We start from the raw sequence: 144179 nt of genomic DNA, 5'->3' as shown, positions 1-144179 counted from the left end.
CTAGTAGTACTACTGATTTCTCTGAGAGTGAGGCAGATATATATTATTACTGTGTAAAACCTAGTAGTACTACTGATTTCTCTGAGAGTGAGGCAGATATATATTATTACTGTGTAAAACCTAGTAGTACTACTGATTTCTCTGAGAGTGAGGCAGATATATATTATTACTGTGTAAAACCTAGTAGTACTACTGATTTCTCTGAGAGTGAGGCAGATATATATTATTACTGTGTAAAACCTAGTAGTACTACTGATTTCTCTGAGAGTGAGGCAGATATATATTATTACTGTGTAAAACCTAGTAGTACTACTGATTTCTCTGAGAGTGAGGCAGATATATATTATTACTGTGTAAAACCTAGTAGTACTACTGATTTCTCTGAGAGTGAGGCAGATATATATTATTACTGTGTAAAACCTAGTAGTACTACTGATTTCTCTGAGAGTGAGGCAGATATATATTATTACTGTGTAAAACCTAGTAGTACTACTGATTCCTCTGAGAGTGAGGCAGATATATATTATTACTGTGTAAAACCTAGTAGTACTACTGATTTCTCTGAGAGTGAGGCAGATATATATTATTACTGTGTAAAACCTAGTAGTACTACTGATTTCTCTGAGAGTGAGGCAGATATATATTATTACTGTGTAAAACCTAGTAGTACTACTGATTTCTCTGAGAGTGGGGCAGATATATATTATTACTGTGTAAAACCTAGCAGTACTACTGATTTCTCTGAGAGTGAGGCAGATATATATTATTACTGTGTAAAACCTAGTAGTACTACTGATTTCTCTGAGAGTGAGGCAGATATATATTATTACTGTGTAAAACCTAGTAGTACTACTGATTTCTCTGAGAGTGAGGCAGATATATATTATTACTGTGTAAAACCTAGTAGTACTACTGATTTCTCTGAGAGTGAGGCAGATATATATTATTACTGTGTAAAACCTAGTAGTACTACTGATTTCTCTGAGAGTGAGGCAGATATATATTATTACTGTGTAAAACCTAGTAGTACTACTGATTTCTCTGAGAGTGAGGCAGATATATATTATTACTGTGTAAAACCTAGTAGTACTACTGATTTCTCTGAGAGTGAGGCAGATATATATTATTACTGTGTAAAACCTAGTAGTACTACTGATTTCTCTGAGAGTGAGGCAGATATATATTATTACTGTGTAAAACCTAGTAGTACTACTGATTTCTCTGAGAGTGAGGCAGATATATATTATTACTGTGTAAAACCTAGTAGTACTACTGATTCCTCTGAGAGTGAGGCAGATATATATTATTACTGTGTAAAACCTAGTAGTACTACTGATTCCTCTGAGAGTGAGGCAGATATATATTATTACTGTGTAAAACCTAGTAGTACTACTGATTTCTCTGAGAGTGAGGCAGATATATATTATTACTGTGTAAAACCTAGTAGTACTACTGATTCCCCTGAGAGGCAGATATATATTATTACTGTGTAAAACCTAGTAGTACTACTGATTTCTCTGAGAGTGAGGCAGATATATATTATTACTGTGTAAAACCTAGTAGTACTACTGATTTCTCTGAGAGTGAGGCAGATATATATTATTACTGTGTAAAACCTAGTAGTACTACTGATTTCTCTGAGAGTGGGGCAGATATATATTATTACTGTGTAAAACCTAGTAGTACTACTGATTTCTCTGAGAGTGAGGCAGATATATATTATTACTGTGTAAAACCTAGTAGTACTACTGATTTCTCTGAGAGTGAGGCAGATATATATTATTACTGTGTAAAACCTAGTAGTACTACTGATTCCTCTGAGAGTGAGGCAGATATATATTATTACTGTGTAAAACCTAGTAGTACTACTGATTTCTCTGAGAGTGAGGCAGATATATATTATTACTGTGTAAAACCTAGTAGTACTACTGATTTCTCTGAGAGTGAGGCAGATATATATTATTACTGTGTAAAACCTAGTAGTACTACTGATTTCTCTGAGAGTGAGGCAGATATATATTATTACTGTGTAAAACCTAGTAGTACTACTGATTTCTCTGAGAGTGAGGCAGATATATATTATTACTGTGTAAAACCTAGTAGTACTACTGATTTCTCTGAGAGGCAGATATATATTATTACTGTGTAAAACCTAGTAGTACTACTGATTTCTCTGAGAGGCAGATATATATTATTACTGTGTAAAACCTAGTAGTACTACTGATTCCTCTGAGGGGCAGATATATATTATTACTGTGTAAAACCTAGTAGTACTACTGATTTCTCTGAGAGTGGGGCAGATATATATTATTACTGTGTAAAACCTAGTAGTACTACTGATTTCTCTGAGAGTGAGGCAGATATATATTATTACTGTGTAAAACCTAGTAGTACTACTGATTTCTCTGAGAGTGAGGCAGATATATATTATTACTGTGTAAAACCTAGTAGTACTACTGATTTCTCTGAGAGTGAGGCAGATATATATTATTACTGTGTAAAACCTAGTAGTACTACTGATTTCTCTGAGAGTGAGGCAGATATATATTATTACTGTGTGAAACCTAGTAGTACTACTGATTCCTCTGAGAGTGAGGCAGATATATATTATTACTGTGTAAAACCTAGTAGTACTACTGATTTCTCTGAGAGTGAGGCAGATATATATTATTACTGTGTAAAACCTAGTAGTACTACTGATTTCTCTGAGAGGCAGATATATATTATTACTGTGTAAAACCTAGTAGTACTACTGATTTCTCTGAGAGGCAGATATATATTATTACTGTGTAAAACCTAGTAGTACTACTGATTTCTCTGAGAGGCAGATATATATTATTACTGTGTAAAACCTAGTAGTACTACTGATTCCTCTGAGGGGCAGATATATATTATTACTGTGTAAAACCTAGTAGTACTACTGATTTCTCTGAGAGTGGGGCAGATATATATTATTACTGTGTAAAACCTAGTAGTACTACTGATTTCTCTGAGAGTGAGGCAGATATATATTATTACTGTGTAAAACCTAGTAGTACTACTGATTTCTCTGAGAGTGAGGCAGATATATATTATTACTGTGTAAAACCTAGTAGTACTACTGATTTCTCTGAGAGTGAGGCAGATATATATTATTACTGTGTAAAACCTAGTAGTACTACTGATTTCTCTGAGAGTGAGGCAGATATATATTATTACTGTGTGAAACCTAGTAGTACTACTGATTCCTCTGAGAGTGAGGCAGATATATATTATTACTGTGTAAAACCTAGTAGTACTACTGATTCCTCTGAGAGTGAGGCAGATATATATTATTACTGTGTAAAACCTAGTAGTACTACTGATTTCTCTGAGAGTGAGGCAGATATATATTATTACTGTGTAAAACCTAGTAGTACTACTGATTTCTCTGAGAGTGAGGCAGATATATATTATTACTGTGTAAAACCTAGTAGTACTACTGATTTCTCTGAGAGTGAGGCAGATATATATTATTACTGTGTAAAACCTAGTAGTACTACTGATTCCTCTGAGAGTGAGGCAGATATATATTATTACTGTGTAAAACCTAGTAGTACTACTGATTTCTCTGAGAGTGAGGCAGATATATATTATTACTGTGTAAAACCTAGTAGTACTACTGATTTCTCTGAGAGTGAGGCAGATATATATTATTACTGTGTAAAACCTAGTAGTACTACTGATTTCTCTGAGAGTGAGGCAGATATATATTATTACTGTGTAAAACCTAGTAGTACTACTGATTTCTCTGAGAGTGAGGCAGATATATATTATTACTGTGTAAAACCTAGTAGTACTACTGATTTCTCTGAGAGTGAGGCAGATATATATTATTACTGTGTAAAACCTAGTAGTACTACTGATTTCTCTGAGAGTGAGGCAGATATATATTATTACTGTGTAAAACCTAGTAGTACTACTGATTTCTCTGAGAGTGAGGCAGATATATATTATTACTGTGTAAAACCTAGTAGTACTACTGATTTCTCTGAGAGTGAGGCAGATATATATTATTACTGTGTAAAACCTAGTAGTACTACTGATTTCTCTGAGAGTGAGGCAGATATATATTATTACTGTGTAAAACCTAGTAGTACTACTGATTTCTCTGAGAGTGAGGCAGATATATATTATTACTGTGTAAAACCTAGTAGTACTACTGATTTCTCTGAGAGTGAGGCAGATATATATTATTACTGTGTAAAACCTAGTAGTACTACTGATTTCTCTGAGAGTGAGGCAGATATATATTATTACTGTGTAAAACCTAGTAGTACTACTGATTTCTCTGAGAGTGAGGCAGATATATATTATTACTGTGTAAAACCTAGTAGTACTACTGATTTCTCTGAGAGTGAGGCAGATATATATTATTACTGTGTAAAACCTAGTAGTACTACTGATTTCTCTGAGAGTGAGGCAGATATATATTATTACTGTGTAAAACCTAGTAGTACTACTGATTTCTCTGAGAGTGAGGCAGATATATATTATTACTGTGTAAAACCTAGTAGTACTACTGATTTCTCTGAGAGTGAGGCAGATATATATTATTACTGTGTAAAACCTAGTAGTACTACTGATTTCTCTGAGAGTGAGGCAGATATATATTATTACTGTGTAAAACCTAGTAGTACTACTGATTTCTCTGAGAGTGAGGCAGATATATATTATTACTGTGTAAAACCTAGTAGTACTACTGATTTCTCTGAGAGTGAGGCAGATATATATTATTACTGTGTAAAACCTAGTAGTACTACTGATTTCTCTGAGAGTGAGGCAGATATATATTATTACTGTGTAAAACCTAGTAGTACTACTGATTCTCTGAGAGTGAGGCAGATATATATTATTACTGTGTAAAACCTAGTAGTACTACTGATTTCTCTGAGAGTGAGGCAGATATATATTATTACTGTGTAAAACCTAGTAGTACTACTGATTTCTCTGAGAGTGAGGCAGATATATATTATTACTGTGTAAAACCTAGTAGTACTACTGATTTCTCTGAGAGTGAGGCAGATATATATTATTACTGTGTAAAACCTAGTAGTACTACTGATTTCTCTGAGAGTGAGGCAGATATATATTATTACTGTGTAAAACCTAGTAGTACTACTGATTTCTCTGAGAGTGAGGCAGATATATATTATTACTGTGTAAAACCTAGTAGTACTACTGATTTCTCTGAGAGTGAGGCAGATATATATTATTACTGTGTAAAACCTAGTAGTACTACTGATTTCTCTGAGAGTGAGGCAGATATATATTATTACTGTGTAAAACCTAGTAGTACTACTGATTTCTCTGAGAGTGAGGCAGATATATATTATTACTGTGTAAAACCTAGTAGTACTACTGATTTCTCTGAGAGTGAGGCAGATATATATTATTACTGTGTAAAACCTAGTAGTACTACTGATTTCTCTGAGAGTGAGGCAGATATATATTATTACTGTGTAAAACCTAGTAGTACTACTGATTTCTCTGAGAGTGAGGCAGATATATATTATTACTGTGTAAAACCTAGTAGTACTACTGATTTCTCTGAGAGTGAGGCAGATATATATTATTACTGTGTAAAACCTAGTAGTACTACTGATTCCTCTGAGAGTGAGGCAGATATATATTATTACTGTGTAAAACCTAGTAGTACTACTGATTTCTCTGAGAGTGAGGCAGATATATATTATTACTGTGTAAAACCTAGTAGTACTACTGATTTCTCTGAGAGTGAGGCAGATATATATTATTACTGTGTAAAACCTAGTAGTACTACTGATTTCTCTGAGAGTGAGGCAGATATATATTATTACTGTGTAAAACCTAGTAGTACTACTGATTTCTCTGAGAGTGAGGCAGATATATATTATTACTGTGTAAAACCTAGCAGTACTACTGATTTCTCTGAGAGTGAGGCAGATATATATTATTACTGTGTAAAACCTAGCAGTACTACTGATTTCTCTGAGAGTGAGGCAGATATATATTATTACTGTGTAAAACCTAGTAGTACTACTGATTTCTCTGAGAGTGGGGCAGATATATATTATTACTGTGTAAAACCTAGCAGTACTACTGATTTCTCTGAGAGTGAGGCAGATATATATTATTACTGTGTAAAACCTAGTAGTACTACTGATTTCTCTGAGAGTGAGGCAGATATATATTATTACTGTGTAAAACCTAGTAGTACTACTGATTTCTCTGAGAGTGAGGCAGATATATATTATTACTGTGTAAAACCTAGTAGTACTACTGATTTCTCTGAGAGTGAGGCAGATATATATTATTACTGTGTAAAACCTAGTAGTACTACTGATTTCTCTGAGAGTGAGGCAGATATATATTATTACTGTGTAAAACCTAGTAGTACTACTGATTTCTCTGAGAGTGAGGCAGATATATATTATTACTGTGTAAAACCTAGTAGTACTACTGATTTCTCTGAGAGTGAGGCAGATATATATTATTACTGTGTAAAACCTAGTAGTACTACTGATTTCTCTGAGAGTGAGGCAGATATATATTATTACTGTGTAAAACCTAGCAGTACTACTGATTTCTCTGAGAGTGAGGCAGATATATATTATTACTGTGTAAAACCTAGTAGTACTACTGATTTCTCTGAGAGTGAGGCAGATATATATTATTACTGTGTAAAACCTAGTAGTACTACTGATTTCTCTGAGAGTGAGGCAGATATATATTATTACTGTGTAAAACCTAGTAGTACTACTGATTTCTCTGAGAGTGAGGCAGATATATATTATTACTGTGTAAAACCTAGTAGTACTACTGATTTCTCTGAGAGTGAGGCAGATATATATTATTACTGTGTAAAACCTAGTAGTACTACTGATTTCTCTGAGAGTGAGGCAGATATATATTATTACTGTGTAAAACCTAGTAGTACTACTGATTTCTCTGAGAGTGAGGCAGATATATATTATTACTGTGTAAAACCTAGTAGTACTACTGATTTCTCTGAGAGTGAGGCAGATATATACCATTTAGCAAAATAAAACGATTATTTGTGTCTGAAATGAAACAAGTTATTTAAAACTAAACACGTCTGTCATTGAACAACCGCGTGAGTGATTTAGATCGTGAAGAAACACACCAATCTCGTTCATAATTTCTATAAATAATAAAAGCTAATTTACCAACACTTCTGAAAATGGATAGAAGGCGTTTTGGAATGAAACTCGTCAATTACTACGTCACACATTGAGTGTTCAGATTTGTTATTTTTATAAACTGTCTTATTTTTATTCGTTTTTTATAATGAAAGGACATTCAATGTGGTGAACGTTTGCTTTAGACAAGGGCGGGACAGTAAGCTCCATCATAAAATACATTTATAGAATAACGTTTTGGAATAATATGTCTTCTTCGTTGTACTTTTCTCTCAATGTTTTCACATTCAGAATGAATGCTTGTGTCTACTTGCCCCCAAAAGGAATTATATGCAGTTTATTGTCTGTCACAAGGGAGACGTTCGTGTCTATATTGGAACCGCAGTGCTCACCGTTAACGACATGGTCCTCAGCTGTATTTAATGAGTGCTTCGTGCCGGTTAATGTTTGATCATGTTGCCCTTGGAAATACGTATGAATTTACGTTTTGGTACGCCCTGTCCATGGTGCTGAAACACAGAGGATGGATGATATCACGTGGACATACTGTAGGCCTGTTGCTTTCAGTATCTGGTAATCAACTTAATAACCCTGGCATTTTATAATTTACTTGATCTGTAAAAGAACTCTCACTTCCGTGCTGATACTATGGCTGCGTAATTGTGTAATTTCTATGGTTAATTGAGCACGATTAATTAACGTCATGAGGAGCCTTTCATTGCAAAAGAAAGTTCTGGACTGTGTGTTGGGGGGACCGGGGGACGACGACATTGCATTCACTCGGAAATGCTCCACACTCAAAGCCTTGCCTTGTGCTTTTTAACAGAAAGGAGAGAACTGACGTGCCCACCGGAGAGATGTTATAGAACATAGCACCCTGCAGGCTTTTACCACCCACGTACTTTCCATGTGAATCTGTCCATAAATGGTCATCCTACCTATTTGATATGAAGCTTTGTAGTTCTGTTGATGGAGAATGGCGCTTGCAACGCCAGGCTAGTTGTTTCGATACCTGGGACCACCCACATGTAACATTTATGCACGCATGAATGTAAGTCGCTCTGGATTCCATTTAAAGCGTCTGTTAAATGGAATTTATATATATATATATATATATATATATATATATATATATATATATATATATAGCCAATAGCTATAAAGAGTTAATTGTTTGATATCGATCACTTGTGTAAAATTGTCTTTGATGTTTTTTAACTTAGCAGAAGCCCAAAGCGAGATTCAACTAAGTGTAAAATGATAGGCTAACTAAAATATCACAACACAACTCATATTAATATGATAATATATTTTTTATTATTTCACAGTACACAAATAAAATCTACATTTACACAGTTGGCTCAACTGGTCCAGCCAGTAGCCTAAAGCAGAGTATAACTCTTGACATAGTGGTTATATATTGTAATACTACAATATGTGTATTGTACTGAGAAGTCCCTCAATTCATTGAATTTGACACTTCTCTATGGGTTTGCTCCGTTTAGTGGGGCTGGGGCCCATTACCAGCTGTAGGTCGCTGTTAAAGCTGGGGCGGCGGGCCAGTGGGTAAACCGCACCGCAAGGCGCGTTTGGAACCAACGCACGGCTCCGTCTGCCGCAACGGCTTCTGCTGGTGCTCAGCGCCTGGTAGGTACGTATGGAGATCTCGCGGTGCTGCGACGGACGCGTCTCGGTAGGGAGACCGCCTAGCTTGACAAGGGCTTGGAACATCTCTTCTAGACTGGTACTGTCTTTGGCTGATGTCTCGAAGAGCGCCGTGTCCTCCCCAAGAGCTCGGAACATCTCCGGACGACTGATGACCCTCTCCGCCTCTAAGTCCACTTTGTTGCCGCATATCACTATGGGAACCCGGGCATTCTCTTTGAGCTTCATCAGCTTGGTCTTGGCTGCTATTATCTCTTTGCGCAGTGTGTACACCTCTTTGAAGGAGTCTCTGTCATCCACACTGAACACCAGGAGAAATATGTCACCTGTTGTAGAGAAGAGTACAGATTTAGTGATTTAATTCAATGCAACAACTAATTAGATCTATAACCGGTCAAAAGCCTATACACTCATAACCTACACACCTGTCAGTATGGACAGCCTCCGTCTGGCGGGGAAGTCTCTCTCCTTCGCTGCGTCCAGGATATCAATCTGATAGGTTTCTCCTCGGATCTGGTACAACTTCCTGTGGAAGTCTTCTGCCGTGGGATCGTACTGTTCCTCGAACCCGCCGCGCAGGAACCGCCTGAGAATGTTCGTCTTGCCCACTCTGGGTGCGCCGAGTACTACAACGCGCCGGCAGTTACGGGGCTTGGTGAGGCGCATCTCCTCCAGTGGCGCGGTGCATGCAGTCTGATCCGGGAGGGTCAACGTCGCTAGCGGGTCGAAGGATCTTCTTTTGGGGAACATTTCCGAGGATGTAGGCTGAGTGGTCCCCGTGCTGGAAGACCGGACCACCCTCGTCTTCTTGTCCGTGTGTCTCCAGTGCTCAGTGACCGTTTTAAAGATCCCTTTACTCGCCTTGGTCATGCTCGAGACCTTTTTGTATCGCATGAGGATTGTAGGTGATTGACAGTTGACACCTGTGACTTTAACATTGGGAAGCTGGTTGGAAATCGTTTGTTCAACATTATCGTCCATGTTGAGCTGGATCTGTGGATGCCCGGCAGTTGCGCAAGAGCTGAACGTGTCGGCGGTGCCATCAACGGAAAGGTAGACTACTTTCTCTGCTGTGTTCACCTCCATGTTCCTTCCAGGCACGGGGATCATCCGGGGTGTCTGTTGTTACAGGTCTGTTACACCTGTTGCTTCACCATGTGATGCGTTGCAGTGGAGCGTTGCAGTGTGCGGAGAGGAGCGTCGGCGCGGGTATTTATAGAGTATGGCTGGGCAGATTGGTTTCTACGTCATTAGAGAGAATCATCACATCGCGTTAACACTCCGCTCCTTTTATGGTAGTTTCATAGAAATATCTGTAATCATGTGATATCAGTCAAGTGTAGGCTATAGCCTTCCAATTCACATGTCAGGGAAACACATAGCTAAGGAGGATGGAGCACAGCTAGAGAGGGAGCACAGCTAGAGATGGAGATGGAGCACAGCTAGAGAGGGAGCACAACTAGAGATGGAGATGGAGCACAGCTAGAGAGGGAGCACAGCTAGAGATGGAGATGGAGCACAGCTAGAGAGGGAGCACAGCTAGAGATGGAGATGGAGCACAGCTAGAGAGGGAGAACAGCTAGAGAGGGAGCACAGCTAGAGAGGGAGATGGAGCACAGCTAGAGAGGGAGAACAGCTAGAGATGGAGATGGAGCACAGCTAGAGATGGAGCACAGCTAGAGATGGAGCACAGCTAGAGATGGAGCACAGCTAGAGAGGGAGATGGAGTACAGCTAGAGATGGAGCACAGCTAGAGGTGGAGCACAGCTAGAGATGGAGCACAGCTAGAGATGGAGCACAGCTAGAGGTGGAGTACAGCTAGAGATGGAGCACAGCTAGAGGTGGAGCACAGCTAGAGATGGAGCACAGCTAGAGAGGGAGCACAGCTAGAGATGGAGCACAGCTAGAGATGGAGCACAGCTAGAGATGGAGAACAGCTAGAGATGGAGATGGAGCACAGCTAGAGATGGAGCACAGCTAGAGATGGAGCACAGCTAGAGAGGGAGCACAGCTAGAGATGGAGCACAGCTAGAGATGGAGCACAGCTAGAGATGGAGAACAGCTAGAGATGGAGATGGAGCACAGCTAGAGAGGGAGCACAGCTAGAGAGGGAGCACAGCTAGAGATGGAGCACAGCTAGAGATGGAGCACAGCTAGAGAGGGAGCACAGCTAGAGATGGAGATGGAGAACAGCTAGAGATGGAGATGGAGCACAGCTAGAGATGGAGATGGAGAACAGCTAGAGATGGAGATGAAGCACAGCTAGAGATGGAGCACAGCTAGAGAGGGAGCACAGCTAGAGATGGAGCACAGCTAGAGAGGGAGCACAGCTAGAGATGGAGCACAGCTAGAGAGGGAGAACAGCTAGAGATGGAGCACAGCTAGAGAGGGAGAACAGCTAGAGATGGAGCACAGCTAGAGAGGGAGAACAGCTAGAGAGGGAGATGGAGCACAGCTAGAGAGGGAGCACGGCTAGAGAGGGAGATGGAGCACAGCTAGAGAGGGAGCACAGCTAGAGATGGAGATGGAGCACAGCTAGAGAGGGAGCACAGCTAGAGAGGGAGTACAGCTAGAGAGGGAGCACAGCTAGAGATGGAGCACAGCTAGAGAGGGAGCACAGCTAGAGATGGAGATGGAGCACAGCTAGAGAGGGAGTACAGCTAGAGAGGGAGCACAGCTAGAGAGGGAGCACAGCTAGAGAGGGAGCACAGCTAGAGATGGAGATGGAGCACAGCTAGAGATGGAGATGGAGATGGAGGGCAGCTAGAGAAGGAGATGGAGCACAGCTAGAGATGGAGATGGAGCACAGCTAGAGAGGGAGCACAGCTAAAGATGGAGATGGAGCACAGCTAGAGATGGAGCACAGCTAGAGAGGGAGCACGGCTAGAGAGGGAGCACAGCTAGAGAGGGAGCACGGCTAGAGATGGAGCACGGCTAGAGATGGAGATGGAGCACAGCTAGAGAGGGAGCACGGCTAGAGATGGAGCATGGCTAGAGATGGAGATGGAGCACAGCTAGAGAGGGAGCACGGCTAGAGAGGGAGCACAGCTAGAGAGGGAGCATGGCTAGAGATGGAGCACGGCTAGAGAGGGAGCATGGCTAGAGATGGAGATGGAGCACAGCTAGAGAGGGAGCACGGCTAGAGATGGAGCACGGCTAGAGATGGAGCATGGCTAGAGATGGAGCACAGCTAGAGATGGAGCACAGCTAGAGAGGGAGCACAGCTAGAGATGGAGATGGAGCACAGCTAGAGAGGGAGTACAGCTAGAGAGGGAGCACAGCTAGAGAGGGAGCACAGCTAGAGAGGGAGCACAGCTAGAGAGGGAGAACAGCTAGAGATGGAGCACAGCTAGAGAGGGAGAACAGCTAGAGATGGAGCACAGCTAGAGAGGGAGAACAGCTAGAGAGGGAGATGGAGCACAGCTAGAGAGGGAGCACAGCTAGAGATGGAGATGGAGCACAGCTAGAGAGGGAGCACAGCTAGAGAGGGAGTACAGCTAGAGAGGGAGCACAGCTAGAGATGGAGCACAGCTAGAGATGGAGCACAGCTAGAGAGGGAGCACAGCTAGAGATGGAGATGGAGCACAGCTAGAGAGGGAGTACAGCTAGAGAGGGAGCACAGCTAGAGAGGGAGCACAGCTAGAGAGGGAGCACAGCTAGAGATGGAGATGGAGCACAGCTAGAGATGGAGATGGAGATGGAGGGCAGCTAGAGAAGGAGATGGAGCACAGCTAGAGATGGAGATGGAGCACAGCTAGAGAGGGAGCACAGCTAAAGATGGAGATGGAGCACAGCTAGAGATGGAGCACAGCTAGAGAGGGAGCACGGCTAGAGAGGGAGCACAGCTAGAGAGGGAGCACGGCTAGAGATGGAGCACGGCTAGAGATGGAGATGGAGCACAGCTAGAGAGGGAGCACGGCTAGAGATGGAGCATGGCTAGAGATGGAGATGGAGCACAGCTAGAGAGGGAGCACGGCTAGAGAGGGAGCACAGCTAGAGAGGGAGCATGGCTAGAGATGGAGCACGGCTAGAGAGGGAGCATGGCTAGAGATGGAGATGGAGCACAGCTAGAGAGGGAGCACGGCTAGAGATGGAGCACGGCTAGAGATGGAGCATGGCTAGAGATGTAGATGGAGCACAGCTAGAGAGGGAGCACAGCTAGAGAGGGAGAACAGCTAGAGATGGAGCACAGCTAGAGATGGAGCACAGCTAGAGATGGAGCACAGCTAGAGATGGAGCACAGCTAGATATGGAGCACGGCTAGAGAGGGAGAACAGCTAGAGAGGGAGCACAGCTAGAGAGGGAGAACAGCTAGATATGGAGCACGGCTAGAGAGGGAGAACAGCTAGAGAGGGAGATGGAGCACAGCTAGAGATGGAGCACAGCTAGAGAGGGAGAACAGCTAGAGATGGAGATGGAGCACAGCTAGAGAGGGAGCACAGCTAGAGATGGAGCACAGCTAGAGATGGAGCACAGCTAGATATGGAGCACAGCTAGAGAGGGAGAACAGCTAGATATGGAGCACGGCTAGAGATGGAGCACAGCTAGAGATGGAGTATAGTTAGGTTTTTTGGGGGGTATAATTAGGGGTATATGGGGTATAATTAGGGTATATGGGGTATATTTAGAGGTATATGGGGTGTAATTAGGGGTATATGTGGTATAATTAGGCGTTTATGGGGTATAGTTAGGGGTATATGAGGTATAATTAGGGGTATACGGTGTGTAATTAGGGGTATGTGGGGTGTAATTAGGGGTATATGGGGTGTAATTAGGGGTATATGGGGTATAATTAGGGGTATAGGGGGTATAGTTAGGGGTATATGGGGTGTAATTAGGGGTATATGGGGTATAATTAGGGGTATAGGGGGTATAGTTAGGGGTATGTGGGGTGTAATTAGGGGTATATGGGGTGTAATTAGGGATATATGTGGTGTAATTAGGGGTATATGGGGTATAATTAGGGGTATAGGGGGTATAATTAGGGGTATGTGGGGTGTAATTAGGGGTATATGGGGTGTAATTAGGGGTATATGGGGTATAATTAGGGGTATAGGGGGTATAGTTAGGGGTATGTGGGGTGTAATTAGGGGTATATGGGGTGTAATTAGGGATATATGTGGTGTAATTAGGGGTATATGGGGTATAGTTAGGGGTATATGGGGTATATTTAGAGGTATATGGGGTATATTTAGACATTAGATTTTGGCTATTTCTGGACATCCGATGAGACGTGGGCGATGGGACCCCCCTGGCCCTGTTCTCCCCTCTCTCTGTAATAATGTGCAGGCTCTCTACCCACATCATCCAGCTAGGTAGTCATCATGGGTCCTGGGGGCTCACGCGTAGGTGGGGAATGTTTCTGGAGAAAAGTGACAGATCATCATTCACCATGTGCACACAGGCATTGTGTTTCTCCTGTATGGTACACTGCAGTAACAGGCATAGTGTTTCCCCTGTATGGTACACTGCAGTAAACAGGCATTGTGTTTCTCCTGTATGGTACACTGCAGTAACAGGCATAGTGTTTCCCCTGTATGGTACACTGTAGTAACAGGCATTGTGTTTTCCCTGTATGGTACACTAGTATACTGCAGTAACAGGCATAGTGTTTCCCCTGTATGGTACACTGCAGTAACAGGCATTGTGTTTCTCCTGTATGGTACACTGCAGTAACAGGCATTGTGTTTCTCCTGTATGGTACACTGCAGTAACAGGCATTGTGTTTCTCCTGTATGGTACACTGCAGTAAACAGGCATTGTGTTTCTCCTGTATGGTACACTGCAGTAACAGGCATAGTGTTTCCCTGTATGGTACACTGCAGTAACAGGCATAGTGTTTCCCTGTATGGTACACTGCAGTAACAGGCATAGTAATGATTATCTGTGAAGTCCCAGGATCAGAGTCCCACCCAGCAGTAAAGGATCAGTGTCCCACCCAGCAGTAAAGGATCAGTGTCCCACCCAGCAGTAAAGGATCCGTGTCCCACCCAGCAGTAAAGGATCAGAGTCCCACCCAGCAGTAAAGGATCAGAGTCCCACCCAGCAGTAAAGGATCAGAGTCCCACCCAGCAGTAAAGGATCAGAGTCCCACCCAGCAGTAAAGGATCAGTGTCCCACCCAGCAGTAAAGGATCAGAGTCCCACCCAGCAGTAAAGGATCAGTGTCCCACCCAGCAGCAAAGGATCCGTGTCCCACCCAGCAGTAAAGGATCAGAGTCCCACCCAGCAGTAAAGGATCAGAGTCCCACCCAGCAGTAAAGGATCAGAGTCCCACCCAGCAGTAAAGGATCCGTGTCCCACCCAGCAGTAAAGGATCAGTGTCCCACCCAGCAGTAAAGGATCAGAGTCCCACCCAGCAGTAAAGGATCAGTGTCCCACCCAGCAGTAAAGGATCCGTGTCCCACCCAGCAGTAAAGGATCAGAGTCCCACCCAGCAGTAAAGGATCAGAGTCCCACCCAGCAGTAAAGGATCAGTGTCCAACCCAGCAGTAAAGGATCAGTGTCCCACCCAGCAGTAAAGGATCCGTGTCCCACCCAGCAGTAAAGGATCAGTGTCCCACCCAGCAGTAAAAGATCAGTGTCCCACCCAGCAGTAAAGGATCAGCGTCCCATGCAGCAGTAAAGGATCAGTGTCCCACCCAGCAGTAAAGGATCAGTGTCCCAAAAAGCAGTAAAGGATCAGTGTCCCACCCAGTAGCAAAGGATCAGTGTCCCACCTAGTAGTAAAGGATCAGTGTCCCACCCAGCAGTAAAGGATCAGTGTCCCACCCAGCAGTAAAGGATCAGAGTCCCACCCAGCAGTAAAGGATCAGTGTCCCACCCAGCAGTAAAGGATCAGTGTCCCACCCAGCAGTAAAGGATCAGTGTCCCACCCAGCAGTAAAGGATCAGTGTCCCAAGATGCAGTAAAGGATCAGTGTTTAATGCAGCAGTAAAGGATCAGTGTTTAATGCAGCATTAAAGGATCAGTGTTTAATGCAGCAGTAAATGATCAGTGTCCCATGCAGTAGTAAAGGATCAGTGTCCCATGCTGCAGTAAAGGATCAGTGTCCCAAGATGCAGTAAAGGATCAGTGTTTAATGCTGCAGCAAAGGATCAGTGTTTAATGCTGCAGTAAAGGATCAGTGTCCCAAGATGCAGTAAAGGATCAGTGTTTAATGCAGCAGTAAAGGATCAGTGTCCCATGCAGCAGTAAAGGATCAGTGTTTAATGCAGCATTAAAGGATCAGTGTTTAATGCTGCAGTAAAGGATCAGTGTCCCATGCTGCAGTAAAGGATCAGTGTTTAATGCAGCAGTAAATGATCAGTGTCAAATCAAATCAAATCAAATCAAATTTATTTATATAGCCCTTCGTACATCAGCTGATATCTCAAAGTGCTGTACAGAAACCCAGCCTAAAACCCCAAACAGCAAGCAATGCAGGTGTAGAAGCACGGTGGCTAGGAAAAACTCCCTAGAAAGGCCAATACCTAGGAAGAAACCTAGAGAGGAACCAGGCTATGTGGGGTGGCCAGTCCTCTTCTGGCTGTGCCGGGTGGAGATTATAACAGAACATGGCCAAGATGTTCAAATGTTCATGAATGACCAGCATGGTCGAATAATAATAAGGCAGAACAGTTGAAACTAGAGCAGCAGCACAGTCAGGTGGAAGTTGAAACTGGAGCAGCAGCATGGCCAGGTGGACTGGGGACAGCAAGGAGTCATCATGTCAGGTAGTCCTGGGGCATGGTCCTAGGGCTCAGGTCCTCCGAGAGAGAGAAAGAAAGAGAGAAGGAGAGAATTAGAGAACGCACACTTAGATTCACACAGGACACCGAATAGGACAGGAGAAGTACTCCAGATATAACAAACTGAACCCAGCCCCCCGACACATAAACTACTGCAGCATAAATACTGGAGGCTGAGACAGGAGGGGTCAGGAGACACTGTGGCCCCATCCGAGGACACCCCCGGACAGGGCCAAACAGGAAGCAGCATGTCCCATGCAGTAGTAAAGGATCAGTGTCCCAAGATGCAGTAAAGGATCAGTGTTTAATGCAGCAGTAAAGGATCAGTGTCCCATGCAGTAGTAAAGGATCAGTGTTTAATGCTGCAGTAAAGGATCAGTGTCCCACCCAGCAGTAAAGGATCAGTGTTTAATGCAGCAGTAAAGGATCAGTGTTTAATGCTGCAGTAAAGGATCAGTGTTTAATGCTGCAGTAAAGGATCAGTGTTTAATGCTGCAGTAAAGGATCAGTGTTTAATGCTGCAGTAAAGGAACAGTGTTTAATGCAGTAGTAAAGGATCAGTGTTTAATGCAGCAGTAAAGGATCAGTGTTTAATGCTGCAGTAAAGGATCAGTGTCCCATGCTGCAGTAAAGGATCAGTGTTTAATGCTGCAGTAAAGGATCAGTGTCCCATGCAGCAGTAAAGGATCAGTGTTTAATGCTGCAGTAAAGGATCAGTGTTTAATGCTGCAGTAAAGGATCAGTGTTTAATGCTGCAGTAAAGGATCAGTGTTTAATGCAGTAGTAAAGGATCAGTGTTTAATGCAGCAGTAAAGGATCAGTGTTTAATGCTGCAGTAAAGGATCAGTGTCCCACCCAGCAGTAAAGGATCAGTGTTTAATGCAGCAGTAAAGGATCCGTGTCCCACCCAGCAGTAAAGGATCAGAGTCCCACCCAGCAGTAAAGGATCAGAGCCCACCCAGCAGTAAAGGATCAGTGTCCCACCCAGCAGTAAAGGATCCGTGTCCCACCCAGCAGTAAAGGATCAGAGTCCCACCCAGCAGTAAAGGATCAGAGTCCCACCCAGCAGTAAAAGATCAGTGTCCAACCCAGCAGTAAAGGATCAGTGTCCCACCCAGCAGTAAAGGATCCGTGTCCCACCCAGCAGTAAAGGATCAGTGTCCCACCCAGCAGTAAAAGATCAGTGTCCCACCCAGCAGTAAAGGATCAGTGTCCCATGCAGCAGTAAAGGATCGGTGTCCCACCCAGCAGTAAAGGATCAGTGTCCCACCCAGCAGTAAAGGATCAGTGTCCCACCCAGTAGTAAAGGATCAGTGTCCCACCCAGTAGTAAAGGATCAGTGTCCCACCCAGCAGTAAAGGATCAGTGTCCCACCCAGCAGTAAAGGATCAGAGTCCCACCCAGCAGTAAAGGATCAGTGTCCCACCCAGCAGTAAAGGATCAGTGTCCAACCCAGCAGTAAAGGATCAGTGTCCCACCCAGCAGTAAAGGATCCGTGTCCCACCCAGCAGTAAAGGATCAGTGTCCCACCCAGCAGTAAAAGATCAGTGTCCCACCCAGCAGTAAAGGATCAGCGTCCCATGCAGCAGTAAAGGATCAGTGTCCCACCCAGCAGTAAAGGATCAGTGTCCCAAAAAGCAGTAAAGGATCAGTGTCCCACCCAGTAGCAAAGGATCAGTGTCCCACCTAGTAGTAAAGGATCAGTGTCCCACCCAGCAGTAAAGGATCAGTGTCCCACCCAGCAGTAAAGGATCAGAGTCCCACCCAGCAGTAAAGGATCAGTGTCCCACCCAGCAGTAAAGGATCAGTGTCCCACCCAGCAGTAAAGGATCAGTGTCCCACCCAGCAGTAAAGGATCAGTGTCCCAAGATGCAGTAAAGGATCAGTGTTTAATGCAGCAGTAAAGGATCAGTGTTTAATGCAGCATTAAAGGATCAGTGTTTAATGCAGCAGTAAATGATCAGTGTCCCATGCAGTAGTAAAGGATCAGTGTCCCATGCTGCAGTAAAGGATCAGTGTCCCAAGATGCAGTAAAGGATCAGTGTTTAATGCTGCAGCAAAGGATCAGTGTTTAATGCTGCAGTAAAGGATCAGTGTCCCAAGATGCAGTAAAGGATCAGTGTTTAATGCAGCAGTAAAGGATCAGTGTCCCATGCAGCAGTAAAGGATCAGTGTTTAATGCAGCATTAAAGGATCAGTGTTTAATGCTGCAGTAAAGGATCAGTGTCCCATGCTGCAGTAAAGGATCAGTGTTTAATGCAGCAGTAAATGATCAGTGTCAAATCAAATCAAATCAAATCAAATTTATTTATATAGCCCTTCGTACATCAGCTGATATCTCAAAGTGCTGTACAGAAACCCAGCCTAAAACCCCAAACAGCAAGCAATGCAGGTGTAGAAGCACGGTGGCTAGGAAAAACTCCCTAGAAAGGCCAATACCTAGGAAGAAACCTAGAGAGGAACCAGGCTATGTGGGGTGGCCAGTCCTCTTCTGGCTGTGCCGGGTGGAGATTATAACAGAACATGGCCAAGATGTTCAAATGTTCATGAATGACCAGCATGGTCGAATAATAATAAGGCAGAACAGTTGAAACTAGAGCAGCAGCACAGTCAGGTGGAAGTTGAAACTGGAGCAGCAGCATGGCCAGGTGGACTGGGGACAGCAAGGAGTCATCATGTCAGGTAGTCCTGGGGCATGGTCCTAGGGCTCAGGTCCTCCGAGAGAGAGAAAGAAAGAGAGAAGGAGAGAATTAGAGAACGCACACTTAGATTCACACAGGACACCGAATAGGACAGGAGAAGTACTCCAGATATAACAAACTGAACCCAGCCCCCCGACACATAAACTACTGCAGCATAAATACTGGAGGCTGAGACAGGAGGGGTCAGGAGACACTGTGGCCCCATCCGAGGACACCCCCGGACAGGGCCAAACAGGAAGCAGCATGTCCCATGCAGTAGTAAAGGATCAGTGTCCCAAGATGCAGTAAAGGATCAGTGTTTAATGCAGCAGTAAAGGATCAGTGTCCCATGCAGTAGTAAAGGATCAGTGTTTAATGCTGCAGTAAAGGATCAGTGTCCCACCCAGCAGTAAAGGATCAGTGTTTAATGCAGCAGTAAAGGATCAGTGTTTAATGCTGCAGTAAAGGATCAGTGTTTAATGCTGCAGTAAAGGATCAGTGTTTAATGCTGCAGTAAAGGATCAGTGTTTAATGCTGCAGTAAAGGAACAGTGTTTAATGCAGTAGTAAAGGATCAGTGTTTAATGCAGCAGTAAAGGATCAGTGTTTAATGCTGCAGTAAAGGATCAGTGTCCCATGCTGCAGTAAAGGATCAGTGTTTAATGCTGCAGTAAAGGATCAGTGTCCCATGCAGCAGTAAAGGATCAGTGTTTAATGCTGCAGTAAAGGATCAGTGTTTAATGCTGCAGTAAAGGATCAGTGTTTAATGCTGCAGTAAAGGATCAGTGTTTAATGCAGTAGTAAAGGATCAGTGTTTAATGCAGCAGTAAAGGATCAGTGTTTAATGCTGCAGTAAAGGATCAGTGTCCCACCCAGCAGTAAAGGATCAGTGTTTAATGCAGCAGTAAAGGATCCGTGTCCCACCCAGCAGTAAAGGATCAGAGTCCCACCCAGCAGTAAAGGATCAGAGCCCACCCAGCAGTAAAGGATCAGTGTCCCACCCAGCAGTAAAGGATCCGTGTCCCACCCAGCAGTAAAGGATCAGAGTCCCACCCAGCAGTAAAGGATCAGAGTCCCACCCAGCAGTAAAAGATCAGTGTCCAACCCAGCAGTAAAGGATCAGTGTCCCACCCAGCAGTAAAGGATCCGTGTCCCACCCAGCAGTAAAGGATCAGTGTCCCACCCAGCAGTAAAAGATCAGTGTCCCACCCAGCAGTAAAGGATCAGTGTCCCATGCAGCAGTAAAGGATCGGTGTCCCACCCAGCAGTAAAGGATCAGTGTCCCACCCAGCAGTAAAGGATCAGTGTCCCACCCAGTAGTAAAGGATCAGTGTCCCACCCAGTAGTAAAGGATCAGTGTCCCACCCAGCAGTAAAGGATCAGTGTCCCACCCAGCAGTAAAGGATCAGAGTCCCACCCAGCAGTAAAGGATCAGTGTCCCACCCAGCAGTAAAGGATCAGTGTACCACCCAGCAGTAAAGGATCAGTGTACCACCCAGCAGTAAAGGATCAGTGTCCCACCCAGCAGTAAAGGATCAGTGTTTAATGCAGCAGTAAAGGATCAGTGTCCCATGCAGCAGTAAAGGATCAGTGTTTAATGCTGCAGTAAAGGATCAGTGTCCCATGCTGCAGTAAAGGATCAGTGTTTAATGCAGCAGTAAATGATCAGTGTCCCATGCAGTAGTAAAGGATCAGTGTCCCAAGATGCAGTAAAGGATCAGTGTTTAATGCAGCAGTAAAGGATCAGTGTCCCATGCAGCAGTAAAGGATCAGTGTTTAATGCAGCATTAAAGGATCAGTGTTTAATGCTGCAGTAAAGGATCAGTGTCCCATGCTGCAGTAAAGGATCAGTGTTTAATGCAGCAGTAAATGATCAGTGTCCCATGCAGTAGTAAAGGATCAGTGTCCCAAGATGCAGTAAAGGATCAGTGTTTAATGCAGCAGTAAAGGATCAGTGTTTAATGCTGCAGTAAAGGATCAGTGCTTAATGCTGCAGTAAAGGATCAGTGTCCCACCCAGCAGTAAAGGATCAGTGTTTAATGCAGCAGTAAAGGATCAGTGTCCCATGCTGCAGTAAAGGATCAGTGTCCCACGAGGCAGTAAAGGATCAGTGTTTAATGCAGCAGTAAAGGATCAGTGTTTAATGCAGCAGTAAAGGATCAGTGTTTAATGCAGCAGTAAAGGATCAGTGTCCCATGCTGCAGTAAAGGATCAGTGTCCCATGCAGTAGTAAAGGATCAGTGTCCCATGCTGCAGTAAAAGATCAGTGCCCCATGCTGCAGTAAAAGATCAGTGTCCCATGCTGCAGTAAAGGATCAGTGTCCCATGCAGCAGTAAAGGATCAGTGTTTAATGCAGCAATAAAGGATCAGTGTCCCATGCAGCAGTAAAGGATCAGTGTTTAATGCTGCAGTAAAGGATCAGTGTCCCACCCAGCAGTAAAGGATCAGTGTTTAATGCAGCAGTAAAGGATCAGTGTCCCATGCTGCAGTAAAGGATCAGTGTCCCACGAGGCAGTAAAGGATCAGTGTTTAATGCAGCAGTAAAGGATCAGTGTTTAATGCAGCAGTAAAGGATCAGTGTTTAATGCTGCAGTAAAGGATCAGTGTCCCACCCAGCAGTAAAGGATCAGTGTTTAATGCTGCAGTAAAGGATCAGTGTCCCATGCAGCAGTAAAGGATCTGTGTTTAATGCAGCAGTAAAGGATCAGTGTCCCATGCAGTAGTAAAGGATCAGTGTCCCATGCTGCAGTAAAGGATCAGTGTCCCACGAGGCAGTAAAGGATCAGTGTTTAATGCAGCAGTAAAGGATCAGTGTTTAATGCAGCAGTAAAGGATCAGTGTTTAATGCAGCAGTAAAGGATCAGTGTTTAATGCAGCAGTAAAGGATCAGTGTTTAATGCTGCAGTAAAGGATCAGTGTTTAATGCAGCAGTAAAGGATCAGTGTCCCATGCAGCAGTAAAGGATCAGTGTTTAATGCAGCAGTAAAGGATCTGTGTTTAATGCAGCAGTAAAGGATCAGTGTCCCATGCTGCAGTAAAGGATCAGTGTCCCATGCAGTAGTAAAGGATCAGTGTCCCATGCTGCAGTAAAAGATCAGTGTCCCATGCTGCAGTAAAGGATCAGTGTCCCATGCAGCAGTAAAGGATCAGTGTCCCATGCAGTAGGAAAGGATCAGTGTTTAATGCTGCAGTAAAGGATCAGTGTCCCATGCAGAAGTACAACAACAACAGGTTGGTCTATTTGCTGTGGCTGGTTGTTATCAAACTTGCAGCTCAATAGTTCTAGTGCTTTCTGCCGTGTGACACATGATGTTTTTGAGCCTCATCTTGTTCAGTGTTCACTGTGAAAACGCATTTCACAGGCCACTTACATTATCCCTTCTGTGGAGAGACTTCGGGTAGCGTCCCAAATGCCAGCCTATTTCCTATATAGTGCTCTACTTTTGACCGGGGCCAATGGGGCTGGGAATAGGGTGTCATTTGTCACTTAACACCCTCACGGGCTGCTATGAATCTGATGCAGTCGCTCTTTAGAACCGAGGTGATAAACTGGATCATATTTGATTGTGTCATAATGGTTGCATTCCAAATGGCACCTCTATATGTTCTACTCCCAGTGCACTACTTCAGACCAGTGGTAGTGCACTGCGTAGGGAATAGGGTGCCATATTGGGATGCAGACACCATCACACTTTCAGAGAGGGAAGAAAGGGCACATCGTGTCCATACTTCATATTACATGATGGAGGTTCAGAACCCAGCCAGTGGGTTGTATTTCAATGATAGGCCTCTACACTGTTCAAGACAACACCGCCCAGCGATGAGTCATCCAACTAGTAATCGTAAAGGAAGAACATGATTTAGCAGACACCTACAATTACCTGAGGAAAAAACTGAAACACACAACAACAGATCTGTGCCTCAATTTGCTGTCTCTGTCATATCCATCAATATGTTCTTCTTTCTCACAAATGTTTTCTCTCTCTCTCTCTCTCTCTCTCTCTCTCTCTCTCTCTCTCTCTCTCTCTCTCTCTGTCTCATACACACTCCCCTGCAGAGCTCAGATCTCTCTCTCTCTCTCTCTCTCTCTCTCTCTCTCTCTCTCTCTCTCTCTCTCTCTCTCTCTCTCTCTCTCTCTCTCTCTCTCTCTCTCTCTCTCTCTCTCTGTCTACATCATTGTGTCAGTGGATCTAGTGGGAACACTTTGATTGTGACACCTGTTGTGCCTGTATGTCCAGAGGGGAACACTTTGATTGTGACACCTGTTGTGCCTGTATGTCCAAGGGGGAACACTTTGATTGTGACACCTGTTGTGCCTGTATGTCCAGAGGGGGAACACTTTGATTGTGACACCTGTTGTGCCTGTATGTCCAGGGGGGGAACACTTTGAACGTAACAGCTGCTGTGCCTGGTCATCTGTGGGAAAATCAACATGTGACAGAGAATGACGCATCATCATCATCACATGAAAAGGAGAGACACATGACACCACACATCACATTACATTTTGATCACATTACTTCTCCACATGGAAAGGAGCAACAGGCCTACAGGAACAGAACATCAGTAATGTTACATGTTGGGTCCTGAGTCTGTCCAGACTATGTTCCAGGTACTGTCTGATCCCAGAAGATGTCAAATTCTGCACCTAGATTAAAAGCAGAGAACATTCTGGGCCAGTGTGCTGCACCTAGGTTAAAAGCAGAGAACATTCTGGGCCAGGATGCACCTAGGTTAAAAGCAGAGAACATTCTGGGCCAGAATGCACCTAGGTTAAAAGCAGAGAACATTCTGGGCCAGTGTGCAGGCAGAGAACATTCTGGGACAGAATGCACCTAGGTTAAAAGCAGAGAACATTCTGGGCCAGGGTGCTGCACCTAGGTTAAAAACAGAGAGCATTCTGGGCCAGTGTGCTGCACCTAGGTTAAAAGCAGAGAACATTCTGGGCCAGGGTGCTGCACCTAGGTTAAAAACAGAGAGCATTCTGGGCCAGTGTGCTGCACCTAGGTTAAAAACAGAGAGCATTCTGGGCCAGGGTGCTGCACCTAGGTTAAAAACAGAGAGCATTCTGGGCCAGTGTGCTGCACCTAGGTTAAAAGCAGAGAACATTCTGGGCCAGTGTGCTGCACCTAGGTTAAAAGCAGAGAACATTCTGTGCCAGTGTGCTGCACCTAGGTTAAAAACAGAGAGCATTCTGGGCCAGGGTGCTGCACCTAGGTTAAAAACAGAGAACATTCTGGGCCAGAATGCACCTAGGTTAAAAGCAGAGAACATTCTGGGCCAGTGTGCTGCACCTAGGTTAAAAGCAGAGAACATTCTGGGCCAGGATGCACCTAGATTAAAAGCAGAGAACATTCTGGGCCAGTGTGCTGCACCTAGGTTAAAAACAGAGAACATTCTGGGCCAGTGTGCAGGCAGAGAACATTCTGAGCCAGAAGCACCTAGGTTAAAAGCAGAGAACATTCTGTGCCAGTGTGCTGCACCCTACTCTTGGAGAAGTCACACATTCAAACACTTTGACGTCAATGAAAAACCAACTGACCCTCTCTACTGAAATGTTTCTTTAATTTCAGAAATAGACTTTCTATCTGCAAAAAGCATAGTCTGTGGAGAGTCTGGGTCAACCAGCCCTGTAGAGGAGGATTGACTGTTGAAGGTTTTTGGATTACAGATCGTGAGGTACAGACAATGCCTTGCAGTTTCACATTAGGTGTGTAAACCATCTGTGTAAACCAGATATTGGAGTGGAGACAGAGTGACACACAATAACAGAACAGATGAAACAATATATCAAAACAACTACCCACTCCTCCAACCCTCTCTCCCTGTCCCCATGTCTCCCTTTCTCCATGTCTCCATCTCCCATGTCTCCCTGTCCCCATGTCTCCCTCTCTCCATGTATCCATCTCTCCATGTCTCCATGTCTCCCTGTCCCCATGTCTCCCTCTCTCCATGTCTCCATCTCTCCATGTCTCCCTGTCCCCATGTCTCCATGTCTCCCTTTCTCCATGTCTCCATGTCTCCCTCTCCCCATGTCTCCCTCTCTCCATGTCTCCATGTCTCCCTGTCCCCATGTCTCCATGTCTCCCTCTCCCCATGTCTCCCTCTCTCCATGTCTCCATCTCCCCATGTCTCCCTCTCTCCATGTCTCCCTCTCCCCATGTCTCCTCTCCCCATGTCTCCCTCTCCCCATGTCTCCCTCTCCCCATGTCTCCTCTCCTCATGTCTCCCTCTCTCCATGTCTCCCTCTCCCCATGTCTCCATGTCTCCCTTTCTCCATGTCTCCATGTCTCCCTCTCCCCATGTCTCCCTCTCTCCATGTCTCCATGTCTCCCTGTCCCCATGTCTCCATGTCTCCATGTCTCCCTGTCCCCATGTCTCCATGTCTCCCTCTCCCCATGTCTCCCTCTCTCCATGTCTCCATCTCCCCATGTCTCCCTCTCTCCATGTCTCCCTCTCCCCATGTCTCCTCTCCCCATGTCTCCCTCTCTCCATGTCTCCCTCTCCCCATGTCTCCTCTCCTCATGTCTCCCTCTCTCCATGTCTCCCTCTCCCCATGTCTCCTCCCCTCATGTCTCCCTCTCTCCATGTCTCCCTCTCTCCATGTCTCCATCTCCTCCAACCCTCTCTCCCTGTCTCCCTCTCTCCATGTCTCCCTCTCTCCATGTCTCCCTGTCTCCCCATGTCTCCTCTCCTCATGTCTCCCTCTCTCCATGTCTCCCACTCTCCATGTCTCCATCTCCTCCAACCCTCTCCCCATGTCTCCCTCTCTCCATGTCTCCCTCTCTCCATGTCTCCATCTCCTCCAACCCTCTCTCCATGTCTCCCTCTCTCCATGTCTCCATCTCCTCCAACCCTCTCTCCCTCTCTCCATGTCTCCCTCTCTCCATGTCTCCCTCTCTCCATGTCTCCATCTCCTCCAACCCTCTCTCCCTCTCCTCATGTCTCCCTCTCTCCATGTCTCCATCTCCTCCAACCCTCTCTCCATGTCTCCCTCTCTCCATGTCTCCCTCTCTCCATGTCTCCATCTCCTCCAACCCTCTCTCCCTGTCTCCCTCTCTCCATGTCTCCCTCTCTCCATGTCTCCCTCTCTCCATGTCTCCCTCTCTCCATGTCTCCATCTCCTCCAACCCTCTCTCCCTGTCTCCCTCTCTCCATGTCTCCCTGTCTCCATGTCTCCATGTCTCCATGTCTCCCTGTCTCCCTCTCTCCATGTCTCCCTCTCTCCATGTCTCCCTCTCTCCATGTTTCCCTCTCTCCATGTCTCCCTGTCTCCCTGTCTCCATCTCTCCATGTCTCCCTCTCCTCATGTCTCCCTGTCCCCATGTCTCCCTCTCTCCATGTCTCCCTGTCTCCCTGTCTCCCTCTCTCCATGTCTCCCTGTCTCCCTGTCTCCATCTCTCCATGTCTCCCTCTCCTCATGTCTCCCTCTCTCCATGTCTCCCTCTCTCCCTCTCTCCCTCTCTCCATGTCTCCCTTTCTCCATGTCTCCCTCTCTCCCTCTCTCCCTTTCTCCCTCTCTCCCTCTCTCCCTCTCTCCCTGTCTCCCTGTCTCCCTGTCTCCATGTCTCCATGTCTCCATGTCTCCATGTCTCCCTCTCTCCATGTCTCCCTCTCTCCATGTCTCCATGTCTCCCTCTCTCCATGTCTCCCTCTCTCCATGTCTCCATCTCTCCATGTCTCCCTCTCCTCATGTCTCCCTGTCCCCATGTCTCCCTCTCTCCATGTCTCCCTGTCTCCCTGTCTCCCTCTCTCCATGTCTCCCTGTCTCCATCTCTCCATGTCTCCCTCTTCTCATGTCTCCCTCTCTCCATGTCTCCCTCTCTCCCTCTCTCCATGTCTCCCTTTCTCCATCTCTCCCTCTCTCCCTCTCTCCCTCTCTCCCTTTCTCCCTCTCTCCCTCTCTCCCTCTCTCCCTCTCTCCCTTTCTCCATGTCTCCCTCTCTCCCTCTCTCCCTCTCTCCCTGTCTCCCTGTCTCCCTGTCTCCATGTCTCCATGTCTCCCTCTCCTCATGTCTCCATGTCTCCCTCTCCTCATGTCTCCATGTCTCCCTCTCTCCATGTCTCCCTCTCTCCATGTCTCCATGTCTCCATCTCCCCATGTCTCCCTCTCTCCATGTCTCCCTCTCTCCATGTCTCCCTCTCTCCATGTCTCCATGTCTCCCTCTCCTCATGTCTCCATGTCTCCCTCTCTCCATGTCTCCCTCTCTCCCTGTCTCCATGTCTCCATGTCTCCCTCTCCTCATGTCTCCATGTCTCCCTCTCTCCATGTCTCCCTCTCTCCATTTCTCCCTGTCTCCCTCTCTCCATGTCTCCCTCTCTCCATGTCTCCCTCTCTCCCTGTCTCCATGTCTCCCTCTCTCCATGTCTCCCTCTCTCCATGTCTCCCTCTCCTCATGTCTCCATGTCTCCCTCTCTCCATGTCTCCCTCTCTCCATGTCTCCATGTCTCCATCTCCCCATGTCTCCCTCTCTCCATGTCTCCATGTCTCCATGTCTCCCTCTCTCCATGTCTCCCTCTCTCCATGTCTCCCTCTCCCCATGTCTCCCTCTCCCCATGTCTCCTCTCCTCTCATGTCTCCATCTCTCCCTCTCCCCATGTCTCCATCTCCCCATGTCTCCATCTCCCCATGTCTCCCTCTCCCCATGTCTCCCTCTCCTCATGTCTCCATCTCCCCATGTCTCCCTCTCCCCATGTCTCCCTCTCCTCATGTCTCCCTCTCCTCATGTCTCCATGTCTCCTCTCCCCATGTCTCCATCTCTCCATCTCCCCATGTCTCCATCTCCCCATCTCCCCATGTCTCCATCTCTCCATGTCTCCCTCTCCTCATGTCTCCTCTCCTCATGTCTCCCTCTCCTCATGTCTCCATGTCTCCATCTCCCCATGTCTCCCTCTCCCCATGTCTCCATCTCCCCATCTCCCCATGTCTCCCTCTCCCCATATCTCCCCATATCTCCCCATATCTCCATCTTCCCATGTCTCCATCTCTCCATCTCCTCTCCTTTATTCTAATCAAGGCCACTGTTTTTAACGAGTACACAGCACATAAGAGTTATTTTCTCCACACAGCCACACTGGCTGCATCCGATATGGCACCCTATTCCCTATGTAGTGCACTACTTTTAGCCAAGGCCCATAGGACTCTGTTCAAAAGTAGTGGACCATATAGAGAATAGGGTACCATTTGGAACAGACAGACAGTTGTTTTCTCCACACGCAACAGAGTAATGTGACTCAGTGTGCTCCTGATGGAGGAAAGGGAAGGTAGATCCATGTTGCCATGGAAACAGCTCTCTTGTTGCTACGTCTCGGAACTCGAGGCTCCATTCTATCACCACTTCAACGTTCTGTCGCCTACTGAAAAGCCCAGAACCATTGTCCTTAAAGTGAAATCTGTAATAAACCGTTTTTAAAATGTCAAACACATGTTTGTTTTTATTTTAATGGTATGCTTGTGTATAAAATCCATTACTTTGAGGTATTTGCCACCCACACAGGCCTATGGAAACAGTATAAAATACATTCAGTAGATATTCTGTGACATTTCAAACGCATTGAGGCTCATAATCTATGGTGTAAAGAGAGGAATCAGACAGTAGGATAGTCTGGTCAAGAGATTTGATCCGTGTCCCAAATGGCAAAATATTCCCTATATAGTGTACTACTTTATACCAGAGCACTATGGGCCCTGATCAAAAGTAGTGCACTATGTAGAGAATATGGTGCCAGCCCTGGTCTAAAGTTGTGCACTATGTAGGGAATAGGGTGCCATTTGTGCAAGTTGACGTTTATTGTCATGAATCTTTCCCTGGAGGCAGAATTGAGCAATTTCCAGCAAGATAGTCCAGCTGCAAAGTCAAAATTAGCTTTATTGTACAAATTCATGAAAACAAAAATTACCTTTTTAGTCTTAATTTAAGGTTAGGGTCAGACATTAGGGTTAGCAGTGTGGTTAAGGTTACCGTTAAGGTTTGGGTCAAACATTGGGGTTAGCAGTTTGGTTAAGGTTAGGGTCAGACATTAGGGTTAGCAGTGTGGTTAAGGTTAGGGTCAGACATTAGGGTTAGCAGTGTGGTTAAGGTTAGGGTCAGACATTGGGGTTAAGGTTAGGGTCAGACATTGGGGTTAGTAGTGTGGTTAAGGTCAGGGTCAGACATTAGGGTTAGCAGTGTGGTTAAGGTTATCGTTAAGGTTTGGTCCAAAATCAGATGTGATGACTTTGTGGCTGTGCCAGCTAGTGAGCCCTCTGCAGAGCTGCCTCCAGAACAACATTCATGACAATAAATGCCAACCTGCATGACGTCGACTTTTTCTGTTTGTAGTCCTCACTTGATAAGACATTTTGATGAAACTACAGAAAAAAAAAACACAACCTCAGAAAAGAGCAGAGACACTGTTGAGGCAAAACCACATGAGGGCAGCAGAGATAAAGACATGGTCGATTTCACAATGACAAAACATCAAGAACACCTTCCATGACGTAGACTGACCAGGTGAATCCAGGTGAAAGCTGTGATCTCACTTGTTAAATCCACTTCAATCAGTGTAGATGAAGGGGAGGGTTAAAGAAGGATTTTTAAGCCTTGAGACAACCCTGACATGGATTGTGTATGTGTTGCCATTCAGAGGGTGAATGGGCAAGACAATGATTTATGTGCGTTTGAACAGGGTGTGATAGGTGTCATGAACTGCAACGCTGCTGGGTTTTTCACGCTCAACAGTTTTCTGTGTGTATCAAGAATGGTCCACCACCCAAAGTACATCCAGCCAACTTGACGACTGTGGGAAGCATTTGAGTCAACATGGGCCAGCATCCCTGTGGAACGCTTTCAACACCTTGTAGAGTCAACATGGGCCAGCATCCCTGTGGAACGCTTTCAACACCTTGTAGAGTCAACATGGGCCAGCATCCCTGTGGAACGCTTTCAACACCTTGTAGAGTCAACATGGGCCAGCATCCCTGTGGAACGCTTTCAACACCTTGAAGAGTCAACATGGGCCAGTATCCCTGTGGAACACTTTCAACACCTTGTAGAGTCAACATGGGCCAGCATCCCTGTGGAACACTTTCAACACCGTGTAGAGTCAACATGGGCCAGCATCCCTGTGGAACGCTTTCAACACCTTGTAGAGTCAACATGGGCCAGCATCCCTGTGGAACACTTTCAACACCTTGTAGACTCCATGTCCCAACGAATTGAGGCTGTTCCGAGGGTACGGGGGGTGGGGGGAGGTTTAGTATACTAATGTTTAGTATACTCAGTATAGTTGTTAGTGGACTAAGGGCTTTGTAGATAGACCATGATAGGTAGTTGTTAGTAGACTAAGGGCTTTGTAGACAGACCATGGTAGGTAGTTGTTAGTAGACTAAGGGCTTTGTAGACAGACCATGATATTTGTTAGTAGACTAAGGGCTTTGTAGACAGACCATGGTAGGTAGTTGTTAGTAGACTAAGGGCTTTGTAGACAGACCATGGTAGTTGTTAGTAGACTAAGGGCTTTAATTCTGACTCTCTCCTACCTTAGTTTCTCTCTCCCTCTCTGTCATGATTGTCCCAAAGAATCTGACTTCACAAGTTCCCATCATTCCCTTGTGATGTCACTAGCCTGCCGTCCTCCTCTTGTCCTCCCCCATCCCCTCTGCTGCTGTCCTCCTCTTGTCCTCCCCCGCCCCACCTCCTCTGCTGCTGTCCTCCTCTTGTCCTCCCCCACCTCCTCTGATGCTGTACTCCTCTTGTCCTCCCCTGCCCCGCCCCACCTCCTCTAGTGCTGTCCTCCTCTTGTCCTCCCCCATCCCCTCTGCTGCTGTCCTCCTCTTGTCCTCCCCCGCCCCACCTCCTCTGCTGCTGTCCTCCTCTTGTCCTCCCCCACCTCCTCTGATGCTGTACTCCTCTTGTCCTCCCCTGCCCCGCCCCACCTCCTCTAGTGCTGTCCTCCTCTTGTCCTCCCCTGCCCCGCCCCACCTCCTCTGCTGCTGTCCTCCTCTTGTGTGCCCCCCCCTCCACTCCATCTCCCGCCCCCATCTGCAGTGACATCAGCATGCCTCTCTTTCTCTGCAGTGACATCAACAGGCCTCTCTTTGTTTGGGCAGAAAGACTGCGCAGGAGTCTGTTTTCAGGAGGAATAAAGACTGGCTAGTGGCGGCGGCCTAACAGAGAGGGATGGAGGCCTAGAGAGAACAAATGAGGCAGGGGATACTGTGTCCTCAAAGAGCACCCTATTCTTATAAGGCTATGGTCTAAAGTAGTGCACTATATAGGGAATAGCGTGCCATTGACTGTTGGGTTCTGGTCTAAAGTAGTGCACTATATAGGGAATAGCGTGCCATTGACTGTTGGGCTCTGGTCTAAAGTAGTGCACTATATAGGGAATAGCGTGCCATTGACTGTTGGGTTCTGGTCTAAAGTAGTGCACTATATAGGCAATAGCGTGCCATTGACTGTTGGGCTCTGGTCTAAAGTACTGCACTATATAGGGAATAGGGTGCCATTTGGTACACTGTCTCTTTAAGTGGAATCTTTGTCACTTCAAGGCGGAGGGAGCAGGTATTTCCTGAATATCCTGATTCCTCTCCAACCATGGAGTCAGTCACAGGATCAGCAGATGTCCTCTGTCAACCTGTATAGGAATGCTCTTTCACTTTGATTTGATTGATTACAGTTGATTACAGGGTACAGGTTATTATAATTACGTGTGGGGTGTTGTTGTTGTTGTGTGTGTGTGTGGGGGGGGGGGTGTACAACAGTTGTAGACAGCCTTCAACTTAAATTTGTCTTCCGGATTTAACCCAACCCCTCTGACACACACACACACACACACATACACACACACACACACACACACACACACATACATACACACACACACACACACACACACACACACACACACACAGAAGAGAATGTGTCCTTATTTCCTCTGAGAGAGAAACTGATTCAGAGGAGAGGCTTGTACTGTATTATACATAAGGACATGACATCACACAACATCCCATTAGTGGAGACGAGTCAAGAGCAAGAGAGCGTAATGTGTGTGTGTGTGTGTGTGGGGGGGGGAAATAGAGTGCTTAGTGGAATCCCTTAGGATCTCCACTTTGTCTTAATATGACCCTGAGAGAATGTCATTACGGTAAGTGCTGTGAGTCATCATCATCATTACCACCTTCATCGTCATTCCTATAATCATCATCATCATCATCATCATCATCATCATCACCACCTTCATCATCATTCCTATAATCATCATCATCATCATCACCACCTTCATCGTCATTCCTATAGTCATCATCATCATCATCTCCACCTTCATCGTCATTCCTATAATCATCATCATCATCATCATCGTCATTCCTATAATCATCATCATCATCATCATCACCTTCATCGTCATTCCTATAATCATCATCATCATCATATCCACCTTCATCTTCATTCATATAGTCATCATCATCATCATTACCGTCTTCATCTTCATTCCTATAGTCATCATCATCATCACCACCTTCATCTTCATTCCTATAGTCATCATCATCACCACCTTCATCTTCATTCCTATAGTCCTACCTTCATTAGGAAAGGCACACACCTGTCATCGTCATTCCTATAATCATCATCATCATCATCACCACCTTCATCGTCATTCCTATAATCATCATCATCATCATCACCAACTTCATCGTCATTCCTATAGTCATCATCATCATCATCGCCACCTTCATCGTCATTCCTATAATCATCATCATCATCATCACCACCTTCATCTTCATTCCTATAGTCATCATCATCATCATCACCACCTTCATCTTCATTCCTATAGTCATCCTTGTCATCATCATCATCATCACCAGCTGCAGCATCTGCGGCAAATGCAATTAATTGGGCATGATTTGGAAAGGCACACACCTGTCTATATGTCCCACAGTTGACTGGGCATGATTTGGAAAGGCACACACCTGTCTATATGTCCCACAGTTGACTGGGCATGATTTGGAAAGGCACACACCTGTCTATATGTCCCACAGTTGACTGGGCATGATTTGGAAAGGCACACACCTGTCTATATGTCCCACAGTTGACTGGGCATGATTTGGAAAGGCACACACCTGTCTATATGTCCCACAGTTGACTGGGCATGATTTGGAAAGGCACACACCTGTCTATATGTCCCACAGTTGACTGGGCATTATTTGGAAAGGCACACACCTGTCTATATGTCCCACAGTTGACTGGGCATGATTTGGAAAGGCACACACCTGTCTATATGTCCCACAGTTGACTGGGCATGATTTGGAAAGGCACACACCTGTCTATATGTCCCACAGTTGACTGGGCACGTCAGAACAAAAACCAAACCATGAGGTGGAAGGAATTGTGCGTACAGCTCCGAGACAGGATTGTGTCGAGGCACAGATCTGGGGAAGGACACCAAAAATGTCTGCAGCGTTGAAGGTCCCCAAGAACACAGTGGCCTCCATCATTCTTCAATGGAAGAAGTTTGGAACCACCAAGATGGCCCCTCGGCCAAACTGAGCAATCTGGGGAGAAGGGCCTTGGTCAGGGAGGTGACCAAGAACCGGATGGTCACTCTGACAGACCTCCAGAGTTCCTCTGTGGAGATGGGAGAACCTTCCAGAAGGACAAGCATCTCTGCAGCACTCCATCAATCAGGCCTTTATGTTAGAGTGGCCAGATGGAAGCCACTCCTCAGTGAAAGGCACATGACAGCCCACTTGGAGTTTGCCAAAAGGGACCTAAAGACTCTCAGACCATGAGAAACAAGATTCTCTGGTCTGATGAAACCAAGATTGAACTCTTTGGCCTGAATGCCATCCCTACAGTGAAGCATGGTGATGGCAGCATCATGCTGTGGGGATGTTTTTCAGGGACTGGGAGACTAGTCAGGATCGGGCAAAGATGAAGGGAGCAAAGTACAGAGAGTGTCACGCCCTGGCCATAGAGAGGCTTTTATTCTCTATTTTGGTTAGGCCAGGGTGTGACTAGGATGGGAATTCTAGTGTCTTAATTTCTATGTTTTCTATTTCTTTGTGACTAGGGTGGGAATTCTAGTGTCTTAATTTCTATAATCTATTTCTTATAATCTGTCATAGATACTGACTCTCCATCTATCCCTCTATAATCTGTCATAGATGCTGACTCTCCATCTACCCCTCTATAATCTATCATAGATACTGACTCTCCATCTATCTCTCTATAATCTGTCATAGATGCTGACTCTGCATATAAATCTCACCTGCCAATAAACAGTGCAGTAACACACCAGTATATATCTGTATATATAAGGACCATATGTTAAAGGACTCCCCAAACAGACCAAGAGCTGTGTCTGACACCCTGTTGGTGAAAGTGTCCCCAAACAGACCAAGAGCTGTGTCTGACACCCTGTTGGTGAAAGTGTCCCCAAACAGACCAAGAGCTGTGTCTGACACCCTGTTGGTGAAAGTGTCCCCAAACAGACCAAGAGCTGTGTCTGACACCCTGTTGGTGAAAGTGTCCCCAAACAGACCAAGAGCTGTGTCTGACACCCTGTTGGTGAAAGTGTCCCCAAACAGACCAAGAGCTGTGTCTGACACCCTGTTGGTGAAAGTGTCCCCAAACAGACCAAGAGCTGTGTCTGACACCCTGTTGGTGAAAGTGTCCCCAAACAGACCAAGAGCTGTGTCTGACACCCTGTTGGTGAAAGTGTCCCCAAACAGACCAAGAGCTGTGTCTGACACCCTGTTGGTGAAAGTGTCCCCAAACAGACCAAGAGCTGTGTCTGACACCCTGTTGGTGAAAGTGTCCCCAAACAGACCAAGAGCTGTGTCTGACACCCTGTTGGTGAAAGTGTCCCCAAACAGACCAAGAGCTGTGTCTGACACCCTGTTGGTGAAAGTGTCCCCACAACACTTGTCTGTGACAGGTCATTCGGCCTCTGACTGGAGAGAATAGAGAGAGCGAGAGAGAAGGAGAGAGCGATGTATTTATTCTTTTGGAACTGAGTGTAATGTACCCTGTAGATGTATTATTGTTTATTTCACTTTTCTTTATCTATTTACTTGCTTTGGAAATGTAAACATATGTTTCCCATGCCAATAAAGCCCCTTAAATTGAAAAATAATTTGGATTGCGAAGTTGAAGTTGCTTACCACCCGGGATACAACGGGTTAAAGCCTGACTCCGCAGGCACAACGCACCCCTCCCTATTCTACCTCTCTCTCCCTCTGTCGTTCCATTTTACTGTGTGTTCTCAGGGGGTTTCTTTGCCATCTGCGAGCACCGCGCTCATGTGTTTGTGTGTTCAGCCTTATGCACACACAATAAACTTTTTTACCGGACACCAGATAGAATTTCAAAGACACCTGCACCGAAAACAATAATATTCAGAACATTTCTTCCGGACATAATCCTGAACTGCTCTGGAGAACCCTTTTTCGTTTGTGGCTTTTAGTACCCTTTTCAACGATTTAGGTTTCATTCGAAACAGGAGCTCGGAAACATGTTGAGGAGAGGAGGTATTTATTTTGAAAGGTTCCCGAAGTTGGGACGCCAATGATGCGCGATGCAAGAGGTAAGGGTAGGAAAGGGTTTTCGGGAAACCGCCAAGTGGTTTGGTAGACGTGATTTTCAGTTCGTTTGAGCGGTTTATTTGTTCGGTTTAGTATGTAACTGTTAGCACCGATAGCTGAGTCACTGTTGTGCTCTGTGCCTGCCTGGTTGGGCTCGCTGCTCTGTTCTGCACTACTGTTTTGGGAAACCGGGCCCTGCTCTGTCCTATCTGACGCAATGTGCTGCATGATGTGGGTTCATTGCCCCAGTTTTACCTAAACTCGGAGGGCGAAACTGATACCTTGGACAGGGCAATTCATCTAGGATATAGCTATAAACTTGTAAAACGGTAGACCCAGGTGCTAGGTTGGGCAGACTCTTGTCAACAGTCAGGATAGCAGAACATGAACAAGAAAACTATCCCCGATTGCTTAAATCTGACACACCTATGATGTTAAGTAATGAAGGCTATTGTAGGTATGTGGCCGATCGCCTACTCATTACAATGTAACAAACTTCAGCAAGGACTCTGAAGATTATTTTACGACGGAGCCAATTCTGAAATCAATCCAGAGATGGACTATTGTCAAAAATGATTTGTGGGTCTTTTTCCAAAGTTTTAAACATTCAAATGAAACCATGATTCCACCTGCATTACACAGTCTCACGTAGGTCTACCTGTCCAGCATTAGGCTACATAAACTCACGTAGGTCTACCTGTGTCCAACCCAGGGGATTTACAGGTCCCAACCCACCAGGGCTGTCTACACTTGCAGGCCTTTGATCCTACATCATAGAATAGGCCTATAACACGTCTTCATGCTCAGTCATACATCATTTATAACTTGTATTGTACTCGTGCTCATGCAGGGTTGGAGTTATGTTGAATCAAGGGCTAGGTCATGGTCTCTCGGTTGTATACAGGAACCATTATGTCCTCTTAGAGACGACAGATACTAAAGGAGAAATCTGCAGTCGCTACATCAGACTTAGAAATGAATAATATGTACCCATTGATTATTGAAGAATATAACTTATACATTCCTCAGGAGCTTAGTTCAACTGTGGTACCCCATCAGAACCCCAAATATAAACAGGTTTTACTCCTTTGTTTGTAAACAAAGTAAAGTAAATGTAAACAAACACTGTGGAGCCTCAAAACATTGTTACAACTATCATTTTTATCATTTTTATCATGGATGGTCAGTCCTCCATAGCTCTGTCTATGAATATGAGTTTGGTTAAATTAAACTCACGTAGGTCTACCTGTGTCCAACCGAGGGTTGTACAGGTCCCAACCCACCAGTGCTGTCTACCCTTGCATCCATAGCTCTGTCTATGAATATGAGATTGGTTAAATTAAACTCACGTAGGTCTACCTGTGTCCAACCGAGGGTTGTACAGGTCCCAACCCACCAGTGCTGTCTACCCTTGCATCCATAGCTCTGTCTATGAATATGAGATTGGTTAAATTAAACTCACGTAGGTCTACCTGTGTCCAACCGAGGGTTGTACAGGTCCCAACCCACCAGTGCTGTCTACCCTTGCATCCATAGCTCTGTCTATGAATATGAGATTGGTTAAATTAAACTCACGTAGGTCTACCTGTGTCCAACCGAGGGTTGTACAGGTCCCAACCCACCAGTGCTGTCTACCCTTGCATCCATAGCTCTGTCTATGAATATGAGATAGGTTAAATTAAACTCACGTAGGTCTACCTGTGTCCAACCGAGGGTTGTACAGGTCCCAACCCACCAGTGCTGTCTACCCTTGCATCCATAGCTCTGTCTATGAATATGAGATTGGTTAAATTAAACTCACGTAGGTCTACCTGTGTCCAACCGAGGGTTGTACAGGTCCCAACCCACCAGTGCTGTCTACCCTTGCATCCATAGCTCTGTCTATGAATATGAGATTGGTTAAATTAAACTCACGTAGGTCTACCTGTGTCCAACCGAGGGTTGTACAGGTCCCAACCCACCAGTTCTGTCTACCCTTGCATCCATAGCTCTGTCTATGAATATGAGATTTGTTAAATTAAACTCACGTAGGTCTACCTGTGTCCAACCGAGGGTTGTACAGGTCCCAACCCACCAGTTCTGTCTACCCTTGCATCCATAGCTCTGTCTATGAATATGAGATAGGTTAAATTAAACTCACGTAGGTCTACCTGTGTCCAACCGAGGGTTGTACAGGTCCCAACCCACCAGTTCTGTCTACCCTTGCATCCATAGCTCTGTCTATGAATATGAGATTTGTTAAATTAAACTCACGTAGGTCTACCTGTGTCCAACCGAGGGTTGTACAGGTCCCAACCCACCAGTTCTGTCTACCCTTGCATCCATAGCTCTGTCTATGAATATGAGATAGGTTAAATTAAACTCACGTAGGTCTACCTGTGTCCAACCGAGGGTTGTACAGGTCCCAACCTGTGTGGTGCAGCTAGGACCTAGCCTGAGTGGTGCATCTAGGACCTAGCCTGTCTACCCTTGCATCCATAGCTCTGTCTATGAATATGAGATTGGTTCAGTTTCACCAGCCTCGTCCCTCAGGTTTTTACAGAAACAGTGGCGAGGACTATGCTCTGTTATTGTTTAAACTACTGATTGCCCCTTTAAGTATCCTCTTATATTGGCTTTGTTTTGATGAGTTTGTGTTTTGGGTCGGAGTGGAGTGGAGTGGAGTGGAGCGGAGCGGAGTGGAGTGGAGTGTCAGACCAGCCCTGTTTGTCTAAGGGGATATATGAAGTTTGTGTTGGTGTGTGTGTGTGTGTGTGTGTTAGTGTTTTGGTGTGTGTGTGTGTGTTAGTGTTTTGGTGTGTGTGTGTTGGTGTTTTGGTGTGTGTGTGTGTGTGTGTGTGTGTTGGTGTTTTGGTGTGTGTGTGTGTGTGTGTTAGTGTTTTGGTGTGTGTGTGTGTGTGTGTGTTGGTGTTTTGGTGTGTGTGTGTGTGTGTGTGTGTTGGTGTTTTGGTGTGTGTGTGTGTGTGTTAGTGTTTTGGTGTGTGTGTGTGTGTGTTGGGGTTTTGGTGTGTGTGTGTGTGTTGGTGTTTTGGTGTGTGTGTGTGTGTTGGTGTTTTGGTGTGTGTGTGTGTGTGTGTGTGTGTGTTAGTGTTTTGGTGTGTGTGTGTGTGTTTTGGTGTGTGTGTGTGTGTTGGTGTTTTGGTGTGTGTGTGTGTTGGTGTTTTGGTGTGTGTGTGTGTGTGTGTGTGTGTGTGTGTGTGTGTGTGTGCGTGTGAGAGCTGCCCTGTGCCCACGGTTTCTTTTGGACCCACTGACTGAATGAGAGAAGGAGATGGTACCGTGTAGGCATGTCAAGGTGGATATGCTGTAAGGTACACAGTAGTGTAGTTCTATCCTCAAGCCTGCATTATGGATGGAGTGAGGAAAGAGAAAGGAAATAGAACCCATTCCTAATTTAGATAGAAAACAGAGGCCTAGTAAGCCTGAGTGGTGCAGCTAGGACCTAGCCTGAGTGCTGCAGCTAGGACCTAGCCTGAGTGGTGCAGCTAGGACCTAGCCTGAGTGGTGCAACTAGGACCTAGCCTGTGTGGTGCAGCTAGGACCTAGCCTGAGTGGTGCAGCTAGGACCTAGCCTGTGTGGTGCAGCTAGGACCTAGCCTGAGTGGTGCAGCTAGGACCTAGCCTGAGTGGTGCAGCTAGGACCTAGCCTGAGTGCTGCAGCTAGGACCTAGCCTGAGTGCTGCAGCTAGGACCTAGCCTGAGTGCTGCAGCTAGGACCTAGCCTGAGTGGTGCAGCTAGGACCTAGCCTGAGTGGTGCAGCTAGGACCTAGCCTGAGTGGTGCAGCTAGGACCTAGCCTGAGTGGTGCAGCTAGGACCTAGCCTGAGTGGTGCAGCTAGGACCTAGCCTGAGTGGTGCAGCTAGGACCTAGCCTGAGTGGTGCAGCTAGGACCTAGCCTGAGTGCTGCAGCTAGGACCTAGCCTGAGTGCTGCAGCTAGGACCTAGCCTGAGTGCTGCAGCTAGGATCTAGCCTGAGTGGTGCAACTAGGACCTAGCCTGAGTGGTGCAGCTGGGACCTAGCCTGTGTGGTGCAACTAGGACCTAGCCTGAGTGGTGCAGCTGGGACCAGGCAATAGAAGGAGAAAACAGATCTGGGACCAAGCAATAGAAAGAGAAAACAGATCTGGGACCAGGTTATAGAAGGAGACGACAGACCTGGGACCAGGCTATAGAAGGAGACGACAGACCTGGGACCAGGCTATAGAAGGAGACGAGAGACCTGGGACCAGGCTATAGAAGGAGACGACAGACCTGGGACCAGGTTATAGAAGGAGAAAACAGATCTGGGACCAGGCTATTGGAGACAACAGATCTGGGACCAGGCTATTGGAGACAACAGATCTGGGACCAGTCTAGGTTCTAGCTGCAGAATCATTTAATAAACTACAGGATAATATTATAGTGTTTTTTTAAATAGGAGATTGATCACTATGGACCAATGGAATGATCACACTCACTCACTCACTCCATCTATTCCCAACTCCACTCTCTCCTGCAGCGCACAGGGCTCTCTAACTTGACCATTTTTATAGCTATTTCCTGTACAGACTCCAACACAGGAATGCCAGGAATACATCAGTGTTGTCCCAGGGCCAGTAGATGGTAGAGGGAGGAAGTGAAGCCAAATACAATGAATACGTATCTAGGAGCTGAGCATGAACCTGTCTGGTGACTGAGGCCTTGTACAGAAAGTCCCCTATCCCCTATAGGCCCTTGTCAAAATGACCCCTATCCCCTATAGGCCCTTGTCAAAACGACCCCTATCCCCCCTATAGGCCCTTGTCAAAACGACCCCTATCCCCTATAGGCCCTTGTCAAAACAACCCCTATCCCATATAGGCCCTTGTCAAAACGACCCCTATCCTATATAGGCCCTTGTCAAAATGACCCCTATCCCCTGTAGGCCCTTGTCAAAATGACCCCTATCCCCTATAGGCCCTTGTCAAAATGACCCCTATCCCCTATAGGCCCTTGTCAAAATGACCCCCATCCAAAATGACCCCCAGTGTGACTCCTACGGGGAAGGTTCCACCTAACTAATATTTATTTATTTATTTATTTATTTAACTAGGCAAGTCAGTTAAGAACAAATTCTTATTTACAATGACGGCCTACCAGGGAACAGTGTGTTAACTGCCTTATTCAGGTGCAGAACAGTAGATTTTTACCTTGTCAGCTCGGGGATTTGATCTAGCAACCTTTCGGTTACAAACCACTATACTACCTGCCACCCCTAATATAAGAGGTCAAGAGGTAGATTTTGTTTCTGGCCTGGATGTGTCAGGACCCCTGGAGATAGTGGTAGTGGGGTTGTTTCTGGCCTGGATGTGTCAGGACCCCTGGAGATAGTGGTAGTGGGGGTTGTTTCTGGCCTGGATGTGTCAGGACCACTGGAGATAGTGGTAGTGGGGGTTGTTTCTGGCCTGGATGTGTCAGGACCACTGGAGATAATGGTAGTGGGGGTTGTTTCTGGCCTGGATGTGTAAGGACCCCTGGAGATAGTGGTAGTGGGGGTTGTTTCTGGCCTGGATGTGTCAGGACCACTGGAGATAGTGGTAGTGGGGGTTGTTTCTGGCCTGGATGTGTCAGGACCCCTGGAGATAGTGGTAGTGGGGGTTTTGTCTGGCCTGGATGTGTCAGGACCCCTGGAGATAGTGGTAGTGGGGTTGTTTCTGGCCTGGATGTGTCAGGACCCCTGGAGATAGTGGTAGTGGGGGTTGTTTCTGGCCTGGATGTGTCAGGACCCCTGGAGATAGTGGTAGTGGGGTTGTTTCTGGCCTGGATGTGTCAGGACCCCTGGAGATAGTGGTAGTGGGGGTTGTTTCTGGCCTGGATGTGTAAGGACCCCTGGAGATAGTGGTAGTGGTCATCTGACCGTACAGGAAGCATCCATGGCTATTTTCATCAGCCACCAGTCTATTTCCAACCAGGACTATGACACTGATGTTACATTCAATATGTAACATTCAATGTTACATTCGATACAGTCAAGAGGGCTTCAGCTGGATCGATACATTCAAGAGGGCTTCAGCTGGATCGATACATTCAAGAGGGCTTCAGCTGGATCGATACATTCAAGAGGGCTTCAGCTGGATCGATACAGTCGAGGGCTTCAGCTGGATCGATACAGTCAAGAGGGCTTCAGCTGGATCGATACAGTCAAGAGGGCTTCAGCTGAATCGATACAAGTCAATAGCACTGCTTCTAAAACACATAATTTACACTACATGATCAACAGTATGTGGACACCTGCTCGTCCAACATCTCATTCTAAAATCATGGGCATTAATATGGAGTTGTTCCCCACTTTGTTGCTATAACAGCCTCAACTTTTCTGGGAAGACTTTCCACTAGATGATGGAACATTTCTGCGAGGACTTGCTTCCATTCAGTCACAAGAGCATTAGTGGGGTCAGGCACTGATGTTGGGCGATTAGGCCTGATTTCTGCATGGACCTCACTTTGTGCATGGGGAAATTGTCATGCTGAAACAGGAAAGGGCCTTCCCCAAACTGTTGCCACAAAGTTTGAAGCACAGAATCGTCTAGAATGTTATTGTATGCTGTAGCTAGAAGATTTCCCTTCACTGGAACTAAAGGGCCCGAACCATGAAAAACAGTCCCAGACCATTATTCCTTCTTACTGTTGGATCTATGCATTAGGGCAGGTAGCGCTCTCCTGGCATCAGCCAAACTCAGATTCGTCTGTCGGACTGCCAGATGGTGAAGAGTGATTCATCACTCCAGGGAACGCCTTTCCACTGCTCCAGAGTCCAGAGGCGGCGAGCTTTACACCACTCCAGCAGACGCTTGGCATTGCGCGTGGTGATCTTAAGCTTGTGTGTGGTTGCCCAGCCATGGAAACCCATTTCATGAAGCTCCTGACAGTTATTTTACTGACGTTGCTTCCAGAGGCAGTTTGGAACTCGGTAGTGAGTGTTGCAACCGAGGACAGACCTTTTTTACGCGCTATGTGCTTCAGCACACAGCTTGTGTGGTCTACCACTTCGCAGCTGAGCTGTTGTTGCTCCTAAACGTTTCCACTTCACAATAACAGCACTTACAGTTGACCGGGGCAGCTCTAGCAAGGTAGAAATTTGACAAACTGACTTGTTGGAAAGGTGGCATCCTATGACGGTGTCATAGGATGGCAACTGAAGAGTCACTGAGCTCTTCAGTATGGGCCGGGTGTCTATGGAGATTGCATGGCGGTGTGCTCAATTTTATACACCTGTCAGCAACGGGTGTGGATGTTATAGCCGAATCCACTAATTTAAAGGGGTGTCCACATACTTTTGTATATTTAGTATATACCATTCACTTATTAACCAGCCTTCAATCCTAAAGCCTGTAGAAGTTTCAGACATGGAGACGTACGACCAGGTCAACATCTGACTGAGTTAGAGGATAGATCCTCAGTCTGCTTGCTCTAAACCCTTTGTTTAATAGGTACTGCTGACTTATGAGAGGAAAGTATACTGGTGTGACGGTGGTGTTTTGGCTGACTCAGGGCCCTGGCAGCATGCTGGTAACATGAAGTAGTTTGTTGTCGTCCAGATCTGGGCTGTTCTGTTGTTGTACTGCTATTCTATACCCGTTGTTTCTTCTTAAAGACTGGACACGGAAGAGAGTGCATCATTTTTTTACCAGAGTGGATGTAGTTAAAGTCACATCACTTTTTACCAGAGTGGATGTAGTTAAACTCACATCACTTTTTACCAGAGTGGATGTAGTTAAACTCACATCACTTTTTACCAGAGTGGATGTAGTTAAAGTCACATCACTTTTTACCAGAGTGGATGTAGTTAGTCACATCACTTTTTACCAGAGTGGATGTAGTTAAAGTCACATCACTTTTTACCAGAGTGGATGTAGTTAGTCACATCACTTTTTACCAGAGTGGATGTAGTTAAAGTCACATCACTTTTTACCAGAGTGGATGTAGTTAAAGCCACATCACTTTTCATGGGGTGCTGTTGGGATGAAACAATCTTGTAATAGGAAAGTAGTCAATGAATTTCTCCAACATGAATGATGACAAGTTGACGAGGTTTGTGTCCTATAAGGATCTTGGTCAGGTCTGGGACAGGTATGTGGTAGAGTGTGTGTCCTATAAGGATCTTGGTCAGGTCTGGGACAGGTATGTGGTAGAGTGTGTGTCCTATAAGGATCTTGGTCAGGTCTGGGACAGGTATGTGGTAGAGTGTGTGTCCTATAAGGATCTTGGTCAGGTCTGGGACAGGTATGTGGTAGAGTGTGTGTCCTATAAGGATCTTGGTCAGGTCTGGGACAGGTATAAGGTAGAGTGTGTATCCTATAAGGATCTTGGTCAGGTCTGGGACAGGTATGTGGTAGAGTGTGTGTCCTATAAGGATCTTGGTCAGGTCTGGGACAGGTATGTGGTAGAGTGTGTGTCCTATAAGGATCTTGGTCAGGTCTGGGACAGGTATGTGGAAGAGTGTGTGTCCTATAAGGATCTTGGTCAGGTCTGGGACAGGTATGTGGTAGAGTGTGTGTCCTATAAGGATCTTGGTCAGGTCTGGGACAGGTATGTGGTAGAGTGTGTGTCCTATAAGGATCTTGGTCAGGTCTGGGACAGGTATGTGGTAGAGTGTGTGTCCTATAAGGATCTTGGTCAGGTCTGGGACAGGTATGTGGTAGAGTGTGTGTCCTATAAGGATCTTGGTCAGGTCTGGGACAGGTATGTGGTAGAGTGTGTGTCCTATAAGGATCTTGGTCAGGTCTGGGACAGGTATGTGGAAGAGTGTGTGTCCTATAAGGATCTTGGTCAGGTCTGGGACAGGTATGTGGTAGAGTGTGTGTCCTATAAGGATCTTGGTCAGGTCTGGGACAGGTATGTGGTAGAGTGTGTGTCCTATAAGGATCTTGGTCAGGTCTGGGACAGGTATGTGGTAGAGTGTGTGTCCTATAAGGATCTTGGTCAGGTCTGGGACACGTATGTGGTAGAGTGTGTGTCCTATAAGGATCTTGGTCATGTCTGGGACAGGTATGTGGTAGAGTGTGTGTCCTATAAGGATCTTGGTCAGGTCTGGGACAGGTATGTGGTAGAGTGTGTCACCTATAAGGATCTTGGTCAGGTTTGGGACAGGTATGTGGTAGAGTGTGTAGACAGGTGGGCCCTGACCTTCTTATTACAGTAGTGGAACAGGTTTGTCTGTAGCTGTTTAGTAACTCTCCCCTTTGGTGCCCAAGCCGCTTTTCTGCTCTGCTGCCATGGTGATGATGGAATCCTGTCAGAAAAACAAGCAGGGGGTGGTGCTCCTCCCTGTCTGTTGTGATAACAAAACTTTCAAAGAAGAAAATGCCTATGACTATAGACTAAAAATAATCAGTTAGGGCCCATCCCAAATGGCTCCCTATTCCCCATACCCTCAAAATGAAAGTTGCGATAACACAACATTCAAAGAAGAAAATGCCTATGACTATAGACTAAAAATAATCAGTTAGGGCCCATCCCAAATGGCTCCCTATTCCCCATACCCTCAAAATGAAAGCAAAAGCGTTGAGGAAGGCTGTGAGCTTGACAAGCAAGTGATACTGACAATGGCAGTGTGTAGGATTTTATTATATAGGGATAAGTCCCAAAATGCACCCTAACACCTATATGTCCCCTTATAGGCTCTGGTCAAAAGCAGTGCGCTACAAAGGGCTGTGTCCTCACGGTTAAGTCCCCCTCCTCAAAACTAATATTTGTATTCCTGTAAAAAAAAAAAAAAGTCCTTTTGTGATTCTGAAATGGCTGACTGGACAGAGAGGGATGGTAGATCGTCTATAGTCAGCTCTCTGTGTGTGGTCAGGTCCCACCATGTCTCTTTCTCTCTTGTCCCAAAAGGCACCCTATTCCCTAGTACACTACTTAGTGCACCACTACTACCCCATGGGTCCTGGTCTAAAGTAGTGCACTATATAAGGAATAGGGTGCCATTTGGGCTCTGGTCTAATGGGGTGCACTATATAGGGAATAGGGTGTATTAGGGACACAGCCCTGGTCTACTGGTCACTGATATTACAGTGTGCATCTGTATGTCAGTCTAACTGTGCTGTTCTCTTCCCGACCAGGAACACACACTCTGGGCGTCACTGAACTCATCTAGAGGACCACATCTCATCTCCTCCCCCATCTTAACTCTACTGACCTCCTCCCTCCCTACCTCCCTCCTCCATCCCAGTTTAAGACTCCCCCCTCCTTAACTCTACCTGTGAGAAGAAAGCTAGTGGGCGGGCCCACTGTATGATTCCATTGCCCACTTCTTAACACCTGTGAAACACTGACCAATCACCATGCAGACATCATCTCTCCGCCGCCAGGTGAAGAACATGGTCAACCAATACTCAGAGGCAGAGATCAAGGTAGTATTTTATTTCTTTCATCACATTCCCAGTGGGTCAGAAGTTCACATACACTCAATTAGTATTTGGTAGCATTGCCTTTAAATAGTTTAACTTGGGTCAAACATTTTGGGTAGCCTTCCACAAGCTTCCCACAATAAGTTGGGTGGATTCTGGCCCATTCCTCCTGACAGACCTGGTGTAACTGAGTCAGGTTTGTAGGCCTCCTTGCTTGCACACACTTTTTCAGTTCTGCCCACACGTTCTATAGGATTGAGGTCAGGGCTTTGTGATGGCCACTCCAATACCTTGACTTTGTTGTCCTTAAGCCATTTTGCCACGACTTTGGAAGTATGCTTGGGGTCATTGTCCATTTGGAAGACCCATTTGCGATCATGCTTTAACTTCCTGATTGAGGTCTTGAGATGTGGCTTCAATATATCCACATAGTTTTCCGTCCTCATGATGCCATCTATTTTGTGAAGTGCACCAGTCCCTCCTGCAGCAAAGCACCCCCACAACACGATGCTGCCACCCCCATGCTTCACGGTTGGGATGGTGGTCTTCGGCTTGCAAGCCTCCCCCTTTTCCTCTTTTCCCTCCAAACATAAGATGGTCATTCTCCCAAACAGTTCTATTTTTGTTTCATCAGACCAGAGAACATTTCTCCAAAAAGTATGATTTTGTCCCCATGTGCAGTTGCAAACCGCAGTCTGTTTTTTAAAGCAGTGGCTTCTTCCTTGCTGAGCGGCCTTTCAGGTTATGTCGATATAGGACTCGTTTTACTGTGGATATTGATACTTTTGTACCTGTTTCCTCCAGCATCTTCACAAGGTCCTTAGCTGTTGTTCTTTTCGCACCAAAGTATGTTCATCTCTAGGAGACAGAACGCGTCTCCTTCCTGAGCGGTATGACGGCTGCATGGTCCCATGGTGTTTATATTTGCGTACTATTGTTTGTACAGATGAACATGGTGTCAGGGTAGCCGGGGCGGCAGGGTAGCCTAGTGGTTAGAGCGTTTGGACTAGTAACCGAAAGGTTGCAAGTTCATATCCCCGAGCTGACAAGGTACAAATCTGTTGTTGTGCCCCTGAACAGGCAGTTAACCCACTGTTCCTAGGCCATCATTAAAAATAAGAATTTGTTCTTAACTGACTTGCCTGGTTAAATAAAGGTAAAATAAAAAAATGGTACCTTCAGGCATTTGGAAATGTTTCCCAAGGATGAACCAGACTTGTGGAGGTCTACAATCTTTTTTCTGAGGTCTTGGTGGATTTATTTGGATTTATCCATGATGTCAAGCAAAGAGGCACTCAGTTTGAAGGTTGGCCTTGAAATACATCCACAGGTACACCTCCAATTTACTCAACTGATGTGAATTAGCCTATCAGAAGCTTCTAAAGCCATGACATCATTTTCTGGAATTTTCCAAGCTGTTTAAAGGCACAGTCAACTTAGTGTATGTAAACTTCTGACCCACTGGAATTGTGATACAGTGAATTATAAGTGAAATAATCTGTCTGTAAACAATTGTTGGAAAAAATGACTTGTGTCATGCACAAAGTAGATGTCCTAACCGACTTGCCAAAACTATAGTTTGTTAACAAGAAATATGTGGAGTGGTTGAAAAACGAGTTTTAACGACTCCAACATAAGTGTATGTAAACCTTCGACTTCAACTGTCAATATTGTAAAGCTTCTTTGGTTCTGAGAAAAGAGCCATCATCAATCATTCTTATATATTGTAGTTTATCATTTTTCTTGGGCTGGGATTCAAACCGATCGTGCTTTGATGGTGATTTTAAAGGGAATGTTTCAGAGACCTCATTCACGCTGAATGTGTGTGTGTCGGCTCATTCGGAAATGACTTTTAAAATGGCGCATCGCTGACAAAATGTATTCATCTCATATGTATATACTGTACTCTATATCATCGACTGCATCCTTATGTAATACATGTATCACTAGCCACTTTAACTATGCCACTTTGTTTACATACTCATCTCATATGTATATACTGTACTCGATATCATCTACTGTATCTTGCCTATGCTGCTCTGTACCATCACTCATTCATATATCCTTATGTACATATTCTTTATCCCCTTACACTGTGTATAAGACAGTAGTTTTGGAATTGTTAGGTTAGATTACTTGTTGGTTATTACTGCATTGTCGGAACTATAAGCACAAGCATTTCGCTACACTCGCATTAACATCTGCTAACCATGTGTATGTGACCAATAACATTTGATTTGATGATTTGATTTGATTTGAAAATGAGAGCGGCTTGAATCCCGGCCCGAATTATATTTTGTATTAATATTATTATTATTATATTAAGGTCCGCGAGGCGACCTCCAATGACCCGTGGGGCCCCCCCTCCTCTCTGATGTCAGAGATCGCTGACCTGACCTTCAACGTGGTGGCGTTCACTGAGGTCATGGGTATGATCTGGAAACGCCTCAACGACAGCGGGAAGAACTGGAGACACGTCTACAAGGTCAACGTTCACCTGGAAACTAAATGTTTTCTCTGATATTTACTAACATATAACATTCACCTGGAAACTAAATGTTTTCTCTGATATTTACTAACATACAACATTCACCTGGAAACGAAATGTTTTCTCTGATATTTACTAACATACAACATTCACCTGGAAACGAAATGTTTTCTCTGATATTTACTAACATACAACATTCACCTGGAAACGAAATGTTTTCTCTGATATTTACTAACATACAACATTCACCTGGAAACGAAATGTTTTCTCTGATATTTACTAACATAAAACATTCACCTGGAAACTAAATGTTTTCTCTGATATTTACTAACATACAACATTCACCTGGAAATTAAATGTTTTCTCTCTGATATTTACTAACAAACAATTGTTAGTTTTCCTTTCATTTTTTAAATATCCTGTTCCTATGCATTTTTAATCATCATATTCTGTTTTTATTGTTTCACCCTTTGCCTTGTCTTTCTATCTACTGTTAGATGTGTGTGGTGTCTTTCTATCTACTGTTAGATGTGTGTGGTGTCTTTCTATCTACTGTTAGATGTGTGTGGTGTCTTTCTATCTACTGTTAGATGTGTGTGGTGTCTTTCTATCTACTGTTAGATGTGTGTGGTGTCTGTTTTTATTGTTTAACCCTTGTCTTTCTATCTACTGTTAGATGTGTGTGGTGTCTTTCTATCTACTGTTAGATGTGTGTGGTGTCTTTCTATCTACTGTTAGATGTGTGTGGTGTCTGTTTTTATTGTTTAACCCTTGTCTTTCTATCTACTGTTAGATGTGTGTGGTGTCTTTCTATCTACTGTTAGATGTGTGTGGTGTCTTTCTATCTACTGTTAGATGTGTGTGGTGTCTTTCTATCTACTGTTAGATGTGTGTGGTGTCTTTCTATCTACTGTTAGATGTGTGTGGTGTCTGTTTTTATTGTTTAAACCCTTGTCTTTCTATCTACTGTTAGATGTGTGTGGTGTCTTTCTATCTACTGTTAGATGTGTGTGGTGTCTTTCTATCTACTGTTAGATGTGTGTGGTGTCTTTCTATCTACTGTTAGATGTGTGTGGTGTCTTTCTATCTACTGTTAGATGTGTGTGGTGTCTGTTTTTATTGTTTAACCCTTGTCTTTCTATCTACTGTTAGATGTGTGTGGTGTCTTTCTATCTACTGTTAGATGTGTGTGGTGTCTGTTTTTATTGTTTAACCCTTGTCTTTCTATCTACTGTTAGATGTGTGTGGTGTCTTTCTATCTACTGTTAGATGTGTGTGGTGTCTTTCTATCTACTGTTAGATGTGTGTGGTGTCTTTCTATCTACTGTTAGATGTGTGTGGTGTCTTTCTATCTACTGTTAGATGTGTGTGGTGTCTGTTTTTATTGTTTAACCCTTGTCTTTCTATCTACTGTTAGATGTGTGTGGTGTCTTTCTATCTACTGTTAGATGTGTGTGGTGTCTGTTTTTATTGTTTAACCCTTGTCTTTCTATCTACTGTTAGATGTGTGTGGTGTCTTTCTATCTACTGTTAGATGTGTGTGGTGTCTGTTTTTATTGTTTAACCCTTGTCTTTCTATCTACTGTTAGATGTGTGTGGTGTCTTTCTATCTACTGTTAGATGTGTGTGGTGTCTTTCTATCTACTGTTAGATGTGTGTGGTGTCTTTCTATCTACTGTTAGATGTGTGTGGTGTCTTTCTATCTACTGTTAGATGTGTGTGGTGTCTTTCTATCTACTGTTAGATGTGTGTGGTGTCTTTCTATCTACTGTTAGATGTGTGTGGTGTCTTTCTATCTACTGTTAGATGTGTGTGGTGTCTTTCTATCTACTGTTAGATGTGTGTGGTGTCTTTCTATCTACTGTTAGATGTGTGTGGTGTCTGTTTTGAAATGTGTTGTGTGTAAGTGAAGTGGATTGTTATTTTATTGCTAGGCCCTGACTCTACTGGACTACCTGATCAAAACGGGCTCGGAACGTGTGGCGCAGCAGTGCAGGGAGAACGTCTACACCATACAGGTTAGGTTGACGGTTCGAATCCCGAGTCTTGCCGGGATAAATGTCTGAGTGAGTGCACTGAGCTGGCTTCTGAATGGTTTCTTTCTCAGGGGGTTGAAACCAAAAAAACTATCTGCAAAGAAAGTATAATAAAGTATACTTCCTTCTCTTCCTCTTCCTCTTCCTCCTCCTCCTCCTCTGTAGACCCTACGGGACTTCCAGTTCACAGACAGGGATGGCAGGGACCAGGGGGTGAATGTTAGGGAGAAGGCCAAGCAGCTGGTGGCCCTGATGAGGGATGAGGAGAGGCTGAAACAGGTATGACATGGTACCTGTATTCTGTTGGTTTGGTTTTGTACAGTATGTGTGTCTGCTTCTGTTTTCCCAGACACATTATGTCTGGTCCTGGACATCAGATACATTATGTCTGGTCCTGGACATCAGATACATTATGTCTGGTCCTGGACATCAGATACATTATGTCTGGTCCTGGACATCAGATACATTATGTCTGGTCCTGGACATCAGATACATTATGTCTGGTCCTGGACATCAGATACATTATGTCTGGTCCTGGACATCAGATACATTATGTCTGGTCCTGGACATCAGATACATTATGTCTGGTCCTGGACATCAGATACATTATGTCTGTTCCTGGACACCAGATACATTATGTCTGGTCCTGGACATCAGATACATTATGCCTGGTCCTGGACTTCTCCATTGATCCGGCTTTTTAGTCCCGGTCTAGGCGTAATCTGTGTCCAGGAAACCGTCCTGGTATTGTCCCCTCGATGATGAATAAAATCCCTATCTACATGATGTAAATACCTAGCTATCTATTTGTCTAGGAGAGGACCCTGGCCCTGAAGACCAAGGAGAGGATGGCTGGAGCAGCTGCAGGGTCAGGGATGGGCTCTAGTTCTCTACCTCCACCCTACCCAGGCCGCCGTACCAGCCAGCCCAGCATGACTGCTCTCTACGGGGATGACTTCAGCCGGTCCAGGGAGTCCCATTCCTCTTTCAATTGTGAGTAGTACCATGCAATTGGGAATATGCAAACACACACACACACACACACACGCAATCGCGTTATTGGAAACAAAGGCTGTTCTGAGGTCAGGCCAGGTTGTGGCTCGATAAGTTTGAGTCGGGTCAGGGACAATTTTTTTATTTTTCATTTCAGCTAACCCTAATCCCTTTCCTAACCTTAACCTAGTTCTCCTAAAGCTAACCTTAACCTAGTTCTCCTAAAGCTAACCTTAACCTAGTTCTCCTAAAGCTAAGCTTAACCTAGTTCTCCTAAAGCTAACCTTAACCTAGTTCTCCTAAAGCTAAGCTTAACCTAGTTCTCCTAAAGCTAAGCTTAACCTAGTTCTCCTAAAGCTAACCTTAACCTAGTTCTCCTAAAGCTAACCTTAACCTAGTTCTCCTAAAGCTAACCTTAACCTAGTTCTCCTAAAGCTAACCTTAACCTAGTTCTCCTAAAGCTAACCTTAACCTAGTTCTCCTAAAGCTAACCTTAACCTAGTTCTCCTAAAGCTAACCTTAACCTAGTTCTCCTAAAGCTAACCTTAACCTAGTTCTCCTAAAGCTAACCTTAACCTAGTTCTCCTAAAGCTAACCTTAACCTAGTTCTCCTAAAGCTAACCTTAACCTAGTTCTCCTAAAGCTAACCTTAACCTAGTTCTCCTAAAGCTAACCTTAACCTAGTTCTCCTAAAGCTAACCTTAACCTAGTTCTCCTAAAGCTTACTACTCGGTCTACGGAGTTGCAATGTCGTTTTTCATCACAAAAGGGGCGGCTCCTTGTAAATACTCTCTGGCATTCGACATACTTTTCTAACTTCCTTAAAATTGAGACGTGCCACATCATTCCTTCCACAGCTGTGGAGGCAGTGTTGTAGCTTGGTTCCTAGATCTGACATCTATACAGTATATAATAGGCTATTCCTCAAAGTAGCTTATTTTGCATTGATAACCAAAATATTATCTCAGCAACTGTTCAAACAGTAAACCAAACAACAAGAATACACATTAAAAGGTATTTTGTTTAGAAGTAATAACTAGTGGTTACAGGGTATGGTGAAATGGTACAACCAGCTGTAGCCAACTAACAAGGCAAGAGTTTTTTTCTTTGTGACCAAAACATGATGACGTTCTATTTTTAACTGATACGTGTCCAGACTTTTGACTGGTACTGTATATTTAAGCAATAAGGCCTGAGGAGCTGTGTTATATGGCCAATATCGTGTTCTTAGGCACGACGCAACGTGGAGTGACTGGATACAGCCCTTAGTCGTGGTATATTGGCCATATATCACAAACCCCGAGGTGCCTTATTGCTATTATAAACTGGTTACCAACGTGATTAGAGCAGTCAAAATAAATGTTTTGTCATACCTGTGGTATACGGTCTGATATACCACGCCTTTCAGCCAATCAGCATTCAAGGCTCGAACCACCCAGTTTATATATATATATATATACATTCTCTCAACCAGCTTCACCTGGAATGTTTTTCCAACAGTCTTGATATATATATATATATATATATATAAAAAGCATGTGTGGGAACTCCTTCAAGACTGTTGGAAAAACATTCCAGGTGAAGCTGGTTGAGAGAATGCCAAGAGTGTGCAAAGCTGTCATCAAGGAAAAGGGTGGCTACTTTGAATAATACATATTTAAAATATATTTTGATTTGCTTAACACTGTTTTGGTTACTACAAGATTCCATATGTGTTATTTTCATAGTTTTATTGTCTTCACTGTTATTCTACAATGTAGAAAATAGTAAAAATAAAGAAAAACCCTTGAATGAGTAGGTGTGTCCAAACTTTTGACTGGTACTCTATATAAATGGTGTGTATAGACAGTATATAAATAGAAAAGGTGAGTACAGCAGTAGTTATAAAGGATGAGCCTTGACTAGAACACAGTATATAGATATGAAGTGGGTAAAACAGTATGTAAACATCATTAAAGTGGCCAGTGTTCCATGACTATGTACATAGGACAGCGGTCTCTAAGGTGCAGGGTAGAGTACCGGGTGGTAGCCGGATAGCATAAAGGCTTGAATGCCTGAAACATTGATAAGATTAGCCATTCTGTTCTTCAGTGAGAATCCATGTTGAGAGATTTGGTCTGGCTCTGCTCAGGTCTGCACTGACAGCTAGCCAGTAAGTTGGCTAACAAACACTCCATGTTGGTGTTATCCCACAGGAAATAACCAGTGGTGGAAAAAGTACCCAATTGTCATATTTGAGTCAAAGTAAAGATACCTTAATAGAAAATGACTCAAGTAAAAGTGAAAGTCACCCAGTAAAATACTACTTTAGTAAAAGTCTAAAAGTATTTGGTTTTAAATATACTTAAGTATCAAAAGTAAATGCAATTGCTAAAATATACCTAAGTATCAAAAGTAAAGATATGAATCATTTCAAATTCCTTATATTAAATAAACCAGACAGCACCATTTAAAAAACATGTTTATTTTTTATTTTTTTACAGATAGCAAGAGGATGGTTACACTATGTATTACTAGTAAATAACAACAACAGAGGATGGTTACACTATTACTAGTAAACAACAACATCAAGGATGGTTACACTATGTATTACTAGTAAACAACAACACAGAGGATGGTTACACTATGTATTACTAGTAAACAACAACACAGAGGATGGTTACACTATGTATTACTAGTAAACAACAACATCGAGGATGGTTACACTATGTATTACTAGTAAACAACAACACAGAGGATGGTTACACTATATATTACTAGTAAACAACAACACAGAGGATGGTTACACTATGTATTACTAGTAAACAACAACACAGAGGATGGTTACACTATTACTAGTAAACAACAACAACAGAGGATGGTTACACTATGTATTACTAGTAAACAACAACACGGAGGATGGTTACACTATGTATTACTAGTAAACAACAACACAGAGGATGGTTACACTATGTATTACTAGTAAACAACAACACAGAGGATGGTTACACTATGTATTACTAGTAAACAACAACACGGAGGATGGTTACACTATTACTAGTAAACAACAACATGGAGGGTGGTTACACTATGTATTACTAGTAAACAACAACACAGAGGATGGTTACACTATGTATTACTAGTAAACAACAACATCAAGGATGGTTACACTATGTATTACTAGTAAACAACAACACAGAGGATGGTTACACTATGTATTACTAGTAAACAACAACACAGAGGATGGTTACACTATGTATTACTAGTAAACAACAACACAGAGGATGGTTACACTATGTATTACTAGTAAACAACAACACGGAGGATGGTTACACTATTACTAGTAAACAACAACATGGAGGGTGGTTACACTATGTATTACTAGTAAACAACAACACAGAGGATGGTTACACTATTACTAGTAAACAACAACACAGAGGATGGTTACACTATGTATTACTAGTAAACAACAACATGGAGGGTGGTTACAATATGTATTACTAGTAAACAACAACATGGAGGATGGTTACACTATTACTAGTAAACAACAACACGGAGGATGGTTACACTATTACTAGTAAACAACAACACGGAGGATGGTTACACTATTACTAGTAAACAACAACACGGAGGATGGTTACACTATTACTAGTAAACAACAACATGGAGGGTGGTTACAATATGTATTACTAGTAAACAACAACACGGAGGGTGGTTACACTATTACTAGTAAACAACAACATGGAGGGTGGTTACACTATTACTAGTAAACAACAACACGGAGGGTGGTTACACTATTACTAGTAAACAACAACACGGAGGATGGTTACACTATGTATTACTAGTAAACAACAACATGGAGGATGGTTACACTATTACTAGTAAACAACAACATGGAGGATGGTTACACTATTACTAGTAAACAACAACACGGAGGATGGTTACACTATTACTAGTAAACAACAACATGGAGGATGGTTACACTATTACTAGTAAACAACAACATGGAGGATGGTTACAATATGTATTACTTATATATAATGTAAATACTTCAGGGAATTAATGGTCATGGGATGTCCCTCAGTCTATGGCAGTCATATACATATCAGGCAGTCATATTTGCATTTTTCCCCCATCCAGATTGATTCCCAGCTTTATGTTATAAGTAAATGCACAGAAGTATTTCTCCCAGTACATCTCTGTCTCTACCTCCCCTGTCGTGCAGTGACCACTAACCTCTTCCTTCTTACTCAAGGGGATTTGGGCTGGAATGTTTTGGCTCTTCGTGTTCTTATCTTGTGACCATGACATACAGTAGATTATTCTAGAACACAGATGGCATATACACTCAGTAAGAACTCACGGTTCTTATCTTATCAACGTGTCAGTCAGTTTGTGTGTGTCTGTGTGTGTGTGTCTGTGTGTCTGTGTGTCTGTGTGTCTGTGTGTGTGTGTCTGTGTGTGTCTGTGTGTGTGTGTCTGTGTGTCTGTGTGTGTGTGTCTGTGTGTCTGTGTGTGTGTGTGTGTGTCTGTGTGTCTGTGTGTGTGTGTCTGTGTGTCTGTGTGTGTGTGTCTGTGTCTGTGTGTCTGTGTGTGTCTGTGTGTGTGTGTCTGTGTGTCTGTGTGTGTGTGTCTGTGTGTCTGTGAGTGTGTCTGTGTCTGTGTGTGTCTGTGTCTGTGTGTGTCTGTGTGTCTGTGTCTGTCTGTGTGTCTGTGTCTGTGTGTGTCTGTGTGTCTGTGTGTCTGTGTGTGTCTGTGTGTCTGTGTGTGTCTGTGTGTGTCTGTGTGTCTGTGTGTCTGTGTGTGTCTGTGTGTCTGTGTCTGTGTGTCTGTGTCTGTGTGTGTCTGTGTGTCTGTGTGTGTCTGTGTGTGTCTGTGTGTCTGTGTCTGTGTGTGTCTGTGTGTCATCAGAAAGGGACTAAAAGTTCAGTTACTTGGGTCTCCAGAGATACAGACACAGTGTTCCGTCAGCAGTATCTGGATTCATTGTAGAGATGGCTGGTTGTGTACACAGAAATAGAGTCTATAGAACTGATGTTCCCATTCATGTCAATGATGGCATAATAGATTGTGTTTCTATCGTTGTATACCCGTGGTCATTGTCCCTCACAGGCCCTATTGAAGTAGGTGCTATTGTCCTGTTGGTCCATGTAACAGGCAGCTGGACCTGGACAAGTCTCAATGAATAACTCTGCCCCAAATGGTACCCTGTTCCATAAGGGCCCTGGTCAATAGTAGTGCACTATATAGGGAATAGGGCCCTGGTCAATAGAAGTGCACTATATAGGGAATAGGGCCCTGGTCAATAGTAGTGCACTATATAGGGAATAGGGCTCTGGTCAATAGTAGTGGACTATATAGGGAATATGGCCCTGGTCTAAAGTAGTGCACTATATAGGGAATAGGGTGCCATTGGCCATAGGGCTCTGGTCAAAAGTAGTGAACTATATAGGGAATAGGGTGCCATAGTACTCTGGTCAATAGTAGTGCACTATATGGTGCCATTTGGGAAGCAGTCCATGTCTCTGTCTATTGAATCATCCTGGTTATTCCCCATTCCTACATAAAGTGTTTGTTAGTTTTCGTTACACTATCCAAGTGTGTGTGTGTGTGTGTGTGTGTGTGTGTGTGTGTGTGTGTGTGTGTGTGTGTGTGTGTGTGTGTGTGTGTGTGTGTGTGTGTGTGTGTGTGTGAGAGAGAGAGAGAGACGCTCTCTATAGCTGCATTCCTAACATTCTCCTGTTCTCTTTCACTCCAGCTGAACAGCAAACACAAAGAATGGGGGACACACACACTCTCTCTACCTTTTTTCCCTGTCTCATCATGGATCTCTGTATACATGGCTGTGGTAGCCACGTTTAGCTAGCTGGGACTGGGCATCATGTATTATAGATGGCTGTGGTAGTCACGTTTAGCTAGCTGTGGTAGCCACGTTTAGCTAGCTGTGGTAGCTACGTTTAGCTAGCTGTGGTAGTCACGTTTAGCTAGCTGGGACTGGGCATCATGTATTATAGATGGCTGTGGTAGCCACGTTTAGCTAGCTGGGACTGGGCATCATGTATTATACATGGCTGTGGTAGCCACGTTTAGCTAGCTGGGACTGGGCATCATGTATTATAGATGGCTGTGGTAGCCACGTTTAGCTAGCTGTGGTAGCCACGTTTAGCTAGCTGTGGTAGCCACGTTTAGCTAGCTGGGACTGGGCATCATGTATTATAGATGGCTGTGGTAGCCACGTTTAGCTAGCTGTGGTAGTCACGTTTAGCTAGCTGGGACTGGGCATCATGTATTATATATGGCTGTGGTAGCCACGTTTAGCTAGCTGTGGTAGCCACGTTTAGCTAGCTGGGACTGGGCATCATGTATTATATATGGCTGTGGTAGCTACGTTTAGCTAGCTGTGGTAGCTACGTTTAGCTAGCTGGGACTGGGCATCATGTATTATACATGGCTGTACTGTGGTAGCTACGTTTAGCTAGCTGGGACTGGGCATCATGTATTATACATGGCTGTGGTAGCCACGTTTAGCTAGCTGTGGTAGCTACGTTTAGCTAGCTGTGGTAGCCACGTTTAGCTAGCTGGGACTGGGCATCATGTATTACCTGTTTATTCAATTGATCCAAAATATATTATTTTAATAAACATACACTGAGTGTACAAAACATTAAGAACACCTGCTATTTCCATGACATCGACTGACCAGGTGAACCGAGGTGAAAGCTGTGATCCCTTATTGATGTCACTTGTTAAATCCACTTCAATCAGTGCAGATGAAGGGGAGGAGACCTGGTTGAAGAATAATTTTAAGCCTCGAGACAATTGAGTACTGTGTATGTATGCCATTCCGAGGGTAAATGGGCAAAATACAAAATATTTAAGTACCATTGAATGGTTTATGTCAAGCAAATTCTAGACTTGACAGTTATTATATTATAGCCATTAAAAGTTGACTAAGGCCAACGATTTGAGTTGAACACATTGTCTTTGAGTTGACCACATTGTCTTTGAGTTGACCACATTGTCTTTGAGTTGACCACATTGTCTTTGAGTTGACCACATTGTCTTTGAGTTGACCACATTGTCTTTGAGTTGAACACATTGTCTTTGAGTTGAACACATTGTCTTTGAGTTGACCACATTGTCTTTGAGTTGACCACATTGTCTTTGAGTTGACCACATTGTCTTTGAGTTGACCACATTGTCTTTGAGTTGACCACATTGCATATGTTAAGATACAATAGGGTGTGTCTAGTAGTACGATGTGATAGTGTGTGGTATAAATACTACTATTGAAATATGATACAGTAGTAAGATAATAGGAGGCAGTTGTGATACAGTAGGATGTGGTGGAGTTGTTAGTAGTTTTATGATACAGTAGGATGTGGTGGAGTTGTTAGTAGTTTTATGATACAGTAGGATGTGGTGGAGTTGTTAGATAGTACAGTAGTTTTATGATACAGTAGGATGTGGTGGAGTTGTTAGTAGTATTATGATACAGTAGGATGTGGTGGAGTTGTTAGATAGTACAGTAGTTTTATGATACAGTAGGATGTGGTGTAGGTGTTAGTACAGTAGTTTTATGATACAGTAGGATGTGGTGGAGTTGTTAGATAGTACAGTAGTTTTATGATACAGTAGGATGTGGTGTAGGTGTTAGTACAGTAGTTTTATGATACAGTAGGATGTGGTAGAGTTGTTAGATAATACAGTAGTATTATGATACAGTAGGATGTGGTGTAGGTGTTAGTACAGTAGTTTTATGATACAGTAGGATGTGGTGTAGGTGTTAGTACAGTAGTTTTATGATACAGTAGGATGCGGTGGAGTTGTTAGATAGTACAGTAGGATGTGGTGGAGTTGTTAGATGATACAGTAGGATGTGGTGGAGTTGTTAGATAGTACAGTAGTTTTATGATACAGTAGGATGTGGTGGAGTTGTTGGATAGTACACTAGTAGTATGATACAGTAGGATGTGGTGGAGTTGTTAGATAGTACAGTAGTATTATGACTCAGTAGGATGTAGTGGAGTTGTTAGTAGTTTTATGATACAGTAGGATGTGGTAGAGTTGTTAGATAGTACAGTAGTATTATGATACAGTAGGATGTGGTGTAGGTGTTGGATAGTACAGTAGTTTTATGATACAGTAGGATGTGGTGTTAGTACAGTAGTTTTATGATACAGTAGGATGTGGTGGAGTTGTTGGATAGTACAGTAGTATTATGATACAGTAGGATGTGGTGTAGGTGTTGGATAGTACAGTAGTTTTATGATACAGTAGGATGTGGTGGAGTTGTTGGATAGTACAGTAGAATGTGGTGGAGTTGTTAGATGATACAGTAGGATGTGGTGGAGTTGTTGGATAGTACAGTAGTATTATGATACAGTAGGATGTGGTGGAGTTGTTAGATGATACAGTAGGATGTGGTGGAGTTGTTGGATAGTACAGTATTAGTATGATACAGTAGGATGTGGTGGAGTTGTTAGTACAGTAGTTTTATGATACAGTAGGATGTGGTGGAGTTGTTGGATAGTACAGTAGGATGTGGTGGAGTTGTTAGATGATACAGTAGGATGTGGTGGAGTTGATGGATAGTACAGTAGTATTATGATACAGTAGGATGTGGTGGAGTTGTTAGATGATACAGTAGGATGTGGTGGAGTTGTTGGATAGTACAGTATTAGTATGATACAGTAGGATGTGGTGGAGTTGTTAGTACAGTAGTTTTATGATACAGTAGGATGTGGTGGAGTTGTTGGATAGTACAGTAGGATGTGGTGGAGTTGTTAGATGATACAGTAGGATGTGGTGGAGTTGATGGATAGTACAGTAGTATTATGATACAGTAGGATGTGGTGGAGTTGTTAGATGATACAATAGGATGTGGTGGAGTTGTTGGATAGTACAGTAGTAGTATGATACAGTAGGATGTGGTGGAGTTGTTAGTACAGTAGTTTTATGATACAGTTGGATGTGGTGGAGTTGTTGAACAGTACAGAAGGATGGTGCAGAGACCAAAGCCAGTTGCCAGTGTAATATCATGTGTGTGGTCTCATCACCAGCTGTGTGCAGCCTCTGCACCAGCTGAGTGCGGTCTGTGCACCAGCTGTGTAAAGGTTGTGTGTGGGAAGCTAAGTAGCGTGAGCATGGTTTCAGTTAGTCACACTGTGTTAATGTTATACTTCTGGTGTCTGTGGCATGTTTGATTTTCCCACACACACACCAGAGTTTTTTCTGGGTTAAAATGTGGCTTAGGCGATGGGCGTGGTGGGGGCGTGGCCACTGGTGCAGTCGCCGACTGGACATTTTGTCCGCAATGACAAAATGTGCAGTTTTAAAGTTAATTTAATTCAAATTTACACATTTTCGCAATGGCTTATGCTATCTGAGTGACTCAAACATTATAACAAAGTCAATGGGGGCCCCATTGCCATGACAAACATACTCCTGAATGCATAATAATAATAATAAAATGAAGTATTCTCCCTGACTTTCTAGTTTTAATATTTTGGTGATTGTTATTTAAACATGTATAGGTCCATTATCTTTTCTACAAACTTTATATGTGGTTTTAGTTATTTAAGTTTAGACTGAAAACTTTTTTTACATCCTGAGAAAAATGTAAAAAAAAAATATATATAATATATATGTACACTACCGTTCAAAAGTTTGGGGTCACTTAGAAATGTCCTTGTTTTTGCAAAACACCAGTCTCAACGTCAACAGTGAAGAGGCGACTCCGGGATGCTGGCCTTTTTTTACCTTTATTTAACTAGGCAAGTCAGTTAAGAACAAATTCTTATTTTCAATGACGGCCTAGGAACAGTGGGTTAACTGCCTGTTCAGGGGCAGAACGACAGATTTTGTACCTTGTCAGCTCGGGGATTTGAACTTGCAACCTTTCAGTTACTAGTCCAATGCTCTAACCACTAGGCTACCCTGCCGCCCCTACTCTCTAACCACTAGGCTACCCTGCCGCCCCTACTCTCTAACCACTAGGCTACCCTGCCGCCCCTACTCTCTAACCACTAGGCTACCCTGCCGCCCCAGGGTAGCCTACTTCTAGGCAGAGTTGCAAAAGAAAAAGCCATATCTCAGACTGGCCAATGAAAAGAAGAGATTAAGATGGGCAAAAGAACACAGACACTGGACAGAGGAACTCTGCCTAGAAGGCCAGCATCCCGAAGTCGCCTCATTCACTGTTGACGTTGAGACTGGTGTTTTGCGGGTATTATTTAATGAAGCTGCCAGTTGAGGACTTGTCCAACCTGTTTCTCAAACTAGAAACTCTAATGTACTTGTCCTCTTGCTCAGTTGTGCACCGGGGCCTCCCACTCCTCTTTCTATTCTGGTTAGAGCCAGTTTGCGCTGTTCTGTGAAGGGAGTAGTACACAGCGTTGTACAAGATCTTCAGTTTCTTGCAAATTCTTGCGTGGAATATTCTTCTATTCTCAGAACAAGAATAGACTGACGAGTGTCAGAAGAAAGTCTTTGTTTCTGGCCATTTTGAACCTGTTATTGAACCCACAAATGCTGATGCTCCAGATATTCAACTAGTCTAAAGAAGGCCAGTTTTATTGCTTCTTTAATCAGAACAGTAGTTTTCAGCTGCGCTAACATAATTGCAACAGGGTTTTCTAATGATCAATTAGCTTTTTAAAATGCTAAACTTGGATTAGCTAACACAACGTGCCATTGGAACACAGGAGTGATGGTTGCTGATAATGGGCCTCTGTAGTCTGTACACCTATGTAGATATTCCATAAAAAATCTGCCATTTCCAGCTACAATAGTCATTTACAACATTAAAAATGTTTACACTATTTCTGATCAAATTAATGTTATTTTAATTGACAAAATTTGCTTTTCTTTAAAAAACAAGGACATTTCTAAGTGACCCCAAACTTTTGAACGGTAGTGTATATATACAGTACCAGTTAAACGTTTGGACACACCTACTCATTGAAGGGTTTTTCTTAATTTTTTTACTATTTTCTACATTGTAGAATAATAGTGAAGACGTCAAACCTATGAAATAACACATATTGAATCATGCAGTAACCAATTGCTGCAAAGAAACCACTACTAAAGGACACCAATAAGAAGAAGAGACTTGCTTGGGCCAAAAAACGCGAGCAATGGATATTAGACCGGTGGAAATCTGTCCTTTGGTCTGATGAGTGCAAATTTGCGATTTATGGTTCCAACCACCGTGTCTTTGTGAGATGCAGAGTAGGTGAACGGATGATCTCCTCATGGGTCGTTCCAAACGTGAAGCAAGGAGGAGGAGGTGTGATGGTGTGGTGGTGCTGGTGACACTGTCTGTGATTTATTTAGAATTCAAGGCACACTTAACCAGCATGGCTACCACAGCATTCTGCAGCGATACGCCATCACATCTGGTTTGCACTTAGTGGGACTATCATTTGTTCTTCAACAGGACAATGACCCAAAACACACCTCCAGGCTGTGTAAGGGCTATTTGACTAAGAAGGAGAGTGATGGAGGGCTGCATCAGATGACCTGGCCTCCACAATCCCCCAAACTCAACCCAATTGAGATGGTTTGGGATGAGTTGGACCGTAGAGTGAAGAAAAAGCAGCCAACAAGTGCTCAGCATGTGTGGGAACTCCTTCAAGACTGTTGGAAAAGCATTCCAGTTGACTACCTCATGAAGCTGGTTGAGAGAATGCCAAGAATGTGAAACTCTGTCTTCAAGGCAAATGGTGGCTATTTGAAGAATCTCAAATATTAAATTGATTTGTTTAACACTATTTTGGTTACTACATGATTCCATATGTGTTATTTCATAGTTTTAATGTCGTCACTATTATTCTACAATGTAGAAAATAGTAATAATAAAGACAAACCCTTGAATGAGTAGGTGTTTCCAAACTTTTGACTGGTACTATATATATATAAATATTTTACTGTTTGGCCAAAGGTGGCCCACTCTAGACAGACACAGACACAGACACAGACACAGACACAGACACAGACAGACAGACAGACAGACAGACAGACAGACAGACAGACAGACAGACAGACAGACAGACAGACAGACAGACAGACAGACAGACAGACAGACAGACAGACAGACAGACAGACACACGCACACACACACACACACACACAGACATTTTTTTATAATACTACATACTTTTTATATTACTACGTACTTTGTATATTACTACATACTTGGGAGATAATTACTGTGAAATGATTCAGACGACATCCATATTGACATATTCCATAATATGCAGTAGGCCTTGTCTGGGAAAGTCACTCTGGCCTGATTTCTGCTCCATTTCAGCACTGTTACAGAAGGATAGTCTGGTCATTGACTGTGGAAGACATACTATGTGTCCTGGATTGATGATCTTTGAGTCTGTCTGTCCTGTCTGTCGTTGTGGGTTTAGATGGACCTGATGGATGGGCTGGGGCTGGGTGGTTGAGTGGGGGTCAGAGGGTTGGCCTGGCACTGTGGCAGTAGCTCCCTGTCCCGTCCCAGACAGACCTGGGTTCAAATACAATTTGAAATAATTTCAAACTACTTTGTCTGTGCTTTGATTGAGCTTGTCTGGCGTAACGGAACCCATAGAAGAGATCCCGCCCACCTGGCACTGCAGGCAGGCTAAAGCAAACGCTCGCACTATTTGAGAAGATATGGAATACTATTTGAACCCAGGTCCCAGCCGGCCCAGCCAGACGACTGTCCAGCCCAGGCAGACTACAGTCCAGCCCAGGCAGGCCACATTGAGAGGCGGTGTACTGGAAGTGATTGGGGTTCAGCAGAGATAGACTGGACCGTGCCAATGGCCTCGTTCCAAATCACACTATTATTGCCTTTTATAGGGGCTCTGGTGAAAAGTAGTGCACTACATCAGGAATAGGGTGCCATTTGGGACGTATATACAGTACTGACCCCCTCCTTCCCTCCACAGCCCCCTCCCTTACAGCCATGACCCCCACCCCCTTACAGCCATGACCCCCCACTTCCCATTCTGTCATGACCCCCCCCCCCTTACAGCCATGAGCCCACCCCCTTACAGCCATGACCCCCCCTTACAGCCATGAGCCCACCCTTCCTTACAGCCATGACCCCACCCCCTTACAGCCATGACCCCCCCTTACAGCCATGACCTCACCCCCGCCTTACAGCCATGACCTCCCCTGTCTTACAGCCATGACCCCCCCCCACCCTTACAGCCATGACCCCCACTACCCCTCTACTTATCTACCTCCATTACCTCTCTACCTTCACAACCCATCTACTCCTCTGCCCCTGCCACCTCCTCTACCCCCCTACCCATCTATCCCCTCTACATATCTACCTCCACTACCCCTCTACCCTCACTACCCACCTACTCCTCCACTCCCAGTACACCTTCTACCCCCTCGACCCTCTACTCATCTGCCTCCTCTACCCCCTCTACCTCCTTTACTTGGGGGGGGGCGCAGCTAGCCTAGTGGTTAGAGCGTTGGACTAGTAACCGAAAGGCTGCAAGATCGAATCCCCGAGCTGACAAGGTAAAAAAATCTGTTGTTCTGCCCCTGAACAAGGCAGTTAACCCACTGTTCCCTGGTAGGCCGTCATTGAAAATAAGAATTTGTTCTTAACTGACTTGCCTAGTTAAAGGTAAAATCTAATTAAAATGAAAAAATACCTCCTTTACCTACTCCACAAAGGCCACCATTGTTCCTAGTGCAGGAGGCAGAGAGCAGCAGCTAGGATCCGTCCCTAATGGCCCCCTATTCCCTATATAGTGCACTACTTCGGACCAGGGTCCATAGTCAAAAGTAGTGCACTAAATAGACAATAGGGGGCCATTTGGGGTGCAGTCTTGCAGACCAAGGCAGAGCATGCCATGCCAACACAGGCCTGCTGGAATAACACAACACACAGTGGTTGGACAGCAGACTTAACATGCAAACCCAGCTCTCTCTACTAAAACGCTGCTCTTAAAAATCACACACTCTCTCTCCTCTGCCACCTGCCCCTCTCTCCCTCTCCTCCTCTTTCTCTCCCCCACCTCTCCCTCCTCCCTCTCAATCTCTTTCTCTCTACCTCTCCTCTGCCACCTCCCTCCTCTTTCTCGCTCTCTCTCTCTTTCTCCACTCCCTCCCTCTTTCCTCCTCTTCCTCCTCCCAGCCACCTCTTCCTCTCCTCGCCGTGCCGCATCAGACATGGAGCAGGCCCGCCCACAGACCAGCGGGGAGGAGGAGCTACAACTGCAGCTGGCTCTGGCCATGAGCCGAGAGGAGAGTGAAAAGGTAACACACACACACTCACACACACACACACACACACACACACACACACACACTGAACAAGAGGCACTGACACACTCTGACTACATGCAGTGTGAGAATGTTATGAACGTGGCTGCCTCCCTCCCACTCAGACACCCTGCAGAGCTCAGAGCTCTCTCTCTCTCACTCTCTCTCTCTCTCTCTCTCTGTCTCATACACACTCCCCTGCAGAGCTCAGATCTCTCTCTCTCTCTCTCCCTCTCTCTCTCTCCCTCTCTCTCTCTCTCTCTCCCTCTCTCTCTCTCTCTCTCTCTCTCTCCCTCTCTCTCTCTCTCTCTCTCTCTCTCCCACTCTCTCTCTCTCTCTCTCTCCCTCTCTCTCCCTCTCTCTCTCTCTCTCTCTCTCTCTCTGTCCTCTAAGTGTCATCCATTTCACTGAGCCTTAAATAGAAACCAATATCATCCCTCTCTCATTGTGATGCGATCTATAACACCTGGCCAATCAAAGACACAGATACTCAGAGTTGGCCGCCGACCTGGCCAATGACAGAGTGCGATGCTGCAGAGTGATCCGCCGGCAGCTGTGCTGAGTGAATGAGTGACTGGACTGGACAGGGTGGAGCTATTGATCCATTGTTAGCTAGCCTGGTATTGATGGCACTGTTAGCTAGCCTGGTATTGATCCACTGTTAGCTAGCCTGGTATTGATGGCACTGAATGGCCTCTGTGTCTCTGTGTTGTTAGATGGTGCATTCTGCACCGAGGCCTGGGACTGAAAAACACTTAGCTCCTTTTGTAAAACACACACAATATCTTAGCTCTTTATATAAAACACACACAATATCTTAGCTCTTTATATAAAACACACACAATATCTTAGCTCTTTATATAAAACACACACAATATCTTAGCTCTTTATATAAAACACACACAATATCTTAGCTCCTTTTGTTCAACACTACAATATCTTAGGTCCTTTTGTAAAACACACACAATATCTTAGGTCCTTTTGTTCAACACTACAATATCTTAGGTCCTTTTGTAAAACACCACAATATCTTAGGTCCTTTTGTTCAACACTACAATATCTTAGGTCCTTTTGTAAAACACCACAATATCTTAGGTCCTTTTGTAAAACACACACAATATCTTAGGTCCTTTTGTAAAACACACACAATATCTTAGGTCCTTTTGTAAAACACCACAATATCTTAGGTCCTTTTGTAAAACACACACAATATCTTAGGTCCTTTTATAAAACACACAAAAACTCATCGTTGACTAACTTTATAAGCTGAATATTGGTCAACTTTTACAGACTTTCAATTTCCAAATGTTAGTCCAACTCCTAACCCAGAGCTTATTGATCTACTGGCTGTCGAGAGACAAATGATTTCAGGTGTTCTTTTCTACCCGTTAGTTAATTCATCATTGTCATTTATGTGCCGGAGTCACCTGGTGTCCCTGATGCCTGACTAGAAACACATGAAAAGTAGAAGTGTTTTGAGGTCATTTATGTGCCGGAGTCACCTGGTGTCCCTGATGCCTGACTAGAAACACATGAAAAGTAGAAGTGTTTTTAGGTCATTTATGTGCCGGAGTCACCTGGTGTCCCTGATGCCTGACTAGAAACACATGAAAAGTAGAAGTGTTTTTAGGTCATTTATGTGCCGGAGTCACCTGGTGTCCCTGATCCCTGACTAGAAACACATGAAAAGTAGAAGTGTTTTTAGGTCATTTATGTGCCGGAGTCACCTGGTGTCCCTGATCCCTGACTAGAAACACATGAAAAGTAGAAGTGTTTTTAGGTCATTTATGTGCCGGAGTCACCTGGTGTCCCTGATCCCTGACTAGAAACACATGAAAAGTAGAAGTGTTTTTAGGTCATTTATGTGCCGGAGTCACCTGGTGTCCCTGATCCCTGACTAGAAACACATGAAAAGTAGAAGTGTTTTGAGTGCAGTCAGCCCTGCTAATAACACCACCCCCTTTAACACTCCAGCCTGCTCCCCCGGTGGACACTGATGAACAGACACAGCTCCAGATCGCCCTGAGCCTCAGCAAGGAGGAAGCTCAGAAGGTACTGCTGAGATGTAGCCCCTCGAGCCCCCTGCATCCTCATACCCTAAAATAGGGTTGTAAAAATCCAGAAACATTCCCCAAAATTCCCAGGTTTCCCATAAATCCCGTTTGGAGATCTCTCTCCCTCCTGATTCTGTGAGTCCTTCAACTGGGATTTCTGGGAAATTAGGGAATTTCAGGAAGGTTACGAGAATTTTGCAATGCTAAACCCTAACCCTAACCAAACCATTCTACCTCCTGCTGCTGCAAGCTCTCTCTCTCTCTCCCTCTCTCTCTCTGTCTCTCTGTCTCTCTGTCTCTCTCTCTCTCTGTCTCTCTCTCGCTCACTCTCTTGCTCACTCTCTTAGACCTGTGGGTCAAATGAACTTTGACCCTGGTTCCTGAACAGCCAAGCAGCTTGCTGTGCTGCACCTTTTCTCTCGTCACAGATAGGATAAGGCTGCATCCTTCTGTTTCCACTAACCAATAGCACCATCTCCCTCTCTCTTTAGACCAATGGTATGAGATCCCGCCCTCTGACCTCTTCTGGTGTACACGCCAATCCCTGTCTTGGGGAGGGTCAAAGAGGGCTTGCCTTCCATGCAATGTATCAACAATGGTGGCGTTCCAGGTCATCTATTTTGCACATCTCAGCAACCACATGATGTGATACAGCGTTCTACTGAGATTCGCAGTGCGTCTGTAAAAAAGACAACCTGGAACCGCACCAATGTGAACATCAAGGCAGGTTAGGAAGTGTTTTTATTTATCCACCAACGACTGATTTGTATTTCCCCTCCTCCACTCCACCGATTGGCTCCCTTACAGCCGGCCTCGCCTCCTCCGGTTGCCTTGGATACGGATGAAGAGAGACAGCTCCAGATCGCCCTGAGCCTGAGCAAAGAGGAGCACCAGCAGGTAGTGCCCCCGGTAGTGCCCCTGGTCCTGTCCCAGATGGCATCCTAGTCACTATGGAGTGCACTGCGCTATAGTGGCCTGGTAGAACCAGCCTGATCTCGCCAACTCACATTATGGTGGAGTGAGACAGAAACTCAGACTGCTTGACCAGACTAGCCACATAGGTCTCTGGCCCAAAGTAGTGCACTACATAGGGACTAGGTTTGGCCCACTGAGAGGTGTTCTCTCCCCCTGAGCCCCCTGTGTCTTTAAGCCTTCGGGTCCTTCAGCTCTGCTCAACACCTCTCTATCTTCCTTTCCTTCTGTCTGTCTGGCTGCTCATCACTGTGTCAATGTTTTACCCTCTTGACTGGGAACTCACTCTGCTTCTCTGGACTGGGAACTCACTCTGCTTCTCTAGACTGGGAACTCACTCTGCTTCTCTAGACTGGGAACTTACTCTGTTTCTCTAGACTGGGAACTCACTCTGCTTCTCTAGACTGGGAACTCACTCTGCTTCTCTAGACTAACTCACTCTACTTCTCTAGACTGGGAACTCACTCTGCTTCTCTAGACTGGGAACTCACTCTACTTCTCTAGACTGGGAACTCACTCTACTTCTCTAGACTGGGAACCCACTCTATTTCTCTAGACTGGGAACTCACTCTGCTTCTCTAGACTAACTCACTCTGTTTCTCTTGACTAACTCACTCTGTTTCTCTTGACTGGGAACTCACTCTGTTTCTCTTGACTGGGAACTCACTCTGTTTCTCTAGACTAACTCACTATGTTTCTCTAGACTGGGAACTCACTCTGCTTCTCTAGACTGGGAACTCACTCTGCTTCTCTAGACTGGGAACTCACTCTGTTTCTCTAGACTGGGAACTCACTCTGCTTCTCTAGACTGGGAACTCACTCTGCTTCTCTAGACTGGGAACTCACTCTGCTTCTCTAGACTGGGAACTCACTCTACTTCTCTAGACTGGGAACTCACTCTGCTTCTCTAGACTGGGAACTCACTCTGTTTCTCTAGACTGGGAACTCACTCTGCTTCTCTAGACTAACTCACTCTGTTTCTCTTGACTGGGAACTCACTCTGTTTCTCTAGACTGGGAACTCACTCTGCTTCTCTAGACTGGGAACTCACTCTGTTTCTCTAGACTGGGAACTCACTCTGCTTCTCTAGACTGGGAACTTACTCTGCTTCTCTAGACTAACTCACTCTACTTCTCTAGACTGGGAACCCACTCTATTTCTCTAGACTGGGAACTCACTCTGCTTCTCTAGACTAACTCACTCTGTTTCTCTAGACTGGGAACTCACTCTGTTTCTCTAGACTGGGAACTCACTCTGCTTCTCTAGACTAACTCACTCTGTTTCTCTAGACTGGGAACTCACTCTGTTTCTCTAGACTGGGAACTCACTCTGTTTCTCTGGACTGGGAACTCACTCTGTTTCTCTAGACTAACTCACTCTGTTTCTCTAGACTGGGAACTCACTCTGTTTCTCTAGACTGGGAACTCACTCTGTTTCTCTAGACTGGGAACTCACTCTGTTTCTCTAGACTAACTCACTCTGTTTCTCTTGACTGGGAACTCACTCTGTTTCTCTAGACTGGGAACTCACTCTGCTTCTCTAGACTGGGAACTCACTCTATTTCTCTAGACTGGGAACTCACTCTGCTTCTCTAGACTGGGAACTCACTCTATTTCTCTAGACTGGGAACTCACTCTGCTTCTCTAGACTGGGAACTCACTCTATTTCTCTAGACTGGGAACTCACTCTGCTTCTCTAGACTGGGAACTCACTCTATTTCTCTAGACTGGGAACTCACTCTGCTTCTCTAGACTGGGAACCCACTCTGTTTCTCTAGACTGGGAACCCACTCTGCTTCTCTAGACTAACTCACTCTGTTTCTGTAGACTGGGAACCCACTCTGTTTCTCTAGACTGGGAACTCACTCTGTTTCTCTAGACTGGGAACTCACTCTGCTTCTCTAGACTGGGAACTCAATCTGTTTCTCTAGACTGGGAACTCACTCTGTTTCTCTAGACTGGGAATTCACTCTGTTTCTCTAGACTGGGAACTCACTCTGCTTCTCTAGACTGGGAACCCACTCTGTTTCTCTAGACTAACTCACTCTGTTTCTCTAGACTGGGAACTCACTCTGCTTCTCTAGACTGGGAACCCACTCTGCTTCTCTAGACTAACTCACTCTGTTTCTCTAGACTAGGAACTCACTCTGTTTCTCTAGACTGGGAACTCACTCTGTTTCTCTAGACTGGGAACTCACTCTGCTTCTCTAGACTGGGAACTCACTCTATTTCTCTAGACTGGGAACTCACTCTGCTTCTCTAGACTGGGAACTCACTCTATTTCTCTAGACTGGGAACTCACTCTGCTTCTCTAGACTGGGAACCCACTCTGTTTCTCTAGACTGGGAACCCACTCTGCTTCTCTAGACTAACTCACTCTGTTTCTGTAGACTGGGAACCCACTCTGTTTCTCTAGACTGGGAACTCACTCTGTTTCTCTAGACTGGGAACTCACTCTGCTTCTCTAGACTGGGAACTCAATCTGTTTCTCTAGACTGGGAACTCACTCTGTTTCTCTAGACTGGGAATTCACTCTGTTTCTCTAGACTGGGAACTCACTCTGCTTCTCTAGACTGGGAACCCACTCAGTTTCTCTAGACTAACTCACTCTGTTTCTCTAGACTGGGAACTCACTCTGCTTCTCTAGACTGGGAACCCACTCTGCTTCTCTAGACTAACTCACTCTGTTTCTCTAGACTAGGAACTCACTCTGTTTCTCTAGACTGGGAACTCACTCTGTTTCTCTGGACTGGGAACTCACTCTGTTTCTCTGGACTGGGAACTCACTCTGTTTCTCTAGACTGGGAACTCACTCTGTTTCTCTGGACTGGGAACTCACTCTGTTTCTCTAGACTGGGAACTCACTCTGTTTGTCTAGACTGGGAACTCACTCTGTTTCTCTAGACTGGGAACTCACTCTGTTTCTCTAGACTGGGAACTCACTCTGTTCCTCTAGACTGGGAACTCCCCTCTCTCTGTCTCTCTCTCTACCCCCCTTCTCTCTCTCTCTACCCCCCTCTCTCTGTCTCTACCCCCCCCTCTCTCTGTCTCTCTCTCTACCCCCCTTCTCTCTGTCTCTACCCTCTCTCTCTCTCTCTCTCTCTCTCTCTCTACCCCCCTTCTCTCTCTCTCTACCCCCCCTCTCTCTCTACCCTCCCTCTCTCTCCACCCCCTCTCTCTCCACCCCCTCTCTCTCTTTCGAACCCCCCCCCTCTCCCCCCTCTCTCTGCCAGGGTGGCACAATGGAAGCAGTTACTCACTGAGTGACTGGTGCTCTCCTGTCTTCTCTGACCGGAGTAGACTCTCTCTCTGATGTCTTGTCTTCCTTCTCACATGTCTTGTCCAGCTTCTAGACATGTGTTGTTGTTGTTGTGTCTATGTGTATGTGTTGTGTCTATGTGTATGTGTTGTGTCTATGTGTATGTGTTGTGTCAGTATGTGGGAGTCAGTATGTGTGGAGTCAGTATGTGGGAGTCAGTATGTGTGGAGTCAGTGTGTGTGGAGTCAGTGTGTGTGGAGTCAGTATGTGTGGAGTCAGTGTGTGTGGAGTCAGTATGTGTGGAGTCAGTATGTGTGGAGTCAGTATGTGGGAGTCAGTATGTGTGGGAGTCAGTATGTGTGGGAGTCAGTGTGTGAGGAGTCAGTATGTGTGGGAGTCAGTATGTGTGGGAGTCAGTATGTGGGAGTCAGTATGTGGGGAGTCAGTGTGTGTGGAGTCAGTATGTGGGAGTCAGTGTGTGTGGAGTCAGTGTGTGTGGAGTCAGTATGTGTGGAGTCAGTATGTGTGGAGTCAGTGTGTGTGGAGTCAGTATGTGGAGTCAGTATGTGTGGAGTCAGTATGTGGAGTCAGTATGTGTGGAGTCAGTATGTGGGGAGTCAGTATGTGGGGAGTCAGTATGTGGAGTCAGTATGTGGGAGTCAGTATGTGTGGAGTCAGTATGTGGGGAGTCAGTATGTGGGGAGTCAGTATGTGAGAGTCAGTATGTGTGAAGTCAGTATATGGGAGTCAGTATGTGAGAGTCAGTATGTGAGGAGTCAGTATGTGTGGAGTCAGTATGTGGGGAGTCAGTATGTGGAGTCAGTATGTGGGAGTCAGTATGTGGGAGTCAGTATGTGTGGGAGTCAGTATGTGGGAGTCAGTATGTGTGGAAGTCAGTATGTGTTGGAGTCAGTATGTGGGGAGTCAGTGTGTGAGGAGTCAGTATGTGTGGGAGTCAGTATGTGGGAGTCAGTATGTGGGGAGTCAGTATGTGGGGAGTCAGTGTGTGTGGAGTCAGTATGTGGAGTCAGTATGTGTGGAGTCAGTATGTGGGGAGTCAGTGTGTGTGGAGTCAGTGATGCAGTTCCTACTCATATATCCATGTTCAGTTTGTAGACGTGTTCTTGTGGTCTAGTAGTCTGTGTTGTTGTGGTCTAGTAGTCTGTGTTGTTGTGGTCTAGTAGTCTGTGTTGTTGTGGTCTGTGTTGTTTAACCACGGGTTTCTCTGAGTTAGTACTACTTTAGACCAGGGCCCTATTCCCTATATAGTGCACTACTTTAGACCCATAATGCACTGCATATGGAAATAGGGGGCCATTTGGTAGACAGCAAGTGTGTGTGTGTGTTAGAATCAGTGAGCTTGTCTCCGAGCCATGTCATGCCTAACAGCTTCCATGTGTCTGTGTGTGTTGCCAGGAGCAACGGAGTCGCCAAGGAGACGAGTCGTTGCTCCAAAAAGCTCTGGAGGAGAGTAAACGAGAGGCGGCGTCTGGTGGAATTGGGGTAGGAACAGTTACCACTCTATGTAACCGACAGTATATAACAGTTACCACACCATCTAACCTACAGTATATAACAGTTACCACACCACTCTATGTAACCTACAGTATATAACAGTTACCACACCATCTAACCTACAGTATATAACAGTTACCACACCACTCTATGTAACCTACAGTATATAACAGTTACCACACCACTCTATGTAACCTACAGTATATAACAGTTACCACACCACTCTATCTAACCTACAGTATATAACAGTTACCACACCACTCTATGTAACCTACAGTATATAACAGTTACCACACCACTCTATGTAACCTACAGTATATAACAGTTACCACACCACTCTATGTAACCTACAGTATATAACAGTTACCACACCATCTAACCTACAGTATATAACAGTTACCACACCACTCTATGTAACCTACAGTATATAACAGTTACCACACCACTCTATGTAACCTACAGTAGTTTGACAGGTGCGTTGTTGAGGAGGTGTAGTCATTGGCGTAGAGTGAGTTCAGTAGAGGTGAGACCACATCCTTGCGGTGCTCCAGGTGCTGAGGGATAAAGAGTCTGAAAGGTGTTTTCCCAGCTTCACGTGTTGTGTCCTGTTGGTCAGGAAGTCAGTGATCCACTGGCAGATGCAGCTGGACACGTTCAGCTGGGAGAGTCTATCTTGGAGCAGTTCTGGGATATTGGTATTGAACGCAAAGCTAAAGTCCACAAACAATATCCTCACAAAAGTGTTTGAGGATGTAGTGTAGGCCCATGTTCACAGCGTGGACCACAGACCTGTTAGCTCTGTAGGTGGACTGTAGTGAGTCGAGGTGATGGTTTAGAGATGGGACAGTACCTGTTAGCTCTGTAGGTGGACTGTAGTGGGTCGAGGTGATGGTTTAGAGATGGGACAGTACCTGTTAGCTCTGTAGGTGGACTGTAGTGGGTCGAGGTGATGGTTTAGAGATGGGACAGTACCTGTTAGCTCTGTAGGTGGACTGTAGTGGGTCGAGGTGATGGTTTAGAGATGGGACAGTACCTGTTAGCTCTGTAGGTGGACTGTAGTGGGTCAAGGTGATGGATTAGAGATGGAACAGTACCTGTTAGCTCTATAGGTGAACTGTAGTGGGTCGAGGTGATGGGTTAGAGATGGGACAGTACCTGTTAGCTCTGTAGGTGGACTGTAGTGGGTCGAGGTGATGGGTTAGAGATGGGACAGTACCTGTTAGCTCTGTAGGTGGACTGTAGTGGGTCGAGGTAATGGGTTAGAGATGGGACAGTACCTGTTAGCTCTGTAGGTGGACTGTAGTGGGTCGAGGTGATGGGTTAGAGATGGGACAGTACCTGTTAGCTCTGTAGGTGGACTGTAGTGGGTCAAGGTGATGGATTAGAGATGGGACAGTACCTGTTAGCTCTATAGGTGAACTGTAGTGGGTCGAGGTGATGGGTTAGAGATGGGACAGTACCTGTTAGCTCTGTAGGTGGACTGTAGTGGGTCGAGGTGATGGGTTAGAGATGGGACAGTACCTGTTAGCTCTGTAGGTGGACTGTAGTGGGTCGAGGTAATGGGTTAGAGATGGGACAGTACCTGTTAGCTCTGTAGGTGGACTGTAGTGGGTCGAGGTGATGGGTTAGAGATGGGACAGTACCTGTTAGCTCTGTAGGTGGACTGTAGTGGGTCGAGGTGATGGGTTAGAGATGGGACAGTACCTGTTAGCTCTGTAGGTGGACTGTAGTGGGTCGAGGTGATGGGTTAGAGATGGGACAGTACCTGTTAGCTCTGTAGGTGGACTGTAGTGGGTCGAGGTGATGGGTTAGAGATGGGACAGTACCTGTTAGCTCTGTAGGTGGACTGTAGTGGGTCGAGGTGATGGGTTAGAGATGGGACAGTACCTGTTAGCTCTGTAGGTGGACTGTAGTGGGTCGAGGTGATGGGTTAGAGATGGGACAGTACCTGTTAGCTCTGTAGGTGGACTGTAGTGGGTCGAGGTAATGGGTTAGAGATGGGACAGTACCTGTTAGCTCTGTAGGTGGACTGTAGTGGGTCGAGGTGATGGGTTAGAGATGGGACAGTACCTGTTAGCTCTGTAGGTGGACTGTAGTGGGTCGAGGTGATGGGTTAGAGATGGGACAGTACCTGTTAGCTCTGTAGGTGGACTGTAGTGGGTCGAGGTGATGGGTTAGAGATGGGACAGTACCTGTTAGCTCTGTAGGTGGACTGTAGTGGGTCGAGGTGATGGGTTAGAGATGGGACAGTACCTGTTAGCTCTGTAGGTGGACTGTAGTGGGTCGAGGTGATGGGTTAGAGATGGGACAGTACCTGTTAGCTCTGTAGGTGGACTGTAGTGGGTCGAGGTGATGGGTTAGAGATGGGACAGTACCTGTTAGCTCTGTAGGTGGACTGTAGTGGGTCGAGGTGATGGGTTAGAGATGGGACAGTACCTGTTAGCTCTGTAGGTGGACTGTAGTGGGTCGAGGTGATGGGTTAGAGATGGGACAGTACCTGTTAGCTCTGTAGGTGATTTGGTAGTTGAATTAGTCAGTGAAAACAGGGGAGAGCTGGTCAGCCCAGTGCTTGAGTGTGGCTGGAGAGACCTTGTCCGGCCGGCAGCCTTCCTGCTGATCTGTTTCCTAAAGAGTCTGTTGACCTCCTGCTCCGTGGTGACCAGGGGTGGGGGGAGGGGAGAGGGGAGGGGGGGGGGGCAGACTGGGACAGGCTGGGGGAAGGAGGGGGAGGGGTGAGGGCAGACTGGGACAGGCTGGGAGAAGGAGGGGGGGAGGTGAGGGCAGACTGGGACAGGCTGGGAGAAGGAGGGGGGGAGGGCAGACTGGGACAGGCTGGGAGAAGGAGGGGGGGGCAGACTGGGAGAAGGAGGGGGGGGGCAGACTGGGACAGGCTGGGAGAAGGAGTGGGGGGGCAGACTGGGACAGGCTGGGGGAAGGATGGGGGGGGGGTGAGAAGTTCCTGGGATGGCAGAAGGGTAAATGAGAAAGGAACCTGGAGAGGGAGGGGTGGGGTAGATGGGTGAGAGGGGGAAGTGGTAAGGACGGTTATTGTCCTGGTGATTGAGGGGCCTTTGTGAGTCAAATCTGGAGTAGAACTGGTTTAGTTTATTCTGCAGTGAGGGGCTTTTGTGAGTCAAATCTGGAGTAGAACTGGTTTAGTTTACAGATGAGTTGTTGTTGCTGGAGAACTGTTGCTGTCTGGCTGACTTCATTCCTGACTGTAGCTTTATCTTGGCCTCTCCATAGAGGACACTGGTCTTGCTCCTGTGTCGTCTTTGGCAGAGCGGAGAGCCTGTGGGCTTCCTCGTTGGCACTGTGACGAGCCCTAAGCTCACCAGTGAACAATGGCTTGTTGTTGCTGTGTGATAGAAAAGTATTTGATGGTATGCAGTTCTCCTCACATCCACTGATGTAGGTTGTGACCCTGTCTGTGTAGTCGTGTATGTTGGCCTTGTTGTCCTTCAGTGTGTTCCAATCCCTGGTGTCTTGCCACTCCTTTAACTCCCCAATGGCCTTGCCACTCCTTTAACTCCCTAATGGCCTTGCCACTCCTTTAACTCCCTAATGGCCTTGCCACTCCTTTAACTCCCTAATGGCCTTGCCACTCCTTTAAATCCCTAATGGCCTTGCCACTCCTTTAACTCCCTAATGGCCTTGCCACTCCTTTAACTCCCTAATGGCCTTGCCACTCCTTTAACTCCCTAATGGCCTTGCCACTCCTTTAACTCCCTAATGGCCTTGCCAGTCCATTTCCACACCGTATGTTTGACAGGCTTGGTGGTCTTTAGATTCTGTCTGTATGGGGGGGGGATGAGGTATAGGATCACATGGTCTGAGTTCCCCAGGGGAGTGTGGGGGACAGCCTGGTCTGAGTTCCCCAAGGGAGCGTGGGGGACAGCGTGGTCTGAGTTCCCCAAGGGAGCGTGGGGGACAGAGTGGTCTGAGTTCCTCAAGGGAGTGTGGAGGACAGGGTGGTCTGAGTTCCCTAAGGGAGTGTGGGGGACAGCGTGGTCTGAGTTCCCCAAGGGAGCGTGGGGGACAGCGTGGTCTGAGTTCCCCAAGGGAGCGTGAGGCACAACCTGGTCTGAATTCCCCAAGGGAGAACAGTCAACACTATAGTCCTCTCCATATAGACAGTAACCAGAACAGTCAACACTATAGTCCTCTCCATATAGACAGTAACCAGAACAGTCAACACTATAGTCCTCTCCATATAGACAGTAACCAGAACAGTCAACACACTCCTCTGTATGACGTTTCTAAAGCTGTTTGACTGATGTCTGTGAGTATAACAGAACTCATATGGCAGGCAAAAACCTGAGAAAAAAATCCAACCAGGAAGTGGGAAATCTGAGGTTTGTAGTTTTTCAAGTTATTGCCTATCGATGGCTGTGTTTTTCTGTGACTTGGCTCTGACCTAACATAATCGTTTGGTGTGCTTTCGTCGTAAAGCCTTTTTGAAATCGGACACTGTGGCTGGATTTACAACAAGTGTATCTTTAAAATAGTGTAAAATACTTGTATGTTTCAGGAATTTTAATTATGGGGTTTCTGTTGTTTTGAATTTGGCGCCCTGCAGTTTCACTGGCTGTTGACGAGGTGGGACACTAGTGAAGTTAATGATTAGAACCTACTTGTTGTTTCTCTGTGGACAGTCGGCCATGATGGATCTGGTGGAGGTGTTTGCTGTGCCGTCTGAGGTGCCTCCTACTGCTAGTGCCAACTCCTGGAGTCTGCCAGGGGGGAACGTCCGCACCCCTCTCCACCACCCCCTCCCCCAGGCCCAGGCTGCTGCTGGGGCAGCCTCCGACCCCTGGGACTCACTGGGTAAGAGCTGCTCCATGCCTCTAAAGAACTCAACAGCCGGTCCCAATTCACTCCCAAACCCTTCCCCTTGGCCCTACCCCTTCCCCTTGGCCCTACCCCTTCCTCTTGGCCCTACCCCTTCCTCTTGGCCCTACCCCTTCCCCTTGGCCCTACCCCTTCCTCTTGGCCCTACCCCTTCCTCTTGGCCCTATAACTGCCCTACAGCCCTCCTGCATTATTTCTCTCTCTGCTCACCACTCATACTCTACTGTCTGCCCTCCAGCATTATCTCTCTGCTCACCACTCATACTCTACTGTCTGCCCTCCAGCATTGTCTCTCTCTGCTCACCACTCATACTCTACTGTCTGCCCTCAGCATTATCTCTCTGCTCACCACTCATACTGTACTGTCTTCCCTCTAGCATTATCTCTCTCTCTGCTCTCCCCTCATACTGTACTGTCTTCCCTCCAGCATTGTCTCTCTCTGCTCACCACTCATACCGTACTGTCTGCCCTCCAGCATTATCACTCTCTCGCTGCTCACCACTCATACTGTACTCTCTACCATCCAGCATTATCACTCTCTCTGTGCTCACCACTCATACTGTCTTCCCTTCAGCATTATCTCTCTGTGCTCACCACTCATACTATCTTCCCTCCAGCATTATCTCTCTCTGCTCACCAGTCATACTGTCTTCCCTCCAGCATTATTTCTCTCTGCTCATCACTCATACTGTCTTCCCTCCAGCATTATCTCTCTCTGCTCACCACTCATACTGTCTTCCCTCCAGCATTATCTCTCTCTGCTCACCACTCATACTGTCTTCCCTCCAGCATTATTCCCCTCTGCTCACCACTCATACAGTCCTCCCTCAAGCATTATCTCTCTCTGCTCACCACTCATACTGTACAGTCCTCCCTCCAGCATTATCTCTCTGCTCACCACCCATACAGTCTTCCCTCCATCATTATCTCTCTCTGCTCACCACTCATACAGTCTTCCCTCCAGCATTGTCTCTCTCTGCTCACCACTCATACTGTCTTCCCTCCAGCATTATTTCTCTCTGCTCATCACCCATACAGTCTTCCCTCCAGCATTATCTCTCTCTGCTCACCACTCATACTGTCTTCCCTCCAGCATTATCTCTCTCTGCTCACCACTCATACTGTCTTCCCTCCAGCATGATCTCTCTCTGCTCACCACTCATACTGTCTTCCCTCCAGCATTATCTCTCTCTGCTCACCACTCATACTGTCTTCCCTCCAGTATTATTCCTCTCTGCTCACCACTCATACAGTCCTCCCGCCAGCATTATCTCTCTCTGCTCACCACTCATACTGTACTGTCTTCCCTCCAGCATTATCTCTCTCTCTGCTCTCCCCTCATACTGTACTGTCTTCCCTCCAGCATTGTCTCTCTCTGCTCACCACTCATACCGTACTGTCTGCCCTCCAGCATTATCACTCTCTCGCTGCTCACCACTCATACTGTACTCTCTACCATCCAGCATTATCACTCTCTCTGTGCTCACCACTCATACTGTCTTCCCTTCAGCATTATCTCTCTGTGCTCACCACTCATACTATCTTCCCTCCAGCATTATCTCTCTCTGCTCACCACTCATACTGTCTTCCCTCCAGCATTATTTCTCTCTGCTCACCACTCATACTGTCTTCCCTCCAGCATTATTCCTCTCTGCTCACCACTCATACAGTCTTCCCTCCAGCATTATCTCTCTCTGCTCACCACCCATACAGTCTTCCCTCCAGCATTATCTCTCTCTGCTCACCACCCATACAGTCTTCCCTCCAGCATTATCTCTCTCTGCTCACCACTCTTACTGTACTGTCTGCCCTCCAGCCTTATCTCTCTCTGCTCACCACTCATACTGTACTGTCTTCCCTCCAGCATTATCTCTCTCTCTGCTCTCCCCTCATACTGTACTGTCTTCCCTCCAGCATTATCTCTCTCTGCTCACCACCCATACAGTCTTCCCTCCAGCATTATCTCTCTCTGCTCACCACTCTTACTGTACTGTCTGCCCTCCAGCCTTATCTCTCTCTGCTCACCACTCATACTCTACTGTAGGCCAATAATCAATTGATTACACAATGTATTGCAGGCTCTGGTAGTTATCCTCTTACCAATAGACACCCTCATATTAAAGAAAAGTGTGATACAGTTAGTAAATAATAACGTTAATAAAGCTCTATGTAGCTATGATGTCATGTTTATGATCTGTCATAGACGCGTAATAATGTAAATCCTTATCCTGTCCTGTTACTGCAGTAGAGGCTCGCTCCACCCCCGCTGGGATAGAGTCTCCCTGGATGGTTCCTCCCACCTCCGGTAGCCCCGCCCCTTCTTGGCAGCGTAGCCGGTCCCCTCCGGACCCCTGGGAGACCCCGGGGGTAGTAGACCCATTCTCTATCCCAGATTCTCTTCGAACTGGCAGCCCTACAGGTGACTGGTTATCTCTGGCTCCCTATGGCTACTCAGACAGACAGGCAGGCAGACAGACAGACAGACAGACAGACAGACAGACAGACAGACAGACAGACAGACAGACAGACAGACAGACAGACAGACAGACAGGCAGACAGACAGACAGACAGACAGACAGACAGACAGACAGACAGACAGTAACATATGTATGTACAGGCAGAACATACAGTACATTTGGAAAGTATTCAGACCCCATGACTTTTTCCACATTTCATTAGGTTACAGCCTTATTCTAAAATGGATTAAATAACATCTCATCAATGTACACACAATACCCCATAAAGACAAAACAAAAAAAAACGTATTTTGAAATATCACATTTACATACAGTACAAGTCAAAAGTTTGCAAATAGTCCAGGTAGCCATTTGATTAATTGTTCAGTAGTCTGATGGCTTGGGGGTAGAAGCTGTTCAGTAGTCTTATGGCTTGGGGGTAGAAGCTGTTCAGTAGTCTGATGGCTTGGGGGTAGAAGCTGTTCAGTAGTCTAATGGCTTGGGGGTAGAAGCTGTTCAGTAGTCTAATGGCTTGGGGTAGAAGCTGTTCAGTAGTCTAATGGCTTGGGGGTAGAAGCTGTTCAGTAGTCTAATGGCTTGGGGGTAGAAGCTGTTCAGTAGTCTTATGGCTTGGGGGTAGAAGCTGTTCAGTAGTCTTATGGCTTGGGGGTAGAAGCTGTTCATAGTCTAATGGCTTGGGGTAGAAGCTGTTCAGTAGTCTTATGGCTTGGGGGTAGAAGCTGTTCAGTAGTCTTATGGCTTGGGGGTAGAAGCTGTTCAGTAGTCTTATGGCTTGGGGGTAGAAGCTGTTCAGTAGTCTTATGGCTTGGGGGTAGAAGCTGTTCAGTAGTCTGATGGCTTGGGGGTAGAAGCTGTTCAGTATTCTTATGGCTTGGGGGTAGAAGCTGTTCAGTAGTCTTATGGCTTGGGGGTAGAAGCTGTTCAGTAGTCTAATGGCTTGGGGGTAGAAGCTGTTCAGTAGTCTAATGGCTTGGGGGTAGAAGCTGTTCAGTAGTCTAATGGCTTGGGGGTAGTAGCTGTTCAGTAGTCTTATGGCTTGGGGGTAGAAGCTGTTCAGTAGTCTTATGGCTTGGGGGTAGAAGCTGTTCAGTAGTCTAATGGCTTGGGGGTAGAAGCTGTTCAGTAGTCTTATGGCTTGGGGGTAGAAGCTGTTCAGTAGTCTTATGGCTTGGGGGTAGAAGCTGTTCAGTAGTCTTATGGCTTGGGGGTAGAAGCTGTTCAGTAGTCTTATGGCTTGGGGGTAGAAGCTGTTCAGTAGTCTAATGGCTTGGGGGTAGAAGCTGTTCAGTATTCTTATGGCTTGGGGGTAGAAGCTGTTCAGTAGTCTTATGGCTTGGGGGGTAGAAGCTGTTCAGTAGTCTTATGGCTTGGGGGTAGAAGCTGTTCAGTAGTCTTATGGCTTGGGGGTAGAAGCTGTTCAGTAGTCTTATGGCTTGGGGGTAGAAGCTGTTCAGTAGTCTTATGGCTTGGGGGTAGAAGCTGTTCAGGAGCCTTTTGGACCCAGACTTGGCGCTCCGGTACCACTTGCTGTGCGGTAGCAGAGAGAACAGTCTATGACTAGGGTGGCTGGAGTCTTTGACCATTTTCAGGGCCTTCCTCTGACACCGCCTGGTATAGAGGTCCTGGATGGCAGGAAGCTTGGCCCCAGTGATGTACTGGTCCATTCACACTACCCTCTGGGTGCCTTGAGGTTGGAGGCTGAGCAGTTGCCATACCAGGCAGTGATGCAACCAGTCAGGATGCTCTCGATGGTGCAGCTGTCAAACGTTTTGAGGCTCTGAGGAGCCACGCCAAATCTTTTCAGTCTCCTGAGGGGGAATACACTTTGTCATGTCTTCTTCACAACTTTTCTTCTTCACAACTTTTCTTCTTCACAACTTTTCTTGGTGTGTTTGGACCATGAAAGTTTGTTGGTGATGTGGACTCAAAGGAACTTGAAGCTCTCAGCCTGCTCCAACGATGAGAATGTGGGCGTGCTTCGTCCTCCTTTCCCTGTAGTCCACAATCATCTCCTTTGTCTTTATCACATTAAGGGAAAGGTTGTTATCCTGGCACCACACCGCCAGGTCTCTGACCTCCTCCCTATTGGCTGTCTCGTCATTGTCGGTGATCAGGCCTACCACTGTTGTGTTGTCGGCAAACTTAATGATGGTGTTGGAGTGAGCCACTGATGGGCCCCTGTGTTGAGGATCAGCGTGGCAGATGTTACCTACCCTTACCACCTGGGGTCGGCCCATCAGGAAGTCCAGGATCTAGTTGCAGAGGGAGGTGTTTAGTCCCAGGGTCCTTAGCTTAGTGATGAGCTTTGAGGGCACTATGGTGTTGAATGCTGAGCTGTAGTCAATGAATAGCATTCTCACATAGGTGTTCCTTTTGTCCAGGTGGGAAAGGGCAGTGTGGAGTGCAGTAGAGATTTCATCATCTGTGGATCTGTTGGTGTGGTATGCAAATTGGAGTGGATCTAGGGTTTCTGGGATAATGGTGTTGTGAGTCATGACCAGCCTTTCAAAGCACTTCTTGGCTACAGACGTGAGTGCTAAGGGTCGGTATTAATTTAGGCAGGTTACCTTTGTGTTCTTGGGCACAGGGACAATGGTGGTCTGCTTGAAACATGTTGGTATTACAGACTTAGTCAGGGACAGGTTGAAAATGTCAGTGTAGTAACCAAAAAAAGTGTTAAAGAAATCAAAGTAGGCACCATTTGCCTTGATGACAGCTTTGCACACTCTTGGCATTCTCTCAACCAGCTTCACAAGGAATGCTTTTCCAACAGTCTTGAAGGAGTTCCCACATATGCTGAACACATATGCTGCTTTTCCTTCACTCTGTGGTCCAACTCATCCCAAACCATTTGGAGGATTGTGGAGGCCAGGTCATCTGATGCAGCCCTCCATCACTCTCCTTATTGGTCAAATAGCCCTTACACAGCCTGGAGGTGTGTATTGCGTCATTGTCCTGTTGAAAAACAAACGATAGTCCTACTAAGCGCAAACCCGATGGGATGGTGTTTCGCTGCACAATGCTGTGGTATCGCTGCCATGCTGGTTAAGTGTGCCTTGAATTCTAAATAAATAACAGACAGTGTCACCAGCAAGCACCCCACACCATCACACCTCCTCCTCCATGCTTCACAGAAAATAGTAAAAATAAAGAAAAACCCTTGAATGAGTAGGTGTGTCCAAACTTTTGACTGGTACTGCAAACTCTCCTTCCAGACTCATATCAAACATCTCCAATCGAAAATCAAATCAAGAGTCGGCTTTCTATTCCGCAACAAAGCCTCCTTCACTCAAGCCGCCAAGCTTACCCTAGTAAAACTGACTATCCTACCGATCCTCGACTTCGGCGATGTCATCTACAAAATGGCTTCCAACACTCTACTCAGCAAACTGGATGCAGTCTATCACAGTGCCATCCGTTTTGTCACTAAAGCACCTTATACTACCCACCACTGCGACTTGTATGCTCTAGTCGGCTGGCCCTCGCTACATATTCGTCGCCAGACCCACTGGCTCCAGGTCATCTACAAGTCTATGCTAGGTAAAGCTCCGCCTTATCTCAGCTCACTGGTCACGATGGCAACACCCATCCGTAGCACGCGCTCCAGCAGGTGTATCTCACTGATCATCCCTAAAGCCAACACCTCATTTGGCCGCCTTTCGTTCCAGTACTCTGCTGCCTGTGACTGGAACGAATTGCAAAAATCGCTGAAGTTGGAGACTTTTATCTCCCTCACCAACTTCAAACATCAGCTATCTGAGCAGCTAACCGATCGCTGCAGCTGTACATAGTCTATTGGTAAATAGCCCACCCTTTTCACCTACCTCATCCCCGTACTGTTTCTATTTATTTACTTTTCTGCTCTTCTGCACACCAATATCTCTACCTGTACATGACCATCTGATCTTTTATCACTCCAGTGTTAATCTGCAAAATTGTAATTATTTGCCTACCTCCTCATGCCTTTTGCACACATTGTATATAGACCCCCCCTTCGTTTTCTACTGTGTTATTGACTTGTTAATTGTTTACTCCATGTGTAACTCTTTGTTGTATGCTCACACTGCTATGCTTTATCTTGGCCAGGTCGCAGTTGCAAATGAGAACTTGTTCTCAACTAGCCTACCTGGTTAAATAAAGGTGTTCTCAACTAGCCTACCTGGTTAAATAAAGGTGTTCTCAACTAGCCTACCTGGTTAAATAAAGGTGTTCTCAACTAGCCTACCTGGTTAAATAAAGGTGTTCTCAACTAGCCTACCTGGTTAAATAAAGGTGTTCTCAACTAGCCTACCTGGTTAAATAAAGGTGTTCTCAACTAGCCTACCTGGTTAAATAAAGGTGTTCTCAACTAGCCTACCTGGTTAAATAAAGGTGTTCTCAACTAGCCTACCTGGTTAAATAAAGGTGTTCTCAACTGGCCTACCTGGTTAAATAAAGGTGTTCTCAACTAGCCTACCTGGTTAAATAAAGGTGTTCTCAACTAGCCTACCTGGTTAAATAAAGGTGTTCTCAACTAGCCTACCAGGTTAAATAAAGGTGTTCTCAACTAGCCTACCTGGTTAAATAAAGGTGTTCTCAACTAGCCTACCTGGTTAAATAAAGGTGTTCTCAACTAGCCTACCTGGTTAAATAAAGGTGTTCTCAACTAGCCTACCTGGTTAAATAAAGGTGTTCTCAACTAGCCTACCTGGTTAAATAAGGTGTTCTCATACTGGTTAATAAGGTGTTCTCAACTAGCCTACCAGGTTAAATAAAGGTGTTCTCAACTAGCCTACCAGGTTAAATAAAGGTGTTCTCAACTAGCCTACCTGGTTAAATAAAGGTGTTCTCAACTAGCCTACCTGGTTAAATAAAGGTGTTCTCAACTAGCCTACCTGGTTAAATAAAGGTGTTCTCAACTAGCCTACCTGGTTAAATAAAGGTGTTCTCAACTAGCCTACCTGGTTAAATAAAGGTGTTCTCAACTAGCCTACCTGGTTAAATAAAGGTGTTCTCAACTTGCCTACCTGGTTAAATAAAGGTGTTCTCAACTAGCCTACCTGGTTAAATAAAGGTGTTCTCAACTTGCCTACCTGGTTAAATAAAGGTGTTCTCAACTAGCCTACCTGGTTAAATAAAGGTGTTCTCAACTTGCCTACCTGGTTAAATAAAGGCGTTCTCAACTAGCCTACCTGGTTAAATAAAGGTGTTCTCAACTAGCCTACCTGGTTAAATAAAGGTGTTCTCAACTAGCCTACCTGGTTAAATAAAGGTGTTCTCAACTAGCCTACCTGGTTAAATAAAGGTGTTCTCAACTAGCCTACCTGGTTAAATAAAGGTGTTCTCAACTAGCCTACCTGGTTAAATAAAGGTGTTCTCAACTAGCCTACCTGGTTAAATAAAGGTGTTCTCAACTAGCCTACCTGGTTAAATAAAGGTGTTCTCAACTAGCCTACCTGGTTAATAAAGGTGTTCTCAACTAGCCTACCTGGTTAAATAAAGGTGTTCTCAACTAGCCTACCTGGTTAAATAAAGGTGTTCTCAACTAGCCTACCTGGTTAAATAAAGGTGTTCTCAACTAGCCTACCTGGTTAAATAAAGGTGTTCTCAACTAGCCTACCTGGTTAAATAAAGGTGTTCTCAACTAGCCTACCTGGTTAAATAAAGGTGTTCTCAACTAGCCTACCTGGTTAAATAAAGGTGTTCTCAACTAGCCTACCTGGTTAAATAAAGGTGTTCTCAACTAGCCTACCTGGTTAAATAAAGGTGTTCTCAACTAGCCTACCTGGTTAAATAAAGGTGTTCTCAACTAGCCTACCTGGTTAAATAAAGGTGTTCTCAACTAGCCTACCTGGTTAAATAAAGGTGTTCTCAACTAGCCTACCTGGTTAAATAAAGGTGTTCTCAACTAGCCTACCTGGTTAAATAAAGGTGTTCTCAACTAGCCTACCTGGTTAAATAAAGGTGTTCTCAACTAGCCTACCTGGTTAAATAAAGGTGTTCTCAACTAGCCTACCTGGTTAAATAAAGGTGTTCTCAACTAGCCTACCTGGTTAAATAAAGGTGTTCTCAACTAGCCTACCTGGTTAAATAAAGGTGTTCTCAACTAGCCTACCTGGTTAAATAAAGGTGTTCTCAACTAGCCTACCTGGTTAAATAAAGGTGTTCTCAACTAGCCTACCTGGTTAAATAAAGGTGTTCTCAACTAGCCCACCTGGTTAAATAAAGGTGTTCTCAACTAGCCTACCTGGTTAAATAAAGGTGTTCTCAACTAGCCTACCAGGTTAAATAAAGGTGAAATAAAAATAAATAAATAAATAAAAGTATTCAGATCCTTCACTCAGTACTTTGTTGAAGCTCCTTTGGCAGGGATTAAAGCCTTGATTCTTCTTAGGTATGATACTACAAGCTTAGCACACCTGTATTTGGGGAGCATTGCAGCACAGCTATTTTCAGGTCTCTCCAGAGATGTTCGATTGAGTTCTGGCTGGGCCACTCAAGGACATTCAGAGACATGTCCCAAAGCCACTCCTGCGTTGTCTTGGCTGTGTGGTTAGGTTCATTGTCCTGTTGCCCCAGTCTGAGGTCCTAGGTGCTCTGTATTTTTCTCCGTTCATCTTTGCCTCGACGCTGAAAAGTCTCCCAGTCCCTGGCTCTGAAAAACATCCCCACTGCTTGATGCTGCCAACACCATGGTTCACCGTAGAGATGGTGTCTGGTTTCCTCGTGACGCTTGGCATTCAGGGCAAAGAATTTAATCTTAGTTTCATCAGACCAGATAATCTTATTTCTCATTGTCTGAGAGTCTTTAGGTGGCTTTTGGGAAACTCCAAGCGGGTTGTCATGTGCCTTTCACTGAGGAGTGGCTTCCGTCTGGCCACTCGAACATAAAGGCCTGATTTTTGGAGTGCTGCAGAGATGGTTGTCCTTCTGGAAGGTTCTCCCATCTCCACAGAGGAACTCTGGAGGTCTGTCGGAGTGACCATCAGGCTCTTGGTCACCTCCCTGACCAAGGCCCTTCTCCCCTGGTGGCTCAGTTTGGCCGGGCGGCCAGCTCTAGGAAGAGTCTTAGTGCTTCCAAACTTCTTCCATTTAAGAATAATGGAGGCCACTGTTTTCTTGCGGACCTTCAATGCTGCAGAGTTTGGTTCTCTTCCCCAGATCTGTGCTCCACACATTTCTGTCTCTGAGCTCTACGGACAATTCTTGTGACCTCATGGCTTGGTTCTTGCTCTGACATGCACTGTCAACTGTGGGCCCTTATATAGACAGGTGTGTGCCTTTCCAAATCATGTCCAATCAATTGAATTTACCACAGGTGGACTCCAATCAAATTATAGAACCATCTCAAGGATGATCAATGGAAACAGGATGCACCGGAGCTCAATTTCAAGTATCATAGCAAAGGGTCTGAATACTTATGTAAATAAGGTATAGTTGTTTTTATATCAAAATATATTTTTACACATTTTGTTAAATTTCTAAAAATGAAGGCTGTAATTGAGCAAAATGTGTAAAAGGTCAAAGGGTCTGAACACTTTTCTGTATATTTCTAAACGTATTTGAACATTTAGACATATATTTATGTACCCCATTAGATGGTGACTTGTTTGACGAGGCGATGGACGGAGGTCATTTCAGCCTGAACAGTCGTGGTGAGGGTGAGGGCAGCCCGGAGCTGTTTGATCTGTCTCGTATAGGGGACAGTCTGGGGGTCCCCAGCCCTCGGACATGCCGGACCCCTGAATCCTTCCTGGGGCCCACAGGGGCCTCCCTGGTCAATCTGGACAGCCTGATACCAGCCAACCCCCCAGCCAAGACCAAGAACCCGTTTCTCTCAGGTGAACACTGAAACAGTCACTTACACACATAGAACCAGAACCCGTTTCTCTCAGGTGAACACTGAAACAGTCACTCACACAGACCAAGAACCCCTTCCTCTCAGGTGAACACTGAAACAGTCACTCACTCACAGACCAAGAACCCGTTTTTCTCAGGTGAACACTGAAACAGTCACTCATTTACAGACCAAGAACCCCTTCCTCTCAGGTGAACACAGTCAATCATATCCCTGCTCTACAAAAAACCATGTACCCCATCCAATTTACAAGTAAAGTGCTATTCAGTCACTTACTCATACCTGGGGCAATTGCAGGTTGAAGTTGACACTTTTGGGACTATTCCATTGATCCTCGCAGCTTACTGGACAAACTTAATGATTAAAGTGCAGGTTAAGTATTTAATCATTTAAAGTGTAATGTTAAAAGTGCTTCTACTGACTTTCTTCTCTGCCCCCCCTCTTCCTCTCTCTCTCTGTCCCCCCTCTTCCTCTCTCTCTCTGTCCCCCCTCTTCCTCTCTCTCTCTGTCCCCCCCCTCTTCCTCTCTCTCTCTGTCCCCCCCTCTTCCTCTCTCTCTCTGTCCCACCTCTTCCTCTCTCTCTCTGTCCCCCCTCTTCCTCTCTCTCTCCTTCCCCCTCTTCCTCTCTCTTCTTCCCCCTGCTCTCTCTGTCCCCCCCTGCTCTCTCTCCTCCCCCCTATCTCCTTCCCCCCCCCCTGCTCTCTCTCCTCCCCTATCTCCCCCCCCCCCCTGCTTCTCTCTCCTCCCCTATCTCCTCCCCCCCTGCTCTCTCTCTCCCCTATCTCCTCCCCCCTGCTCTCTCTCCTCCCCTTCTCCTTCCCCCCCTGCCTCTCTCCTCCCCTTCTCCTTCCCCCCTGCTCTTCTCCTCCCCTTCTCCTTCCCTCCTTCCCACCCTGCTCTCTCTCCTCCCCTTCTCCTTCCCCCCCTGCTCTCTCTCCTCCCCCCTATCTCCCCCCCCCTATCTCCTCCCCCCCTGCTCTCTCATCCTCCCCTATCTCTTCCCCCCCTGCTCTCTCTCCTCCCCTATCTCCTTCCCCCCTGCTCTTTCTCCTCCCTATCTCCTTCCCCCTGCCTCTCTCTCCTCCCCTATCTCCTCCACCCTGCCTCTCTCTCCTCCCTTCTCCTTCCCCCCCTGCTTCTCTCTCATCCCCCCTGCTCTCTCCTCCCCCCCTGCTCTCTCTCCCCCCCTGCCTCTCTCCTCCCCTGCTCTCTCTCCTCCCCTATCTCCTTCCCCCCCCTGCTCTCTCTCCTCCCTATCTCCTTCCCCCCCTGCTCTCTCTCCTCCCTATCTCCTTCCCCCCTGCTCTCTCCTCCCTATCTCCTCCCCCCTGCTCTCTCTCCTCCCCTATCTCCTTCCCCCTCTGCTCTCTCTCCTCCCCTATCTCCTTCTCCCCCTGCTCTCTCTCCTCCCCTATCTCCTTCCCCCCTGCTCTCTCTCTTCCCCTATCTCCTCCCCCCCTGCTCTCTCTCCTCCCCTATCTCCTCCTCCCCTGCTCTCTCTCCTCCCCTATCTCCTTCCCCCTCTGCTCTCTCTCCTCCCCTATCTCCTTCCCCCTCTGCTCTCTCTCCTCCCCTATCTCCTTCCCCCCCTGCTCTCTCTCCTCCCCTATCTCCTTCCCCTCCTGCTCTCTCTCCTCCCCTATCTCCTTCCCCCCCTGCTCTCTCCTCCCCCCATGCTCTCTCTCCTCCCCTATCTCCTTCCCCCCCTGCTCTCTCTCCTCCCCTATCTCCTTCCCCCTCCAGGTCTGAGTACTCCATCTCCCCTCAACCCGTTCCAGAGTGAACAGCCTCGTCTCACTCTGAATCAGATGCGTCCCAGCTCCACGTCCCCCGTCCCCCCCTCCGGTCCTCCCTCCCTGCCCTACAGTGCTTCTCTGCCCCTGCCCGCCAGCCACCAGCCGGCCAGCCTGCCCTCCTCCCTCACCCAGCCCACCCATGGAGCCCTGGACATACCTGGCCTGCCACAGCCCCTGTTACCTCTTTCCTCCATCTCGTCTCTGGGAGAGCAGCACAGTCAGAATCCCTTCCTGTGATGTCTGTCCAGCTGAACTGAAACCGCTAAGATGGAAGATAGACCAACACCAACTTCTGCCATGCGCAGTAGAACACCTGCTGGGCGTCCACGAGCGGTGACCTGCTGGGCGTCTACGAATCGTCGAGAAATTTATAGAAAATGACGGTCGATGTTTTGTAGTCAGATGTGACAGGACGCCCACCCAGCTGTCGCACGGCCGGCAATTCATGTTGGTCTGTCTGTCCTCTAACTCTGGTGGATGGAACAGAGGAAATAGAAAGGACTCTTATTAGGTTCTTTTCTGTCAATCTAACCTCAAGACTCAACAACTGGAATTCAGACAGAACTGATAATCCCCTTAAGTTGTTATTTTGCTGTTGTTTTTCTATGGGCTTATAGTGCCTCTGCTACGGTCTGCTCTACCACAACCTGTCCTGTTACTCCTCTCTGCTGAAGGGAGTGATGGAGGCCTCTGCTACGATCTGCTCTACCACAACCTGTCCTGTTACTCCTCTCTGCTGAAGGGAGTGATGGAGGCCTCTGCTACGATCTGCTCTACCACAACCTGTCCTGTTACTCCTCTCTGCTGAAGGGAGTGATGGAGGCTACTGCTACGATCTGCTCTACCACAACCTGTCCTGTTACTCCTCTCTGCTGAAGGGAGTGATGGAGGCCTCTGCTCTACCACAACCTGTCCTGTTACTCCTCTCTGCTGAAGGGAGTGATGGAGGCCTCTGCTCTACCACAACCTGTCCTGTTACTCCTCTCTGCTGAAGAGAGTGATGGAGGAGGAACGAGAGGTAGAAAGAAAGAGAATATTCCCAGAACGTGTTTAGGTCTATAGTAACCTAATCCTAAGCCATGACAGATACTGTACATACACGCCGATGCCCAAGCTCATCCTCCGCTATAGAAAGCACAGTAGGTGAAGATGTTTCCATTTGAAAGTAATTAGCAATACTTTACAGAGTGAGTGTGTCTGCACTAACCTGGTCTCAGATCTGTTTGTGCTGTCCTGCCAACTCCAATGGGTCATTGGCTATACAGCAGAAACAGATCTGAGACCAGGTTAGTTAACTGCTTTTCCAACTGCTTCTTACCTAGTCACATGCCCCGCCCACTCTGCTGCCCCGCCCACTCTGCTGCATACTTTAGTTTGATTGGCTCCGCACTGTTGCTCCTGATCCAGCACTGAACTGATTGTACACCAGATATGCCTGCTTATCTCTCCGACCGACGGACCACAATGCACTGGGACAGGACGCCCACTGTTCCTGCCGCACTGCTCTATGCTGATTTGTCGATCCGCTCTCTGGACTGCTTTCATTGGTTGGCTCTTTCTCTCCTATTATCTCTCCCATGATGCCCCAGGGGATAACTTGGACAAGTCTGTTCAGGAGGATGTAACGTTACAGAATGCTCAGATAGAAATGTATCATGTAGAACAGATATAATTGTCTGCCAGATAGAATAGGGGAAGCGTGTCGGCTCTATTCAATCTATTTCTATCCATTCAGAACGTTTCCCAGCACAGACTGCAACTCAGATAGAAATGTATCATATAGAACAGATATGATTGTCAACCAAGATGGAATAAGGGAAGTGTGTCGGCTCTATTCAATCTATTTCTATCTGCAAATGTTCAGAATGATACCTAGCGCCGACTACGACTCTGATTCCTGAGAACGGGCATAGAACATTCCACGCCGATGATGAGACGCCCGCCAACCCCCATCCACATAATGAACACTTGAGTTTTCGGCTTCCTTTTTTTGTTACATCGGGCCTAGTTAGGCTCCGTCTGACTGAGTTCTCGTGTAAAAGGATGGTTTGCTGTTGGAATGGAGCTGCGGTGATGTTGAGAGAGATTCTAAGGTAGTTCTATTGTATTGTAGTGAACTGGAGGCCCTTTTGAGGGATAGAGACCGGAACCACTGCAGGATTCACTATAGGGGGCTAATGCTAACGCTCTCACTTCAAGTTGAGTTTAGCATTGATGTCAATGGGAGATGTGGAAATTCAATTGAATTCAATGGAAGTTAGGAAGTTAGCATTCGACCCCTATAAAGCAACGCATATTAGAATGTATGAATTGATATCATGATTCTTTTCCCTCTCATTGCTGTGATCATTACTTGTGAAACACTGATTGTCATCGTCTCAAATATAAGGGTATAATGAACTAATAACAACACCTGGCATCTGCATTCATTCATATTTTACAGCTTTTATTTTATGATCATGTTGATCAATAGTATATTTCTTGACTTGTTGCTTTGATACCATTCAACCTTTTTTCCTTTTTTTTTTTGTACCTTTATTTAACGAGGCAAGTCAGTTAAGAACAAATTCTTATTTTCAATGACGGCCTGGGAACAGTGGGTTAACTGCCTGTTCAAGGGCAGAACGACAGATTTTGTACCTTGTCAGCTCGGGGATTTGAACTTGCAACCTTTCGGTTACTAGTCCAATGCTCTAACCACTAGGCTACACTGCCGCCCCAGTCTGTTAATACATGACTGTGTGTTATATATATAATATATGCCTAGCTAGATTGTAATATCAAACACTTTATAATGGAATGTTTCTACATATTGAATGCTTAGAGAAGCACATTCTTCAAAGAGTTGACTTTTCTACACAATGTCTGTCTGCCCCCCGGAGGCCAAACACCTGTAAGACACTTACTGTATTTCCACACACCTATATGACAGTTACTGTATTTCCACACACCTATATGACAGTTACTGTATTTCCACACACCTGTATGACAGTTACTGTATTTCCACACACCTGTAAGACAGTTACTGTATTTCCACACACCTGTATGACAGTTACTGTATTTCCACACACCTATATGACAGTTACTGTATTTCCACACACCTGTATGACAGTTACTGTATTTCCACACACCTGTATGACAGTTACTGTATTTCCACACACCTATATGACAGTTACTGTATTTCCACACACCTGTATGACAGTTACTGTATTTCCACACACCTGTATGACAGTTACTGTATTTCCACACACCTATATGACAGTTACTGTATTTCCACACACCTGTATGACAGTTACTGTATTTCCACACACCTATATGACAGTTACTGTATTTCCACACACCTATATGACAGTTACTGTATTTCCACACACCTATATGACAGTTACTGTATTTCCACACACCTATATGACAGTTACTGTATTTCCACACACCTATATGACAGTTACTGTATTTCCACACACCTGTATGACAGTTACTGTATTTCCACACACCTATATGACAGTTACTGTATTTCCACACACCTATATGACAGTTACTGTATTTCCACACACCTGTAAGACAGTTACTGTATTTCCACACACCTATATGACAGTTACTGTATTTCCACACACCTATATGACAGTTACTGTATTTCCACACACCTATATGACAGTTACTGTATTTCCACACACCTGTATGACAGTTACTGTATTTCCACACACCTGTATGACAGTTACTGTATTTCCACACACCTGTATGACAGTTACTGTATTTCCACACACCTGTATGACAGTTACTGTATTTCCACACACCTATATGACAGTTACTGTATTTCCACACACCTGTATGACAGTTACTGTATTTCCACACACCTGTATGACAGTTACTGTATTTCCACACACCTGTATGACAGTTACTGTATTTCCACACACCTATATGACAGTTACTGTATTTCCACACACCTGTATGACAGTTACTGTATTTCCACACACCTGTATGACAGTTACTGTATTTCCACACACCTGTATGACAGTTACTGTATTTCCACACACCTATATGACAGTTACTGTATTTCCACACACCTATATGACAGTTACTGTATTTCCACACACCTGTATGACAGTTATTGTATTTCCACACACCTATATGACAGTTACTGTATTTCCACACACCTGTATGACAGTTACTGTATTTCCACACACCTGTATGACAGTTACTGTATTTCCACACACCTATATGACAGTTACTGTATTTCCACACACCTATATGACAGTTACTGTATTTCTACTGCAGTATAGTTAGGCTACATCGAGGACACTACTCCAGTATAGTTAGGCTACATCGAGGACACTACTCCAGTATAGTTAGGCTACATCGAGGACACTACTCCAGTATAGTTAGGCTACATCGAGGACACTACTCCAGTATAGTTAGGCTACATCGAGGACACTACTCCAGTATAGTTAGGCTACATCGAGGACACTACTCCAGTATAGTTAGGCTACATCGAGGACACTACTCCAGTATAGTTAGGCTACATCGAGGACACTACTCCAGTATAGTTAGGCTACATCGAGGACACTACTCCAGTATAGTTAGGCTACATCGAGGACACTACTCCAGTATAGTTAGGCTACATCGAGGACACTACTCCAGTATAGTTAGGCTACATCGAGGACACTACTCCAGTATAGTTAGGCTACATCGAGGACACTACTCCAGCATAGTTAGGCTACATCGAGGACACTACTCCAGCATAGTTAGGCTACATCGAGGACACTACTCCAGCATAGTTAGGCTACTCTATACAGTATCTATACAGATACTCTATACAGTATCTATACATATACTCTATACAGATACTCTATACAGATACTCTATACAGTATCTATACATATACTCTATACAGATACTCTATACAGTATCTATACATATACTCTATACAGATACTCTATACGGATACTCTATACAGTATCTATACAGTATCTATACGGATACTCTATACAGTATCTATACAGATACTCTATACAGATACTCTATACAGTATCTATACGGATACTCTATACAGTATCTATACATATACTCTATACAGTATCTATACATATACTCTATACAGTATCTATACATATACTCTATACAGATACTCTATACAGATACTCTATACAGTATCTATACAGATACTCTATACAGTATCTATACATATACTCTATACAGATACTCTATACAGTATCTATACAGATACTCTATACAGATACTCTATACAGTATCTATACAGATACTCTATACAGTATCTATACATAAACTCTATACAGATACTCTATACAGTATCTATACATATACTCTATACAGATACTCTATACAGTATCTATACATATACTCTATACATATACTCTATACAGATACTCTATACAGTATCTATACATATACTCTATACAGTATCTATACATATACTCTATACAGTATCTATACATATACTCTATACAGTATCTATACAGATACTCTATACAGTATCTATACATATACTCTATACAGTATCTATACATATACTCTATACAGATACTCTATACAGATACTCTATACAGATACTCTATACAGTATCTATACATATACTCTATACAGTATCTATACATATACTCTATACAGTATCTATACAGATACTCTATACAGTATCTATACATAAACTCTATACAGATACTCTATACAGTATCTATACATATACTCTATACAGATACTCTATACAGTATCTATACATATACTCTATACAGATACTCTATACAGATACTCTATACAGTATCTATACATATACTCTATACATATACTCTATACAGATACTCTATACATATACTCTATACAGATACTCTATACAGTATCTATACATATACTCTATACATATACTCTATACAGATACTCTATACATATACTCTATACATATACTCTATACATATACTCTATACAGATACTCTATACAGTATCTATACAGATACTCTATACAGTATCTATACAGATACTCTATACAGTATCTATACATATACTCTATACAGTATCTATACATATACTCTATACAGATACTCTATACAGATACTCTATACAGTATCTATACATATACTCTATACAGATACTCTATACATATACTCTATACATATACTCTATACATATACTCTATACATATACTCTATACAGATACTCTATACAGTATCTATACAGATACTCTATACAGTATCTATACAGATACTCTATACAGTATCTATACATATACTCTATACAGTATCTATACATATACTCTATACAGATACTCTATACAGATACTCTATACAGTATCTATACATATACTCTATACAGATACTCTATACAGATACTCTATACAGTATCTATACATATACTCTATACAGATACTCTATACAGTATCTATACAGATACTCTATACAGATACTCTATACAGAATGCTGACAATAAATACAGGCATGATATTCCAGCCATAAAAGCATTCATATCAGGCCTCCTCAATAAGACGTGATGCCATTCATATCAGGCCTCCTCAATAAGACGTGATGCCATTCATATCAGGCCTCCTCAATAAGACGTGATGCCATTCATATCAGGCCTCCTCAATAAGACGTGATGCCATTCATATCAGGCCTCCTCAATAAGACGTGATGCCATTCATATCAGGCCTCCTCAATAAGACGTGATGCCATGTGAATGACAGCATCATTCTTGGTGTGCTGAGATCATGAGGATGAGGACATCTTCTTGCCAACAGGATTCATGTGTGACGGCGTGAGATACAGCACACCCTCACTTTCCAGTTGGCGGTGACATCATTCCAAGTTCAGTGACAATGACGTCACTTATGCCGCGTTCAAAGCAACTGGGAACTCAGAAATCTCTGACTTCAGTGCATTCAAGGCAACTGGGAACGCAGAAATCTCTGACTTCAGTGCGTTCAAGGCAACTGGGAACTCAGAAATCTCTGACTTCAGTGCGTTCAAGGCAACTGGGAACTCAGAAATCTCTGACTTCAGTGCGTTCAAGGCAACTGGGAACTCAGAAATCTCTGACTTCAGTGCGTTCAAGATAACTGGGAACTCAGAAATCTCTGACTTCAGTGCGTTCAAGGCAACTGGGAACTCAGAAATCTCTGACTTCAGTGCGTTCAAGGCAACTGGGAACTCAGAAATCTCTGACTTCAGTGCGTTCAAGATAACTGGGAACTCAGAAATCTCTGACTTCAGTGCGTTCAAGGCAACTGGGAACTCAGAAATCTCTGACTTCAGTGCGTTCAAGGCAACTGGGAACTCAGAAATCTCTGACTTCAGTGCGTTCAAGATAACTGTTATTTTTTGAACGGTCATCCAACTCGGGAACTCGGGCCTCCTACAGCACCGACTTTCTGACCTGAAAATCACTGACGTCATGATTTGACCTCGTATTTTTCCCAGAGTTCCCAGTTGTCTTGATAGCACCAGCAATGAGGAACTGCTTCCTGGAAGGAAGATGCTTCTATGACATCACTCTTGTCAGTCAGTTAGGGTGGAGTCCAGCCAGCCCAACACCTCCTGGAGTCCCTGGCCGGAACGAGCGCTCAGTTCCAGGGTCGTGATTGGCTGGGTGGCAGAGGCGATGATGTCATCCATCCTGAACAGTGACATCATCTCTACGAGACTCATGGTACAAGGGAGGTCCCTGGAGGAAGGGTGGGAGGAGAAAGGGTTAAGACATTTGCAAAGCGAGGGAGAGGCCTATGTTTCATTTATGTAAAGGAGCCTAATAAAATGTATCTCTACTAGACTCATGGTACAATGGAGGTCCCGAGGGGAAGAGTGGGATGACAATCAGTCAATCAGGGAGGGAGAGAAACAGTTTGTTGATAGTCATGCAACGCGGTGGGGGGGGGGCATTTAATGTGGGAGTATATTGGGAGGAATTGGACACAGTCAGGTCCATAAATATTTGGACATTGACCAAGTTATTATTATTGTAGCTGCCTCCCGCAGATCATGAATATGAGCTGTAAGTGCAGCCGTTCAGCTTTAATTTGAGGGTCTTTACCAAACAGTAGTTGGGCATTTGGCTGCTCAGCTGTTCCATGGCCAGGTGTGTGTTATTCCCTCATTCCTTTATTTACCAGTAAGCAGATGAAAAGGTCTAGAGTTGATTTCAAGTGTGACATCTGCAATCTGTTGCTGTTAACCCTCAATATGAAGTCCAGAGAGCTGTCACTGCCCTTAAGCAAGGCTGAATAATCTATAAACAAACCCATCAGAGAGATTAGAACATTAGGTGTGAACAAAGCAACTATTTGGTACATTCTTAAAGAGAAAGAACACACTGCTGAGCTCCGGAACACCAGAAGGCCCAGAAGACCACAGAAAACAACTGTGGTGGACGACAGAAGAATTCTTTCCCTGGTGAAGAAAAACCCCTTCACAACAGTTGACCAGATGAAGAACACCCTCCAGGAGGCAGGTGTATCTGTGTCAGAGTCAACATTCAAGAGAAGACTTCAACTTAGTAAATACAGACGGTTTATCACAAGATGTAAACCATTGGTATGCCTCAAAAACAGGAAGACCAGATTAGAGTTGGCCAAACAACATCTAAAAAAAAGCCTGGCCAGTTCTGGAACAACATCCATTTGACAGATGAGACAAAGATCAACTTGTACCAGAATGATGAGTAGAATATGGAGAAGGGAAGGAACTGCTCATGATCTGAAGCATACCACCTCATCTGTGAAGCATGGTGGAGGTGGTGTTATGGTGTGGACATGTATGGCTGCTAATGGAACTGGTTCCCTTGTAATTATTGATGATGTGACTGCTGACAGAAGCAGCAGGATTCATTCTGAATGGTTTAGGGCTAATGTTATTATCTGCAGTAAAGGCCTGGCAGAGCATCACCAGGGATGAAACCCAGCATCTGGGGATGTCTATGGGTTCCAGACTTCAGGCAGTCATTGACGGAAAAGGAGTTGCCACTCCAGTGTTAATCTGCAAAATTGTAATTATTCGCCTACCTCCTCATGCCTTTTGCACACATTGTATATAGACTCCCCCTTTTTTCTACTGTGTTATTGACTTGTTTAATGTTTACTCCATGTGTAACTCTGTGTTGTCTGTTCACACTGCTATGCTTTATCTTGGCCAGGTCGCAGTTGCAAATGAGAACTTGTTCTCAACTAGCCTACCTGGTTAAATAAAGGTGTTCTCAACTGGCCTACCTGGTTAAATAAAGGTGTTCTCAACTAGCCTACCCGGTTAAATAAAGGTGTTCTCAACTAGCCTACCTGGTTAAATAAAGGTGTTCTCAACTAGCCTACCTGGTTAAATAAAGGTGATATAAATATATATTTTTTTGTATTAAAACTCACAATTTAATTGATGATTGTTACGTTTGTCCAATTACTTTTGAGCCCCTAAAATTGGGGGGACCACATATAAAAAGTGGTATAATTCCTACACCGTTCACCGGATTCGGAGGTAAATACCCTCAAATGTTTTATTTAATTTCTCCTTTATCTAACCAGATAGGCAAGTTGAGAACACCTTTATCTAACCAGATAGGCAAGTTGAGAACACCTTTATCTAACCAGATAGGCAAGTTGAGAACACCTTTATTTAACCAGGTAGGCTAGTTGAGAACACCTTTATTTAACCAGTTAGGCTAGTTGAGAACACCTTTATCTAACCAGATAGGCTAGTTGAGAACACCTTTATTTAACCAGATAGGCTAGTTGAGAACACCTTTATTTAACCAGATAGGCAAGTTGAGAACACCTTTATCTAACCAGATAGGCAAGTTGAGAACACCTTTATCTAACCAGATAGGCAAGTTGAGAACACCTTTATCTAACCAGATAGGCAAGTTGAGAACACCTTTATCTAACCAGATAGGCAAGTTGAGAACACCTTTATCTAACCAGATAGGCTAGTTGAGAACACCTTTATCTAACCAGATAGGCAAGTTGAGAACACCTTTATCTAACCAGATAGGCAAGTTGAGAACACCTTTATCTAACCAGATAGGCTAGTTGAGAACACCTTTATCTAACCAGATAGGCAAGTTGAGAACACCTTTATCTAACCAGATAGGCAAGTTGAGAACACCTTTATCTAACCAGATAGGCAAGTTGAGAACACCTTTATCTAACCAGATAGGCAAGTTGAGAACACCTTTATCTAACCAGATAGGCAAGTTGAGAACACCTTTATCTAACCAGATAGGCAAGTTGAGAACACCTTTAGCTAACCAGATAGGCAAGTTGAGAACACCTTTATCTAACCAGATAGGCTAGTTGAGAACACCTTTATTTAACCAGATAGGCAAGTTGAGAACACCTTTATCTAACCAGATAGGCAAGTTGAGAACACCTTTATCTAACCAGATAGGCAAGTTGAGAACACCTTTATCTAACCAGATAGGCAAGTTGAGAACACCTTTATCTAACCAGATAGGCAAGTTGAGAACACCTTTATCTAACCAGATAGGCAAGTTGAGAACAAGTTCTCATTTACAACTGTGACCTGGCAACAAATTTTAGATGAAAGTCGGCACGTTCAGCTCATATAGATGGTTTCCTTTCAAATCCATTGTGGCGTACAGAACCAAAATGATAACTTGTTCAATGTCCAAATATTAATGGACCTGACTGTACGTCTGGTTCGTAGCCAGGAGTCTGTCCAGTAAGGTGCAATGTTACAAAAGCATTCAGATAGAACTGTATTTTGCTGAACAGAACCTGATTGTCATGTAAGAGAATAAGGGATCATGTCACATCTATTCATTACGTTTCTATCTGAATGTTTTGTCTCAAAAATCCACTGTGATCTTGGCCAGAGAATGTGCAGTGTAGTGTGTTACTACAGGCAGGACCTCTTGTTGAAGATAACCAGGACAGAGGCTGTGTGGAGAGGTTCAGCAGAGAGGACAGACAGGAGCTGGATACAGGATGACGAGATCTGGGTGGTGTTAGCAGAGTCCACCATGAACTATATAGAGAACAAACACAATGATTTGATTTAAATCATTTCATGCTTGCAGTCGACAAGCCTGAAATTATGCAGAATGCACAGATGATTTCCCAGTTTAGGGGGCTGATGGTCTACCGTATACTGCAGTGATATTAGTCTGTTCATACCCCTGGTTGATCTCCCAGTTCAGTGGGCTGATGGTCTACCGTATACTGCAGTGATATTAGCCTGTTCATACCCCTGGTTGATCTCCCAGTTCAGTGGGCTGATGGTCTACCGTGTACTGCAGTGATATTAGCCTGTTCATACCCCTGGTTGATCTCCCAGTTCAGTGGGCTGATGGTCTACCGTATACTGCAGTGATATTAGCCTGTTCGTACCCCTGGTTGATCTCCCAGTTTAGTGGGCTGATGGTCTACCGTGTACTGTAGTGATATTAGCCTGTTCGTACCCCTGGTTGATCTCCCAGTTTAATGGGCTGATGGTCTACCGTGTACTGCAGTGATATTAGCCTGTTCATACCCCTGGTTGATCTCCCAGTTCAGTGGGCTGATGGTCTACCGTGTACTGTAGTGATATTAGCCTGTTCGTACCCCTGGTTGATCTCCCAGTTCAGTGGGCTGATGGTCTACCGTATACTGCAGTGATATTAGCCTGTTCATACCCCTGGTTGATCTCCCAGTTCAGTGGGCTGATGGTCTACCGTATACTGTAGTGATATTAGCCTGTTCATACCCCTGGTTGATCTCCCAGTTCAGTGGGCTGATGGTCTACCGTGTACTGCAGTGATATTAGCCTGTTCATACCCCTGGTTGATCTCCCAGTTCAGTGGGCTGATGGTCTACCGTGTACTGTAGTGATATTAGCCTGTTCGTACCCCTGGTTGATCTCCCAGTTCAGTGGGCTGATGGTCTACCGTATACTGCAGTGATATTAGCCTGTTCGTACCCCTGGTTGATCTCCCAGTTCAGTGGGCTGATGGTCTACCGTATACTGCAGTGATATTAGCCTGTTCATACCCCTGGTTGATCTCCCAGTTCAGTGGGCTGATGGTCTACCGTGTACTGCAGTGATATTAGCCTGTTCATACCCCTGGTTGATCTCCCAGTTCAGTGGGCTGATGGTCTACCGTGTACTGTAGTGATATTAGCCTGTTCGTACCCCTGGTTGATCTCCCAGTTCAGTGGGCTGATGGTCTACCGTATACTGCAGTGATATTAGCCTGTTCGTACCCCTGGTTGATCTCCCAGTTCAGTGGGCTGATGGTCTACCGTGTACTGTAGTGATATTAGCCTGTTCATACCCCTGGTTGATCTCCCAGTTCAGTGGGCTGATGGTCTACCGTATACTGCAGTGATATTAGCCTGTTCGTACCCCTGGTTGATCTCCCAGTTTAGTGGGCTGATGGTCTACCGTGTACTGTAGTGATATTAGCCTGTTCGTACCCCTGGTTGATCTCCCAGTTTAGTGGGCTGATGGTCTACCGTATACTGTAGTGATATTAGCCTGTTCGTACCCCTGGTTGATCTCCCAGTTTAGTGGGCTGATGGTCTACCGTGTACTGTAGTGATATTAGCCTGTTCGTACCCCTGGTTGATCTCCCAGTTTAATGGGCTGATGGTCTACCGTGTACTGCAGTGATATTAGCCTGTTCATACCCCTGGTTGATCTCCCAGTTCAGTGGGCTGATGGTCTACCGTATACTGCAGTGATATTAGCCTGTTCATACCCCTGGTTGATCTCCCAGTTCAGTGGGCTGATGGTCTACCGTATACTGCAGTGATATTAGCCTGTTCATACCCCTGGTTGATCTCCCAGTTTAGTGGGCTGATGGTCTACCGTATACTGCAGTGATATTAGCCTGTTCGTACCCCTGGTTGATCTCCCAGTTCAGTGGGCTGATGGTCTACCGTATACTGCAGTGATATTAGCCTGTTCGTACCCCTGGTTGATCTCCCAGTTCAGTGGGCTGATGGTCTACCGTATACTGCAGTGATATTAGCCTGTTCGTACCCCTGGTTGATCTCCCAGTTCAGTGGGCTGATGGTCTACCGTATACTGCAGTGATATTAGCCTGTTCGTACCCCTGGTTGATCTCCCAGTTCAGTGGGCTGATGGTCTACCGTATACTGCAGTGATATTAGCCTGTTCATACCCCTGGTTGATCTCCCAGTTCAGTGGGCTGATGGTCTACCGTATACTGTAGTGATATTAGCCTGTTCGTACCCCTGGTTGATCTCCCAGTTCAGTGGGCTGATGGTCTACCGTGTACTGTAGTGATATTAGCCTGTTCATACCCCTGGTTGATCTCCCAGTTCAGTGGGCTGATGGTCTACCGTATACTGCAGTGATATTAGCCTGTTCGTACCCCTGGTTGATCTCCCAGTTCAGTGGGCTGATGGTCTACCGTATACTGCAGTGATATTAGCCTGTTCGTACCCCTGGTTGATCTCCCAGTTCAGTGGGCTGATGGTCTACCGTATACTGCAGTGATATTAGCCTGTTCGTACCCCTGGTTGATCTCCCAGTTCAGTGGGCTGATGGTCTACCGTATACTGCAGTGATATTAGCCTGTTCGTACCCCTGGTTGATCTCTATTTCTGATCAGAGGAGCTTTGCTTATTAATCATATAGAAATATTGACTATTTTTGCATTAAACTTAAACCATCGATGGAATATGTGTACAAAGTATTATTGAGGTTATTCTAAACATTTACAAGGAATTATTTCCAAATTGAGAGGACCGTCTTCCTGTATAGAAGTGATGACGTGGTTCTCATGCTGCTGCCATCTTGGACTAGGGCGCTCTGAATGTGTAAAGGTTTAATTCATAAAATGTCTATGGACAATAAGAGAGATGTATTGACCCACCACAGCTCGCTCACAGTCACCCTCTTCTTCTTCAGAGTAGATATATTAACTCCACTTTTTTTATTTAACATTTATTTAACTAGGCAAGTCAGTTAAGAACAAATTCTTATTTACAATGACGGCCGACCACTTCCAAACCCAGACGATGCTGGGGCAATTGCGCGCCGCCTTATGGGACTCCCAATCACAGCCGGATGCGATACATCCTGGATTCGCACCAGGGACTGTAGTGCCTTAGACAGCTGCGCTACTCAGGGAGACTTATACACTGTATGGATGTGGTTCTGGACTCACGATGACAGAGGAGCAGTCCGTATAGTAACTGGGCCAGATAGGACTCATACAGCCTCCCAGCTCTCTCACAGTCACCCTCTTCCTCTTCAGAGTCAGGTCTGTCAGGTTGGTGCCCACCTGTAACAGAGGGAGACATAATAGTACCCTTTCTGTTTAAGACACCCTCAAATGGTGACTGACACAACAATCACTGTGGGAATACCGAATGTACTCACCGTAGGTAGAGTAACAGGGGGTTCCCCTAAATCAGTTGTGCCATCTCTCACACTGAGCTGTGAATAGTCTGTTAAGGGTGATTAAATAGACACTGTAGCATGGAAATGTACTCTGAAGATATATATTGGAGTGAGACATGGGCTGCTTCTTCTCAAGTCTCCTCTCCTTCTTCATTTGCACTGATATTAAAACACAGGATAGGTGAGAAGAAGAATATGGTGGATGTGTATTGGAAAACTGTCATCAGATGAAGGAGAGGAAGAAGAGGATACGAGGAAAGGAAGCCACTGATTATTGAGACGCATCCATGGTCATAATTGCTAGCTAGCAAACGTTAGCTTATTATCCTGTTTGCTTGCTAAATCAATCTCAATGCTGGTTAATTTGAAAGGCACACTAAATCAATCTCAATGCTGGTTAATTTGAAAGGCACACTAAATCAATCTCAATGCTGGTTAATTTGAAAGGCACACTAAATCAATCTCAATGCTGGTTAATTTGAAAGGCACACTAAATCAATCTCAATGCTGGTTCATTTGAAAGGATATTTTGTAAACGTTTCAAGAGAAGAGTTTTTCCAACACCGGTTGCACCGAGCAGCAAACACATTTCGTATCAACCAACAAAGACTTGATCCGTATCAAACTTGTCGAGACTAGTTAGCTAGCAAGCAAGCCTCTCCAGCTTACTGTGACACCATGGCGACGCTCATATGATCAACGTTAGTTGCTATGTTTGCACAACTAAGAAGCAAATCTTTGCAAATCCAATTTCTCATTAGTTATTTCATCACCGACGGACCCGGAACCAAAACATTGAATCACTTCCGTTCCTTCGAAAACAAGCCACGCCTTCTTCCACCCAGTTGTCAAAACATAAACAGCTACAGGAGTGGGAGTCAACCCTAAAGAAGTTTGGGAGTCAAACAAGAACAATAGGTTCTTCTTCAAGCGTTTGGAGAGCATCTTGGAGAACAGCCATGGAAGCTCAGCTAAAGAAGGAGCTAGGAACATCCATGCTGAAGTCAACTGGCCATTCTGGAGGAGGTTGTATCAGCCAGGGACAGAGCTTTGACACTGACCACGGGAGAGTGTTTGTCAAGATCAACCACAAGAGTCAGGTTCTTCATTTACTTCGTTACTAATTCCATACTGCATGCCTTTACATTGACATATGAAGTCACTCAAAATAGATTAGCACTGTAAAATAGTAGCCTAACAAGGATAATTTGTTAGAAATATCAAACAATATTTTGTTGCAGGCTATTTGGCTACATGCTATCAAATGAATTACAGTAGTCAGCACTCTGAGAGCAAAGGATTAGGATTCACAATAGAGCCATCCAGTCATGTGATGGTCGAAATCAGAGCGCTGTTGTTGTGCACAGAGCTGGAGGGTTTTATGTGATGTGCAGTCCTAATCCTGACCTCTGAAAAGTCATGAACTGCCTACTCTGAAGGCTGCTAGACTACTTCCATGGTAGGTGTAGTCCTGTGGAGGCTGCTAGACTACTTCCATGGTAGGTGTAGTCCCGTGGAGGCTGCTAGACTACTTCCATGGTAGGTGTAGTCCCGTGGAGGCTGCTAGACTACTTCCATGGTAGGTGTAGTCCCGTGGAGGCTGCTAGACTACTTCCATGGTAGGTGTAGTCCCGTGGAGGCTGCTAGACTACTTCCATGGTAGGTGTAGTCCCGTGGAGACTGCTAGACTACTTCCATGGTAGGTGTAGTCACGTGGAGGCTGCTAGACTACTTCCATGGTAGGTGTAGTCACGTGGAGGCTGCTAGACTACTTCCATGGTAGGTGTAGTCCCGTGGAGGCTGCTAGACTACTTCCATGGTAGGTGTAGTCCCGTGGAGGCTGCTAGACTACTTCCATGGTAGGTGTAGTCCCGTGGAGGCTGCTGAGGGGAGGACGGCTCATAATAATGTCCGGAATGGAGTTAATGGAATGGCATCAAATGTATACACCATGCGTTTGATACCATCCCATTCACTCCTTTCCAGTCATTAAACTCTATTTCAGCCATTATTATGAGCCATCCTACCCCCAGCAGCCTCCACTGGTGTCATCACTTTGTCTGTACAATACATTTCATCACAAACGTATGGAGTTATTCCTTGGTCAATGTCATGATGATCATCACATGTCTTATCCTCGTCCCCCAGGCGAAGCGTATGTTTGATGGGGAGTTGGCTAGCTTGGAAGCCATCGTCATGACAGACACAGTGAAGGTCCCCAAGCCTGTCAAGGTGATAGAGCTGGATACAGGAGGGGCTGTGTTCGTCATGGAACATGTTGACATGAGGGGTCTCAGCAGGTAAGAGAATCTCCTCATACACTGTTTAATACACGTCTTTGACCTTTCTTTCCTTCTTCTTCTTCTGCTTCTTCTTCTTCATCCTTTATCTTCTTCTTCTTTCTTTATCTTCTTCTTCCTGTTCTTCTTCTTCTTCTTCTTTCTTAATCTTCTTCTTCCTTTATCTTCTTCTTCCTTTATCTTCTTCTTCCTTTATCTTCTTCTTCCTGTTCTTCTTCTTCTTCCTGTTCTTCTTCTTCTTCTTCTTCTTTCTTCTTCTTCTTCTTCTTTCTTAATCTTCTTCTTCCTTTATCTTCTTCTTCCTGTTCTTCTTCTTCTTCCTGTTCTTCTTCTTCTTCTTCTTCTTTCTTAATCTTCTTCTTCCTTTATCTTCTTCTTCCTGTTCTTCTTCTTCTTTCTTAATCTTCTTCTTCCTTTATCTTCTTCTTCTTCTTTCTTAATCTTCTTCTTCCTTTATCATCTTCTTCTTCTTCTTTCTTAATCTTCTTCTTCCTTTATCTTCTTCTTCTTCCTTTATCTTCTTCTTCTTCCTGTTCTTCTTCTTCCTGTTCTTCTTCTTCTTTCTTAATCTTCTTCTTCCTTTATCTTCTTCTTCTTCTTTCTTAATCTTCTTCTTCCTTTATCTTCTTCTTCTTCTTTCTTAATCTTCTCCTTCCTTTATCTTCTTCTTCTTCCTTTATCTTCTTCTTCTTCCTGTTGTTCTTCTTCCTGTTGTTCTTCTTCTGTATGTATTAGTAAAGTATTATTGTTATGTCAGACTTTATTGTGATGATTGAGTGTGTTAATGATTGTCTGATTGATTCCCCCAGGCACTCTAAGCAGCTGGGAGAGCGTCTGGCTGACCTGCACCTACACAACCAGAGACGCAGGGACAGACAGAACAAGGAACAGCAGACAGTTGGTAACTCACCTAGTCCATTCATTCATTCCTTCATTCATTCATTGATTGATTGATTGATTTTGGGGTAAAACAATTCATACAGTTTAAAACAGTTTAGAAGTGTAACTTTCTCACATATACAACATCAGACTACTGCATGCCTTCACTCACCACTCTATTAAATGGATATGGAAAAAGGAGCGGATGTTCCTGCCATTTAAATGTAATTAGGAAAAGGACCTGATGTTCCTTCCATTTAAATGTACACAGGAAAAGGACCTGATGTTCCTGTCATTGACCAGTTTGGTTTCCAGGTTCCCACTTGCTGTGGATACCTCCCTCAGGTGAGCTACTATGCAACAGATCGTCTGATATTGGGAGACACAACTAGATTTCCACCTTTCCCACTAGTGAATAGGAGACTGTAATATGTGGTAACGTGGGATTTAAACTGTATGCTATAAATCCAAATAAAGATAGTTCCACACTCTATATACAGCTCCCAGTCTGGTTAAACCATCAATGTCTCTGTGCCTTCAACATGGGATTTAGAGACCAACTGGATGAGACAACCTGCCTATTTTTAATGACATTTATCAGAGTTCCACTTTCTAACCTCTCTTTGTCTCTCTCTCTCTCTCATCAGGAGAATGAGTGGCAGAGTGACTGGGTAACATTCTACTCTCAGCACAGACTACAGCACCAACTCAACATGGTGGAGAAGTCTTATGGAGACAGAGAGGCCAGGGAACTATGGTCCCAGCTACAGGTAACTATGTAACTTGGTAACTACAGGGAACTATGGTCCCAGCTACAGGTAACTATGTAACTTGGTAACTACAGGTAACTATGGTCCCAGCTACAGGTAACTATGTAACTAGGTAACTATGGTCCCAGCTACAGGTAACTATGTAACTAGGTAACTATGGTCCCAGCTACAGGTAACTATGTAACTAGGTAACTACAGGGAACTATGGTCCCAGCTACAGGTAACTATATAACTAGGTAACTACAGGGAACTATGGTCCCAGCTACAGGTAACTATGTAACTAGGTAACTACAGGGAACTATGGTCCCAGCTACAGGTAACTATATAACTAGGTAACTACAGGTAACTATGGTCGCAGCTACAGGTAACTATATAACTAGGTAACTACAGGTAACTATGGTCCCAGCTACAGGTAACTATGTAACTAGGTAACTACAGGTAACTATAGTCGCAGATACAGGTAACTATATAACTATGTAACTACAGGTAACTATGGTCCCAGCTACAGGTAACTATGTAACTAGGTAACTACAGGTAACTATGGTCCCAGCTACAGGTAGCTATGTAACTAGGTAACTACAGGTAACTATGGTCCCAGCTACAGGTAACTATGTAACTAGGTAACTACAGGTAACTATGGTCCCAGCTACAGGTAACTATATAACTAGATAACTACAGGTAACTATGGTCCCATCTACAGGTAACTATGTAACTAGGTAACTACAGGTAACTATGGTCGCAGCTACAGATAACTATGTAACTACAGGGAACTATGGTCCCAGCTACAGGTAACTATGTAACTAGGTAACTACAGGTAACTATGGTCCTAGCTACAGGTAACTATATAACTAGATAACTACAGGTAACTATGGTCCCAGCTACAGGTATAACTATATAACTTGTTAACTACAGGGAACTATGGTCCCAGCTACAGGTAACTATGTAACTAGGTAACTACAGGGTACTATGGTCCCAGCTACAGGTAACAATATAACTAGGTAACTACAGGGAACTATGGTCCCAGCTACAGGTAACTATGTAACTAGGTAACTACAGGTAACTATGGTCCTAGCTACAGGTAACTATATAACTAGATAACTACAGGTAACTATGGTCCCAGCTACAGGTATAACTATATAACTTGTTAACTACAGGGAACTATGGTCCCAGCTACAGGTAACTATGTAACTACAGGGTACTATGGTCCCAGCTACAGGTAACAATATAACTAGGTAACTACAGGTTACTATGGTCCCAGCTACAGGTAACTATGTAACTAGGTAACTACAGGTAACTATGGTCCCAGCTACAGGTAACAATATAACTAGGTAACTACAGGGTACTATGGTCCCAGCTACAGGTAACAATATAACTTGGTAACTACAGGTAACTATGTAACTAGGTAACTACAGGTAACTATGTAACTAGGTAACTACAGGTAACAATATAACTAGGTAACTACAGGTAACTATGTAACTAGGTAACTACAGGTAACTATGGTCCCAGCTACAGGTAACAATATAACTAGGTAACTACAGGTAACTATGGTCCCAGCTACAGGTAACTATATAACTAGGTAACTACAGGTAACTATGGTCCCAGCTACAGGTAACAATATAACTTGGTAACTACAGGTAACTATGTAACTAGGTAACTACAGGTAACTATGTAACTAGGTAACTACAGGTAACAATATAACTAGGTAACTACAGGTAACTATGTAACTAGGTAACTACAGGTAACTATGGTCCCAGCTACAGGTAACTATATAACTAGGTAACTACAGGTAACTATGGTCCCAGCTACAGGTAACAATATAACTAGGTAACTACAGGGTACTATGGTCCCAGCTACAGGTAACTATGGTCCCAGCTACAGGTAACAATATAACTAGGTAACTAGGTAACTACAGGGTACTATGGTCCCAGCTACAGGTAACTATGTAACTAGGTAACTACAGGTAACTATGGTCCCAGCTACAGGTAACAATAACACAGACAACAGCACCAGCTCCATGAGGTTCTATACTATCTCCAATTCCAAACCCAGCACTTAGTCCTTTTCCTTGTACTTTTTGAGATCCGAGAGGACTTCATGGGTGATTGATCTTCTGTCTGATATCTCCTCTCCTTAGCTGAAAATCCCTCAGCTATTTACCGACATGGAGGTGTTCCCCGCCCTGCTTCACGGGGACCTGTGGGGGGGAAACGTAGCAGAGTGTCCCGACGGCCCTGTCATTTTCGACCCCGCCTCCTTCTATGGCCACGCTGAGTACGAGCTGGGCATCGCCGGGATGTTCGGAGGGTTCAGCGACTCCTTCTACTCTGGGTACCACAACAAGATCCCCAAGGCCCCGGGGTTTGAGAAGAGGAATCAGCTGTATCAACTGTTCCACTATCTGAACCACTGGAATCATTTTGGTGGAGGATACAGAGGGTCCTCGCTGAGGATCATGAAGGATCTGGTCAAATACTGACCACTGATCGATCATATATGTACCAGTAGCATGATGTAGAACTACACTACCCATAATGCTCTGTAAAACATAGACACACCAATGACACTGACCAGCTTGAATGACCTCAAACAGTCTTCCATCCAGAAAGGAACAAATCATTTTTGGGTAATAATATTAGGTATTTCGAAATGCAAGAAACAAGAAATCTATGATCCTATGGTATAGAAGAGAGATTCCACGAAACCCATTCCATATTCCTCTTCATCTTGAAATGCTTGAGAAATCAACTTTTTTGAGCTAACATTCCACAGCTGTTTGAAAGCAGACGTGATTTTAATGCTCTAGTGTAAGACTAAACATAGAGTATTGCACATCCATTTGCGTAAATAAACATAACAGCAAGCAAGGTTATGATCTGTTTGAGTTGTAACAGTTAGCTTTGTTAAAAGCTGTGTTAACACTAAGAACGCTATGCTAAATAAAGCACTGTACTTCCTGTTTCGTGACCAATATACACTACGGTTTGAATACCTCAATAAGGACAATAACCTAATAAAGGGCACTATACACTGAGTTTACAAAACATTAAGAACACCTTCCTAATATTGAGTTGCACCCCCCTTTTGCCCCCAGGACAGCCTCAATTCGTCAGGCCACGGACTCTACAAGGTGTCAAATGTGTTCCACAGGGATGCTGACTGATGTTGACTCCAATGCTTCCCACAGTTGTGTCAAGTTGGTTGTCCTTTGGGTGGTGGACCATTCTTGATACATTCTTGGAAAACCCAGCAGCGATGCAGTTCTTGACACAAACCGGTGCACCTGATACCTACTACCACACCCCGTTCAAAGGCACTTAAATTTGCCTTGCCCATTCACCCTCGGAATGGCAACACATACACAATACATGTCTCAATTGTCTCAAAGGCTTAAAAATCCTTCTTTAACCTGGTCTCCTCCCCTTCATCTTTAACCTGGTCTCCTCCCCTTCATCTTTAACCCGTCTCATCCCCTTCATCTTTAACCAGGTCTCCTCCACTTCATTTTTAACCTGGTCTCCTCCCCTTCATCTTTAACCTGGTTTCCTCCCCTTCATCTTTAACCTGGTCTCCTCCCCTTCATCTTTAACCCGTCTCCTCCCCTTCATCTTTAACCTGCCTCCTCCCCTTCATCTTTAACCAGGTCTCCTCCCCTTCCTCTTTACCCCGTCTCCTCCCCTTCATCTTTAACCCGGTCTCCTCCCCTTCATCTTTAACCTGGTTTCCTCCCCTTCATCTTTAACCTGCCTCCTCCCCTTCATCTTTAACCAGGTCTCCTCCCCTTCATCTTGAACCTGTCTCCTCCTTCATCTTTAACCAGGTCTCCTCCCCTTCATCTTTAACCAGGTCTCCTCCCCTTCATCTTTAACCTGTCTCCTCACCTTCATCTTTAACCTGCCTCCTCCCCTTTATCAACACTGATTGAAGTGGATTTAACAGGTGACATCAATGTGGTGACATGTGACATTCACCTGGATTCACCTGTGTTATGGAAAGAGCAGGTGTTGTTAATGTTTTGTAGACTCAGTGTATTTTTATTTCTATTTTCATAATATACATGAGGTGAGATAATATTTCCACCTCTTTGGTGTGGCGCGTCCCTCATTAACGAAACGCTTTTTTGTCCCCAATCGCATAACGTACTGTAGGGTGTAGCAACGTGCAAACTTCACAACAGATAACAGACCTCGGCCACTGCGTGATCATCATTATCTGAAGTCATAATAATACATTTTCCGGACAGAATTTTCACAACTACAGGTATGCATTCATATGCCCACGATAACCAAATGTATGAGCTGTGTGTGTTCACTGATCACTCAAATGCTGTTTGATTTCTGTTGCAACTTGCCAACCAACAGTACTAGCTAGTTAGCTAGCATCATTGGCTAGTATCGGCATGAATAGAACGCAAATCATTGACACGCCCATGCTAGAAGTCACACGGTTCTCATCTAGCTATCAAAACTTCAAGGCAAGCTAGCTACACTTGCTAGCTACTATGTAGAGGTGTGTTTAAGCAGTGGACATTAGACATGCATATAACCAAGTGCATGAAATGTACCGGTAATCTAGGCATCTATAATGGTCCAGACCGACATGGATTCCGGGGAGGATGGAGGTGGCGGCGGGGAGCCCGAGGTGATCGCTAAAGCCAGTGTCTTGGGAGGTTTTACCGAGAGCACTGAGATTCGAGCCCTGATCTCCAGCCTACCAGTGGTTCACGAGAACATCGTGACACTGGAGTCAGCCATAGAGAGGTTCCTCGGTGAGATTCATACTCTACATGTTTAGTCTGATGTTGTGGCCAACTTGATCCAGTCTTGCTTGGAACAGTCTGTGGGCTTTAGGCCTAAATGCGTGTACCATCTACAGACATCAGTTTTAATACTTTCATAACTTAGACATACCACAATCATAAGCAGTGAAAGAAAAGTCAACAACTTTATGTTGACCAGTTCTTTTTTTTTCTACAGTGATAATGGACCGTTATCAGGAGCAGCCCCATCTTCTGGATCCACATCTGGGTAACAACACCACACACACACAGCACATCACATGCTATTCTGCTTTAGTGAAACATGGGCTTGTTAGGATAGCATGATGATGACAGTGTTTCTTTCCTGTGACCACAGAGTGGATGTTGAACCTGCTGTTGGAGCTCATCAGGAGTGAACAGTCTCCTCCTCTACTGGTACACCTGGGCTTCAAATTCCTCTACATCATCTCCAAGGTAACTACAGGCATATGGATTCCTACATCATCACACAGATAGTAAGATTTCAGTTTGTGAAGCCCAGCGTTCTGATGTGTGTGTTGATTCTGTGGTGTCTTACCCTATGGCCTCTGGCTACAGTTAGAAGTGTGGTGCTCAGCTTTCTCAGCCTGAGCAGTTGGGACAAGGCAGACTCCTCTAACTCAGGTGTTTTTGTTTCGGCCAGGTGAGAGGGTATAAGATCTTCATGCAGCTCTTCCCCCATGAGGTGGCTGATGTCCAGCCAGTCCTGGACCTCCTGTGTCGACAGGACCCCAGAGACCCAGAGGTGAGCCTGAATTTCTTAGTTACGAGTCGTCAATAGAAGGTGGGCCTACCACGTCCTAGCCCAGTAGCTAATGTTAGACCCCTGATTTCTCATGTTACAAGACCTCAATGGAAGGATAACCCTTTACTTGAAGGGTACCTTCATAAACTATACATTGATAAACATTACATTGCACATTCATAAGCAGAGTATCCATTGATTTTTACCCTCTTGTTGCTTTCTAGATTAGGCCTATAGGGATTCAACGGGTTACGTTCTAGATTAGGCCTATAGGGATTCAACGGTTTACTTTCTAGATTAGGCCTATAGGGGTTTAACGGTTTACTTTCTAGATTAGGCCTATAGGGATTCAACGGTTTACTTTCTAGATTAGGCCTATAGGGGTTTAACGGGTTACGTTCTAGATTAGGCCTATAGGGATTCAACTGTTTACTTTCTAGATTAGGCCTATAGGGATTCAACTGTTTACTTTCTAGATTAGGCCTATAGGGATTCAACGGTTTACGTTCTAGATTAGGCCTATAGGGGTTTAACGGTTTACATTCTAGATTAGGCCTATAGGGATTCAACGGTTTACTTTCTAGATTAGGTCTATAGGGATTTAATGGTTTACTTTCTAGATTAGGTCTATAGGGATTTAATGGTTGACTTTCTAGATTAGGCCTATAGGGATCTAATGGTTTACTTTCTAGATTAGGCCTATAGGGATCTAATGGTTTACTTTCTAGATTAGGCCTATAGGGATTCAACGGTTGACTTCCAAGTTGTTTAATGTATTATATGAAGTGACATGTTTGTCTGTGTATTGTCCCTGTCTGTATCCTGTTATGGTTACAGATCAAATGTTATTTGTTACATGCTTCGTTAACAACAGGTGTGGATTTACAGTGAAATGCTGATTTACACGCCCTTCCCAACAATGCAGAGAGAAAATAGAGAAATAAAACGCGTAATAATAAATACACAATGAGTAACGATAACTTCTCTATATACACAGGGTACGAGTACTGAGTCAATGTGCAGAGGTACGAGGTCATTGATGTAGATATGTACATATAGGTAGGGATGAAGTGACTAGGCAACAGGATAGATAATAAACAGTAGCAGTATGTGATGAGTACGAGGTAATTGATGTAGATATGTACATATAGGTAGGGATGAAGTGACTAGACAACAGGATAGATAATAAACAGTAACAGTATGTGATGAGTACGAGGTAATTGAGGTAGATATGTACATATCGGTAGGGATGAAGTGACTAGACAACAGGATAGATAATAAACAGTAACAGTATGTGATGAGTACGAGGTAATTGAGGTAGATATGTACATATCGGTAGGGATGAAGTGACTAGACAACAGATAGATAATTAACAGTAACAGCACCATATATGATGAGTCAAAGGTCAATGCAGATAGTCCTGGTATCTATTGGTAAATTATTTAACTAACTATTTAGCAGTCTTATGACTTGGGGGTAGAAGTTGTTCAGGGTCCTGTTGGTTCCAGACTTGGTGCATCGGTACCACTTCCCGTGCGGTAGCAGAGAAAACAGTCTATGACTTGGTTGGCTGGAGTCTTTGACAATTTTTAGGGCCTTCCTCTGACACCGCCTGGTATAGAGGTCCTGGATGGCAGGGAGCTCAGCCCCAGTGATGTAGTGGGCCGTACACACTACCCTCTATAGCATCTATAGCACCTGGTATAGAGGTCCTGGATGGCAGGGAGCTCAGCCCCAGTGATGTACTGGCCCGTACACACTACCCTCTATAGCATCTGGTACGGCAGGCAGGTGATGCAGCCTGTTAAGATGCTCTCAATGGTGCAGCTGTAGAACCTTTTGAGGATCTGAGGGCCCATGACAAATGTTTTCAGCCTCCTGAGGGGGAAGAGGCATTGTTGTGCCCTCTTCACGACTGTGTTGGTGTGCTTGGACCATGATAGATCCTTGGAGCTCTTGACCCGCTCCAGTACAGCCAGGTCCATGTAAATGGGGGCGTGGCTCAGCCTTCCGTTTCCTGTAGTCCACAATCGGCTCCTTTGTCTTTCTGACGTTGAGGGAGAGGTTGTTGTCCTGGCACCACACCGCCAGGTCTCTGACCTCACTTTTAGGCTGTTTCATCGTCGTCGGTGTTCAGACCTACCACCGTTGTCTCGTCTGAAAACGTTAGTATGGTGTTGTTGTGCGTGGCCATGCAGTCGTGGGTGAACAAGGAGTACAGGAGGTATAGTATGCACCCCTGAGGGGCCCCTGTGTTGAGAGTCAGCGTGGTGGATGTGTTGTTGCCTACTCTCACAGTTCAATACATTTAATTCAAGTGTTTCTCTCCTTGCCCCTTCCTGTCAGACCTGGGAGACCCGCTACATGCTGCTGCTGTCTGTGATCTGTCTGATACCCTTTGACCTCTAACCCTAACCCTCTCTTTCTGCCCCTTGTGTCAGACCTGGGAGACCCGCTACACGCTGCTGCTGTGGCTGTCCATGACCTGTCTGATACCCTTTGACCTCTAACCCTAACCCTCTCTTTCTGCCCCTTGTGTCAGACCTGGGAGACCCGCTACACGCTGCTGCTGTGGCTGTCCATGACCTGTCTGATACCCTTTGACCTCTAACCCTAACCCTCTCTTTCTGCCCCTTGTGTTAGACCTGGGAGACCCGCTACATGCTGCTGCTGTGGCTGTCTATGACCTGTCTGATACCCTTTGACCTCTCTCGTCTTGATGGTCACCTGACCTCTGACCCCAGCCAGACAAGAGAGCCAATCATGGACCGCATCCTGGCGGTCGCCAAGGTAACTAATTCTAGACTCTCCTGCCTTGGTCAGTGTTGAGTCTTGTCCTCCCAGATCCAGACCCTGTATGATGTATTGAGTGTGTAACTAACCCCTGGTCTGTTATGTCCAGACCCTGTATGATGTATTGAGTGTGTAACTAACCCCTGGTCTGTTATGTCCAGACCCTGTATGATGTATTGAGTGTGTAACTAACCCCTGGTCTGTTATGTCCAGACCCTGTATGATGTATTGAGTGTGTAACTAACCCCTGGTCTGTTATGTCCAGACCCTGTATGATGTATTGAGTGTGTAACTAACCCCTGGTCTGTTATGTCCAGACCCTGTATGATGTATTGAGTGTGTAACTAACCCCTGGTCTGTTATGTCCAGACCCTGTATGATGTATTGAGTGTGTAACTAACCCCTGGTCTGTTATGTCCAGACCCTGTATGATGTATTGAGTGTGTAACTAACCCCTGGTCTGTTGTTATTTCCAGTCCTACCTGATGGTCACTGATAAATCCAGGGATGCTGCATCTGTGTTGGTATCAAAGTAAGTATTCAACAGGCAACAACATTTGTGATGCGTTTCATGTTTTACCCAGTAGAGGGCGTTCTTGTACTTGAAGATGAATAGGTTCATACCGAGGCGCCACACACAGAGCTTACTGAGTGGTCCTAGTGTGTTGTCATCTATCTGTCTGTGTTTACAGTTTACTGAGTGGTCCTAGCCTGTTGTCATCTAACTGTCTGTGTTTACAGTTTACTGAGTGGTCCTAGCCTGTTGTCATCTAACTGTCTGTGTTTACAGTTTACTGAGTGGTCCTAGCGTGTTGTCATTTGTCTGTGTTTACAGTTTACTGAGTGGTCCTAGCCTGTTGTCATCTAACTGTCTGTGTTTACAGTTTACTGAGTGGTCCTAGCCTGTTGTCATCTAACTGTCTGTGTTTACAGTTTACTGAGTGGTCCTAGCCTGTTGTCATCTAACTGTCTGTGTTTACTGAGTGGTCCTAGCCTGTTGTCATCTGTCTGTGTTTACAGTTTACTGAGTGGTCCTAGCCTGTTGTCATCTAACTGTCTGTGTTTACTGAGTGGTCCTAGCCTGTTGTCATCTAACTGTCTGTGTGTGCAGGTTTGTGACACGTCCTGATGTGAAGCTGAAGCGACTAGGAGACTTCCTGGACTGGAGTCTGACCACCATCTCTCAGGCCAGTGACCAGACCATGGGAGGTACTGTAATCCTGGACGGAGCCCTGCAGTCTCTGGTATGACACACACACACACACACACACAGAGTTTGTCTGTCCTCGAGTGTGTGTGGGTTGCAGTGACCAGGCCTAGTTTACAAGAGCCTACATGTACGGCTGCCATGTTTGTGGGAGATCAGAGCCTCTGTGGGTTTGGCAGGTTGGCAGGTGTTTAGTGCTGCACCTGTTGTCAGTGTTTTACGACTGAGGGAGGGAACGCGAAGACACGCCTCTGGTGGTAATTAGCTAGCCTGGTCACAGACCTGTTTTAGGAACTGGTATCCCAGATCCCCAGGGGTTGGCTATACAGCCCAAACAGATCTGGGATCAGTGTAGTAGTATATAGATATACTGCTGGTAGTCATTACTTTACCAGTGTAGTAGTAGTATATAGATATACTGCTGGTAGTCATTACTTTACCAGTGTAGTAGTAGTATATAGATATACTGCCGGTAGTCATTACTTTACCAGTGTAGTAGTAGTATATAGATATACTGCCGGTAGTCATTACTTTACCAGTGTAGTAGTAGTATATAGATATACTGCTGGTAGTCATTACTTTACCAGTGTAGTAGTAGTATATAGATATACTGCTGGTAGTCATTACTTTACCAGTGTAGTAGTAGTATATAGATATACTGCTGGTAGTCATTACTTTACCAGTGTAGTAGTAGTATATAGATATACTGCTGGTAGTCATTACTTTACCAGTGTAGTAGTAGTATATAGATATACTGCTGGTAGTCATTACTTTACCAGTGTAGTAGTAGTATATAGATATACTGCTGGTAGTCATTACTTTACCAGTGTAGTAGTAGTATATAGATATACTGCTGGTAGTCATTACTTTACCAGTGTAGTAGTAGTATAGATATACTGCTGGTAGTCATTACTTTAACAGTGTAGTAGTAGTATATAGATATACTGCTGGTAGTCATTACTTTAACAGTGTAGTAGTAGTATATAGATATACTGCTGGTAGTCATTACTTTACCAGTGTAGTAGTATATAGATATACTGCCGGTAGTCATTACTTTACCAGTGTAGTAGTATATAGATATACTGCTGGTAGTCATTACTTTACCAGTGTAGTAGTATATAGATATACTGCTGGTAGTCATTACTTTACCAGTGTAGTAGTATATAGATATACTGCTGGTAGTCATTACTTTACCAGTGTAGTAGTATATAGATATACTGCTGGTAGTCATTACTTTACCAGTGTAGTAGTATATAGATATACTGCTGGTAGTCATTACTTTACCAGTGTAGTAGTATATAGATATACTGCTGGTAGTCATTACTTTACCAGTGTAGTAGTAGTCTATAGATATACTGCTGGTAGTCATTACTTTACCAGTGTAGTAGTAGTAGTAGTAGTATATAGATATACTGCTGGTAGTCATTACTTTACCAGTGTAGTAGTAGTATATAGATATACTGATGGTAGTCATTACTTTACCAGTGTAGTAGTATATAGATATACTGCCGGTAGTCATTACTTTACCAGTGTAGTAGTAGTAGTAGTAGTATATAGATATACTGCTGGTAGTCATTACTTTACCAGTGTAGTAGTAGTATATAGATATACTGCTGGTAGTCATTACTTTACCAGTGTAGTAGTAGTATATAGATATACTGCCGGTAGTCATTACTTTACCAGTGTAGTAGTAGTATATAGATATACTGCCGGTAGTCATTACTTTACCAGTGTAGTAGTAGTAGTAGTAGTATATAGATATACTGCCGGTAGTCATTACTTTACCAGTGTAGTAGTAGTAGTAGTATATAGATATACTGCTGGTAGTCATTACTTTACCAGTGTAGTAGTAGTATATAGATATACTGCTGGTAGTCATTACTTTACCAGTGTAGTATATAGATATACTGCTGGTAGTCATTACTTTACCAGTGTAGTAGTAGTATATAGATATACTGCTGGTAGTCATTACTTTACCAGTGTAGTAGTAGTATATAGATATACTGCCGGTAGTCATTACTTTACAAGTGTAGTAGTAGTATATAGATATACTGCCGGTAGTCATTACTCTACCAGTGTAATAGTATATAGATATACTGCTGGTAGTCATTACTCTACCAGTGTAGTAGTATATAGATATACTGCCGGTAGTCATTACTTTACCAGTGTAGTAGTATATAGATATACTGATGGTAGTCATTACTTTACCAGTGTAGTAGTATATAGATATACTGCCGGTAGTCATTACTTTACCAGTGTAGTAGTATATAGATATACTGCCGGTAGCCATTACTTTACCAGTGTAGTAGTAGTATATAGATATACTGCCGGTAGTCATTACTTTACCAGTGTAGTAGTAGTATATAGATATACTGCCGGTAGTCATTACTTTACCAGTGTAGTAGTAGTATATAGATATACTGCCGGTAGTCATTACTTTACCAGTGTAGTAGTAGTATATAGATATACTGCCGGTAGTCATTACTTTACCAGTGTAGTAGTAGTATATAGATATACTGCTGGTAGTCATTACTTTACCAGTGTAGTAGTAGTATATAGATTTACTTCTGGTAGTCATTACTTTACCAGTGTAGTAGTATATAGATATACTGCTGGTAGTCATTACTTTACCAGTGTAGTAGTAGTAGTAGGATATAGATATACTGCTGGTAGTCATTACTTTACCAGTGTAGTAGTAGTAGTAGGATATAGATATACTGCTGGTAGTCATTACTTTACCAGTGTAGTAGTAGTAGTAGTATATAGATATACTGCCGGTAGTCATTACTTTACCAGTGTAGTAGTAGTAGTATATAGATATACTGCCGGTAGTCATTACTTTACCAGTGTAGTAGTAGTATATAGATATACTGCCGGTAGTCATTACTTTACCAGTGTAGTAGTAGTATATAGATATACTGCCGGTAGTCATTACTTTACCAGTGTAGTAGTAGTATATAGATATACTGCCGGTAGTCATTACTTTACCAGTGTAGTAGTAGTATATAGATATACTGCCGGTAGTCATTACTTTACCAGTGTAGTAGTAGTATATAGATATACTGCCGGTAGTCATTACTTTACCAGTGTAGTAGTAGTATATAGATATACTGCCTGTAGTCATTACTTTACCAGTGTAGTAGTATATAGATATACTGCTGGTAGTCATTACTTTACCAGTGTAGTAGTAGTATATAGATATACTGCTGGTAGTCATTACTTTACCAGTGTAGTAGTAGTATATACATATACTGCTGGTAGTCATTACTTTACCAGTGTAGTAGTAGTATATAGATATACTGCCGGTAGTCATTACTTTACCAGTGTAGTAGTAGTAGTATATAGATATACTACCGGTAGTCATTACTTTACCAGTGTAGTAGTAGTATATAGATATACTACCGGTAGTCATTACTTTACCAGTGTAGTAGTAGTATATAGATATACTGCTGGTAGTCATTACTTTACCAGTGTAGTAGTATATAGATATACTGCTGGTAGTCATTACTTTACCAGTGTAGTAGTAGTATATAGATATACTTCTGGTAGTCATTACTTTACCAGTGTAGTAGTATATAGATATACTGCTGGTAGTCATTACTTTACCAGTGTAGTAGTAGTATATAGATATACTTCTGGTAGTCATTACTTTACCAGTGTAGTAGTATATAGATATACTGCTGGTAGTCATTACTTTACCAGTGTAGTAGTAGTAGTAGGATATAGATATACTGCTGGTAGTCATTACTTTACCAGTGTAGTAGTAGTAGTAGGATATAGATATACTGCTGGTAGTCATTACTTTACCAGTGTAGTAGTAGTAGTAGTAGTATATAGATATACTGCCGGTAGTCATTACTTTACCAGTGTAGTAGTAGTAGTAGTATATAGATATACTGCCGGTAGTCATTACTTTACCAGTGTAGTAGTAGTAGTATATAGATATACTGCCGGTAGTCATTACTTTACCAGTGTAGTAGTAGTAGTATATAGATATACTGCCGGTAGTCATTACTTTACCAGTGTAGTAGTAGTAGTATATAGATATACTGCCGGTAGTCATTACTTTACCAGTGTAGTAGTAGTATATAGATATACTGCCGGTAGTCATTACTTTACCAGTGTAGTAGTAGTATATAGATATACTGCCGGTAGTCATTACTTTACCAGTGTAGTAGTAGTATATAGATATACTGCCGGTAGTCATTACTTTACCAGTGTAGTAGTAGTATATAGATATACTGCTGGTAGTCATTACTTTACCAGTGTAGTAGTAGTATATAGATATACTGCTGGTAGTCATTACTTTACCAGTGTAGTAGTAGTATATAGATATACTGATGGTAGTCATTACTTTACCAGTGTAGTAGTAGTATATAGATATACTGCCGGTAGTCATTACTTTACCAATAGAGGTGCTATGGCCTACCTGCCCACACTAATCCCCAGTCCCTCACTCTCTTCCACTTTATGTTTAATGTCTTAATGTACTATAGTTGTGGTTTCACCAACCACCTTGATATAACAGTGTATTTTAGTAGATTTTTCTTCAGGTCAACTCTTGTTGTGTCAGTCTAAGTAGCTAATTTAATGCAACCCTCAAGCGAGCAGTGTATCAAAGGAATATTATTGGCGTTGAAACTGGCGCTACGTGTTTACGGAACAGTCTCTCCTTCTGTCTGTGCTCTGTAATATGACTGGGAGGGGAAACCGGCTTGTCTCTCTCTCTCTATGTGGCGCTCAGAGCGTTTAAAACTGGCTCTGTGTGTTCTGACGGCCCCGAGGGGCTTCAACGGGCTCTAGTAAGATCTTTGTTTTGCACAGTTGTGTTTTGAATTTGGCCAATGCAGAAAAAACTTTAAAGAGCCGCTGAGAAATGGTTTAGAAGAGTAGTTAAAATGAACCTTTATCAAACGGCAGTCCTCACTGCAACATGTAATGACATCCAGAGGGGAGAGGTTAGCGGTGATTTAATCCCAGACAACATGTAATGACATCCAGAAGGGAGAGGTTAGTGGTGAGTTAATCCCAGACTACATCCAGAAGGTTGAGGTTAGTGGTGATTTAATCCCAGACTACATCCAGAAGGGAGAGGTTAGCGGTGATTTAATCCCAGACTACATCCAGAAGGTTGAGGTTAGTGGTGATTTAATCCCAGACTACATCCAGAAGGGAGAGGTTAGTGGTGAGTTAATCCCAGACTACATCCAGAAGGTTGAGGTTAGTGGTGATTTAATCCCAGACTACATCCAGAAGGGAGAGGTTAGCGGTGATTTAATCCCAGACTACATCCAGAAGGTTGAGGTTAGTGGTGATTTAATCCCAGACTACATCCAGAAGGGAGAGGTTAGTGGTGATTTAATCCCAGACTACATCCAGAAGGTTGAGGTTAGTGGTGATTTAATCCCAGACAACATGTAATGACATCCAGAGGGGAGAGGTTAGTGGTGATTTAATCCCAGACTACATCCAGAAGGTTGAGGTTAGTGGTGATTTAATCCCAGACTACATCCAGAAGGTTGAGGTTAGTGGTGATTTAATCCCAGACAACATGTAATGACATCCAGAGGGGAGAGGTTAGCGGTGATTTAATCCCAGACTACATCCAGAAGGTTGAGGTTAGTGGTGATTTAATCCCAGACAACATGTAATGACATCCAGAGGGGAGAGATTAGCGGTGATTTAATCCCAGACTACATCCAGAAGGTTGAGGTTAGTGGTGATTTAATCCCAGACAACATGTAATGACATCCAGAAGGGAGAGGTTAGTGGTGATTTAATCCCAGACTACATCCAGAAGGTTGAGGTTAGTGGTGATTTAATCCCAGACAATATGTAATGACATCCAGGAGGGAGAGGTTAGTGGTGATTTAATCCCAGACTACATCCAGAAGGTTGAGGTTAGTGGTGATTTAATCCCAGACTACATGTAATGACATCCAGAAGGGAGAGGTTAGTGGTGATTTAATCCCAGACTACATCCAGAAGGTTGAGGTTAGTGGTGATTTAATCCCAGACTACATGTAATGACATCCAGAAGGTTGAGGTTAGTGGTGATTTAATCCCAGACTACATGTAATGACATCCAGAAGGGAGAGGTTAGTGGTGATTTAATCCCAGACTACATGTAATGACATCCAGAAGGGAGAGGTTAGTGGTGATTTAATCCCAGACTACATCCAGAAGGGAGAGGTTAGTGGTGATTTAATCCCAGACTACATGTAATGACATCCAGAAGGGAGAGGTTAGTGGTGATTTAATCCCAGACTACATCCAGAAGGTTGAGGTTAGTGGTGATTTAATCCCAGACAACATGTAATGACATCCAGAAGGGAGAGGTTAGTGGTGATTTAATCCCAGACTACATCCAGAAGGTTGAGGTTAGTGGTGATTTAATCCCAGGCAACATGTAATGACATCCAGAAGGGAGAGGTTAGTGGTGATTTAATCCCAGACTACATCCAGAAGGTTGAGGTTAGTGGTGATTTAATCCCAGACTACATGTAATGACATCCAGAAGGTTGAGGTTAGTGGTGATTTAATCCCAGACTACATGTAATGACATCCAGAAGGGAGAGGTTAGTGGTGATTTAATCCCAGACTACATGTAATGACATCCAGAAGGGAGAGGTTAGTGGTGATTTAATCCCAGACTACATCCAGAAGGGAGAGGTTAGTGGTGATTTAATCCCAGACTACATGTAATGACATCCAGAAGGGAGAGGTTAGTGGTGATTTAATCCCAGACTACATCCAGAGGGGAGAGGTTAGTGGTGATTTAATCCCAGACTACATGTAATGACATCCAGAAGGTTGAGGTTCGTGGTGATTTAATCCCAGACTACATGTAATGACATCCAGAAGGTTGAGGTTCGTGGTGATTTAATCCCAGACTACATGTAATGACATCCAGAAGGGAGAGGTTAGTGGTGATTTAATCCCAGACTACATCCAGAGGGGAGAGGTTAGTGGTGATTTAATCCCAGACTACATGTAATGACATCCAGAGGGGAGAGGTTCGTGGTGATTTAATCCCAGACTACATCCAGAAGGTTGAGGTTCGTGGTGATTTAATCCCAGACTACATGTAATGACATCCAGAAGGTTGAGGTTCGTGGTGATTTAATCCCAGACTACATGTAATGACATCCAGAAGGGAGAGGTTAGTGGTGATTTAATCCCAGACTACATCCAGAGGGGAGAGGTTAGTGGTGATTTAATCCCAGACTACATGTAATGACATCCAGAGGGGAGAGGTTCGTGGTGATTTAATCCCAGACTACATCCAGAAGGGAGAGGTTAGTGGTGATTTAATCCCAGACTACATCCAGAGGGGAGAGGTTAGTGGTGATTTAATCCCAGACTACATGTAATGACATCCAGAGGGGAGAGGTTCGTGGTGATTTAATCCCAGACTACATCCAGAAGGTTGAGGTTAGTGGTGATTTAATCCCAGACTACATCCAGAAGGTTGAGGTTAGTGGTGATTTAATCCCAGACTACATCCAGAAGGTTGAGGTTAGCGGTGATTTAATCCCAGACTACATCCAGAAGGTTGAGGTTAGCGGTGATTTAATCCCAGACTACATCCAGAGGGGAGAGGTTAGCGGTGATTTAATCCCAGACTACATGTAATGACATCCAGAAGGGAGAGGTTAGTGGTGATTTAATCCCAGACTACATCCAGAAGGTTGAGGTTAGCGGTGATTTAATCCCAGACTACATGTAATGACATCCAGAAGGGAGAGGTTAGTGGTGTTTTAATCCCAGACTACATCCAGAGGGGAGAGGTTAGTGGTGATTTAATCCCAGACTACATGTAATGACATCCAGAAGGTTGAGGTTAGTGGTGATCTCACTCTCAAAAGGGGAGGAGCCACAATATTATGAACAAAACAGGTGTTGGAATTTCACAATTTAAAATGAAAATGTATTATTTCGATCTCATCCACGATATTGATGTTGTTGCTCTCTCTCTCCTGTCTCACCTGTTTCACCTGTCTCTCTTCTCTCCTGTCTCTCCTCTCTCTCCTCTCTCTTCTCTCTCTCTCCTGTCTCACCTCTCTCTCCTGTCTCCCGTCTGTCTTCTAGGCCCAGCTATTCAAGCATGGCAAGAGAGATGACTTTCTCCAGTACGGTAAGAATGTCCTTCAATAGTTGCTTTTTAATCAGCAATTTGACTTTATCCATTGTGATAAGTAGTTGTCTTACCTCCTGCATCCATTGTGATAAGTAGTTGTCTTACCTCCTTCATCTATTGTGATAAGTAGTTGTCTTACCACCTCCATCTATTGTGATAAGTAGTTGTCTTACCTCCTTCATCCATTGTGATAAGTAGTTGTCTTACCTCCTGCATCCATTGTGATAGGTAGTTGTCTTACCTCCTGCATCCATTGTGATAGGTAGTTGTCTTACCTCCTGCATCCATTGTGATAGGTAGTTGTCTTACCTCCTGCATCCATTGTGATAAGTAGTTGTCTTACCTCCTGCATCCATTGTGATAAGAGCATCTGCTAAATAAATGAATTAAATGTAGGTGATCTTCTAATGTTGACTGCTGTGACCATGATACTGGCTGTAGGTGATGTGTGATACTAACGTTCGGTGTAAACTACACCCCTGACATCACTGAGCCTCTCACATTAAACCAGCCTCTCCTGTAGTGTGTTGTCTTACCAACGTAGTGGTGAGCACATTAAACCAGCCTCCTTCCTGTAGTGTTTTGTCTTACCAGCATAGTGGTGAGCACATTAAACCAGTCTCCTTCCTGTAGTGTTTTGTCTTGGCAACGTAGTGGTGAGCACATTAAACCAGTCTCTCCTGTAGTGTGTTGTCTTGGCAACGTAGTGGTGAGCACATTAAACCAGTCTCCTTCCTGTAGTGTTTTGTCTTACCAACGTAGTGGTGAGCACATTAAACCAGTCTCCTTCCTGTAGTGTGTTGTCTTACCAACGTAGTGGTGAGCACATTAAACCAGTCTCCTTCCTGTAGTGTGTTGTCTTACCAACGTAGTGGTGAGCACATTAAACCAGTCTCCTTCCTGTAGTGTGTTGTCTTACCAACGTAGTGGTGAGCACATTAAACCAGTCTCCTTCCTGTAGTGTGTTGTCTTACCAACGTAGTGGTGAGCACATTAAACCAGTCTCCTTCCTGTAGTGTTTTGTCTTACCAACGTAGTGGTGAGCACATTAAACCAGTCTCCTTCCTGTAGTGTGTTGTCTTACCAACGTAGTGGTGACCACATTAAACCAGTCTCCTTCCTGTAGTGTGTTGTCTTGGCAACGTAGTGGTGAGCACATTAAACGATGTGACACAGATTCTTCACCTGGTGGTGAAGATTCTCCACAGCACGCTGTCTCGCCAAAACAAAGATGTAACTACGTTAACAATGTAATCACAACGAGCTGTGGCTCAAAGCAAACCTCAGAAATAGTTTCAGTCAGACATACACACTCTACACGCGGAGTGTGAATATCTAGCCAATACATTTTGAATTGAATAACATTGGTTGTGAACTTAAGAGTTGTGACGATTGGACATGTTTGGTTCAAGGCAAGTAGAAACCCATACTAGTAGTAGTCATGTCTCCTGCTCCAGAGTCGACACCTTCGGGGTGCAACGTCATCGTCTGACTGGCTGCTTCTCTGGCCAGCTCTCTCATTGGCTCCTTCTCTGGCCAGCTCTCATTGGCTGCTTCTCTGGCCAGCTCTCTCATTGGCTGCTTCTCTGGCCAGCTCTCTCATTGGCTCCTTCTCTGGCCAGCTCTCTCATTGACTGCTTCTCTGGCCAGCTCTCTCATTGGCTCCTTCTCTGGCCAGCTCTCTCATTGGCTCCTTCTCTGGCCAGCTCTCTCATTGGCTGCTTCTCTGGCCAGCTCTCTCATTGGCTGCTTCTCTGGCCAGCTCTCTCATTGGCTGCTTCTCTGGCCAGCTCTCTCATTGGCTCCTTCTCTGGCCAGCTCTCTCATTGGCTCCTGGTGATGATCACCGTTCTGAAGAGTTGTAGTGTGAGATGTGCCTTTCAGATTCGGTGCCGATAAAATGTTTAAAAAGATTGTGATGGTTCAAAGAGGAGGCAGCCCTCAGACTGCATCTCTGACCCGCGTCGGTGACTGTCACGCCCCGAGGAGATGGGCAGCCCTCAGACTGCATCTCTGACCCGCGTCGGTGACAGCCACACGCCCCGAGGAGATGGGCAGCCCTCAGACTGCATCTCTGACCCGCGTTGGTGACGGTCACGGGGAGATGGGCAGCCCTCAGACTGCATCTCTGACCCGCGTCGGTGACGGTCACGCCCCGAGGAGATGGGCAGCCCTCAGACTGCATCTCTGACCCGCGTCGGTGACGGTCACGCCCCGAGGAGATGGGCAGCCCTCAGACTGCATCTCTGACCCGCGTCGGTGACGGTCACGCCCCGAGGAGATGGGCAGCCCTCAGACTGCATCTCTGACCTGCGTCGGTGACGGTCACGCCCCGAGGAGATGGGCAGCCCTCAGACTGCATCTCTGACCCGCGTCGGTGACGGTCACGCCCCGAGTAGATGAGCAGCCCTCACACTGCATCTCTGACCCGCGTCGGTGACAGCCACACGCCCCGAGGAGATGGGCAGCCCTCAGACTGCATCTCTGACCTGCGTCGGTGACTGTCACGCCCCGAGGAGATGGGCAGCCCTCAGACTGCATCTCTGACCCGCGTCGGTGACGGTCACGGGGAGATGGGCAGCCCTCAGACTGCATCTCTGACCCGCGTCGGTGACGGTCACGCCCCGAGGAGATGGGCAGCCCTCAGACTGCATCTCTGACCCGCGTCGGTGACTGTCACGCCCCGAGGAGATGGGCAGCCCTCAGACTGCATCTCTGACCCGCGTCGGTGACGGTCACGCCCCGAGGAGATGGGCAGCCCTCAGACTGCATCTCTGACCCGCGTCGGTGACGGTCACGGGGAGATGGGCAGCCCTCAGACTGCATCTCTGACCCGCGTCGGTGACTGTCACGGGGAGATGGGCAGCCCTCAGACTGCATCTCTGACCCGCGTCGGTGACTGTCACGCCCCGAGGAGATGGGCAGCCCTCAGACTGCATCTCTGACCCACGTCGGTGACGGTCACGGGGAGATGGGCAGCCCTCAGACTGCATCTCTGACCCGCGTCGGTGACTGTCACGCCCCGAGGAGATGGGCAGCCCTCAGACTGCATCTCTGACCCACGTCGGTGACGGTCACGGGGAGATGGGCAGCCCTCAGACTGCATCTCTGACCCGCGTCGGTGACGGTCACGCCCCGAGTAGATGAGCAGCCCTCACACTGCATCTCTGACCCGCGTCGGTGACAGCCACACGCCCCGAGGAGATGGGCAGCCCTCAGACTGCATCTCTGACCTGCGTCGGTGACTGTCACGCCCCGAGGAGATGGGCAGCCCTCAGACTGCATCTCTGACCCGCGTCGGTGACGGTCACGGGGAGATGGGCAGCCCTCAGACTGCATCTCTGACCCGCGTCGGTGACGGTCACGCCCCGAGGAGATGGGCAGCCCTCAGACTGCATCTCTGACCCGCGTCGGTGACGGTCACGCCCCGAGGAGATGGGCAGCCCTCAGACTGCATCTCTGACCCGCGTCGGTGACGGTCACGGGGAGATGGGCAGCCCTCAGACTGCATCTCTGACCCGCGTCGGTGACTGTCACGGGGAGATGGGCAGCCCTCAGACTGCATCTCTGACCCGCGTCGGTGACTGTCACGCCCCGAGGAGATGGGCAGCCCTCAGACTGCATCTCTGACCCACGTCGGTGACGGTCACGGGGAGATGGGCAGCCCTCAGACTGCATCTCTGACCCGCGTCGGTGACGGTCACGCCCCGAGGAGATGGGCAGCCCTCAGACTGCATCTCTGACCCGCGTCGGTGACGGTCACGCCCCGAGGAGATGGGCAGCCCTCAGACTGCATCTCTGACCCGCGTCGGTGACGGTCACGCCCCGAGGAGATGGGCAGCCCTCAGACCGCATCTCTGACCCGCGTCGGTGACGGTCACGCCCCGAGGAGATGGGCAGCCCTCAGACTGCATCTCTGACCCGCGTCGGTGACGGTCACGCCCCGAGGAGATGGGCAGCCCTCAGACTGCATCTCTGACCCGCGTCGGTGACGGTCACGCCCCGAGTAGATGAGCAGCCCTCACACTGCATCTCTGACCCGCGTCGGTGACGGTCACGCCCCGAGGAGATGGGCAGCCCTCACACTGCATCTCTGACCCGACACGAGGAGTTTGTCTCCAATCTCCAAAACTTGTATGGGACGGCTAAATCATATGCCCGGTTTAACCGGTGGTGCTGCAGTGTCTGGACCAGTGTAGTGTTACCATGGTACTAGTGTGTGTGTGTGTGTGTGTGTGTGTGTGTGTGTGTGTGTTCCTCAGCTCCGGTGGTGCTGCAGTGTCTGGACCAGTGTAGTGTTACCATGGTACTAGTGTGTGTGTGTGTGTGTGTGTTCCTCAGCTCCGGTGGTGCTGCAGTGTCTGGACCAGTGTAGTGTTACCATGGTACTAGTGTGTGTGTGTGTGTTCCTCAGCTCCGGTGGTGCTGCAGTGTCTGGACCAGTGTAGTGTTACCATGGTACTAGTGTGTGTGTGTGTGTGTGTTCCTCAGCTCCGGTGGTGCTGCAGTGTCTGGACCAGTGTAGTGTTACCATGGTACTAGTGTGTGTGTGTGTGTGTGTGTTCCTCAGCTCCGGTGGTGCTGCAGTGTCTGGACCAGTGTAGTGTTACCATGGTACTAGTGTGTGTGTTCCTCAGCTCCGGTGGTGCTGCAGTGTCTGGACCAGTGTAGTGTTACCATGGTACTAGTGTGTGTGTGTGTTCCTCAGCTCCGGTGGTACTGCAGTGTCTGGACCAGTGTCACGTGGCAGAGAGCAGCCAGGCTATGCTGAGGAAGCTGGGGGTCAAGCTGGTACAGAGACTGGGTCTGACCTTCCTCAAGCCCCGACTAGCCAAGTGGAGGTGAGACACACACACACACACACACACACACACACACACACTGAGGTAGGAGTCAAGCTGGTACAGAGACCAGATCAGATCTCACCTTCCTCAACCAGTGGAGGAGACCCACTCCCTAGATGTTAATTTGGGAGCCTTCGCATGCCGTTGAGGGTTTGTTAAGGGAAAGCTGGTCTCACTGTGTATGTTTGCTTGTCATTCAGGTACCAGAGAGGGAGTCGCTCCCTGGCAGCCAACCTGTCTCTGTCCCAGTCTGGCTCCACAGTCGAGGCTGTTAGTCCAGACATGGAGACCCAGAGCCAGGAGGAGGACTATGATATCCCAGAGGAGGTGGAGAACGTCATCGGTCAGTCAGCGTTACTCTCTCTCTCTCTCTCTATCTCTCTTTCTCGCTCTCTCTCATTCTCTTTCTCTGTTTTTCTTTTCTCTCTCTCAGCTCTTTCTCTCTCTCTCTCTCATTCTCTCAGACCTCTCTCTCATTCTCTCAGATCTCTCTCTCAGATCTCTCTCTCTCTGGTTCTCTCAGATCTCTCTCTCTGGTTCTCTCAGATCACTCTCTCTGGTTCTCTCAGATCTCTCTCTCTGGTTCTCTCAGATCTCTCTCTCTCTGGTTCTCTCAGATCTCTCTCTCTCTGGTTCTCTCAGATCTCTCTCTCTCTGGTTCTCTCAGATCTCTCTCTCTGGTTCTCTCAGATCTCTCTCTCTCTGGTTCTCTCAGATCTCTCTCTCTCTGGTTCTCTCAGATCTCTCTCTCTCTGGTTCTCTCAGATCTCTCTCTCTCTGGTTCTCTCAGATCTCTCTCTCTCTGGTTTCTCTCAGATCTCTCTCTCTCTGGTTCTCTCAGATCTCTCTCTCTCTGGTTCTCTCAGATCTCTCTCTCTGGTTCTCTCAGATCTCTCTCTCTCTGGTTCTCTCTGGTTCTCTCAGATCTCTCTGGTTCTCTCAGATCTCTCTGGTTCTCTCAGATCTCTCTGGTTCTCTCAGATCTCTCTGGTTCTCTCAGATCTCTCTGGTTCTCTCAGATCTCTCTGGTTCTCTCAGATCTCTCTGGTTCTCTCAGATCTCTCTGGTTCTCTCAGATCTCTCTCTCTCTCTGGTTCTCTCAGATCTCTCTCTCTCTCTGGTTCTCTCAGATCTCTCTCTCTCTCTGGTTCTCTCAGATCTCTCTCTCTCTCTGGTTCTCTCAGATCTCTCTCTCTCTCTCTGGTTCTCTCAGATCTCTCTCTCTCTCTCTGGTTCTCTGCTCTCTCTCTCTCTCTCTGGTTCTCTCTGCTCTCTCTCTCTCTGCTCTCTCTCTCTCTCTCCCTGGTTCTCTCAGCTTTCTCTCTCTGGTTCTCTGCTCTCTCTGGTTCTCTCTGCTCTCTCTGGTTCTCTCTGCTCTCTCTGGTTCTCTCAGCTCTCTCTCTGGTTCTCTCAGCTCTCTCAGCTCTCTCTCTCTCTCTGGTTCTCTCTGCTCTCTGCTCTCTCTCTCTCTGGTTCTCTCTGCTCTCTCTCTCTGCTCTCTCTCTCTCTGCTCTCTCTCTCTCTGCTCTCTCTCCCTGGTTCTCTCAGCTTTCTCTCTCTGGTTCTCTGCTCTCTCTGGTTCTCTCTGCTCTCTCTGGTTCTCTCTGCTCTCTCTGGTTCTCTCTGCTCTCTCTGGTTCTCTCTGCTCTCTCTCTGGTTCTCTCTGCGCTCTCTCTGGTTCTCTCTGCTCTCTCTCTGGTTCTCTCTGCTCTCTCTCTGGTTCTCTCTGCTCTCTCTCTCTCTGGTTCTCTCAGCTCTCTCTCTGGTTCTCTCAGCTCTCTCTCGTTCTCTCTCTTGATATGTCTGAAGTTAGCATCCTTCTCACTGTCTCATTGGTTTTAAGGCCTGTATCTTGTGTTCAGTAGGATGTGCAACATCCTGAACTACTTGACCAATAACAACACAGATTTACATGTTCTGTTACAAAACATTTTGTTACGGTGTGCCCTACTGAATCTGACCCACATCAGGTCTGTTATGGTTCAGTCACAGCTATTCAGGTAGTGACTCTCTCTCTCTGTCTGTTATGGTGTTCAGTCACAGCTATTCAGGTAGTGACTCTCTCTCTCTCTGTCTGTTATGGTGTTCAGTCACAGCTATTCAGGTAGTGACTCTCTCTCTCTCTGTCTGTTATGGTGTTCAGTCACAGCTATTCAGGTAGTGACTCTCTCTCTCTCTGTCTGTTATGGTGTTCAGTCACAGCTATTCAGGTAGTGACTCTCTCTCTCTCTGTCTGTTATGGTGTTCAGTCACAGCTATTCAGGTAGTGACTCTCTCTCTCTCTGTCTGTTATGGTGTTCAGTCACAGCTATTCAGGTAGTGACTCTCTCTCTCTCTCTCTGTTATGGTGTTCAGTCACAGCTATTCAGGTAGTGACTCTCTCTCTCTCTCTCTCTGTTATGGTGTTCAGTCACAGCTATTCCGGTAGTGACTCTCTGTCTGTCATGGTGTTCAGTCACAGCTATTCAGGTAGTGACTCTCTCTCTGTCTGTTATGGTGTTCAGTCACAGCTATTCAGGTAGAGAGAGAGTCACTGTCTTATGGTGTTCAGTCACAGCTATTCAGGTAGTGACTCTCTCTCTGTCTGTTATTTCACAGAGCAACTGTTGGGTGGGCTGAAAGACAAGGAGACCATCGTGCGCTGGTCTGCTGCTAAGGGGTAAGTTGTCACATTGAATTAACAATGATAAACACTAAGCGTCTGTCTTTCAGGAGGCAGAATGATGTCTATAGGCAGGAGCACAGAGTTATATCTGTCATGTTGATGTAGTACAGAATAAATGTGGCACCTGAACAGACAAAACCCCCAAACTGCCTATAGGGAGGAGCACGCCCTCATGTTCATGAAGTACAGATGAATTGCTCAGATAGGATCCAACATGTCTTCCCTCTTTTCAGTATTGGGAGGGTGACAGGGCGACTCCCCAGGGAGCTGGCTGACGAGGTGGTTGGATCTGTGTTGGACTGTTTCAGGTAACACCTGGTTCATTTGCAGCTTTGTCATGTTATGTTGTGCTATTTGTCTGTGGGGATCATCTTATCAGACAATATACAGATATATATTAAGGTAAACTCAGCAAAAAAAGAAACGTCCTTTCACTGTCAATTGCGTTTATTTTCAGCCAACTTAACATGTGGCTTAACATTGTATGAACATAACAAGATTCAAGAACTGAGAGAACAAGTTGCACGGACATGTGACTAACAGACATGTAATAATGTGTCCCTGAACAAAAAGTAACAGTATCTGGTGTGGCCACCAGCTGCATTAAGTACTGCAGTGCATCTCCTCCTCATGGACTGCACCAGAGTTGCCAGTTCTTGCTGTGAGATGTTACCCCACTCTTCTACCAAGGCACCTGCAAGTTCCCTGACATTTCTGGGAGGAATGGCCCTAGCCCTCACCCTCTGATCCAACAGGTCCCAGACGAGCTCAACGGGATTGAGATCCGGGCTCTTCGCTGGACATGGCAGAACACTGACATTCCTGTCTTGCAGGAAATCACACACAGAATGAGCAGTATGGCTGGTGGCATTGTCATGCTGGAGGGTCATGTCAGGATGAGCCTGCAGGAAGGGTACCACATGAAGGAGGAGGTCTTCCCTGTAACACACAGCGTTGAGATTGCCTGCAATGACAACAAGCTCAGTCCGATGATGCTGTGACACACCGCCCCAGACCAAGATGGACCCTCCACCTCCAAATCGATCCCCCTCCAGAATACAGGCCTCTGTGTAACGCTCATTCCTTTGACGATAAACGCGAATCCGACCATCCCTCCTGGTGAGACAAATCTGCGACTCGTCAGTGAAGAGCACTTTTTGCCAGTCCTGTCTGGTCCAGCGACGGTGGGTTTGTGCCCATAAGCGACGTTGTTGCCAGTCCTGTCTGGTTCAGCGACAGTGGGTTTGTGCCCTTAGGCGACGTTGTTGCCAGTCCTGTCTGGTGAGGACCTGCCTTACAACAGGCCTACAAGCCCTCAGTCCAGCCTCTCTCAGCCTATTGTGGACAGTCTGAGCACTGGAGGAGGGATTGTGTGTTCCCGATCTAACTCGGGCAGTTGTTGTTGCCATCCTGTACCTGTCCCGCAGGTGTGATGTTCGGATGTACCGATCCTGTGCAGGTGTCGTTACACGTGGTCTGCCACTGCGAGGACGATCAGCTGTCCGTCCTGTCTCCCTGTAGCGCTGTCTTAGGCGTCTCATAGTACGGACATTGCAATTTCTTTCCCTGGCCACATCTGCAGTCCTCATGCCACCTTGCAGCATACCTAAGACACGTTCATGCAGATGAGCAGGGACCCTGGGCATCTTTCATTTGGTGTTTTTCAGAGTCAGTAGAAAGACCTCTTTAGTGTCCTAAGTTTTCAGAACTGTGACCTTAATTGCCTACCGTCTGTAAGCTGTTAGTGTTTTAACGACCGTTCCACAGGTGCTTGTTCATTAATTGTTTATGGTTCATTGAACAAGCCTGGGAAACAGTGTTTAAACCCTTTACAATGAAGATCTGTGAAGTTATTGGTATTTTTATTATCTTTGAAAGACAGGGTCCTGGAAAAGGGACGTTTCTTTTTGTTGTTGCTGTGTTTATTAAAGCTCCCAAACAGTAATTCTGATTCCCGTAAAATAACCCTTCGAGTGATTAAAATACGACCCATAATGTTTTTTGTGGGGGGATAGAATTTTTAAAATCTTTTCCTCTCATGGCTAACTACCAGGAAGTTTATAAAGACGGGCTGAGTGGGCGGGGAGCTTATATTCATGAGCTGGCCTTGACTGACAGGTCTTTGAAAAGTTATGAAACTTGGATGCAGTGTTGCTGTAAAATCATCTCAAGCTAATTTGGTGAAACACAAAGCAATATTAAAAATTAAAAAAAAATAATAAATCACACTAATTTTAGAAATACAGACAGTTCATTCGTTCGTTAGACATAGTGGGATCTTTTTCTGTCGGTGAAATTTAATTATGTGAGAAACAGCGGTGGAAAAGCATTTTTATGCGCAAATATTGATATAATAACATATTGAAGGAAACTTGTAGTCACGTGATGATATGGTGTGTGGTCCTCCCACTACCACTCAGATAACATGCAGGTTATTGTGGTCCTCCCACTACCACTCAGATAACATGCAGGTTATTGTGGTCCTCCCACTACCACTCAGGTAACATGCAGGTTATTGTGGTCCTCCCACTACCACTCAGGTAACATGTAGGTTATTGTGGTCCTCCCACTACCACTCAGATAACATGCAGGTTATTGTGGTCCTCCCACTACCACTCAGGTAACATGCAGGTTATTGTGGTCCTCCCACTACCACTCAGGTAACATGTAGGTTATTGTGGTCCTCCCACTACCACTCAGGTAACATGCAGGTTATTGTGGTCCTCCCACTACCACTCAGATAACATGCAGGTTATTGTGGTCCTCCCACTACCACTCAGGTAACATGCAGGTTATTGTGGTCCTCCCACTACCACTCAGGTAACATGTAGGTTATTGTGGTCCTCCCACTACCACTCAGGTAACATGCAGGTTATTGTGGTCCTCCCACTACCACTCAGGTAACATGCAGGTTATTGTGGTCCTCCCACTACCACTCAGGTAACATGCAGGTTATTGTGGTCCTCCCACTACCACTCAGATAACATGCAGGTTATTGTGGTCCTCCCACTACCACTCAGGTAACATGCAGGTTATTGAGCTACAGATTAAAGTGGTGATGATGAACTTTACAGGGAGGTGAAAGTGCACAGTGATGAGCTTGATGCTCCTTTACCAATAAATATTGACCGTCTGATTCTGGTGACGTGATGATCGATGCTTGACTGCCATCTGTCAAATTTAAAATATTCTCGCTTTTATCCACAATAATTTAGTGTAGACCAGCCTACCTGCACTGTATGTGAGACCAGCTGTTGTCTCGAGGTCAGGTGACCAGACACAACTATCAGTAGAGGTGAAGAAACCATGGAAACACTATCAACTTTTCTATTTTTATTCGGTTCATGACAACTTCAGTGTAAAAGTCCATTTTGAATGCACTATGTCATCACACACTGATTGTTATCAGCAACAGGACCTTTTGGTGGGAGAATACTACTGGTGGGAGAATACTACTGGTGGGAGAATACTACTGGTGGGAGAATACTACTGGTGGGAGAATACTACTGGTGGGAGAATACTACTGGTGGGAGAATACTACTGGTGGGAGAATACTACTGGTGGGAGAATACTACTGGTGGGAGAATACTACTGGTGGGGAAATACTACTGGTGGGAGAATACTACTGGTGGGGAAATACTACTGGTGGGGAAATACTACTGGTGGGAGAATACTACTGGTGGGGAAATACTACTGGTGGGGAAATACTACTGGTGGGAGAATACTACTGGTGGGAGAATACTACTGTTGGGAGAATACTACTGGTGGGGAAATACTACTGGTGGGAGAATACTACTGGTGGGAGAATACTACTGGTGGGAAAATACTACTGGTCGGAGATGGGAAAATACTACTGGTGGGAGAATACTACTGGTGGGAGAATACTACTGGTGGGAGAATACTACTGGTGGGGAAATACTACTGGTGGGGGAAATACTACTGGTGGGGGAAATACTACTGGTGGGGGAAATACTACTGGTGGGGGAAATACTACTGGTGGGGGAAATACTACTGGTGGGGGAAATACTACTGGTGGGGGAAATACTACTGGTGGGGGAAATACTACTGGTGGGGAAATACTACTGGTGGGGGAAATACTACTGGTGGGGGAAATACTACTGGTGGGAGAATACTACTGGTGGGAAAATACTACTGGTGGGAAAATGCACATTTTCTTCATGCAGATTCTAGAATATTCACATGAAAATCTGTTGCCAATTGATGGAATCCTAGCTGGTGATGTAACAAATAAATATGATACATCTCCCGTTTGGCAAGTCTCTGGTGATGCAGTTCACAGCAACACTGACGGATGTGTTGACATGACAACTGTGTTGGAGTTCTGAATGACCCTTCCTTCTAATTCTATTTGCTGACATCCTACAGTCACATTTTTGCACCAGCAGAGTAGCTGTCTCGTTATATAAGTCACGCCCCTCTGCAAACACACCTTCTCCCGTGTTGGTTACGAGGCGTAACTTATGACGATTAGGTGAGAGAATATCATGTTGCCGTTGGTGTATTAAAATGAGAGTTGGGATGATGTCTCCCTACCGCCTTAATAACCCCCCCCCCCCCCCTCTTGAATCCAAGGGTTTGACATGGGGGAGGGGACCAGTCACTTTATCAATGTAGAAGCAACAGTCATTTTTTGTTCGACACACTTTGACCTGGTTTCATCCAAATATCATTCAATTTGATGAAAACAACATGATTTTTAACTGTTCATGACCGTTTTTAAGGGAGTTTTTGCGGAGCTCAGGTCAGTTTTGCGGATGTCAAATGTCATCCTTGGTGTGTGTGTTCTTGTTCTAGTTTCCAGGAGACGGACAACGCGTGGCATGGAGGCTGCTTGGCCCTGGCAGAGCTGGGGAGAAGAGGCCTGCTGGTGCCCTCTCGTCTCCCGGACGGTACGTAACAAAACCCTGCACACACAGCTAGCTAGAGCGGCGTGCGGGAGCTTCTCGTATTGGAACTACGACACAACATGTCCTCCGTACCTGCAAAGCAACAGCCATACAGAACAACAACCCCCCTTCCCATAAACCCTCACAGTCACAACAGCCATACAGAACAACAACCCCCCCTTCCCATAAACCCTCAGTCCCAACAGCCATACAGAACAACAACCCCCCCTTCCCATAAACCCTCACAGTCACAACAGCCATACAGAACAACAACCCCCCTTCCCTTCCCATAAACCCTCAGTCCCAACAGCCATACAGAACAACAACCCCCCCCCTTCCCTTCCCATAAACCCTCACAGTCACAACAGCCATGCAGAACAACAACCCCCCCTTCCCATAAACCCTCACAGTCACAACAGCCATGCAGAACAACAACCCCCCCTTCCCTTCCCATAAACCCTCAGTCACAACAGCCATACAGAACAACAACCCCCCTTCCCTTCCCATAAACCCTCACAGTCCCAACAGCCATACAGAACATCAAGCCCCCTTCCCATAAACCCTCAGTCACAACAGCCATACAGAACAACAACCCCCCTTCCCATAAACCAACAGTCACAACAGCCATACAGAACAACAACCCCCCTTCCCTTCCCATAAACCCTCAGTCACAACAGCCATACAGAACAACAACCCCCCTTCCCATAAACCCTCAGTCCCAACAGCCATGCAGAACAACAACCCCCCTTCCCATAAACCCTCAGTCCCAACAGCCATACAGAACAACAACCCCCCTTCCCATAAACCCTCAGTCCCAACAGCCATACAGAACAACAACCCCCCTTCCCTTCCCATAAACCCTCAGTCCCAACAGCCATACAGAACATCAACCCCCCTTCCCTTCCCATAAACCCTCAGTCCCAACAGCCATACAGAACAACAACCCCTTGGGATAAACATGGACAGATTTTATTTTGGTATTGATTTTTAGAACCATATTAAATATGTACAGCTTATCTCACCACCATGCACCTTGTAGTATACAACATATTATAGTCACTTAAATAGTTCCACCCTTGTTCTATACAGCGTTCTGTGATCAGATGTGAAGGGTTAACATTTTATATGAAAGGCTATTTGGGTCAAGTCAGTGCAGGTGAGGAGGGTTTTCCCTGTAGCCTCCCGGAGACACCATCACATGTCGTTTTTAAAACACCAGTCTTGCTTTTAGTGCTTGGTAAACATTTCATCGTCCTATAGACAGACAGGGGCGTGTCCGTGGAGGTTCAACTGTACAGCGCCACTTTACTCCTTTACATCCTGGTCCTAGACTAGAGGCCGTGAGGGTTTTGAGCCACTGTGGACTTCCTGTTGTCTGTTGGATGGGTATTGGTTCAACTGTCACTTGGTGTTCAGCAGCAGAGAGGTCTCCTCCTCAGTGCTCTCCCTCCTCCTGTCTCCTTCACCACCCTCTTAGTCTGTTTGTGAGGGGCTGTAAGCCTGGTGTTTTTCCTGGCTGGGAGCTGGCTCTCTCCCCTGGCAGCTCTCTTCACCCCCCTAACTGGGGTACTAGACTGGTCGGTCTGGCCCTTGGCTGTGTGTTCCTGTTTGACCTCCCTGGAGAGGTCTGTGGCTGTGTGTTCCTGTTTGACCTCTCTGGGGAGGGCTGTGGTTGTGTGTTTCGCCTCTCTGGGGAGGGCTGTGGTTGTGTGTTTCACCTCTCTGGCGAGGGCTGTGGTTGTGTGTTTCACCTCTCTGGGGAGGGCTGTGGTTGTGTGTTTCACCTCTCTGGCGAGGGCTGTGGTTGTTGGGAGACAGGGGCAGTCTGTTGGGCGTACTGACGGGCTGTCTGCTGCCATAGAGCTGAGGCTGCAGCTGGAGGAAGAGGAGGAGCTAGCCAGCTGGCAGAGAGCCAGGGCTGCAGTCTGTCTCTGTTGGTCACTGGGCTCCTTGTCTGTCTGGGTGGGAGCTGGGCTGGAGCCCTGTTGACTGAGATCCACTGCGATTAAGGTGGCCATTTTGGAGCAGTGGTCTGGGTTGCCTGGTTGTACCCTAACAAACTCCCTCCCTGAGGCGGCCATTTTGGAGCAGTGATCTGGACTGCCTGGTGTGGCCCTAAGGCTCAGGTTCAGTGGCAGGTCCTCCTCCGGGTGCCTTGTTTCAGGACAGCTCCCCCTGCTGGTGAAGAGGTCGGACTCCTGGTCCTTTTTGGAGAGGTTCAGGGGCATCAAATCTTTCTCAGTGTCTTCATCATCCTCATCTTCACCATCTCGTTCAGATGAGGAGTCGTTGCTTTCGTCAGAGGTGGAGTGCTCTGCGCTGTTGCCTGCCGACCTGAATGAGGAAGAAAGACAAATAATATGCATAAGATTAGATATCCACTGATACCTCTGTATAGACTAGTTAGATTAGATATCCACTGATACCTCTGTATAGACTAGTTAGATTAGATATCCACTGATACCTCTGTATAGACTAGTTAGATTAGACACTGATACATCTGTATAGACTAGTTAGATATCCACTGATACATCTGTATAGACTAGTTAGATTAGACACTGATACATCTGTATAGACTAGTTAGATTAGACACTGATACCTCTGTATAGACTAGTTAGATTAGATAGACACTGATACATCTGTATAGACTAGTTAGATTAGACATCCACTGATACATCTGTATAGACTAGTTAGATTAGACACTGATACCTCTGTATAGACTAGTTAGATTAGACATCCACTGATACATCTGTATAGACTAGTTAGATTAGACACTGATACATCTGTATAGACTAGTTAGATTAGACACTGATACCTCTGTATAGACTAGTTAGATTAGACACTGATACCTCTGTATAGACTAGTTAGATTAGATATCCACTGATACATCTGTATAGACTAGTTAGATTAGATATCCACTGATACATCTGTATAGACTAGTTAGATTAGACACTGATACATCTGTATAGACTAGTTAGATTAGACACTGATACATCTGTATAGACTAGTTAGATTAGACACTGATACCTCTGTATAGACTAGTTAGATTAGACACTGATACCTCTGTATAGACTAGTTAGATTAGATATCCACTGATACATCTGTATAGACTAGTTAGATTAGATATCCACTGATACATCTGTATAGACTAGTTAGATTAGACACTGATACCTCTGTATAGACTAGTTAGATTAGACACTGATACCTCTGTATAGACTAGTTAGATTAGATATCCACTGATACATCTGTATAGACTAGTTAGATTAGATATCCACTGATACATCTGTATAGACTAGTTAGATTAGACACTGATACATCTGTATAGACTAGTTAGATTAGACACTGATACATCTGTATAGACTAGTTAGATTAGACACTGATACATCTGTATAGACTAGTTAGATTAGACACTGATACCTCTGTATAGACTAGTTAGATTAGACACTGATACCTCTGTATAGACTAGTTAGATTAGACACTGATACCTCTGTATAGACTAGTTAGATTAGACACTGATACCTCTGTATAGACTAGTTAGATTAGATACTGATACCTCTGTATAGACTAGTTAGATTAGACACTGATACATCTGTATAGACTAGTTAGATTAGATATCCACTGATACATCTGTATAGACTAGTTAGATTAGACACTGATACATCTGTATAGACTAGTTAGATTAGACACTGATTCCTCTGTATAGACTAGTTAGATATCCACTGATACCTCTGTAAAGACTAGTTAGATTAGACACTGATACATCTGTATAGACTAGTTAGATTAGACACTGATACATCTGTATAGACTAGTTAGATTAGATATCCACTGATACCTCTGTATAGACTAGTTAGATTAGATATCCACTGATACATCTGTATAGACTAGTTAGATTAGACATCCACTGATACATCTGTATAGACTAGTTAGATTAGACACTGATACATCTGTATAGACTAGTTAGATTAGACACTGATACATCTGTATAGACTAGTTAGATTAGATTAGACACTGATACATCTGTATAGACTAGTTAGATTAGACACTGATACATCTGTATAGACTAGTTAGATTAGACACTGATACATCTGTATAGACTAGTTAGATTAGATTAGACACTGATACATCTGTATAGACTAGTTAGATTAGACACTGATACATCTGTATAGACTAGTTAGATTAGACACTGATACATCTGTATAGACTAGTTAGATTAGATTAGACACTGATACATCTGTATAGACTAGTTAGATTAGACACTGATACATCTGTATAGACTAGTTAGATTAGATTAGACACTGATACATCTGTATAGACTAGTTAGATTAGATATCCACTGATACATCTGTATAGACTAGTTAGATTAGACATCCACTGATACATCTGTATAGACTAGTTAGATTAGATATCCACTGATACATCTGTATAGACTAGTTAGATTAGACATCCACTGATACATCTGTATAGACTAGTTAGATTAGACACTGATACATCTGTATAGACTAGTTAGATTAGACATCCACTGATACATCTGTATAGACTAGTTAGATTAGATATCCACTGATACATCTGTATAGACTAGTTTAGATTAGACATCCACTGATACCTCTGTATAGACTAGTTAGATTAGACACTGATACCTCTGTATAGACTAGTTAGATTAGACATCCACTGATACCTCTGTATAGACTAGTTAGATTAGACACTGATACCTCTGTATAGACTAGTTAGATTAGACACTGATACCTCTGTATAGACTAGTTAGATTAGACACTGATACCTCTGTATAGACTAGTTAGATATCCACTGATACCTCTGTATAGACTAGTTAGATTAGACACTGATACCTCTGTATAGACTAGTTAGATTAGACACTGATACATCTGTATAGACTAGTTAGATTAGATATCCACTGATACATCTGTATAGACTAGTTAGATTAGACATCCACTGATACCTCTGTATAGACTAGTTAGATTAGACACTGATACCTCTGTATAGACTAGTTAGATTAGACATCCACTGATACCTCTGTATAGACTAGTTAGATTAGACACTGATACCTCTGTATAGACTAGTTAGA

The 144179-nt window shown here is 45.0% G+C and overlaps 6 protein-coding genes across 8 annotated transcripts in view; 3 read left to right on the top strand and 3 right to left on the bottom strand.

Moving 5' to 3' along the window:
* Window positions 1-8454: 8454 nt before the first annotated feature.
* LOC116359974 (dexamethasone-induced Ras-related protein 1) lies at window positions 8455-10034 on the bottom strand. The gene is made up of 2 exons (XM_031814240.1): window positions 9251-10034; window positions 8455-9151 (listed from the first exon to the last, which is right to left on the bottom strand). The coding sequence occupies exons 1-2, from the start codon at window positions 9933-9935 to the stop codon at window positions 8625-8627; spliced, it is 1212 nt and encodes a 403-aa protein (XP_031670100.1). The 5' UTR covers window positions 9936-10034; the 3' UTR covers window positions 8455-8624.
* A 25380-nt stretch (window positions 10035-35414) lies between these two features.
* Window positions 35415-93120, top strand: LOC109876693 (epsin-3-like). Of its 2 annotated transcripts, XM_031813715.1 has the most exons (14): window positions 35457-35801; window positions 45880-46170; window positions 48494-48652; window positions 50590-50673; window positions 50857-50970; window positions 51507-51684; window positions 65816-65937; window positions 67918-67995; window positions 68805-68894; window positions 73644-73730; window positions 78398-78569; window positions 80839-81012; window positions 88648-88890; window positions 90651-93120. In XM_031813715.1, exons 2-14 carry the CDS (start codon window positions 46102-46104, stop codon window positions 90938-90940), a joined length of 1860 nt encoding a protein of 619 aa, XP_031669575.1. In that variant the 5' UTR covers window positions 35457-35801; window positions 45880-46101; the 3' UTR covers window positions 90941-93120. The 2 variants fall into 2 exon arrangements, with proteins under 2 accessions (XP_031669576.1, XP_031669575.1); XM_031813716.1 differs by lacking the exon at window positions 67918-67995 and having other exon boundaries at window positions 35415-35801.
* Window positions 93121-97961: 4841 nt separating this feature from the next.
* LOC109876747 (ADP-ribosylation factor-like protein 16) lies at window positions 97962-105861 on the bottom strand. Its single transcript, XM_020469141.2, has 5 exons — window positions 105583-105861; window positions 105034-105092; window positions 104819-104935; window positions 101555-101670; window positions 97962-98365 (listed from the first exon to the last, which is right to left on the bottom strand). The coding sequence occupies exons 1-5, from the start codon at window positions 105641-105643 to the stop codon at window positions 98200-98202; spliced, it is 519 nt and encodes a 172-aa protein (XP_020324730.2). The 5' UTR covers window positions 105644-105861; the 3' UTR covers window positions 97962-98199.
* Window positions 105862-105875: 14 nt separating this feature from the next.
* LOC109876748 (ketosamine-3-kinase-like) lies at window positions 105876-111971 on the top strand. 2 transcript variants are annotated; one of them, XM_031813712.1, is made up of 6 exons: window positions 105876-106154; window positions 107203-107354; window positions 108164-108255; window positions 108505-108578; window positions 108881-109003; window positions 111138-111959. In XM_031813712.1, the coding sequence occupies exons 1-6, from the start codon at window positions 106014-106016 to the stop codon at window positions 111477-111479; spliced, it is 924 nt and encodes a 307-aa protein (XP_031669572.1). In that variant the 5' UTR covers window positions 105876-106013; the 3' UTR covers window positions 111480-111959. The 2 variants fall into 2 exon arrangements, with proteins under 2 accessions (XP_031669572.1, XP_031669573.1); XM_031813713.1 differs by having other exon boundaries at window positions 106039-106149; window positions 111138-111971.
* A 1095-nt stretch (window positions 111972-113066) lies between these two features.
* The window catches only part of tbcd (tubulin folding cofactor D), a 117871-nt gene continuing 86758 nt past the window's right edge, over window positions 113067-144179 (top strand). The window contains 14 exon segments of the mRNA XM_031814016.1: window positions 113067-113260; window positions 113576-113768; window positions 113977-114027; window positions 114136-114233; window positions 114442-114543; window positions 117187-117333; window positions 117813-117868; window positions 118448-118580; window positions 126635-126680; window positions 131392-131524; window positions 131728-131870; window positions 134126-134186; window positions 134426-134500; window positions 139008-139102. Coding sequence (XP_031669876.1) covers window positions 113585-113768; window positions 113977-114027; window positions 114136-114233; window positions 114442-114543; window positions 117187-117333; window positions 117813-117868; window positions 118448-118580; window positions 126635-126680; window positions 131392-131524; window positions 131728-131870; window positions 134126-134186; window positions 134426-134500; window positions 139008-139102 — 1324 coding nt within the window. The 5' untranslated portion in view covers window positions 113067-113260; window positions 113576-113584.
* LOC116359931 (zinc finger protein 750) overlaps window positions 140047-144179 on the bottom strand; it is a 15347-nt gene continuing 11214 nt past the window's right edge. The window contains exon 3 of the mRNA XM_031814017.1: window positions 140047-141433. Within this exon, the coding sequence (XP_031669877.1) occupies window positions 140512-141433 (922 nt within the window). The 3' untranslated portion in view covers window positions 140047-140511. The remainder of the gene's footprint in view (window positions 141434-144179) is intronic.

The sequence above is a fragment of the Oncorhynchus kisutch genome, unplaced genomic scaffold, assembly GCF_002021735.2.
Source record: "Oncorhynchus kisutch isolate 150728-3 unplaced genomic scaffold, Okis_V2 Okis06b-Okis10b_hom, whole genome shotgun sequence".
NCBI lineage: Eukaryota > Metazoa > Chordata > Actinopteri > Salmoniformes > Salmonidae > Oncorhynchus > Oncorhynchus kisutch.
The sequence above is the reverse complement of the archived record's forward strand: the minus strand, read 5'-3'. Positions and strand labels throughout refer to the sequence as shown.

Excerpts from the sequence above, each read along its gene's own strand:
- LOC116359974 (XM_031814240.1), bottom strand. The coding sequence starts at position 9,935 with ATGATCCCCGTGCCTGGAAGGAACATGGAGGTGAACACAGCAGAGAAA. Across the intron at positions 9,152-9,250 it reads GAGGCTGTCCATACTGACAG|GTGACATATTTCTCCTGGTG; the intron begins GTGTGTAGGTTA and ends TCTCTACAACAG.
- LOC109876693 (XM_031813715.1), top strand. The coding sequence starts at position 46,102 with ATGCAGACATCATCTCTCCGCCGCCAGGTGAAGAACATGGTCAACCAA. Across the intron at positions 46,171-48,493 it reads ACTCAGAGGCAGAGATCAAG|GTCCGCGAGGCGACCTCCAA; the intron begins GTAGTATTTTAT and ends TATTATATTAAG. Across the intron at positions 48,653-50,589 it reads ACTGGAGACACGTCTACAAG|GCCCTGACTCTACTGGACTA; the intron begins GTCAACGTTCAC and ends TTTTATTGCTAG.
- LOC109876747 (XM_020469141.2), bottom strand. The coding sequence starts at position 105,643 with ATGTGTTTGCTGCTCGGTGCAACCGGTGTTGGAAAAACTCTTCTCTTG. Across the intron at positions 101,671-104,818 it reads CGGACTGCTCCTCTGTCATC|TTCATGGTGGACTCTGCTAA; the intron begins GTGAGTCCAGAA and ends TTCTCTATATAG. Across the intron at positions 98,366-101,554 it reads CTGGTTATCTTCAACAAGAG|GGACCTCCCTTGTACCATGA; the intron begins GTCCTGCCTGTA and ends CCCTTCCTCCAG.
- LOC109876748 (XM_031813712.1), top strand. The coding sequence starts at position 106,014 with ATGGAAGCTCAGCTAAAGAAGGAGCTAGGAACATCCATGCTGAAGTCA. Across the intron at positions 108,256-108,504 it reads CAAGGAACAGCAGACAGTTG|GAAAAGGACCTGATGTTCCT; the intron begins GTAACTCACCTA and ends AAATGTACACAG. Across the intron at positions 108,579-108,880 it reads GCTGTGGATACCTCCCTCAG|GAGAATGAGTGGCAGAGTGA; the intron begins GTGAGCTACTAT and ends CTCTCTCATCAG.